At 39.7% G+C, this 144,179-nt stretch overlaps 3 protein-coding genes, 2 long non-coding RNA genes, 2 other non-coding genes and 2 pseudogenes across 13 annotated transcripts in view; 5 read left to right on the top strand and 4 right to left on the bottom strand.

Moving 5' to 3' along the window:
- C1GALT1C1 (C1GALT1 specific chaperone 1) overlaps positions 1–308 on the top strand; it is a 4,081-nt gene extending 3,773 nt beyond the window's left edge. The window contains exon 3 of one of the 2 annotated variants that reach the window (XM_077987530.1): positions 1–308. This exon is cut by the window's left edge and continues 913 nt beyond it. In XM_077987530.1, the coding sequence (XP_077843656.1) occupies positions 1–49 (49 nt within the window). In that variant the 3' untranslated portion in view covers positions 50–308. 2 annotated transcript variants of the gene reach the window in all.
- Positions 309–14,094: 13,786 nt separating this feature from the next.
- MCTS1 (MCTS1 re-initiation and release factor) lies at positions 14,095–22,426 on the bottom strand. Of its 4 annotated transcripts, none has more exons than XM_077989534.1 (6): positions 22,280–22,426; positions 20,972–21,124; positions 20,310–20,449; positions 18,128–18,297; positions 15,394–15,461; positions 14,095–14,299 (listed from the first exon to the last, which is right to left on the bottom strand). In XM_077989534.1, the coding sequence occupies exons 1-6, from the start codon at positions 22,288–22,290 to the stop codon at positions 14,218–14,220; spliced, it is 624 nt and encodes a 207-aa protein (XP_077845660.1). In that variant the 5' UTR covers positions 22,291–22,426; the 3' UTR covers positions 14,095–14,217. The 4 variants fall into 4 exon arrangements, with proteins under 4 accessions (XP_077845660.1, XP_014983599.1, XP_077845659.1 ...); XM_015128113.2 differs by having other exon boundaries at positions 18,128–18,261; positions 20,352–20,449; XM_077989533.1 differs by lacking the exon at positions 22,280–22,426 and adding an exon at positions 21,658–21,828.
- Positions 22,427–37,068: 14,642 nt separating this feature from the next.
- On the bottom strand, positions 37,069–37,151 carry LOC114675291 (small nucleolar RNA U3; annotated as a pseudogene).
- A 27,634-nt stretch (positions 37,152–64,785) lies between these two features.
- Positions 64,786–69,338, bottom strand: LOC144338816 (uncharacterized). Its single transcript, XR_013413208.1, has 2 exons — positions 66,915–69,338; positions 64,786–65,886 (listed from the first exon to the last, which is right to left on the bottom strand). It is a non-coding gene; the product is annotated as an uncharacterized LOC144338816 (long non-coding RNA).
- CUL4B (cullin 4B) lies at positions 68,546–105,098 on the top strand. Of its 3 annotated transcripts, XM_028842453.2 has the most exons (21): positions 68,546–68,811; positions 69,562–70,104; positions 72,152–72,267; positions 83,417–83,520; positions 84,386–84,455; positions 85,300–85,373; positions 86,173–86,335; positions 86,614–86,703; positions 87,007–87,089; positions 87,776–87,843; positions 89,083–89,201; positions 90,253–90,445; positions 91,438–91,542; positions 92,358–92,468; positions 92,918–93,009; positions 94,101–94,208; positions 95,195–95,308; positions 96,535–96,640; positions 98,533–98,705; positions 100,868–101,020; positions 104,282–105,098. In XM_028842453.2, the coding sequence occupies exons 1-21, from the start codon at positions 68,784–68,786 to the stop codon at positions 104,375–104,377; spliced, it is 2,709 nt and encodes a 902-aa protein (XP_028698286.1). In that variant the 5' UTR covers positions 68,546–68,783; the 3' UTR covers positions 104,378–105,098. The 3 variants fall into 3 exon arrangements, with proteins under 3 accessions (XP_028698286.1, XP_077845657.1, XP_077845658.1); XM_077989531.1 differs by lacking the exon at positions 68,546–68,811 and having other exon boundaries at positions 69,221–70,104; positions 83,417–83,544; positions 92,918–93,003; XM_077989532.1 differs by lacking the exons at positions 68,546–68,811; positions 69,562–70,104 and adding an exon at positions 70,274–70,409 and having other exon boundaries at positions 83,417–83,544; positions 92,918–93,003.
- LOC114675258 (small nucleolar RNA U13) lies at positions 86,398–86,501 on the bottom strand. Its single transcript, XR_003726342.1, has one exon. It is a non-coding gene; the product is annotated as a small nucleolar RNA U13 (small nucleolar RNA).
- A 6,663-nt stretch (positions 105,099–111,761) lies between the features above and the next one.
- LOC144338815 (uncharacterized) lies at positions 111,762–115,932 on the top strand. The gene is made up of 2 exons (XR_013413207.1): positions 111,762–113,531; positions 115,461–115,932. It is a non-coding gene; the product is annotated as an uncharacterized LOC144338815 (long non-coding RNA).
- An 8,236-nt stretch (positions 115,933–124,168) lies between these two features.
- Positions 124,169–124,218, top strand: LOC114675212 (U7 small nuclear RNA; annotated as a pseudogene).
- Positions 124,219–125,745: 1,527 nt separating this feature from the next.
- On the top strand, positions 125,746–125,805 carry LOC114675205 (U7 small nuclear RNA). Its single transcript, XR_003726295.1, has one exon. It is a non-coding gene; the product is annotated as a U7 small nuclear RNA (small nuclear RNA).
- The last annotated feature ends 18,374 nt before the right edge of the window (positions 125,806–144,179 follow it).

Here is a 144,179-nt window from a genome sequence, read left to right as displayed (position 1 = left end):
CAATGATGCATTGGTTTTCTTACCTCCAAATGGTTCTGATAATGACTGAGAAGTGGTAGAAAAGCATAATACGATCATTGTATAAGACATGTGTTGTCATTATTTGTAGTAGTAACTACATATCCAATACAGCTGTATGTTTCTTTTTCTTTTCTAATTTGGTGGCACTGGTATAACCACACATTAAAGTTAGTAGTGCATTTTTAAATGAGGGTGGTATTTTTCTTTAAAGCACATGAACATTGTAAATGTGTTGGAAAGAAGTGTTTTAAGAATAATAATTTTGCAAATAAAGTATATATTAATATTATATTTATGTGATAAATTCTAAATTATGAACATTAGAAATCTGTGGCACATATTTTTGCTGATTGGTTAAAAAAATTTTAACAGGTCTTTAGCATTCTAAGATATGCAAATGATATCTCTAGTTGTGAATTTGTGATTAAAGTAAAACTTTTAGCTGTGTGTTCCCTTTACTTCTAATACTAATTTATGTTCTAAGCCTCCCCAAGTGCCAATGGATTTGCCTTCTCAAAATATACAACTAAGCAACTGAAGAAAATTAAAGTGAAAGTTGAAAAATATCCCTAAGAAAAAAAAAACTGAAAATTACTTACAAAATTGAGTAATTTTCCTGGAAGCTAATTTAGTGTCATTCCTCAGAGCATACGCAATTTCAGTGTAACTGTCTGTACTTCAGCATGCAGATACTGACATTGGATTGGTGCCTATGAAGAATGTCATGTCATTTAATTGTGTTGTTTCTCAGTTAATCAAGCTCCCAGCTGCAATTTGGATAAAGATGTGCTCTTGCTGGGTCAGTGAGTTCTGTGGAAATTTGAAGAACTTGTTTTGGCCATCTGGCAATTTCACTTACCTGAGTTGAATCTGTTCTGTATTTTCTTTTGTTTTGTTTTTTTGACACAGAGTCTTGCTCTGTCGCCCAGACTGGAGTGCAATGGCACAATCTCGGCTCATTGCAACCTCTGCCTCCTGGTTTCAAGCAGTTCTCCTACCTTAGCCTTCCAAGTAGCTGGGATTACAGGTGCCCACCACCACGCCCGGCTAATTTTTTGTATTTTTAGTAGAGATGGGATTTCACCATGTTGGCCAGGCTGGTCTCAAACTCCTGACCTCAGGTGATCTACCCACCTTGGCCTCCCAAAGTTCTGAGATTACAGGCATAAGCCTCTGTGCCCATCCTGTTCTGGATTTTGTTTCCTTGTTCAAGTTTAGGGATTTTTCCCATATTCACGGCTGTACCATATCTGTTTTCAGTGTGGAGGTCCTAACCTATCTACTTTGCGTTATCATACCTTTTCCCAAATTTCAATGGCTACTCAGAAACTTAATCTAGTGGTAGATGCAATAGCTCCTGTACTGATAAATGTGTGAAATGCTTAGAGCTGACTTGTTCTATAATCCGGCCAGCACATGCTGTAAGTCACCATAGAGTGTTAGAGCATGACATTTTAGAGATCAATATTTCCTGTAACGGGCCTCATGATGGTAATGGTCTCCCACAGCTTTAGCAAACCAGAAAGAAAATTTCCTTAAGAAGGCCTTGGGCTTGAAGTTATTGATCCTCAGGGTAGTGTGTAAAACTTTGCTTTATTTCTGATTTTTCTTATTAAGGGTTTTGGTTAAGATGAAGTGTTATTAGTTTTGAAGAATAACAAAACCCCTTTATGAAGCCCCCTAATATGTGGTCTCAGATGCAGTTACTACAATCAAATCATGTTCAGTGTGAGTATAGTAATAAACAGTATCTCTCAGAGTGTGACACAGCTTATGTGTCACCTTGCCCCCAACACCAGTATATTTAAAATTTTTCTATTGCATTTATCATCTTCACTTACATTAGTATATCAGAGTATCATAATAAACATGTCAGAATGCATTACATTATTTGTTTTGCTAATGAGTACTAAGATAACATTGCCTTTTAAACTAAATTGATGCTCTTGATTGTATCTTTATACATGAGTGGTTTTTTTGTTTGTTTGTTTGTTTGGGTTTTTGAGACGGAGTTTTGCTCTTGTTGCCCAGGTTGGAGTGCAATGGCGCGATCTCGGCTTACTGCAACCTCTGCCTCCCAGGTTCAAGCTATTCCCCTGCCTCAGCCTCATGAGTAGCTGGGATTACAGGCATGTGCCACCACGCCCAGCTAATTTTGTATTTTTAGTAGAGACGGGGTTTCTCCATGTTGATCAGGCTGGTATCGAACTCCTGACCTCAGGTGATCCACACACCTCAGCCTCCCAAAGTGCTGGGATTACAGGCATGAGCCACTGCGCCCAGCCAATACAGAAGTTTTTTTTAATGAAATGTTAGGTGTCTCAAATAATATGCTGTCTCTCTGAACTTACTTGCAGCCAGTCTTGTAGATAAAATCTGAATCAATAACAGAAAATAGTACTACTGAGGTTGTGGTTACAGATTTGATCACCATATACGTCTGTTAGCTTTACATAGAAAAATAATATATTCAGTAACCAAAAACAATAACCCTAACCCCACTCATGATGAGGAGAGAGTTGGAAAGAATAGAGGTCTGATGGAAATTGATCGGGATTGTGAATATACTCTACATATGGCTAGTGGCTGTCATATTGGACAGCACAGGTCTAAGCAATTCTAAGTGTAAGATCCCACTCCTGACTGAGATGTGAATAAGAGAAAACGTGAAGTTTCCTCTAAAAGTTGTATTTGTTTGTCTGGTTGTCTCAAATGCAATGGAAACCACAGCATGACTTTTAGCAGGCCCCAGACCATTGCCTTATGTGAGTTAAATCACTGGATCTTCCTTTTCAAAAGTAAAACATTGGATCTGGAGCAAAATATAGATTTAGACCCCTTGGCCGTTTTCTGGGGGCGGTGGGCTGGTGGGGGAGTAAGCTAAAAGGTTGCTTGTGTATCAAATCTGATTCATAATGCTCAGATTTTTCTATGATGCATTTAAACAAACTCAGTTATTGGATGTTCTTAAAGCAGGGCACACCTGTAATAGAAAAGTTGCTGAAAATAGAGTCTGTTGATGATGTACCACTAATTTCCCTTTCATTTGTTAAGAATATTGTGTTCTGGCTGGGCATGGTGGCTCACGCCTGTAATCCCAGCACTTTGGGAAGCTGAGGCTGGTGGATCACCTGAGGTCAGAAATTCGAGACCAGCCTGGCCAACATGGTGAAACCCTGTCTCTACTAAAAATAGAAAAATTAGCTGGGCATGGTGGCGGGTACCTATAATCCCAGCTACTCAGGAGGCTGAGGCAGAAGAATTGCTTGAACTTGGGAGGTGGAGGTTGCAGTGAGCCAAAATCATGCCATTGCACTGCAGCCTGGGGGACAAGAGCAAGACTCCATCTCAAAAAAAAAAAAAATGTATATATATTGTGTTCCTTTTGGTATGGGCTGACTTTGATGCACTCAGTACTTGCCTGAGTGGTTATGTGAGAAGCATATGTTTATAGAAGTTAGCTTTCTTTTGGCATACAAGACATTCAGCCATGTTTATCAACTCCCCCCCAAAAAATATTGCCCCAAATTTTAAAAATAACTATACTTGACAGTTTTTACAAGTTTGAAAAAAATTACAAAAAATTACTCAATAATTCTAATATCCCCAAAAATAAAATACTATAAAGCATTTAAAGGGTAATGGGAAATGACTTGTTTGGAAAGTATAAAATGATGAAATGGTGTATCTCTACGGTCTCTACCATAATAAAAAAAAAATCCAGCTTTACTAGTGTGGCATCCATACACTATAGTTTTGTGTATATTGGGTGTCTATGAGGTCAACAGTAGGCAGTAGGCCTGGTACTTTGTGGAAAGCAAAAGGAACCCAAACTCATAATTCATCATAGTCAAATAATCATTTCACATAAGCTTTGCATGAGCAGTAAGACAAACTGTAATTTAGTAATGTAGTATTAGAATATAGTGGTCAGCCCTGGATTTGATAGTTTTTTATTTGTTTTTTTGCCCAGGCTGGAGCGCAGGCACGGTCTTGGCTCACTGCAACCTTGCAACCTCTGCCTCCTGGGTTCAAGCATTTCTCCTGCCTCAGCCTCCCAAATAGCTGAGATTACAGGCATGCGACACCACACTCGGCTAATTTTTGTATTTTTAGTAGAGATGGGGGTTCACCATGTTGGCCAGGCTGGTCTCAAACTCCTGACCTCAAGTAATCCACCCGCCTTGGCCTCCCAAAATGCTGGGATTACAGGCATGAGCCACTGCGCCCTGCCTGATAAATGCTATTTCTTCTAACCCACATAGTTCCCATTTCTTTAGGTTTCTACTGATTACATGCAAGAATAGCCACATTAGTTATGCCATTGCTTTGGAAATTTGGCAAAAACCCTAGCAGAAAGAGCAGGACTTAAAAATAAGACTCAGGTTTTAGAGAGATAAATAGGAGGGATAACTGCCTTTAAAGAGTGACAGACTTCCATTAGAAGAAAAAAAAATGCTTTGATCTAGTGAGTGAATGATAGAGACATCCACCTAGTTTCCCAAAGTGTTGAATTAATAGAAATATTCCAATAGTCAAAATACCACCCCTGTACCATCTGAGGGGAAGAGGGAAAAACTTCCTGGCTTATTGGAAGACTGAATGCTGGCACTGATCATCTTTTTCATACTTAACCACTTTAAAGCACTTGCCTGTAGCACGAAGCTTCAGGGAATACTGCCTATTCTTCAACTCATCGCCGTACAACAGATAAAACATGAGCCATATATAAACATGAAATATAATTTCACATTTTCTTTTTTCTTTTTTTTTGAGACAGAGTCTGTGTCGCCCTGGCTGGAGTGCAGTGGAGCGATCTCGGCTCACTGCAAGCTCCGCCTCCCAGGTTCACGCCATTCTCCTGCCTCAGCCTCCTGAGTAGCTGGGACTACAGGCACCCACCACTACGCCCGCCTAATTTTTTTTTCTATTTTTAATAGAGATGGGGTTCCACCATGTTAGGGATGGTCTCGAACTCCTGACCTCGTGATCCGCCTGCCTTGGCCTCCCAAAGTGCTGGGATTACAGGCGTGAGCCACCGCGCCCAGCCTTTAATTTCACATTTTCTAATAGTTACATTTAAAAAGTAAAGACACAGGTGAAACTACTTTTAGTAATATATTTTATTTAACCCAAATATATCCAAAATATTATCATTTCAACATGTAACCAACAGGAAAGAATAGTTTACATTATTTATAAAGTCTTTGAAATCCAGGGTGTATTTTACAGTTAAGCACATCTTAATTCAGACTAGTCACATTTCAAGTATTCAGTAGCCACATATGGATGGGCAGTGGCTACCATATTAGATAGTATAGGTCTAAGCAAGTCCAGAAGTATGAGACCCCAAGAGCTAAATGTGAATGGGCGAAAACTTAAAGTTTCTTCTAAAAGTTTATTAATTTTTTTGATTTTCTTTAATGCAATGCAAACTGCAGCCTGAATTACAGCAAGCCCCAGGCCATCTCCTTGCATGAGTTCAATCACTGGATTTTTCTTCTCAAAATTAAATCATTGGATCTGGAGCAATATATAGATTAGGCCCCTCAATGTTTTTTCCCTTAAATTATAACTGAACCCAAACTCTTCCTGTCATTAATTTTAATATCTTTTTCTTTTTTTTTTTTTTTAAGACGGAGTCTTGCTCTGTTGCCCAGGCTGGAGTGCAGTGGCACAATCTCAGCTCACTGCAACCTCCGCCTCCTGGGTTCAAGTGAATCTCCTCCCTCAGCCTCCCACATAGCTGGGATTACAAGCACACGCCACCACACCCGGCTCTTTTTTTTTTTTTTTTTTTTTTTTGTATTTTTAGTAGAGACAGGGTTTCACCCTGTTGACCAGGGTGTTCTCGATCTTCTGACCTCGTGATCCACCTGCCTTGGCCTCCCAAAGTGCTGGGATTACAGGTGCGTGCCACCATGCCCAGCTAATTTTTTTTTTTTTGCGACAGAGTCTCGCTCTGTTGCCTAGGCTGGAGTGCAGTGGCATGATCTCAGCTCACTGCAAGCTCCGCCTCCCAGGCTCATGCCACTCTCCTGCCTCAGTCTCCTGAGTAGCTGGAACTACAGGTGCCCACCACCATGCACAGCTAATTTTTTGTATTTTTAGTAGAGATGGGGTTTCGCCATGTTGGTCAGGCTGGTATTGAACTCCTGACCTCATGATCCACCCACCTTGGCCTCCCAAAGTACTGGGATTACACGCGTGAACCACCGCACCCGGCCTTTCCCAGATATCTTCAGAGCAACTGCTAGTCCTGCTTTTACACATTACACTCTACATTCTCATTGCCCCACTTAACTAACCCTCCCTCATGTCCTTTTCTAAAGATGTAGAAAAGACTTTTAAATAGCATAACATTTAAATGGTCACAAATCACCTGGCTTGAAAGTGACTAATAATAGGAAAAGCAGACCTCAGGAATGAGTTCAATTTCAAGATTCTCCTACTCTACTTTGCTATTTAAGAGGGAAACAGAAAAACATTACTCCAGCCGCACAAATATGATACTGTGCAAGCATCCCACTCTTACCTCATTCAAATCCTACCCATATTTTCCCATTGTGGAACACAGCCTTGCCAACTTATACCTCTCTCCAGTAACCCATAAAGATGGTGATTTGAATTTGGGCCAAGATTTAACATTTTATGAAATACAAGGGGAGTTTTCTGCAAAACACAGGATTTACAGACAAGCAGACTTAGGTTCAAATTCCAGCTCTGCCATTTATTACCTCAGAGAGGTCATACAACTTCAGAAAAGTTGTATGACCTCTCTGAGCCTTAGTTTCCTCATTTGTAAAATGAGATTAAAATCTACCTCATGGATTCATTTCTAAGATTAAGCAAGATATATAAGTAGAGCTTGTGCACATGGTAGGTACTTGGGGAATGTTATTTCTCCTTCCCTCTTACTCATCTGGACAACTTTAGCATTCTAAATAGTTAAATATGTATCAATCTTTTGTATTAAATATCTTGATGGTAAAATATTAAAATATTGATGTGAATAACAGCTGGTATTGAATATTCAAATTAGGGGAACTCTTTCATTGTTTTAAGATAACATCTGTACATTTAATCTGTGCCATGCAATAAAACAGCTTTTCCTGAAACAGCCTTTTAAAAACTATTTTTAAGAAATTCATAAGTTACTTTTAAGAACATTAGCTTAGAACATCTTCCCCTTTCACAACAAATTAGACATTAGAGCCAAAATTGCCCAAATTGTTATGGTTTCTATCTCCCTACACTTTAATCAAGATATCTGTCTTTATATCAGCAAAAACCACTGCTTAAGTGAGATTCCTGCATCCCAATAACTGTATCTGGGCATTTGGTACTTGAGAGGATTGGGTTTGACAACACCCAGAAGCTAATGAGGCCATGTGCCTTCTCTCAGACCTTTGCATTCAGGAGCAAGAAAGCAGAAACACTTTGTGGACTCCTTTTCAGACACTTTACAAAATATAAAATTTTAACCTTGTGAAACACAAAATAAATGCAGGATAAATGTCCGAACATTTTAGCCCCTACTATTTTTGAAACTGAATAAAGCCATGCTAGTGAAAAATATTTTCCCGTCAGTGCTTTTTGGAAGCTATTTAGTAGATATTAATTTGATGGGTTAGAAATTGCTATTATCCCATTAAATGAAGCTGTTTCTACTTTATATTCAAATATATTTCAACTTGAACTTGCTTAAATCTAAAATGCTTACACAAGCAAACTGTAGAAATAATTTAGTCACGCAAAAGAAAACTTTTTCTTAATCCTGGATAAGTCAACTCTCTAAGAAAGCTGTCCAGGGCCTACAGAGCAAAAAGGACTTTCCTTCCAGCCTCCTCACCATGTCCAATCTAGTCCAGATGTGAAGAGTCAATTTTGGTTTTAAACAAAATTTGCATGCAGCAGCATTAGAACTAATGAAAACAGTATCCAGACTAAGATGTGCATACAGAATCTTTCAGATCTTGAGAAACTAAAAATGTGTTAAAATATCAGTAGGCAGGAACAGACATCTCAAGCTCCACTGATAGGGAAGCAAAACTGGAACTATATGCTGCTTTTACAAGGGTCTCAAATTTAAGCTCACTCAAGGACTTAATATTAATAGACAGTGTCAAACTAACATGCAGTTTCATCATTAAATCATCTTATTGGTTTACAAGTTTCCAAGCCTCAGGGCTTCATTATGCATCAGCATAGGACAACCCCAGAATTTGGGGACAAAGACAACATCGCTTTTTGAAAGAGGTGGTAAGAATAACAACAGGTTGGCCAATCTTGGAAGTCACCCCAATACGGCTTCCCGTGAACCAAAAAGGGAATTGAATTTTACTTGTTTTCAAGGCATATGTTTGGAAAAATAGCACTTTCTCCAAGCATGTGCTTAGTTAGAACAAATGATTTATTGCTTAAAACCCAGTCTTTTACTCACACGCTTGTGAAAATAAGAAATTACCTATTTCACCATAGATTATTAAATGGAAGTTAATAGCTATTGACAATCGAGCCTTACAATAAATTAAAATTATAAAGAAAAAGTAAATATTCCTGTCTTTAAATTCTAGGTGGTAGAGTTCTGAGAACACTTACAATGAACTTTAAGGGAGTAATTGATTATGCCTTTGAAGTCTCCTATAGTCACATATTGGCTGAAAGTAAAGCATTTTAAAATTGGAGAATGAAATGAAGAGCAATAAAATTTGTTACATGAAAACTGTGGTTTTACTTTTAAAATGGGATTTTAAAAATGTATTAGTTGGGCCGGACACGGTGGTTCATAACTGTAATCCCAGCACTTTGGGAGGCCAAGGCGGGTGCATCACCTGAGGTCAGGAGTTTGAGACCAGCCTGGCCAACATGGTGAAACCCTGTCTCTACTAAAAATACAAAAATTAGCCGGGTATGGTGGCGCACACCTGGGATCCCAGCTACTCGGGAGGCTGAGGCAGGAGAATCGCTTGAACCCGGAAGGCAGAGGTTGCAGTGAGCCAAGATCACGCCATTGCACTCCAGTCTGGGCAATGGAGCAAGACTCCATCTTAAAAACAACAAAAAATGTATGAGTTGGATGAGTTTGATTTTTCGCTTTCTGTTTCTGCCTAAAGATAAACCAATTTAGCATATGTTGATATTAAGATGTCTGTCATATTTTGAATATTAGCCTGTTGATTTACAGTCTTCCACATAAGACTGATGCCTGAAGCTCAATTTTTGGTTAACTGCTTCTGTTAGTTACACACCTTTTCCTACTTTCCTCTAATCCAAGTCTGTTTAGTCATTTGAAATATCAGTTTTCACCTGTTACTATCACTAGCTATGTTTGCTATATTTCACAAATACATTTCTAAAACAATCCATTTAATTAGAATTGGACATTAATAGTGAGATGTCATTCTCCGTAACAACTAAGATTTTAAGTAGAAATTATTTCACTAATTCATCTTTCATTTCTTAAAGTGTTCAAGGCTAAAATTTGGAGTTAATTTTCATTCTAAGAGGCAAATATTAATTATACTAATGAGTTCGGATGTTTTTATTTCTTTTTCCTCCCAATGACCTATTCTTAATGAACATGGTATTATTAAGAGAAATTCCAGTGAATCATCTCCTGTATTTTTCCACATGCATAAATTATATCCCCTAAGGAGAGCCTCTTAAAACAGACAAATGAACCTAATAGTCTCAACAATTATTTAAAAACTGGTCCTCAATTTTGTTCATTCATTCCTGATCTGGTGGAGCTGTGGTCCTTTACTTGGTTTTAACACAATATTCAACAAATTTGTTGTTATAGTTGATAATATCTACTCATTCTTTTACCTGCCTTAAAAAGTGTAATAAAAGTATACAGAGTATAAAATACATACAAGTATAAAATACATACAAGTATAAAAAAATATAATACATTTAATTTACATGCATCAGTCTCTATGATGACAAGTATGATTTCTTAGAAACTGATGCATACATTTTCACTGTTTTTTTTCATTATATATCAGTTTTAATGGATACTCCACAGAAATTGGAATCATTTTGAGTTTCTTGAAGAGCTCTGATAATTATATTCTCAAAATTAAGGAACCTAGATAAAGTTAAAATATTTACCACATTTTGCTTGGGCATACATTCATATTTCTGTTAACATATAATTGCTACATTATTAATAAGTGAAATATTTATTATAATGAAACACTTCCACGAATTTAGTGAATTGTAATTCTTATCTCTTCCTCTGAAGTATTATACTTAGAAATACTGTATCTTCAGTTACTGATTTGTGTACAGAGGGGGAACCTGGCTGGATATCATTATTATTTGATATATGCCATATAACCTTCTGTTTGGGGAATATAAAATCCCTCAAATTGGAAATGTTCATGACTACCAATGGAATAAAGCCGGCTGTTTTTGTTTGGGGTCCAGAGCATAAAAAAAGAAAAGGAAAAATGCAGCTTCCCAACAGACCACTACCAAACCACCGTAACAGACAGTCTGCTGGAAGAGAACTGATCAGGCCATTATGTCACTGGACAACAGGACAATCATCTGAGTTGGAATGCTGAATCACGGCAACTCCAGGACATCTGGGATTTTTTTTTTAACCTCACATTAGATACAATCTATGGCATATTATTACATTTAGTTCATTTGTAATTTACAATTTTTTTTTTTTTTTTTTTTGAGACAGAGTCTCGCTCTGTCACCCAGGCTGGAGTGCAGTGGCCGGATCTCAGCTCACTGCAAGCTCCTCCTCTCGGGTTCACGCCATTCTCCTGCCTCAGCCTCCCGAGTAGCTGGGACTACAGGCACCCGCCACTTCGCCCGGCTAGTTTTTTGTATTTTTTAGTAGAGACGGGGTTTCACCGTATTAGCCAGGATGGTCTCGATCTCCTGACCTCATGATCCGCCCGTCTCGGCCTCCCAAAGTGCTGGGATTACAGGCTTGAGCCACCAAGCCCGGCCGTAATTTACAATTTTTGATGACTAAAATTGGAAAAGTATTAGTACATTCCTACTGGCTTTACATATTAGTATTGGGCTGTCACCATTACCCAGATTATTTAAAATGTAAATTTTCTTTACTCACTAGATTGGAAGCTCCTTAAGGGCAAAGGCTACTTCTGTATTATTCATCTTCATGCCATGTCACTTGGAATCTAGTAGATACTCAATAAATACCTGTTGAGCTGAACTGATCTTGTCTGAGTAAAAGTGAGTTCAATACACAAGTTGCTAGATTGTAGGTTGGTTTGACACAAACTTAATTTTGAAACTAAAAATGAATGAAAGACACACTGCCTGAGAGAAGCAGGCTCTCTATTCCTGTATTCTTATTCTCAGGAATATGGGTAAACTAAGTTTCCATTAAGCATGGTATCTAAAGATGCTGACATATCTGCTAGTTTAATCTCTCTGAATTGCCTTTCAGGCATGACCTAATGTTTAGAAAATGACCAAGATCACACAGGTAGAGTGACATCCCGGATTAACAGTGATGAGCAGAGGCCTCAGACTCAGGGGAAGCAGAGAACATACATATTTAGTCCATATCACCAAGGCAACACAGTGTACCTCAGCACAGTAGAAAAACAAGCACAGATGTTGATGTTGAATATTTAAAAAGTGTTCCTTACACCCACTGTAACAGTGGTTAGACACAAAGATGAATTATTTCAAAAACCAAGCTATTAAAAGTTTTTACTTTTCTAATGTGTGTATATGTGTGCTTTGTTTTTCATTGCTAATACTCCATAGGCAATCTTGGTCAAATAACATTATCTTAGCACCAAAAATAAAGGGTCAAAGTTTGATTTTGACATAAATGACTTATATATTCCTTTTAAGAACATAAGGAGCTACAGGCCTCAAATAGGGTGCCTCCTCCCCCAAATAGGGAGACATCTGAATTTGAAGCCAGTAAGTCAGCAAAAAATGAAACTATCTGTTGAAGAAACCTCCCTGGGAGATGACTTAATGAGTTCCTGATGAGACTATTTATATTTTTATGGATCAGGAATAAATAATATGGTAAGCTGCAGAATAAAACTGTCATAACAAAAGGAAAAGTACATGGAACTTGGAAAGGATATAGGAAATAAAATATCAGGGCACCTCTACGGGCTAGGAAAGAGACGAGATTTTGGCAGAGATAAGCATTCTAATTAATGATGAAGCAGGAAAAATTCTCCAAGTTTTACCTCAGCACAACTGAAATATTACCCCAATTTATCAATCTTCCTTTGCTCATACCTATGTTTACCAAGTAACTTCCTGTTTCCTAATTGCTTACCATAGGCAGACCTATCACTATGAATTAATACATTTATATTCTAACTGAGGAATCTCCAAGTCTTACAAGTTTCATCAGTGGGAAATGGTTTCTCAAGCTGAGGGTCAGACCCTGGATCTATGTCCACCTATGTTACATCCTGGGAGATCCAGCTGGAACAGCCAGCCAAATGATCTCTCTCTTTTTGCTATCCACCCTCACCTTTCTCACCAACTTCTAACTGTAACACAGGTCACCACAATCTTGTATATGTCTGTATCCATCTGAAAAATAAAATCACATGTCATATATTGGTAAACAACCAAATGAAGATGGCTAAGACACTAGAATAACAGCAAGGTTATCAGGAAAAAAAATGGTCTTTATCAAAAAAAAATCCACAACTGCTCTTTTAACTCCCCAAACAGATTACTGTTCTTACTAAAGCAGGTCCATGTCCCTCATATTCCACTTATAGAAGATATACATTATTTGAAGAATCTAGTGAGGACCCAAATCCAGATGTTCTGGGCATCTGTTTGGTATGACTTTACTCAAAAGAAGGCACTAAAAAAACTGAACCTGAATCTGATCAATCTTACTTGTTTACAGGATACACAGGAGGCATACAAACAAGTTAATGACTTCACGGTGATACAATCAACAAAATCCAGAATATGTGTGGAAACTTTAAAGACAAAACAACTAGATTTCTTAAATAATTTAAGGGGGAAAAGAAAAGAAAACTTATAAATTAAATAGACTTCAATAAATAACAACCAAATGCAATGTATGAACCTTGTGTGGTACCCATTTCAAGCAAACCAACAGTTAAGAGACAAGAGAATTAACAGTCTAGATATTTGATCATATTAAGAAACAGTTCAACTTTTAGGTGTGATAATGGTATTATGGGGTTTTTCTAATTTTTAAAGATACATACTAAAGTAGTTATGATGCCAGGCATAGTGACTCATGCCTATAATCCCAGCACTTTGGGAGGCTGAAGGGAGGTGGATCACTTGAGGCCAGGAGTTCAAGACCAGTCTGGCCAATATAGCGAAACCCCATCTCTACCAAAAATACAAAAATTAGCTGGGTATGGTGGCACATGCCTGTAATCCCAGCTACTCAGGAGGCTGAGGCACAAGAATCGCTTGAACCCAGGAGGTAGAGGTTACAGTGAACCAAGATCACACCACTGTACTCCAGCCTGGGCAACAGAGCAAGACCCTGTTTCAAAAAAAAAAAAAAAAAAAGAATAAAGTAGTTATGGATGAAATGATAGGATGTCTGGGATTTGCTTCAAAATAATTGGTGGGGGGGAGAAATAATTGAGGAATAGATGAAATAAGACTGACCATAAACTGAAACTGGGTGATGGATATGGAAAGGTCCATTATACTATTCTCCAGACTTCTGAATATGTTTAGAATTTTCCATTGAAAAGTTTAAAAAAAAACAATCAATCAACAAACAAAACACACACACACACACACACACACACACACACACACACGAGAAGGAGCACTGCTGGGTCGCCTGGAGTAATAGAATAAAATTCGTAGTCTAGTTTCTAGCCCCATTTAACTAGACAGTTTCTCTAGAGGTCTACCATAAAGTGGCAATCCATTGACCAAGTCCTGCTCTTCACTCTTATATCATTAGCCTAAGAAAGGACGTTAAGTTGTCTGAGTTTGGTTACTTACCAGATACCTTTTAATGTCCAAGTTTGCTACCCAATTTTAACTTGAGTTTAAGAAAACTTAAAATAATTTCTGAAGCTAACAGAATTTTAGCATCTGGTGAATTTATTCAGCATAACCACAGGCATTATCTTCATGCTGTCACACACAGACACAAACACAGATACAGCACAATATCCATATTTAGCCCAAGTGCATTCCTTCTGAGGCTCATTTATATGTCTTCATATGCCACAGCCCATCATTTAAATAATGGATATTTTCAATGCCAATTCCTTTGTTGACTTTCTCACTGTAGAAGGGAAAAAAACACATAAACATACTTTTATGCATTTTTATAGTCTTGTGATAAATATAATTCAAAGTATATTGTTATTTTTTAATTATTAAGCCACAAGGAAATAACTTATTGCCATCACAATTACATTGTTGTTTATATTAAACTACATTACTCTGTGGCAGCTTATATTAAAAGTGATTTTAGTGATCTAACTAGTGGGTCTATAGAACCAGAGTAACAATGTCACAAGACTAGGGGAATATCAAAGTGCTACATTAACCCTGAAACAAAATTAATACCACTAATTTGGTCATCAAATGGGTTCTAAAGTTTTTAAATATACTGCCTAAGTTTTAGTAATATATCTTTACTAGTTCTCTAAATATTCTACATTTCTTGTACTACCAGGTCAGAATATAAGATAAATACTGTGTGGTGGTGAGATATATCAGTTTTTAAAACTAGCAGTAATGACCAGGCACAGTGGCTCACACCTGTAATCCCAGCACTTTGGGAGGCCAAGGTGGGTGGATCACTTGAGGTCAGGAGTTTGAGACTGACCTGGCCAACATGGTGAAACCCCGTCTCTACTAAAAATACAAAAAATTAGCTCAGCATGATGGCGCACACCTGTAATCCCAACTACTTGGAAGGCTGAGGCACGAGAATCGCTTGAACCCAGGAGGCAGAGGTTGCAGTGAGCCGAGATCGCGCCACTACACTCCAGCCTGGGCAACAGAGTGAGACTCCATCTCAAAAAAATTTAAAAAAGTAAAAATAAAAATAAAATGAAGACAGCAGGGAAACATCTTCCCTCCTCCCCCAGTTTAAATTATATTAAATAAGATTCCTAAAGTACCACACACACATAAAACAGCTGTGTTGGTACATGGGTTCTTTTCAGTGCTTAAGAAAGACTACAATCCTGAAGACAAAATAGGTTTCACTGGCTTCCTAAGTGTTAGGAAATATCAGAAATGAAGCTTCTGTGCTTGGATATTTGTGTAATGTGGTATACATGACAGCAAATTTCACCTATAATTCTGATGCTTCCTGGGTTGGTTACCCATATATCAAAAGTTAAGGGGGCCTAAAGTAAGACTTACATGTCTTCTGCAGACATCTTCATGACTCCAACACATAGAGCATGCTGTTTTCCTTCTGCCATGATAGCCTGAAAGAACACAGCTAAGAAAACTGTTTATCAAAATGCCTTGGGGCCTCCCCATCAAGGGAAGGGTGTCAAATAATGATCACGTTACTAGCTAGTTAAGCCACTTGGAACACCTCTTGTGTCTTCCCCTAGACCATTAACTCCTTGAGAGCAGAGACCTAGCAGAGTCTGTGGGTATACTGTACTCAGTAAATGCTAAATGAATAAATCTAATAACCCCTTTTCTTTCAAGTCAAATGTTAATACTATAACCCATGCCCACAAAACCAGAGTAAGTCACACAAAAAAAGGAGTAAAATTTCTTGCACATAAATACTAAAAGCCATGAAATCAATAAATATTAATTGTTCTGATTAATTATTCTGATCACTGAATGCTGGGGGTTTTTGTTTGTTTTTGAAACGGAGTCTCACTCTGTTGCCCAGGCTGGAGTGCAATGGCGCAGTCTTGGCTCACTGCAACCTCTGCCTCCCAGGTTCAAGCAAATCTCCTGCCTCAGCCTCCCGAGTAGCTAGGACTACACCACACCCGGCTAATTTTTGTATTTTTAGTAGAGACGGGATTTCACTATGTTGGCCAGGCTGGTCTTGAACTCCTGACCTCATGATCTGCCTGCCTTGGCCTCCCGAAGTGGTGGCATTACAGGTGTGAGCCACCATGGCCAGCTGTTTGTTTGGGTTTTTGAGACGAAGTCTTGCTCTGTCACCCTGGCTAGAGTGCAGTGGCATGATCTCGGCTCACTGCAACCTCCACCTCCTGAGTTCAAGCAATTCTCCTGCCTCAGCCTCCTTAGTAGCTGGGATTACAGGTGCACACCACCCCACCCGGCTAATTTTTGTATTTTTAGTAGAGACATGGTTTTGCCATGTTGGCCAGGCTTGTCTCAAACTCCTGACCTCACGTGATCCGCCCACCTCGGCCTCCCAAAGTGCTGGGATTACAGGTGTGAGCCACCACACCCAGCCTGAATGGTGGTTTTATGTAAAGGATGTTTTAAAATAATGGTTAAATTCCCAGTCTACCTTTAAGAGCCCGATATAACAGTTTCAACCTTTCTAGAAAAACCAGAGTGGTCTTGATTAACATTTGAAGTTTCTGGAATGTTAAACACTGCAGTACATATTTTTAAAAGTCAAGATTCAGGGTACACAAGACCTCTCTGTACCATTTTTTTTTTTTACAACTTTCTCTAAATCTATAATTGTTTCAAAATAAAAATTATTTTTAAAAGTAAAGACTAGGTACTAAGAAAATTTTCCATTTAAGGTTAACTCCAGAACTAAAAACTTACCAACACTTAGAGGAATCATAAATATTACAAACAAACAACAACAACAACAAAAAACCCGTCCTCACTTTTCTCCCTTGGTTTTCAATTCATTCAGTGTTCCAAATATGTGAGCATCTATTATGCAAAAAGCATGTCAACATAAACTGTTCCTAGAATATAAACATACAACTTATACTACCCCTTCGCTGTAACTGCCCCAACAGAGAATATCTTTTTTTTTTTTTTTTTCTTATTCTTATTCTTAAACACACCCCTGCCCAGGCGTGGTGGCTCACACCTGTAATCCCAGCACTTTGGGAGGCCAAGGCGGGTGAATCACCTGACCTCAGGAGTTTGAGACCAGCCTGACCAACATGGTGAAACCCTGTCTCTACTAAAAATACAAAAATGAGCTGGCCATGATAGTGGGTGCCTGTAATCCCAGCTACTCGAGAGGCTATGGCAGGAGAATTGCTTGAACCCAGGAGGCAGAGGTTGCAGTGAGACAAGATCGCGCCACTCCACTCCAGCTTGAGCAACAGAGACTCCATCTTAAAAAATAAAATAAGATAAACACACTCTAAAAGTAATTTCCCTATTCCCACCAAGTACCATTCCTTTTCTATACCTGAGGCAAATGGCTACTTTGGCTATGATAAAGGAGAAGATGTTCTCTTGTCCAGAATAGTCACAAAAATCTATTTAATCCAGAAAAATAGCTGAAACAGCATGGCAGAAATGGAAATAATGCAGAATTACTCAGGTATGTCATAAGTTGAATCGATCTTTAAGGACTATCTGGGACTCTGACATTTCTCTTTGAGAAAACGTGCTCTGAGGCCCCCAAACCCAACTTTTCAAATAATTAATTTTCAAAATAAAAGTTGGAGGTTGCCAATATTTCCCACTATTCACTTCCAACACAAAATTTTTGCTTGGGAAGAGATACCTATACCTGGTGACTAAATTCTTTTCCCTTTTGAGAGGTTTTACTCCAATGTATGTCAGTAAGTCAAAATGAACATTACAGTGGCAAGTTGATATCCAAAAAGCTGATCCAATTATATCATCTATATCCTTTCCCCTAGTAATCAAGAATTCCCTATTGTGTCCTAAGTCTGATAACAGTAGGCCCTGACTGGGCTGAAATGCAGCTGAGACTCTTTTGTAACTTATTCTCATTTAACTTCTAAGAAACGACCTAAGATGAGATAATTTAGTAGCAACAAATAAAATTACTCTACACAACTTCAAATGTAACCAGAAAGGCATGAGATAAGAGTAACAGTAACCTTCAAAAAGTACATCTAATGTTCTCTTGAATGATACACCTTTCGCAGTAATGATAAGAGCACAATGAATACATTTTTCAGCAGTTTTAGCCTGGGAAGGATACAACAATGGTATCTACTGCAGCAGGGTAAAGCTTAGCTCCAGGAGAAGTTAAGCCTGGACACATGATATTTGCTCCACTGAGTACAAATTTGATGGCTCCTTTATCAACTTGCTGGTGTGGCAGGATAAAAGGATCTATAAGAAAAGAAATACAATATATTAATAATAACACTAATGACTCAACAGAAAAAGGCAAAGGATCTGAACAAATATATCCCCAAATTATAGTAATCTAACAGATACAAAAGAAAACTCTGAAACACTATCATTTGTTTACCAAATTGGTAATCTTTTTTGTTTGTTTGTTTGTTTGTTTGTTTTTGAGGCAGGGTCTTGCTCTGCCATCCAAGCTGGAATGCATTGGAGCAATCATATATCACAATAACCTTGAACTCTTGAGCTCATGCAATCTTCCCACCTCAGCCTCCCAAGTATTCTCCAAAAACCATAGTTTCAAAACTTATACTACCCCTTCCTCCAAAAACTATGGTTTTTGGAGACTATTTAATATGCTGTGGGAAATTTTCGTGATATAATGTTAAGTGAAAAATGCAAAGTAAAAAAACTATTAAAAAGATCAGTGGTTACCTGGGGTTGGGGAAGTAGGGGGAGGAAGGATGAATAGGTGGAGCACAAAGAATGTTAGGGCAGTAAAACTATTCTGTATGATACTTAACAGTAGATACTTGACATTACGTATTTGGGAAAGCCCATAAAAGTGTAGAATACAAAGAGTAAACCCTAATGTAAACTAAGGACTTGCGTTAATAATAATGTATCAATACTGGTTCATCAATTGTTACAAATGTATCATTCCAACACAAGATGTTATTCATAGGGGAATCTGAACTGGAGAGAGGGAACTCTGTTCTTTCTCCTTACTTTTTCTGTAAACCTAAAACTGCTCTAAAAAATAAAAGCCTGTTAATTAAAAAAAAAAAAAAAAACTACAAGGGGATGACGAGAAGTTGGTTAAGGGGTACAAAAATACAGGTCGATAAGTTCTAGTATTCGAGAGTACAGTAAGGAAATTATATTTAATAATGATTTACTGTATATTTCAAAATAGCTAGAAGAATTGTAGTCTTCTCAACACAAAGATAAACGTCTGAAGTGATAGATACCCTAATTTGATCATTACACACTCTATAAAGGTATCAAATATCACATGTACCCCTAAAATATGTACAAATATTATAAATATATATAGGTGGGGGGGATACAGGCACCACAACAGCAGACAATGTACAGCTATTATATATCAATTTTTAAAAACTATGTAACAGAGAGCCCAATTTAAAAAAAAAAATACGCATTTACACACATCACAGGAAATAACTGGATGGAAGAACATTTAGTCAATGCTTTCTCATATATTGACTTTTCTCTATTAGGCTAATAGATACAAATATAAAAAATGAAAATGCTCACAATGCTTATCACAGTTTGTAAATACATATTTGTGTAATTATCTAATTGCTGTTTATTCTCCAAACTAGACTATTAGTTTCTTAAGGACAGAGACAATGTCTTTGCTTCCCATTGTATTCTCAGCACCTAGCTGAGTGCCTAGCACATAGTAAGTTCAATAAAGATTTGTGTTTGTTTGGTTTTTTGCCTTTTTTTTGAGACGAAGTCTCGCTCTTGTCCCCCAGGCTAGAGTGCAATGGCGTGATCTCGGCTCACTGCAACCTCCGCCTCCTACAAGCGATTTTCCTGCCTCAGCCTCTCGAGTGGCTGGGATTACAGGTACCTGCCACCAAGCCCGGCTAATTTTTGTATTTTTAGTAGAGACGGGTTTCACCATGTTGGCCAGGCTGGTCTCGAACTCCTGACCTCAAGTGATCCGCCTGCCTTGGCCTCCCAAAGTGCTGGGATTACAGGCATGAGCCACCGTGCCTGGCAATAAATATTTGTTGAATGAATGAATAAATGATCTTTCTTGGGCTTTCTGGAATGCATGAGAGAATTTGCATTTTTCAGATTTACCACAAGATGGGCATTCTTTTTAGTTTTTCATTCATTATTACCTAGTACTAATAAATAATGAGTTAATTATCAGAAGTCACTTTAAACTTTTTGTGTCTTTCAGTATCCCCAAATGCATATTTGTTTTTCTCCCCCAGCAGTATCTCATCTGATTAAATGCATATTTCTTACAAGACTTTACATTTGAATATTGCAATAAGAGTAAAATTTCAAAAAATAAAAATAAAAAACCTTACATTTGTGAAGTAATCTTAGGGTTGGATAAAAAGGCCCTTCTCTTTGTCTAAAAAAGAGTAATTCTCCATTTACTGTAAGAATTTCTATATGTTCATGGCTGTAAGACAAATGTCACAAAGTACCAAGTTAAATATTTTCTTTCAAAAATTCACAACATAAAACACGCATATACAGTGATAAAGTAAACTTTTTTAAAAAGTCAGTAAAAATCCTGGCCAGAAAAATATTGTTTACATTGTTTTTCCTATCATACAAGTCCAGTAGAGAAAAAAAGAAAAATATTACCTGCTACAACCAATTTTATTTCACATTTTATTAATTCTATTGTTAGATTCAATAAAACAATTATCTAGAGAACAAACTGAAATAAATTAAATCCAACTCTGAACTAAAACATTTAACTCTTTACTAAAACAATCAATACACAAAGCCACATTTTTTCAGGGACATAGATAATCTTTGAAAATGCAAATATTGGAGTTTTAGAGTTATTCTGTGTCTACCCCATTATTAATCTATCAATAGTTAATCTGAAAATAATTCCATTTAGTATGAGTGCAATCTAATCATTAAATATTCAGCTACACCAAGCTTTACACAGACAAAAACAAAGACTTACCATCGGACTATTTTGACAGGATCTTTCTTAGGCATGATTTGATTAAGCCATGGTTCAATACCTGGAAATTGCTCTATCAATTGATTCTTAATACCCTTAATAACAGAAGTTTTCAACTGGATGCAGTTGGACACATTTTCTTTTTCATCAAATCTGCCAAGTAATTTTTGCAAGAAAAGAAACAGGCATTTCTAAGTAGAGGTATCAGAATACCTAAAGGTATTGTTCTAATTAGTCATTTATTCCCAACCAAGTAGATACTTAAAATAATTATGAAATAATTTTTTTTAAATACCACTTCCCTTTTACTCTGTCCAGCACAAAACCAATGTCTTAATACAATATTGAAATAAACTGTCAAGTATACAGCAATTAGCTGGGGTTGGGGGAAGGAATATGAGACATACTTTGCACCATAATCTGTAATTAGCTACACAGATGCCTTTCCTGGAAAATCTTATTCAATTCTACCCAGGAAGAAACACAGGTTCCCACCAATAAGGAAACCTGTGATCAAAAAACAAAACCCTCAATTGTTGAGATACAAAAGACCAACCCAAGTATAACATAGAAAATTGGTCCCTGCTAGGCTATGTAATCTGCTGAGATTTTTTTTAAGTGATGACAATAATGATTTCTAAGATCCCTATTTCATTTTTGCTCAAAATTTCATGCACAAAACCCACCTTCCTTTGCCCATGCTCCCCCTTTGCTTTTTGCGTCTACCAAATCTGGAAGGCAAACCCACTAGTAGGTTCCCAAGGAATTTTTGTCTTCCTTATACTGAATAGCCTATGGGGCAATCACGTTATTTTCAAGGCAAGGTTAATCTGGCAGCTAGGCAATAGGCATGACAGGCCGCTTGCTTCCTGTCACCCAGACTCCTTCACTCCCATGACCCAGGAAGTCAAGCCTTCCTTTATTCAGTTCATAACTAATAAACATATGGCAGTGAGCGCAGGGCTCCCCTCTCAGCTACAGAGGATATGCCCCTAAATCACAGTGCACGGATGTGATTGGTAGAACCCTAGGAATGGAGACAGAATTGGGGGAGGGGGCAAAAGAGAAAGAGGGGTAAGGAGAAAAAACAATGGGCGTGGAGGGACTGAAACCCGATTGAGGACTACGGATGGAAAGCTTAAAGAAGTGTTCAAGGTGGGAGTGAGAGCATAGTACTATAGAAAACCTTAGGGAGTCAGGATGGCAGGGGCGGGGGAGAGAGAAAGAGGATCTTAGCTCTCGCCCTCTTCCCCACCCCCACCCCACCGCCTTTGTGAGCAGCCGATGGAGGCCACAGCATGTCCTTACTTCTTGAACATGATCCAAGGTGAAGGGGGCGACGATAGGGAAGGGCCCGGAATGGGAAAGAAATTGAATTTGCAAGGGTCCGGCAGATCCCCTCACACGAGGAAGGCCGGCACTGACAGTCGGAGCTGTAGTCGTTATCCGGAAAACGAGAGCCAGCCGCGCTTTACGGCTCTCAGTCAAATCTGACTACTTCCGCTCCTCTGGACTCCACGTAGGCGCTTTTGCCGGCTCCTTTTAGGCAACCGGTTCCTCTGCAGTTGGAGGTAGCTGCAAGGGCGGGACTTGACAGGGAAGAAGTGATAGAGCAATTGCAGGAAAAGAAGAATGGAGGGGGCGGGGAATCAATCAAAGTAGCATTTATGGCACTTGCGTCAGTTACGGGTTCCTCAAAGGGTCAAGATTCTTCCGTGCTTCGTTGCTACCTACCGTCAAACCAAACGATTTTTTTTAGGGGAAATGGCTTTTGTCCTGTCTGAGGCAACCGAATGGATTGGTGCTTACCTACCAGCATGAATCCAGGCAACCCTCATGGCTTCATGTGAAAGTGCTGGTAGGATTGCCAGGTTTAGCAAATGAAAATACAGGATGCCTATTTAAATGTGAATTTCAGGTAAACAATGAATATTTGTTTTAGTGTAAGTACACCTCATTAATATTTTGGATATACTTGCACTAAAAATATACAGCCCTTGGTTAGCTGAATTTCATTGAGCATCCTGGTTTTTTATCTCATAACCTTATTCACTGGCAACCGAACGATGCACCCATAGTTTTTTGCCGGTTTTTATTGAGACAGGTCCTCACTCTGTTGCCCAGGCTTGAATGTGGTGGTGCTATAATGGCTCACTGCAGCCTCTACCGCCTTGGCTCAAGGGATCCTCCCACTTCAGCCTCCCAAGTAGCAGGGACTACAGGCACACACCACCAGGCCCGGTTAATTTTCTTATTTTTATTTTTATTTTTATTTTTTTGTAGAGATGGGGTCTGTGTTGCCCAGGCTGGTTGCAAACTCCTGGGCTCAAGCAGTCTTCCCCGCCTTGGCATCCCAAAGTGCTGGGGTTACAGGCTTGAATGACTGTGCTCCAGTAGAATAATTCCCATAGAATTATTACAGAAGGTAATCTGATTTAAGAGACAATAGCTAAAGATAAATGTTTTACTTCAGTATTTTTTTAAAAAAGAAAGCTGATGGAGAAACAAAATTATGCCAATCAAGAGTTTCACTTTGTTTTTTTGTTTTAGAGACAGCATCTCACTCTGTCACCTAGGCTGGAGTGCCGTGGCATGATCATGGTTCATTGGAGCTGCAACTTCCCAGGCTCAAGTGACCCTCCCACTTAAGCCTCCCGAGTAGTTGGTACTACAGGCATGCACCACCACACCTGGCCAATTTTAATTTTTTGTAGAGACAGGCAGGGTCTCACTAAGTTGCCCAGACTGATCTTGAACTCCTGGCCTCAAGCAATTCCCTGAACTCAGCCTCCCAAAGTGTTGGGATTACAGCCATGAGCCACTGTGCCTAGCCTAATCAAGGGTTTTGATCAGCCAAGAAATAATGGAAAAATTTAAAAACCTGAAAAGGCCCTACTTGGGAGGTGGGATGGGTAGGCACTGACATCCAAAACAAATACACCAGTCTTCCCAGGGAGTAAATACTCTAGTCCATATTGAGGAGACGGGCCATTAAAGCAATTATAACACAAACAGTACTATGCATTTAAATGATCCAACTAACTCACTTTGTCTTGATTCTATGGTACAAACAATATTCTGATTATAATTTGGCTTCCCATGAAGATCTGCCCACAGGGAAATAATTAGCTATGTTCCAATCAAATCTGCATGAACAATTATGTTTGCATTTGTAAATTAATAAATTAGCATTCTGGTTTATACAACACTCTCTTGTGAACATCCTTAGTGAGAATCCACATTCCCAGCATCCATCAACTCTGCAACATTTAGAATACTGACATTATGAACATGTGAAACTGATGTCCAGACCCCAAGCTGTGGTTAGTGCCACACTGGCAGGATTCTTTTTTATTTTTTAATCTTTATGGGTACATAGTAGGTGTATAAATTTATGGGGTACATGAGATGTACAGGCATGCAATGTGAAATAAGCACATCATAGAGAATGGGGTGTCCATCCCCTCAAGTATTTATCCTTTGAGTTACAAACAATTCAGTTATGCTCTTTAACTTATTTTAAAATATAGAATTAGGTTATTATTGACTATAGTCACAGTACTAGTTCATTCTCACACTGCTAGAATACCCAAGACTGCATAATTTATAAAGGAAAGAGGTTTAATTGACTCACAGTTCTGCATGGCTAGAGAGGGCTCAGAAAATTTACAATCATGGCAGAAGGGGAAGCAAACACATCCTTCTTCACAAGATGGCAGGAGAAAGAAGTGTGTGGAGCAAAGGGGGAAGAACCCCTTTTTATAAAACGATTAGATCTCATGAGCACTCACTCACTATCACAAGAACAGCATGCAGAAAACCACCCCCATGATCCAACCACCTCCTACTAGGTCTCTCCCCAGACACGTGGGGATTATGTGGATTACAATTCAAGATGAGATTTGGGAAATCCAAACCATGTAGGTCACCCTATTTTGCTATCAAATAGAAGATCTTAGTCATTCTTTCTATTTTTTATACCTATTAGCCAACCCCACCTCCACTACCGAACCCCCCATTACCCTTCCCAGCATCTGGTAACCATCCTTCTATTCTCTGTGTCCATGAGTTCAATTGATTTGATTTTTAGATTCCACAAATAAGTGAGAACATGTGATGTTAGTGTTTCAGGGCCTGAGTTATTTCACTTAACATGGTGATCTCCAGTTCCATCCATGTTATTGCAAATGACAGGATCTCAATTTTTTATGGCTGAATAGTACTCCATTGTGTATCTGTACCACATTTTCTTTATCCAAACATCTGTTGATGGACACTTAGGTTACTTCCAAATCTTAGCTGTTGTAAACACTGCTGCAAGAAACATAGGAGTGCAGCTATTTCTCTGATATACTCATTTCCTTTCTTTTTGGGTGGATACCCAGCAGTAGGATTGCTGGATCATATGGTAGCTCAATGTTTAGTTTTCTGAGGAACCTCCAAACTGTGCTCCATAGTGGTCGTACTAATTTACGTTCTTGCCAACAGTGTACAAGTGTTCCCTTCTGTCCACATCTCACCAGCATTTGTTATTGCCTGTCTTTGGATATAAGCCATTTTAAGTGGGGTGAGATGATATCTCATAGTTTTGATTTGCATTTCTCTGATGACCAATGATGCTGAGCAACTTTTCTTTTGCCTGTTTGCCATTTGTGTGTCATCTTTTGAGAAATGTCTATTCAAATAGCTTGCCAATTTCTTGATTGTATTATTAGATTTTTTTCCTATAGAGTTGTTTGAGCTCCTTCTATATTCTGGTTATTAATCCCTGGTCAGAGGGGTAGTTTGCAACTTTGGTGATTGTATCCTTTGCTGTGCAAAAGCTCTTTAACTTTATGCAATCCAGTTTGCCCATGTTTGCTTTGGTTGTCTGTACTTGTTGGGTATTGCTCAAGAAGTCATTGCCCAGACCAATGTTGTGGAGATTTTCCCCAATGTTTTCTTGAAGTAGTTTCATGGTTTGAGGTCTTAGATTTAAGTCTTTAATCCATTTTGAATTGACATTTTTATATGTCAAGAGAGAGTCTCACTCTGTCGCCCAGGCTGGAGTGCAGTGGCGCTATCTAAGCTCACTACACCCTCCACTTCCCGGGTTCAAGCAATTCTCCTGCCTCAGCCTCCTGAGTAGCTAGGATTACAGGCGTGTGCCACCACGCCCAGCTAATTTTTTTTGTATTTTTAATAGAGATGGTGTTTCACCATGTTGGCCAGGTTGGTCTCAAACTCCTGACCTCGTGATCTGCCCACCTCTGTCTCCCAGTGTGCTCAGATTATAGGCGTGAGCCACCGCGCCCGGCCAGTGTATTTTACTTTTCATTATAGAGACCTTTCACTTCTTATAGTTCAGTTAATTCCTAGGTATGTAATTTTACATGTGGCTATTGTAAATAAGATTATTTTTTAAATTTCTTTTTCAGATTGTTCACTGTTGGCATATAGAAATGCTACTAATTTTTGTATTTTGATTGTGTATCCTACAATTCTAATGAATTTATCAGTTCTAATAGTTTTCTCATGGAGTCTAGTTTACTCTAAATATAAGATCATATCATCGGCAAACAAGGATAATTTGACGTCTTCTTTTCCAAATTGGATACCCTTTGTATGTCTCTCTTGTCTGACTGCTCTCGTTAGGACTTTCAGAATAACAGTGATGACAGTGGACATCCCTGTCATGTTCCGGATCTTACAGGAAAGGCTTTAAGTTTTTCCCCTTTCAGTATAATACTAGATGCAGGTCTATTGTATATGACTTTTATTATGTCAAGGGTATGTTTTTTCTATCCCTGGATATTGAGGGTTTCTATCATGAGGAAATGTTGAATTTCATCAAATGCTTTCTCAGCATCAACTGAAATGAAAGGTTTTTATTTCAAACTGAAACTGAAGGATTTTATCCTTCACTCTGTTGACAGGCTGTATCACATTGATTGGTTTATGTATGTTGAGCCATCCTTGAATCCCAGGGATAAATCCCAGTTGGTCATGATGAATGATCTTTCTAATGTATTGTTGAATTTAGTTTGCTAATATTTTGTTGAGGATTTTTTTTTTCTTTGAGACGGAGTCTCGCTCTGTCACCCCGGCTGGAGTGCAGTGGGGTGATCTCGGCTTACTGCAAGCTCTGCCTCCCAGGTTCAGGCCATTCTCCTGCCTCAGCCTCCCAAGTAGCTGGGACTACAGGTGTGTGCCACCATGCCCAGCTAATTTTTTTGTGTGTTTAGTAGAGATGGGGTTTCACCGTGTTAGCCAGGATGGTCTCGATCTCCTGACCTCGTGATCCGCCCACCTCGACCTCCCAAAGTGCTGGGATTAGAGGTGTGAGTCACTGCGCCCGGCTGAGGATTTTTGCATCAATGGTCATCAGAGATATTAGCCTGAGACTGAGGCTTGTTCTGTTGCCCAGGCTGAAGTGCAGTGACGCGATCTCAGCTCACTGCAACCTCCGCCTCCCAGGTTCTAGTGATTCTCCTGCCTCAGCCTCCCGAGTAGCTGGGATTACAGGCATGTGTCACCACGCCCAGCTTATTTTTGTATTTTTAGTAGAGACAGGGTTTCCCTATGTTGGCCAGTCTGGTCTCAAACTCCTGACCTCAGGTGATCTGCCTGCCTCAGCCTCCCAAAATGCTGGGATTACAGGCGTGAGCCACTGTGCCTGGCCAAATCTTTTTTTTTCTCTTTTTTTATTTTGAGAAAGAGTCTTGCTCTGTTGCCCAGGCTAGAGTGCAGTGGTGCGATCTCGGCTCACTGCCACCTCAGCCTACCGGGTTCAAGCAATTCTCCTGCCTCAGCCTCCTGAGTAGCTGGGATTACAGGCATGCACCACCACACCCAGCTAATTTTTGTACTTTTAGTAGAGACAGGGTTTCACCATGTTGATCAGGCTGGTCTCAAACTCCTGACCTTGTGATCTGCCCGCCTAGGCCTCCCAAAGTGCTGGGATTACAGGCATGAGCCACCGCGCCTGGCTGTGGTTTTCTTTTATTGTGTCTTTAATCCGTTTTGAATTGACATTTTTGTCTGGTTTTGGTATCAGAGTAATGCCAGTCTCATAGAGTGAATTTGGAAGTATTCCCTCCTCCTCGATTTTTTGGAATCGTTTGGGTAGGATCGGTATTAGTTCTTCTTTAAATGTTTGGTAGAATTTAGCAGTGAAGCCGTTGGGTCCTGGGCTTTTCTTTAGTGGGAGACTTTTTATTACAGCTTTGATCTCATTACTTGCTTTTGTGCTGTTCAGGTTTTGGATTTCTCCCTGATTCAATCTTGGTAGGCTGTGTGTGTGTAGGAATTTGTCCATTTCTTCTAGATTTTCCAATGTATTGGCATATAGTTGCTCATAGTAGCCTCTAATGATCCTTTGAATTTCTGTAGTATCAGTTTTAATACCTCCTTTTCATTTCTGGTTTTATTTTATTTTCTCTTTTTTTCTTAGTTATTCAGGCTAAATGTTTGTCAATTTTCTTTAACTTTTCAAAAACTATATTTAACTTTATATAAAACTTTAACTTTTCAAAAACTATATTTTTGTTTCATTGATCTTTTGTATTGTTTTCTTCATCTCAATTTCATTTATTTCTGCTCTGAACTTCACTATTTCTTTTCTTCTACTAATTTTGGGTTTGATTTGCCCTTGCTTTTCTAGTTTTTTGAGATGCATCATTAGATTATTTATTTGGAGTTTTTCCTCTTGTTTGGATGTAGGCACTTAGAGCTATAAACTTTCCTCTGAGTACTGCTTTTGCTGTATCCCGTAGGATTTGAGAGGTTGTGTTTCCATTATCATTTGTTTCAAGACATTTTTCCATTTCCTTCTCAACTTCTTCATTAATCCACTGGTCATTGAGGAACATATTGTTTAATTTCCCTGTATTTGTATAGTTTCCAAAATTCCTCGTTTTTAATTTCTAGTCTTATTCCATTGTGGTCAAAGAAGATGCTTGATATTATTTCAATTTTTGAATTTTTTAAGACTTGTTTTATAACCTAAGATATAGTCTATCCTTGAGAATCATCCATGTGCTGAGGAAAAGAATGTGTATTCTGCAGCTCTTAAATGAAATGTTCTGTAAATATCTATTAGATCCATTTGGTCTACAGTGCAGATTAAGTTTGATGATTATTTGTTGATTTTCTGTCTGAAAGGTCTGTCCATTGCTGAAAATGGGGGTGTTGAGGTCTCCAGTTATTATTGTTTTGGGACCTGTCTCTTTCTTTAGCTCTAATAATATTTGATTTATATGTCTGGGTGCTCCAGTGTTGGGTGCATATATATTTAAAATTGTTATATCCTCTTGCTGAATTGACCCCTTTGTCACTACATAGTGACCTTTTTTGTCTCTTCTTTTGGTTTTTGTCTTGAAATCTATTTTGACTGATGTAAGTATGGTGAATCCTGCTCTTTTTTGGTTTCCTTTAGCATGGAACATCTTTTTCCTCCCTTTATTTTCAGTCCCTGTGTGTTTTTATAGATGAAGTGTGTTTTTTGTAGCAACAGACCAATGGGTCTTGTTTGTTCATCCATTCAGCTGCTCTATGTCTTTTGATTGGAGAATTTAGCCTATTTACGTTCAATGTTATTATTGATAAGTAAGGACTTATTCCTGCCATTTTGTTATTTGTTCTCTGATTGTTTTGTGGTCTACTCTTCCTTCTTTCATTCCTGTATTCCTCTAGTGAATGTGATTTTCTCTGGTGATATGACCTAATGTCTCTATGTTTTTTTATCCATTGTATGTTTTTCAGTTTGAGGTTACCATAAGTCTTGCAAATAATAACTTATAACCCATTATCCTAACCTGATAACAACTTGACACTACACACACAAAGGAACAAACAAGCAAAACAAAACAAAACAAAACTAATAAAAACTCTACACATTAACTTCATCCTCACTGCTTTTTAACTTTTTATTGTTTATATTTACCTTATTGTATTGACTATGTCTTGATGAGTTGTTGTAGTTGTTATTTTTTATTGGTTCATCATTTTGTCTTTCTACCTAGTATAAGAATAGTTTACACACCACAGTTACAAAATATTCTGTGTTTTTCTGTGTACTTACTATTACCAGTCAGTTTTGTACCTTCAGGTGATTATTGCTCATTAATGTCCTTTTCTTCCTGATTGAAGTACTCCCTTTAGCATTTCTTGTAGGACAGGTCTGGTGTTGATGAAATCCCTCAGCTTTTGTTTGCCTGGGAAAGTCTTTATTTCTCCTTCATGTTTGAAGGATATTTTCATCAAATATACTATTCTAGGGTTACAGTGTTTTTCCTTCAGCACTTTAAATGTGTCATGCCACTCTCCTGATCTGTAAGGTCTCCACTGCTCCCAAATGTATTGGAGCTTCATTCAATGTTATTTGTTTCTTTTATCTTGCTGTTTTTAGGATCCTTTCTTTATCCTTGACCTTTGGAAGTTCGATTATTAAATGCCTTAAGGTAGTCTTTGGGTTAAATCAGTGTGGTGTTCCACAACCTTCTTGTACTTGGGTATTGATATCTTTCTCTAGGTTTGGCAAGTTCTCTTGTTATCATCCCGTTAAATAAACTTTCTACCCCTATATCTTTCTCTACCTCCTCCTCAAGGCCAATAACTCTTAGATTTGCCCTTTTGAGGCTATCTTCTAGATCCTGTAGGTATGCTTCCTTGTTTTTTATTTTTTCTTTTGTCTCCTCTGACTGTGTATTTTCAATTAGCCTGTCTTCAAGCTCACTAATTCTTTTGTCTGCTTGATCAATTCTGCTAATAAAGGACTGTGATGCATTCTTTAGTATGCCAGTTGGATTTTTTTAGCTCCAGAATTTCAGCTTGACGCTTTCAAATTATTTCAGTCTCTTTTTAAAATTTATCTGATAGAATTCTGAATTCCCTCTCTGTGGTACCTTAAATTTTTTCTTTGTGGTTCTTGCAGACTCATGGGGTGCTGCCTTGATGGTCTTGGACAAGATCTGGGAGAATTCTCTGCATTTCCAGGCAGAGAATCTTGTTCCCTTCCCTTACTTTCTCCCAAACATAGTCTCTCTCTCTGTTCTGAGCCACCTAAATTTGGGGTGGGGTGACACAAGCACCCCTGTGGCCACCACCACTATGACTGCACTGGGTCAGACCTGAAGCTAGCACAGCGCTGGGTCTCACCCAAGGCCTGCTGCAACCTGTCCCTGGCTACTGCCTATGTTTGCTCAAGGTCCTGGTGCTCCACAATCAGCAGGTGGCAAAGCCAGCCAAGTCTGTGTCCTTCCCTTCAGGGCGGTGAGGTCCCCAAAGTCCCAGGTGGGTCCAGAAGTTCCATCTAGGAGTCAGGGACTAGAGTCAAAAACCTTAGATGTTTACCTGGTGTTCTATTGTATTGTAGCTGATCCAGCACTCAAACCACACCATTCAGTCCTTCCCACTCTTCTCTACCCTTTCCAAAGGGAGAGGAGGTTCACCCCATAGCCATTGCCACCCCAGGCCACAAGGAGTACTGCCAGATTATTGCAGATGTTCCCTTAAACCCCAACGTCTCTTAAGTCAGCTTGTCATGCATGCTGCCTGGCCTGGGATTCATGCATGCTTCAGGCCAGTGGGCTTCCCTCTGGCCCAGGGCAGGTCCAGAAATACCATCCAAGAATCAAGTCCTAGAATTGGGGATCCCAAGAGCCCACTTGGTGCTCTACCCCCTATGGCAATGTTAGTATGTAAGGTGCAACACAAAGTCCTCTTTACTTTTCCCTCTGCTTTTTTCAAACAAAAGGAGTTTTGTCCCATAGCCACCACAGCTGGTAATGTGCTGAGTCTCACCTAAAGCCAGGAAGTCTCAGAGGTTCACTCAAAGACTAATGCAGTACCTGGGTATTGCTGCTGGTTATTTAAGGCCCAAGGGATCTTCAGTTAGCAGGTGATGAATGCTGCCAGTACTGGATCCTTTCCTTCAAGGAAGTGGGTTCTCTTCTGGCCCAGGGTGTGTCTAGAAATGTCATCTGGGAGGTAGAACCTGGAACAGGGACCTCACAACTCTGACCAGTGCCCTATCCTGCCATGGCTGAGCTGTTATCCTAGATGCAAAACACAAGTCCTCCCCACTCTTCCCTCTCCTCTCCTCAAGTGGAAGGAAGGGGTCTCTTTTGGAGCCATGAGCCATGCAGCCTAGGGTTAGGGGAGGGGTGATGCCAGCACTCCCTTAGCCACTGCAGCTAGTGTCTCAGTATGGCATGTGCCCCCATAGTCCACTGTCTCTGGGTTTAATTCAGCGCTAGGACTCACGACAAGTTGCAGTCCTAATGGCCTAGAATGTTCTTCAAGTTTACTTGGAGACACAGAGTGCTATAGTCCTCATTGGCGAGGTTTGTGAAAACTCAAGTTCCAAACACTGAGACTGGTGATTCCCCTCTGGCTAGGGCTACTTTAAATGCTCCCTCCATGTGCAGGCATCAACTGAATTTGATCTGGGTTTCCTTTCTGCTCTAACAGGACAGCACTGAGTTCAATGTCTCACAATTGCTGTGTTCTCCCTCCCCCAGCACCGGGAGATGCTCTTCCCACCAGGCCATTGCTGCTGGGGATGGGGAGGGGTGGTGTAGGCAATTCCAGGCTGTTTTTTAATCTCTTCGGTGCCTCTTTTGGCAATATGAACATGAGGGTTCACCTGATTTTTGGTTCTTATGAAGGTGTTTCTTCTGTGTAGGTAGTTGTTAACTTGGTGTCCTTGTGGGGGCGGAGTATGATCGGTGGAGCTTTCTATTCTGCCATCTTGCTTTGCCCTCCCCCAGCTTTTGTCTCTCAGGATTCTTGCCAAATGGCCTTCCTTTCCTGGCAACTCTCAAATCACCATGGGAGCCTACCATTTAACAATAAATACATTATAAACAGCAATAAGCCAGGCACATTGGCTCACACCTATATTCCCAGCACTTCGGGAGACTGAGGCAGGAGGAAATTGCTTGAGCCCAGGAGTTTGAGACCAGCCTGGGCACCATAGCGGGACCCCACCTATAAAATAATTTAAAAATTAGTCAGGCCTGGTGGTGTGTACCTATAGTCCCAGCTACTCTGGAGGCTGATGTGGGAGGATCACTTGAGCTCAGGAGGTAGATTGCAGTGAGCCGGGATCACACTATTGCACTCCAGCCTGGGCAACAGAGTAAGACCTTGTCTCAAAAAAAAAAAAAAAAAAAAAAAAATGACAAAAGTATTGCACTGAAAATCTGTAGTGGTAGAAATAATAGTAACAGTTAACTTTTTTTTTTTTTTTTGAGACAGTCTCGCTCTGTCACCCAAGCTAGAGTGTAGTGGTGTGATCTCAGCTCACTACAACCTCCAACTACTGGGTTAAAGAGATTCTCATGCCTCAGACTCCCGAGTACCTGGGATTTCAGGTGTGCACCAGCCTGGCTAACATTTTTTTTTTTTTTTTTAAGTAGAGACAAGGTTTCACCATGTTGACCAGGCTGGTCTCAAATCCCTACCTCAAGTGATCCACCCGCCTTGGCCTCCCAGAGTGCTGGGATTACAGGCATGAGCCACTAGCCAAGAAATAATAAATTTTATTTATTTATTTATTTATTTATTTATTTATTTATTTATTGTGAAGGAGCTTTGCTCTTGTCGCCCAGGTTGGAGTGCAACAGCACGATCTCAGCTCACTGCAACCTCTGCTTCCCAGGTTCAAGCGATTCTCCTGTCTCAGTCTCCCGAGTAGCTGAAATTACAGGCACCTGCCACCACGCCTGGCTAATTTTTTGTATTTTTAGTAGAGATGGGGTTTCACCATGTTGGCTAGGCTGGTCTTGAACTCCTGACCTCAGGTGATCCACCCACCTCGGCCTCCCAAAGTGCTGGAATTACAGGTGTGAGCCTCCACGCCCGGCCCATAAATTTTAATTCTATAAAAATTACACATATGCTATCTAAGTTATGACAGATCTTACATGCATTAGAATTGATATATTAGCACATGTACATATATATTTTAATCTACTTTCGTACACTCTGACAATCACAGAAACTAAATCTGAATGATGACAAATACCACGTTTGGTCATTAGTATTAATGTGCTATTCAGATCTGTACGTGTGTATAAGTACCTTCATTCATAACCCATCTATACAGGTACATATAAGCAGGGCCCACTTTTCACTGCAATGCATTTCTGGATATTGTGTTGTAAATGGTATCATGATAAAGTGGATTCTGTTTTTCCAAGGCTGTAACTGAGGGTTTGCTCCTGACAAAGAACTTGTGTTCAAATAAATAATTGCTACAACTAACCATACGTCATTAAAAAAGAAATGCTTCAAAATAAACTTCTTCAAAAATTAAAACAATGAACTTCATTTAGTCATGTAATAGTTATAAAGGACCTTTATGTTTTAGACATACATTTTCTCTGTCCTGTAACTTGTACATAAATGTTCTGTGAAATTTATCTTACAAGGGTCCTCGAGGTACGTGTAGCACAGGACACAGAACCCAAGTCTATCATACATTATACTAAAATAAGTAATGTAGATGTAATAAGCATTAAATATTTAACAATTGTGTTTACCTTCTTAGAATTCTGAAAGGATTTTATAGGGTCATCTTGACACAAGGCTCTAAAATGCTCCCCAGGGAAGTTTGCAATAAAGCCTCCTGTTCTTTTTTATAAACTTCCTTGAGCACCAAGCATGGCACCCAAACCTTTCAGTAAACAAAGGTTTCTTTAGGAGCTAGGCCAAAGCTTTGAACACTGAAGGAGATGCTTTCACTGCAAAAAAAAAATTGGGCCACTGCCAGACCCCTACTAAGCCTCACATCTCTCAGAATCTATAGCCTGTGAAGTCCTCCAGTAGGTTCACATTTTCCACAAACTGCCTCTCAGCCCTTATACCTTATAGGCAGCTGCAGTCTGGCTTTATATATCCAACTAGGGCAAGACGCACCTAAGAACCACACCACTGCCCCTACCACCAATCACTCTGCAGAGCACAGGTGAGAAAATGCACTGGTCAGGCCACTGCCTGGATCCTTCTACACCTAGCAATGTAAGGAACACCAATAAAACAGCAACTCCTGCCTCCAGGTCCAAATACATCTAAATTTGGGGAGACCTGAGAGCCCCCTGTTTATCAGAAAATAGCAGGACTAACCATCTAACCAAATTTGTGATGAGCCGAACCCACCATACCTCATTCACATCCCTGTTTTCCTCTGTCATAATTCAACATGTAAGCATCCAGTTTGACATACCTGCTTTGTGACCTTAGGCAAATCACTTGAGTTCTGTGTCTGTCGGCTCATCTGTAAAATTAAGGTCTACTCTTCATGAGGTTTTATGAGGATTAAATGATATAATCTATGCAAAGCCCTGTTAGATTATTATTGTTATTATTAAGTTATGTTTAATTATTATTGTTGTTCTTGTCCTCTAACTGCATTCCCATATTGCTCTGTGCTTCTTCTCCCTGAACTGGACCGCCCACTTTTTTTTTTTTTTTTTTTTTTTTGAGATGGAGTTTTGCTCTTGTTGCTCAGGCTGGAGTGCAATGGTGGGATCTCGGCTCACCGCAACCTCTGCCTCCCAAGCAATACTTCTGCCTCAGCCTCCCGAGTAGCTGGACTTACAGGCATGTGCCACCATGCCCGGCTAATTTTGCACTTTAGTAGAGACGGGGTTTCTCCGTGTTAGTCAGGCTGGTCTCAAACTCCCGACCTCAGGTGATCTGCCTGCCTCGGCCTCCCAAAGTTCTGGGATTACAGGTGTGAGCCACCGTGCCCGGCCCTGACCTCCCACTTCTACCTTCACACCTTACATGCTTCGGCTGTGCCTCCTGGAACACTATTCCATGATTAACAAACTCTTCTGCCATCCACAAACTCATCCCTGAATATCCACGTTTCTAGGTTTCCCATGAGGACGGAGCTTCCTTTACAGCCCTTTCCAGTGAAAGTGATCTATACCAACACACCGCATGTACTGCATAGGGAGGAGGTAAGGTACATATCCTCTTCCAGCCACACTGCACCTTTCAAACCATTCCTCCTCCACCCTCAGGCAAAACCCCCTGATCCTTCTTCCTCTGAGTTTCATGATATTTGACTCCACCTCTTTGCTGTCCTGTACTCATTCATCAAAGATGCTGGCATCTGGTTCACAGCCTTTCTTCTCACTCCAACCCCCAGGGGTGTTAAGCACTGCAAGAGAAAGTCACATAGATGAACAGGTTGGTACCACTCTGAATTCATGGTCACCAACATCAAGTGGACCTTCAATATTTCTGGGGATTCCTGTCATGTTTTCAACTCACTCTCTCATTTTCCCAACTGATTCTTCTCAATCTTCTTCATTTTCCTCAAAACTCCAACTCCTCAGCTGCCCCAAAGAACTCACCTCTTAAAGATAAGATAGAAGTCTCCAGATGGAAACCAACTTCCTACTACCAAACTAGAAATGTATTCACAGCCATCCTTTTCTGCTGTTAAAATGAAAGATATCCCTCTTCCAATCTAGGCGTAATTCCTTCATGTGCATTGTAGAGCCCATTCATGTACAGGTCTCCTCACTAGCCATACTCAACCTATTATTACCTCTTTTCTATTTTCAACCTCTCACTCTCTACTGGCCCCTTTCTCTTGGCTTTTTCAAAGGAAGTACATGAATATTCCAACATTATATAACATCCAAACAACACAGAAGCATAATGACAACCATAATAGCTAATGTTTATTGAGGACTTACCATGTACCAGGAACTGTTGCAAGTGCGTTGAGGTATTAACACATTTAATTCTCAGAATTACTTATAAAGTATATACTATTAGTATTTTCTCTTTTTTTTTTTTGAATTAAGAAACTGAGGAAAAGGAAGTAACTTGCCCAAGATTAACCAGATATGAAATACCAGAATCTGGATTTGAGCTCAAGTAGTCACAACACTGTGCTCTCTAAATGACCACATTTAAAGTGCCCCTGCTGTGTCCTGCCCCATCCTGCCCCACTCCACCTCATTCTCCCTCCCCTCCTTAACTCTTCCCTTCCTTCCCCATAGGTAATGACTGGCAATAATTTTGTGTGTATATTGTGTGTACATTCGTGTGTGTATCTTTCCAGAAATTTTTGGCACATTTATATACACAGTACATACATGCTTTTTATCTCTACCCGTTCAGAGAAACTTCTCTATTAACAAACTATAGAAGTGACTCCTGAAAGTATAGTCTTACACACATGCTTTTAAATTGATACATAATATTTGTATAAATTTATAGGGTATATGTGGTATTTCGTTGCATGCATTGAATGTGTATTAATGAAGTCAGGGTATTTAGAGTATCCATCACCTCGAGTCTTTATCATTTCTATGTGTTGGGAACATTTAAAGTCCTCTCTTCTTGCTATTTGAAATGTACAATGCGTTGTTGCAAACTATGGTCACCCTACACTGCTATCAAACATTATAACTTATTCTATGTAATTGTATGATTGTACCCATTAACCAATCTTTCTTCATCAACCCCCCACCCACATACGCTTCCCACCCCCTCTGGTTTCTATCATTCTACTCTCTACCCCCATGAGATCAGCTTTTTTATTTCCCACAGATTAGTAAGAACATGTGATATTTATCGTTTTGTCCCTGGCTTATTTCACTTAACATAATGACCACACATGTTGCTGCAAATGACAGGATTTCATTTTTATGGCTGAATAGTATTCCATTGTGTATAAATATCACAGTTTCTTTATTCATTTGCCTGTTAATGAACATTTAGGTTGATTCTGCCTCCTGGCTATTATGAATACTGCTACAATAAACACGGGGGTGCAAGTATCTTTTGGTTATAGTGATTTCTTTACTTTTGGATAAATACTCAATCGTGAGATTGCTGGATAATATGGTGGTTCTATGTTTAGTTTTTTGAGAAATCTCCATGCTGCGTCCCATAGTGGCTGTACTAATTTACATTCCCACCAACAGTGCATATGAGTTCCCTTTACTCCGCATCCTCACCAACATCCGCTATTTGCTTTTTAATAACAGCCATCCTAACTGGGGTCAGACGATATCTAATTGTGGTTTTGATTTGCATTTCCCTGATAATTAGCGACGTTGAGCATTTTTTATGTATCTTTTGGCCATTTGTGTGTCTTCTTTGGAGAGATGTCTATTCATGCCCTTTGACCGCTTTTTAATAGAATTACTTTGTTGTTGTTGTTGTCGTTATTTTTACTATGGTGTTGAGTTCCTTATATATTTTGAATATTAACCCCTTATCAGATATATAGTTTGCAAACGTTTTTCTCATTCCATAGGTTGCCTTTTTATTTTGTGTTTCCTTTGCTGTGCAAAAGCTTTTTGTTTAATTAAGTCACATTTGTCTTTTTTGTTTGTTTGTTTTGTTGCCTGTGCTTTTGAGGTCTTAGCCATAAAATATTTGCCTAGATAAATGTCCAGAAATGTTCCCCCCATTTTCCTCTAGTAGTTTTATAGTTTCGGATCTTATGTTTAAGTCTTTAATCCATCTTAAACTGACTTTTGTATATGGTGAGAGATAAGGGTCCGGTTTCATTCTTCTGAATATAAATATCCAATTTTCGCAGGACCATTTATTTGTGTGTGTGTGTGTCCCAATATATCCATGTAACAACACCAGCACCATTTATTGAAGACAGTGTCTTTTCTCCAATGTATGTTCTTGGTGCCTTTGTCTATAATCAGTTGGCTGTAAATACATTGATTTATTTCTGGATTATCTATTATGTTCAATTGGTCTATGCGTCTGTTATTATAATAATACCATGCTGTTTTGGTTACTATAGCCTTGTAATATAACTTGAAGTCATGTAGTATGATGCCTCCAGCTTTGTTCAGAAGGCTGCTCCTTCAGAGACTCTTTCACTGATTCCTTCTTTTCTCCCAGATTGCTATCCTTGGTAATCTCTTCTCTGTCCCCACTCCCTCTCTTGATAATCTCATCTTGTCTCCTGGCTTTAAACACCATTTATATTTCCATCCTAGACTTCTCCCTTAAACTCTAGACTTGTATGTCTAAGTGCATATTTGACTTCTCTGCTTGAATATCTAAAAGACATCTCATAGCACATGTCTAAAACTACCACCTGTTTCCTAAAAACTACTGAAATAAAATTAAAAATAAATAAAACATTACTTCTAGTCTCTCCCCATTCTGCCTCCCCACACACATCCGAAAACTTATATTACTGACAGCCTTCAGTTGATGACAATTGCATCCTTTCCTGTGCTTAGATCCAAACTCTTTGGTATTTCTTTGACTCGTCTCTTTCTCTCACATTCTATCTTCAAATAATCAAAAAAATCCTATTTAACTCTTCAAAATATATCAATAATTCACTCACTTCTCACAGCTCTCACAGCTACCATCCTGGTTCAAGTCATCATTATCTGTTGCCTGGGTTATTTCAATAGCCTCCTAACTGGTGTTATACCTCTGCCCCCTACCACAATCTACTCTCAACACGAGTCAGATTTTCCTATTAAAAATGAAAGTTAAATTAAAGTCTCTCCTCTGCTCAAACCTCTCCAAGGGTTCCCCATCTCATTTAGAAGAAAATCAATGTCTGTACAATAGCTTACAAGGTCTTTAATTGTCTGGATTTCTGTTATCTCTTTAACATCATTTCCTACTACTCTCCCCTACTTTCTCTGACTCTTCTCTAGTCACACTAACCTATTTGCTATTTCCCTTCCCTTCCCTTCCCTTCCCTTCCCTTCCCTTCCCTTCCCTCCCCTCCCCTCCCCTCCCCTGCCCTCCCTCCCCTCCCCTCCCCTCCCCTCCCCTCCCCCCTTCCCTCCCCTCCCCCCCTCCCCTCGCCTCGCCTCACCTCGCCTTCCCTTCCCTTCCCTTTCCTTTTCCTTCCTTCCTTCCTTCCTTCCTTCCTTCCTTCCTTCCTTCCTGTCTGTCTTTCTTTCTTTCCTGTTTGTTTTTTGTTTTTTGTTTGTTTGTTTGTTTTTGTTTGTTTGTTTGTTTGATGCAGTTTCATTCTTGTCGCCCAGGCTGGAGTGCAATGGCACGATCTTGGCTCACTGCAGCCTCTGCCTCCTGGGTTCAAGCAATTCTCCTGTCTCAGTCTCCTGAGTAGTTGGGATTACAGGCGCCTGCCACCATGCCCAGCTAATATTTTCGTATTTTTAGTAGAGATGGGGTTTTACCATGTTGGCCAGGCTGGTCCTGAACTCCTGACCTCCAGTAATCCACCCGCCTCGGCCTCCCAAAGCACTGGGATTACAGGCGCAAGCCACTGTGCCCAGCCTCCTTCCTATTTTTCAAACACACTAGCCATGTTCATACCTTAGGGTCTTTGCACTGGCTGTTCCTTCTACCTGGAAGGCTCTACTCTAGGTCTCCAATGACTACATCCCTCCCCTCCTTCAAGTCTTTGCTCAGATGTCACCTTCTCAATGAGGCATTGCCCTAGTCACTCCACTAATAATGTCATTTGCCCTCCCATCCCTTTTGCTCAGGGATGTAATTTTTCCATAGCATGCATTACCTTCTAACATACTATAAAATTTATAATATTATTATTTATTGTGTCTCTTCTCAACCAGACTGTAAGCTCAATGAAGGCAAGGATTTACCTGTTTTTGTTCACTGTTGTATCCAAGATCCTGGCACAGGGTACACATTCAATAAATATTTGTTGAACGAATAAATGGAATACCACATTAACTACCATTAAAGTTTCCTATTCCTCATTATAGCAGCAATCCTGGAAATAGTTTTCTATATTCACAATCAAGATTAACATCATCAGTGATAGGTCATGTACCTTTGACATAATATGATAATGGCACTTTACCTTCCTGATCTTCCTTCCAGAAATCCATAACCCCTAACTATGAAACAAGCATCAGACAAACCCAAATTCTACAAAATACCTCAACAGACTTTTTAAAATTGTCCACGTCATCGAAAACAAGGAATGTCTGAGAAACTTTCACAGCCAAGAGAATCTAAGGAGACATAACAACTGAATACGATACAGTATCCTGGATGAGATCCTGGAACAGAAAAAGGAACATTAGGTAAAAAACTAAAGAAATCTGAATAAAACATAGACTTTAGTTAACAATAATCAACATTGGTTCATTAGTTGAGGCACATGGCCTTTCCACTTTCTCTTTCTGTGTAGCCTAATCCCTCTGTTCTTAAATCTGGGCTGATCTTAGGGACTTGCTTAACCAAAAGAATGCAGCAGAAATGACATTCTGGGATTTACAAGGCTAGTTCATAAGAAGCCTTGCAGCTTCCACCTGGGTTTATTGGGACACTCCCTCTTGGACCCTTGAGGCACCATGTAACAAGTCTGTCTACCCTGAGTCTGTCATTCTGTGAGGAGACCCTAGTTAGCCACATGAAGGGATGTCTGGAGAGAGAGAGGTGACCAACTTGCCCCCAACTGGTCTAGTCCTTCTTCCTCCTTTCCCCAAAACCAAAACCAAAACAAGAACTTGGTCCTCTTGCAGTATTCTGTAACTCAGTAAATGGCACCATCATCCATCCATTTGCACAAGCCAGAAACTAGGAAATCATCCTTGTTGTGTCCTGTCCCTCATCTTGCCCACTAAATGTCTCTTAAAAGCTTGCTTAGGCCAGGCGCGGTGGCTCATGCCTGTAATTCCAGCACTTTGGGAGGCTGAGGCGGGCGGATCAGTTGAGGTCAGGAGTTCATGAACAGCGTGGCCAACATGGTGAAACGCCGTTTCTCCTAAAAAAAAAAAAAAAAAATTAGCCGGGCATGGTGGCACACGCCTGCAATCCCAGCTACTCAGGAGGTGCAGGTTGCAGTGTGCCAGGATGACTCCACTGCACTCCAGCCTAGGTGACAGAGCAAGACTCCATCTCAAAAACAAAAACAAAAACAAAAACAAAAACAAAAAAGCTTGCTGCTTCTTTCTCAATGTCTACCACTCCTCCCACCACTTCTAGCTAAGATATCTTCTTTTCTCAGTAATAGCTTTTTAATTGATCATCCTGCTTTGACTTTTGCCCCTCATTCAATACTTTTTACAGTCAGTGTGGTCTTTTTCACTTTTAAACTTTTTTTTTTTTTTTTTTTTTTTTTTTTTTTTTTTTTGAGACAGGGCCTCACTCTGTCACCCAGGCTGAAGTGCAGCGGTGTGATCATGGCTCACTGCAGCCTTGACCTCTTAGGCTCAGGTGATCCTTCCACCACAGCCTCCCAAGTAACTGGGACCACAGGCGTGCACCACCACGCCTGGCTAATTTATTATTATTATTATTATTTGTAGACATGGGGTCTCCCTATGTTGCCCAGGAAACTTTTCAATGATTCCTATTACTCTTAGGATAAAAACAAAATAATTAATATAGCCTCTGAGGCCCTGCATAGCATGGCCAATATCTACCTCTTCAGCCTCATAAAATTATCCACTTGATGTCTGAGCCCCAGCTACACTGGCTTTCTTTTGTCCTCCATATGCACTGGGCTTCCTCCTGCCAGAGGGTCTTTGTACGTGTTTTTCCCTTTGCTTGGAATGATTTTTTTTTTTTTTTTTTTTTCCTGCTTCATCTGGTTAACTCCTGTGCAGTCTTCAAATCTCTGAAGAAGTTTTGCTTGGTCAGGAAAACCTCCCTGACCTCATAGTTCTGTGTGGCTCTCCTACAGAATAATTAATTGAGTAATTAATAGAGAACTCATCACAGTTGTAATTTTACATGTATTTGAATGAATATTTGAATAATGTCTATCTCCCTCACTAGACTATCAGCTTCATGTGGCAGGCGCCAAGATTGTTTTGCTTGGTACTGTGCCCACAGTATCTAACACAATGCCTAATACATACAAGGTGCTAAATATCTATTTGTTGGAGGAAGGAAGAGGAGAAAGCAAGAAAAAGATAAGGAGAGAAGTAGGGAAGGAGAGAAGGGAGAGCAAGGGAGGGGGATCTCCCCCCATGACTGAATATTTGTAAATGTTTATTCTCCTTGTATTTCTAACAGAGTTTGCTTTATATTTCTTATTCATGTCATTATGTGCATAAAGGTCCATGACAGTCACGTGTTCTTGGTGGAGTGCACCTTTTATCAATATTAAATATCCCTTTGCCAGGCATGGTGGCTCATATCTGTAATCCCAGCTACTCGGGGGGCTGAGGTGGGAGGATCACTTGAGGCCAGGAGTTCAAGATCAGCCTAGGCAACACAGTGAGACCCCCGTCTCTACAGAAAATACAAAAATTAGCTGGGTGTGGTGGCATGCACCTATTGTCCCAGCTACTCAGGAGGCTGAGGTGGGAGGATCACTTGGTCCCAGGAGTTCAAGGCTGCAGTGAGCTATGATTGCACTCCAGCCTGGGTGATAGAGCAAGACTCCAACTCTTAATTTTTGAGACAGAGTCTCACTTTGTCACCCAGGCAGGAGTGTAGTGGTGAAATTTCGACTCAATGCAACCTCAGCCTCCTGGGTTCAAGTGATTCTCCTGCCTCAGCCTCCCAAGTAGCTGGAACTACAGGCATGTACCACCACATCCAGCCAAGTTTTTATATTTTTAGTAGAGATGGCATTTCGCCATGTTGGCCAGGCTGGTCTCAAACTCCTGACCTCAGATGATCTGCCCACCTCGGCCTCCTGTCTCAGCCCCCCAGCATGCTGGGATTACAGGCATGAACCACTGTGCCTGGCCCCCCTTGTCTCTTTTAATACTGTTGGCTCTCAATTTATTTTTGTCTAATTCAAAAATTACTCCTTTTTGCTAGCATTTGGAAAACTCAAAGCTTTACTGTTTCTTTGCTCACCGCTATTTCTTATATTCCACATGTTCCTCTTTTTTGGATTCATTTTTCATTTTGCTGTACTACATACTTGAATAACTAATAGAGGCTCTGAATATGTGTGAACATTATAATCTGAAAATTGGAGTTTTGTTCCTTGCATTATTTCCCCTCCACCACCTCCATGCAGGGTCAATTGTGCTATTTATTCATTTTGGTTCTTCTCTTTTATGCTATAGTTTTTCTCCAAATATTTATCATAATCCTTTGATATCTATTTACACCAGTGAATAAGGGATAAGTCAGTTAACAAAGATAGCTTACCTGGGTTTCCTCTGCAGTTACATTGGTCTGTGTCCCCTTACTGGCCTGACACTTAAGTAGAGGACTTTGTGTAAGTGTGTTGAGTGTCTTGACCCATCAGACTTCACTTTAAGGTGGGTGGGTACAGAGGAGACAGAAAGGTTGGTCCTTTCCCTCCCTACGAATTGTCAAAATAATTTTACTCTAGTGTAATCACCCAATGGACTCTTCCTGCACACTGCACAGACAAAATTAATTTACTGTAATACCAAGGTATTACAGTAAAGAAAGAGATCAATTGACACTAGGCTAGCAATACAGGAGACAGAGTTCTAACTCAAATCAGCCTCCTTTAGAATTCTGAGGTTAGGGTTTTCATGGTCAACTTGGTGGACAGCGGGCTAGGGAATGGGTGCTGCTGATTGGTTGGGGATGAAATCACAGGGGTGTGGCAAACGGTCCTCATGGGCTGAGTCCACCTCTGGGTAAGGCCACAGGACCAGTTGAGACATAAGTTATGGGTCCAGGCAGAGTCAGTCGGTTGCCGGAAAATCTGAAAAAAAGTCTCAAAACACCAATTTTAGGCTCTACAATAGTGATGTTATTCATAGGAGCAATTGGGGCAGTCACAAATCCTTTGGCCTCTGACCACATGACTCCTGAGCAGTAAGGGATTATACAAACTACACCTACATTTTTGCAGTATTCAAGTCCCTCCCATAATCCTAATCTTGTCACCTTTCATTAGTCTTACAAAGGCAGTTTTCAGGCCCTAAGCAAGGAGTGAGTTAGTTTTAGTGAGGGACTATTATCATCCTTAATTTTAAGTTAAGCTATAAACTAAATTCCTCCCGTGGTTACCTTGGCCTGTGCCCAGTAGTGAGCAAAGACAGCTTAGAGGTTAGGAGCAAGATGCAGTTATCCATGTCAGACTTCTTTTACTGTCATAATTTTGTAAAGTCAGTTTCAATTCCCGCTTTGGATTTCAGCACACTTCAATCCTGAGGTGTGAGTTACAGAGATAGGAAAAGGCGGATGACTATTCCAACTTCTTCCTGCTGATGGGGCATAGTTGGAGTAGGATTTGCCCCAGGGTAAGAAGAGTGAAACTGTCTTGCAGTTGTTTGTATGTATTCACAAGTGCCTAATTAGGATCCCAAGGTCTGTATAAGAAAACATTAGCACTTTTATCTACAGCTTTAGTACAGTTCTTAAGTGAACAGCAGACTTAAAATAAATAATAAGCCCTAACATAAGGAGTAAAAATCCTAGCTTCAGGTGTCGCTGTAGAAATGATGTGAAGCCTTGAGGGACCTAGGTGAATGACCTTGAGAACCAATCATATATTGGGTCATCAGCAGAGACTCAAAAACAATGGGCTGGAATCCAAAAACAATTAGCTGGAATCTAGTAACAGGTATACTATGTTTTTCCAAAACATAATTTTTCTCTGTCCAGTTTTTCAATTCTACCAAAGACAAATAAATCATAGTAAGACCAATTTATTTTCAAAATAAGTATGAGTCTTATTACACTTAGCTTAATTATTTGCATAAAGAGCAGCAAGAGAAATTATTTGCCATAAAGGCTTAAAAAAAAAAACAAAAAACCTGGCTTTGCTGGAACTTCTCATAAGGAAACTCAGATTAGACCTTTTAACAGCCTCTTGAGCCCAGCCAGGGATTTATTTGTACCTGCAGATAACGTGTGAATTGGGTGAATTGCTCTCTTCTCAAGGTACCAAAATAACTTGGGGTTCCTGGGCCTGGCAGAAAGTAACATTCTTTACTTGCCACAGGTTTGGAACCCTGTAAAGGACAAAGTATGAGGCCAGTTTTTCCAAGGGGCTCTTATCAGCTCTATAGGTAAACCTCAATTTGCCAATACAGTCTGAAAACATGTCATTCCAGTAAAAGCCTTGGTAATATAACCAGTGTCCCCAACTGTGTTCTGTTACAAAAGAAAATAGATTCTTATTGAACTTATACAAATAACTATATTGCCATAAGTTAAGAATAATCACAAATAGTCTGCAAATTCTGGAGAAATCAGGTAGAGAAAAAGAAATATGCTCCAAATTTTGTTCACAGGAGTATACTTTACTCAATTGTTAAAAGCTGTCAAATAGCTCAAAAGAAAAAAAAAAAAGTTGGCCAGGCATGGTGGCTGTCACCTGTACTCCCAGCATTTTGGGAGGCTGAAGTGGATGGATCACTTGGGGACACGAGTTCGAGACCAGCCTGGGCAACATGGCGAAACCCTGTTTCTACTAAAAATACAAAAATTAGCTGGATGTGGTCACGAGTGCCTGTAATCCCAGCACTTTGGGAGGCTGAGGTGGGTGGACCACTTGGGGACAAGAGCTTCAGACCAGCCTGGGCAACATGATGAAACCCCATTTCTACTAAAAATATAAAAATTAGCTGGGCGTGGTCACGAGTGCCTGTAATCCCAGCTACTTGGGAGGCTGAGACAGGAGAATTGCTTGAACTGGGAAGTAGAGGTTGCAGTGAGCCAAGATCACACCACTGTACTCCATCCAGCCTAGGTGACAAAGCGAGACTGTCTCAAAAGAATTTTAAAATATTTTAAAAGAGAAAAAGCTTTCTTAACTCTGAAAAGCAAAACAAAAAGGATCAGCAACATTTTAAGCAAAAAGTCATAAAAAGATAATTTCAGTCTTCTGTTAGTACAGTCCACATGATTAACTCCTGTGCTAGTTGATATTGGGTCAACAATCCTTATGGACACATAAGCTCTCCATGAGAGTCCTGGAAGTTTTTTTCTCTATTCCAATGACAATTTCTAAAGTTATCAGGAAATTGCACTCAAGAGCCCCTGTCAGAGTCCTATAGCTGAATATAAAACCACCTTTTGAAAAGGATCAAAGCAAATCAATTGTAGATGACAAGAGAATCAGAACACCCATGGTTAAAGACACAATTAACAAAGAAATTTGGTTATTTTGTGGCATACAACAATCTAACATAATAATCATAATTATTACTGATAACATACATAAGTCATTTTAAAATTATAGGAGTCTCACATAATTCTAGAACACATATTAATAACACATTCATGAAAATACATCCCAAAGAAAGCCAAATGCCATTTCACACATGACAGTGTTCCATGTATGACTATAACACACCAAATAAGCCAAATATGTCTCTTTTGGACATCAGGGGACCCAATATCTTAAAAAAAAATTAATGAGGACAAAAGGACTGAATTTAGAACTTGAAACTTGTATTTTGGAAGATCTGTCAAATATCAAAGATTTAAAACACTTGATATCACAAAATAGGATTACAGGTCATTCAATCAGCCAAAGTAATAACTGAAAAAATTTCAAAAAGGCAAAAATCTTTACTTATTGGGAGACCCAGCTTTCCAAACAACAAGACCCAATAAAGACAGCATGGGACCAACTGAATCTGCCTCTTCTCTCTCCTTTCTTTTTTCCTTTTGTCCTGCAGTTTACCCAAAAGGCAAACACAAATCTTTATTATTTCAGTATTACATGGAAATCTTGTTCAAAAGAGAAAACCAAATTTTGCCTTTGCATTAGTATACTATTAATGTTAAACCTATTTTAATAAAGCTTTATACACAAATCTATCCAATCTTAATCAGTTTGACCATAAGTTAAAATTTTTGTAAACCTTTTATAACTCTTTACAATTTCCTATTAAAGAGCAGATCGATGCTCCAAAGAAACCCTGTTATTCTGGCACATGGACCCAGACATGCTTTTTATCTTTATGTTTAATTTATAGAAAAACTAAATAATACCCTTCAAATTGTGTCCAACTTGTTCACACACAGAACTTCCTTTATCAGATCAATATTTTACAAACTTCTACAACTTGCTTAAGGCTTCAGTTTTGTCCTATCATTCTTTTAACTTAGGACAATCCATAAAAACCTCTAAACTAGACAAAATTACTTTCCTTTTAACAAAAAAAGTATTTCCATGCCTTCTTATAACCTCTTACCAAAACACATTCTACTTTCTTTATATGCCTTACATGTAACTATTTTGCCCGTAATCTCAATTACATATGTTACAATGTTAACTCTCAGCAACTTTTATTCTAGTGAGAAACTTAGTAAGTAAGCCACTTTGACAATGTATCAGATTTCAGAGCCCAGGACAAGGACACAGCTGTAGACAATGTCTGACTCTTTCCAGACTAGCTAGGGGACACAGTTAACTCCATATGTCCCCAGGCCTTACCTAGAATCTAATGGCTGTAAAACAGACAAGTCAAACAATTATTAAAAATGTCATAGTAGCAGTTTATGACTTTAAAACATCTGCCAGAGACTGTCTGACTTGCCTTATTCAGACTAAACATCTAAATTCTGAAGACATCTTTATTTTATTTTACCAAAAATCTTAAAACTATATTTACCAAAGATTACTAATGCCACATGAACTAAAACGCATTAAAGTTTCTATTTTTTCATGTGTTTATATTTATTGAAGCCAATTAATTAGAGCTCTTTCATATATTTTGGTTATTGAAACATCACACACAGGACACATACAAATATATAGACAGACAGACAAAAGCAGATCTGGTAGAGTTATAAGATTCTTCATTTGCCAGTTTTTAAATTTCTTTTCTCCATTTGAGACCAGTCTCTTCATTACTTGTTCCCTGCCCTGAACAATTGTCAGCTAGGCAACTCTAAATTTGCATTTCTAAAGGGACAATTCTTAGGTGAAACAAGATAGAGGATTCATATTTTACTCAAACCAAAGAAAAAAATGGTGCGAGTAGAAGTGCAGTTAAGACATCCAGGAAAAGCAGACATCCTTACATGTGGACACTTCCTTAAAGATGTAAGTTTCTTCTTTGGACTACTGGCTTTAAGATGGAGCCTTTTCAGGAACAGCGTCAAGGAGGCATGCAGTTTCTAGGGCCTAACAGGCAGTCACAGCTGGAAGGCAGAACAAATCCCCAAAAATCAAGGATCCCATTTTCACACCAAAGTCTGGGTCCCCCCGAAAAAGTAAATACTGTGGGATGACACAACACAATGCTTTTACCTGAATCCCACTGCAAGGGCATTCCTCTGAGGCTGGTGGCCAAACCAAAGCCAATCAGCCCATTCTATAATCAGGCCATCCCCCATGGGAGCCCATATTAGTTCGTTCTCACGCTGCTATCAGGACATACCTGAGACTGGGTAATTTATAAAGGGAAGAGGTTTAATTGACTCACAGTTCCACATGGCTGGAAAGGCCTCAAGAAACTTGCAATCATGGCAGAAATGGAAGCAAACACGTCCTTCTTCACAGAGCGCAGGAGACAGAAGTGCAGAGCAAAGTGGGGAGAAGCCCCTTATAAAACCATCAGATCTAATGATAACTCACTCACTCTCATGAGAACAGCATAAGGGAACCACCCCCATGATCTATTCACCCCCCACAAGGTCCTTCCCCCAATACGTGGGGATTACAATTTTGATTACAATTCAAGATGAGATGTTGGGTAGGGACACAGCAAAAGCATATCAGAGCCTTACCTCTCAGTGCGGCCTGAGAATGTTTCCATACTTCCAGGTGACCAAAAGCATTATTTCATTATCCAAACATGCAAAGAGCCGAGTATTCCCCCACAACTGCCATTTGCCATCCCTAAAAGTATTAGCTATTACATACCAAGGCTAAAAGCTATCTCAACATGCAAAATAAAAAGGTCAGGTATTACAATGCAAAACAGAGTAGAGCCTTATATCTAATCTGTCTGCTTACGACTCCCGAGGTTCCATGAGGAAAACAGAGGTTCCACCCAAAACAGAGTCTGTGGCGCCTTCTGTTTTTCCTGAGGGGTCCCACACTGTTAGGAATCATCTTAGGTCCTCTCATGTGGGCATCAAGGGTGGCAAGAGGGCAGACAGAAGTAAATGGAGAAACAGAATTCAGTCAATTGGGAAGAAGAAAACCTTTTTCTCAAAAAACAAGATCCAAAAAGGGAAAAAGCATAAAGGCCTTTTACTGTCATAATTTTGCAAAGGCAGTTTCACTGGTGTGTATTACTCGGAGTGTATTTCTCTCATGATCAGAACTGCTTCTGTTTTTTTCCCTATATTTCCTGAAAGTCCAGATTACACCAAGGTCTGTTCTGTTGTTTTCATTTTTCTAGGATCCTACGCTCACATTAGCAAACTTTTGGAAGCAAGTAGTTTGCTTTCTTTAGTGTGAAATTCTCGGTTTCAACCTTGGAATATTTGAGGGAAGGAAGGACAGAAACAGCCACAGAAGTGACCGTTCTTTTCTGAATAAAATTCTTGTTTTTTGTTTTTGTTTTTTAACTGCTCCATTCCAATTGTAGTGAATGCAATTCTTTAATTAAGTGGAAGTTCCCTCTTCCCATGCTTTTGCATTTATTTATTCTGAAATTTGATTTTCTCTGGATTTACTCCCGTAATCTTCTCTTGCAGGTTTTGGACCAGGCTTCTCTTCCTCTCTTATCAATATAATTCTAACTGATTTCTATCCTCAGGGGATTCTTCACAATTTCTGAACTGATGATCGTACACTTTCCTTTAATTATACTGCTCTTGTTTATTTTGCCATTGTAATGTTTTAAGGGATTTGGAGTGGGGAGAATGAGAACAAAGTTACAGGTGCGTAGGCTGCCATCTTGATCTAATCTGATCAAAGTCATTTTCTTATGTCAACTTGCCTGAGATGAGGAGACCGGCCACGGCTCACTCAGAGAGGCAAGGAGAAAGGGCCTCTTCCAGGGAAGGCTTCTGATTACTCAGGATTTCTTCTTCTTCTTCTCCTTCTTCTTCTTCTTCTCCTCCTCCTCCTCCTCCTCCTCCTCCTCCTTCTTCTTCTTCTTCTTCTTCCTCCTCCTCCTCCTCCTTCTCCTCCTCCTCTTCCTCCTTCTTCTTCTTCTTCCTTTCTTTTTTAGTACAATATTTATATTCTGATTACTCAGGACCTCTGATAAAGGACCATTAGGACTTAAGGACCTAGAATCGGCATACCAGTGTTTTAGAGAGAGCAAAGGCTACAGCTAGCACATAAGATCCCTTCGGGGAAATTAGAAAAGGGCATGACCTTCAGAGCAGAAACATTGCAAAAAATAGTCTCCCCTTGAGGTAGATTAATTAGAAAAAGGCACCTCTTGGCCGGCGCGGTGGCTCATGCCTGTAATCGCAGCACTTTGGGAGACTGCGGCGGGCGGATCACGAGGTCAAGAAAATGTTTCTGCTCTGAAGGTCATGCCCTTTTCTAATTTCCCCGAAGGGGTCTTATGTGCTAGCTGTAGCCTTTGCTCTCTCTAAAACACTGGTATGCCGATTCTAGGTCCTTAAGTCCTAATGGTCCTTTATCAGAGGTCCTGAGTAATCAGAATATAAATATTGTACTAAAAAAGAAAGGAAGAAGAAGAAGAAGGAGGAGGAGGAGGAGGAGAAGGAGGAGGAGGAGGAAGAAGAAGAAGAAGAAAGAGGAGGAGGAGGAGGAGGAGAAGAAGAAGGAGAAGAAGAAGAAGAAATCCTGAGTAATCAGAAGCCTTCCCTGGAAGAGGCCCTTTCTCCTTGCCTCTCTGAGTGAGCCGTGGCCGGTCTCCTCATCTCAGGCAAGTTGACATAAGAAAATGACTTTGATCAGATTAGATCATTAACCTCTGTGGTTCATTTTCACTTATTTGCATTTTAGTCTATTTTAAAAACGTTTTGTTGGTAAATAACATACAGAAATGCACAAATCATTGGCCGGGTGCAGTGGCTCATGCCTGTAATCCCAGCACTTTGCGAGGCTGAGGCGGGCGGATCAGCTGAGATCGAGAGTTTGAGACCAGCCTGACCAACATGGAGAAACCCCATCTCTACTAATAATACAAAATTAGCTGGGCATGGTGGCACAAGCCTATTATCCCAGCTACTCAGGAAGGCTGAGGCAGGTGAATTGCTTGAACCCGGAAGGTGGAGGTTGCAGTGAGCCCAGATCGCGTCATTGCACTCCAACCCGGGCGACAAGAGCAAAACTCCATCTTAAAAAAGAAAAGAAAAGAAAAGAAAAGAAATGCACAAATCATAAGTGTACTGCTCAATGAACTTTTACCAAAAAAGCTACATAATGAGCATCCAGATGTCTCTTGTTTGGTTTCTACAAATAATAGACCTCTTTTGCTGGAGTAACATACGTAAAGCACTGTCCATCTACTTTCCATCTGCCTTTCATTCTTTCATTCTTTTCTTTTCTTTCTTTCTTTTTTTTCTTTTTTTTTGAAACAGGGTCTCACTTTGGCCGAGGCTGGAGTGCAGTGGCACACTCACGGCTCACTGCATCTTTGACCTCCTAGGCTCAAGCGATCCTCCCACCTCAGCCTCCCTAGTAGCTGGGACTACAGGTGTGTGCCCACCACATTGAGCTACTCTTTCTATTTTTTGTAGAGATAGGGTTTCACCATGTTGCCCAGGCTGGTCTCAAACTCCTAGGCTCTAAGCAGTCTTCCCTCCTCAGCCTCGCAAAGTGCTGGGATTATAGGCTTGAGTCACTGCTGGGATTATAGGCTTGAGTTACTGCACCCAGCTCTAACTAGTGTTTTCATGTAGCATTTACCTCTCTTAGTTTCATGGAAGGTAAAGTCTACATTCCAGTTTCTCCATTTTCTTGTTTTCAGGAGATTTCTGTACTTCACTATCCTCCTTACAAAATTTTAAATTTTGATGTAGTCTTACCTGTTAATGGATGGCCAAAAGGCATTGGATAAAAACCAGCAGCTATTCCTTATAAATGAGTACAATGAGCATAGAAAGTACAATGATAATAGAAAAAAAAAAACTTTCTGTGTTTTTTTGTTTTTGTGTGTGTGTGTGTGTGTGTTTTGTTTTGTTTTGTTTTTGCCATGGTCTCGCTCCGTTGCCCAGGTTAGAGTACAGTGGTATGATCTCTGCTCACTGCAACCTCTGCCTCCCCAGGCTCAGGTGATCCTCCCACTTCAGCCTTTGGAGTAGCTGGGACTACAGATACACACCACCACACCCAGCTAATTTTTTGTATTCTTTGTAGAGACTGGTTTTACCATATTGCCCACACTGCTGTCGCACTCCAAGGCTCAATCCACCTACCTCGGCCTCCCAAAGCGCTGGAATTACAGACATGAGCCACCACACACAGCTAGAAAAGAACTTTCTAAACACAGTTAAAAGTATCAAAAAGCCAATAGAAAGCATCATAATCAAGTCACTTCCCCTGAAATTCAAGAATAAAGCATAGATGTCCACTATAGTGTTTTGAAGGCTCTGGAATGTGACAAAACAAGAAAACAAAATAAGCTGTATAAATCTAAAGGAAAGAGAAAAGAGGAAAAAAGTATAATTATTTGTAGATATCATTATACACATTAAGAATCCAAGAAACGTAACTTTAAAACATTAAAACTAATAAGCCTATGTAGTGGATATCTGCTGTTTTGCTTTGCCCAGCATTCCTTCCTCTCTGCTTCTAGCAAAAGCATTCTTCTTCCTTTGGATACCTTCTCCTACTTTACCCTTCCAGTATAGTCCTGGTAGGACAGGCAATCACAATAGTCCCCTCCCCTGCCTGTGGCTGGGCACCTAACCCAGGATGGACTAATCATAATATAATCATAATATCCAACCCCATTGGACCTAGTGGTAGCTCCAAGTGGTAGGCATGAGACCTGGCCCAGAGATACAAGACCTCCCTTGGAATTTTCCAAATCAAAAGTAAAGAAGTAACTTTGTCTTTTCCTTGGATCTTGAACTGTAAGGATGTGACCCCAGAGCAAGTGGTAGCCATGTTGGGTCTCTACCATGTAAAAGAGTCTTAGAGAATTAGGCGACACAGAGAGAAGCAGAGATGAAAGATGAGGCGGAGTGAGGGCCTAGATCCCATTTGAGTCCCTGGATCTAGTTGGGTCTGAGATCTGCCCTATTCTTCCCAGTTACATTAACCAATAAACTCAATTTTCCTCTTAAGATTATTCAAGTTGGGTTTCTGTCACTTGCAAACAAGAGTCCTAATATAAGCCAGATGTAAAATAAATATACAGAATCCCATCATTTCCAGTTTTTTCCTTTTCAAAGTATTATTAAATAGCTCCCTTTTATTTTCCAACATTTGTTATAAAAATGTTCAAACATGCACAAAAGTTTAAAGAATTTTTACAGTGAACATCAATACACCCACAACCTAGATTTCAAAATTAACATTCTTTTGTTATATTCCAATAATTTTCCCTTATTCTAGTAATAACAGAACTAGACATTATGTGTACATATATATATATCACATTCACAACAGTGTGAAACACCAACAGATACAGACTAAAGCCTTAACAAAACTCTTCTCTCAAGATAAAGGACCAAAAAACGAGCAATCTAGCAATCGAGAAAATTGTAGATAGCTAATCTCGTCAAGCCAAACGCCATGGGGAAAAAGAAATGCAGACTCACCCTTACCCACGCCAGCAATGGCGGAACAGGAGCCTAGACTTCGGCTCTTAGAAGGCTCCAGTTCCCGTCTCCCATCCCCCACCTTTTCCCGCTCAGCAGAGACCACGTGGAGAGCCTGATGCCCCTCCCTCTCCCCTTGGAGGAGATGTCAGCATTACCCTGATGCCCCTCCCCCTCCCCATGAGGGTGATGTCAGCACTACCCAATTGTGAAGACACAATCCCTCCCCAGCAGTTTAGTTTAGAAACTGCCAGTCTTGGTATAGAACAACCTTGGCTTATCTGTTGAAGTCCCATAGGTAGTATTATTAGAGAATAACCCAGACTTTGGGAACTGTATAACTCTGAGATCATTTGAAATTTTCGTTTTGTTTTTCTTTTGGCTCCAACGAGGCCCCTGTTGTTAGTCTAGTGGGGTTTCCCCCTGCAAAGATTGGTCAGATCTGCTGTCTATCATCCTGGAAGGTGTTAAATACACAGGAAGTCCAGTCTCAGTGGGCAGGACCTAGCCTGAAAGGGCGGGCATTGCTAATGTGTTTTCAAAAGGTCTTCCCAATCCTCTGCTTTAGACAGATTGGACCTTAGAACACAACGGATCCTCAAGTGACTGACGGTGAGCTAACATGCCCTTTTGAGATTTTGGAATGTGGGGAGGATCTTGTTTAGGAACTTATTGAAGGTGGACCTGGTTATGTACCTGGTTATGGGTCACAAGACCTAAGCAAAGCCATATTTTTAGGCAATTTTAAGTTATTCTCAATGTTGTGCTAGGTTTCGCTATTCCCAAATATTTATAAGAGGTATGTTAAAAGTTACAGCCTTTACTCACCTGTGATGTGGATAACTTAGGGAAAAGCTCGTTAGAGTCATAGTTATTTGTGAAGATCCTACCCAGAAAAGTGGTGATCACAAGATGGCCTTCAACAACCATAGCACTGCAACTTGATGAAGAGGCAGCAACAGAAGAAAATCTGTGACCTGATTCAGATCGTGAGATAGTATTTTGAAGAACCTCCAGAAATAGCTGGAGGACACTTTGAGGGGAATCTGTTTTGTTGACATTCAAGCCAGTAGGTGTTCAAGCCGTTGTAATTTAAAAGGGCATGTCAGGCTTCCAATTTAAGAGAGTCTTAACAAATGTGTTTTCCTACCCAAATCAGCTTTAAATGACAGAAGAAAAAAACAAGTAAAAGAATAGCACTAAAATTGCAAAGGTTAGCAAGGAAGGATGTGATTAGCAGACCAAAATTTTGATGATTTCCTTGATATCGAACAAATAGGATAAAATTGGCTGGGAAACCACAGTCAATGAATTCATAACACTGTACAGATATGGGAGAGGACTGCTGTAAAAGTGAATTATCTGTTTTCTATCATAGACCCAAAGGACAGATGATGTCACAGTCATCTGGATCAGGAGATGGGAGTGATGATGAGGCTACTACCTCTAAAAATGGTGGTAAGTAAATGAACTAGTAAAACTCAAGAGTTAATCTAAATAATTGTTAACAGCATGTCTAGGAAGCTTGAGTAAATTATTATGAAATTATTCCTCAGGGCCGGGTGCGGTGGCTCACACCTGTAATCTCAACACTTTGGGAGGCCGGCAGGCGAGGGCGGGGGGTGATGACGGGGGAGGAGGGGTTGCGGGGGAGGATCACCTGAGGTCAGGAATTCGAGAGCAGCCTGGCCAACATGGTGAAACCCCGTCTCTACTAAAAATACAAAAATTAACTGGGCGTGGTGGCACACGCCTGTAATCCAAGCCACTAGGGAACAGTGAGCGGAGATTGTGCCATTGCACTCCAGCCTCGTCAACAAAGCGGGACTCCGTCTCAAAAAAAAAAAAAAAAAAAAAGGAAAAAGAAGGAAATTCTTCAGAAGACCAGAAGATCAAGAGTAATGAAACAATTAACAAAAAAAAATTAATAGCATGGTAGAAACAAGTTTTCCCAGAGAAAATTGGGATCAGGGGATAGTGGTCAAGAGGGCACTCCTGCTTTTACTTTGTTTTTGTTGCTTTATAGTGAGAATGAATTCATGTAATATTTTGGCAAAAACTTTAAGGTCTGATAAAATTTAGTGTTACTAAGGATATGGGGCAGTTAACGGTCATTCAGAAGGTGGGGATCATATGTTGGCACAACATTTCTGAAGGGTAAATATAACAGTGTATCGAAATTTTAAATATACCTTCCCCTTGACCCAATTCTACTTTTTCAAATATATCCTCAGAAATACTTTTATACATGCACAGATTTATGTTACAAGGATGTTCATTGGAGCATGTTTGTAGTAACAAAAATTGGAAATAACCAAATGTCCAAAAATAGGGGAATAGTTTAATAGAATATGGTATATTTTTACTGTAAAATAGTATACAGCCCTTAAAAAGAATGAGGTAGATCTCTATATACTGTCATGGACAGATCTCTAATATATATTAAGTGAAAAAAGCAAATTGTAGAGCTATATGTACAGTAATTATGCCATTTAAAAAATATGAAAGCTTCCTATTTGTATATATACAAGTATATATGTACATAAATGCTGAGGAAGGTGATGCACCAAATTTAACAGGTAAAAGAGACACTTTTAATTTTATTTTATTTATTTTTCTTTTTTGTATGCTTGTCTGACAACCAACACTTACACTTTTTATCCTATATTCTTCTATATTGTTTAAATTTTTTCTTACAAAAAGAATGTTTATATATTATTTGCATAACTAAACAGAACTGAAAGGTGACCATTAATAGAATGTAAATAGTATGTAGAACTTCCAAAACACTAATAGTTGAAAAAAGAAACAAAGGAAATTGTCTGTTCAGCAACATGAGGTAAGAGAAAAAAGCAACAACAATAACATGTGATAATTAGATTTTTTTAAGTTATAGGAATATGTATCCATATATAGTATAGTATGTTGTCCTTAAAAATAGTGAAGTAGATCTGTGTATAGTGACAAGGAAAGATGTTCATGATATAATATTAAGCAAAAAATAAAGTCACAGAAAAATTTTTACTGTGTGATTTTTTTTTTTAAAAAAGCAAAAACTCTGCATGTTGGTTAAATGTATAAAAAAAGATCTTTAATCAGCAAATTTAACTGAGATTACCTTTGGGGGCTGGATTTAGTTGGGGAACAGGGACTGAGTGGAGATTTCACCTTACTTTGTAGTCAAAGGTTGTTGAGACCTGGACATTTCTTTTTCTTTTTCTTTTCTTTTTTTTTTTTTTTTTTTTTTTTTTTGAGACAGAGTTTCGCTCTTGTTGCTCAGGCTGGAGTGCTATATGGCATGATTTTGGCTCCCTGCAACCTCTGCCTCCCGGGTTCAAGCAGTTGTCCTGCCTCAGCCTCCCAAGTAACTGGAATTACAGGCATGAGCCACAACACCCGGCTAATTTTGTATTTTTTTAAATAAAGACAGGGTTTCACCATGTTGGTCAGGCTGGTCTTGAACTCCTGACTTCAAGTGATCCACTCGCCTCGGCCTCCTAAAGTGCTGGGATTACAGGCATGAGCCACCGTGCCTGGCCAAGACCTGGACATTTCTAACTGTACCTCTGGTTATATTACTCCCTTCCACATTTGATGCCCTTCAATGGTTACCCATGACTTACTAGATAGAATCTAAACTCTGGAGGGTGACATACAATATTCGCCACGATCTGAACCCAGCCCACCTCTCTGTCTTCATCTCTCACCATTCCTCCACAGGCCTACTGAACATCAGTCACACAGCATGGTAATATGGTTGTTTCAAGGTATCTGCAGGGAACTGGCTCCAGGAACGCTGCAGATACCAAAATCTGTGCACATTCGACTCCCACAGTCAGCTCTGCAGAACCCACAGATACAAAAAGTTGGCCCTCCATTTACAGGTTTCCAATCCTGCAAATCCTGTATTTTCCATCCGTGTTTGATTGCTGATGTGGAACCAGCTCATGCAGAGGGTTGACTGTATTTATTTAAAAAATAAGTGTATAAATGGACCATCACAGTTTAAACCCCAATTGTTCAAGGGTCAACTGTACTTAAACAGTTGCCTAAATGGGCTATGATCTTTCTCATGCCTCCATGTCTTTGTACACACTGTTCCCCTTTTCAAGTAATCCATAGATCTCTAGATCTCACCATCCTGATACTACAAATTAAGTTTGGATTTTTTTTTTTTTTTTTTGAGACAGAGTCTCACTCTGTCACCCAGGCTGGAGTGCAGTGGCACAATCTTGGCTCACTGCAAGCTCCACCTCCTGGGTTCACGCCATTCTCCTGCCTCAGCCTCCCAAGTAGCTGGGACTACAGGTGCCCACCACCACGCCCAGCTAATTTCTTTTTGTATTTTTAGTAGAGACGGGGTTTCACGGTGTTAGCCAGGATGGTCTTGATCTCCTGACCTCGTGATCTGCCCACCTCGGTCTCCCAAAGTGCTGGGATTACAGGCGTGAGCCACTGTGCCCGGCCTTAAGTTTGGATTTGTATGATTAATATACAGATTACAACGTTAAGCCCCCATGTTGTGGACCACAGAGAGTCCATTCTTCCACCAGGTTGGAGGGTGCATCCTCTGCCCTTAAGTAATTTCCAAAAATCCACAAGGTATGCTTAAATGTTACAAAAATCAATCCTAGTTGTCATTTGTTATCTCTGCCAGCTATTCTTTCTGCATACTGCCACGGTCTGCCTTCAACAAGTCACCACTTCCTGTCTTGAAACTTTTTTTTAAAAGCCTTTTTATTTAATTTTTTTTTTTTTTTTTTTTTGAGACGGAGTCTCGCTCTGTCGCCCAGGCTGGAGTGCAGTGGCCGGATCTCAGCTCACTGCAAGCTCCGCCTCCCGGGTTTACGCCATTCTCCTGCCTCAGCCTCCCGAGTAGCTGGGACTAGAGGCGCCCGCCACCTCGCCCGGCTAGTTTTTTTTGTATTTTTAGTAGAGACGGGGTTTCACCATGTTAGCCAGGATGGTCTCGATCTCCTGACCTTGTGATCCGCCCGTCTCGGCCTCCCAAAGTGCTGGGATTACAGGCTTGAGCCACCGCGCCCAGCCTTATTTAATTTTTTTAATTTTAAAAAATTTCTGCAAACACTATGGTGACTTGTGTAATTTTAATACATACAAAAGATGTATGATGTGTAATTTATGGAGCATAATTATTAAACATCCAGGACTCCATCATCTGTGCATAAGAACTAGAACATTACTGATGCTTTTGAATCTACCTAAATTCCCTTTCCCTACATTTTCCTCCCACACTTCCCCTAGAGCAATCTCCTATCCTGGATCTTATATTAATTACTCCCCCCCGCTTTTTTGTTGTTATCTCCCTGTGTTGCTCAGGCTAGTCTCGAACTCCTGGGCTCAAGTGATCCTCCTGCCTCAGCCTCCCAAGTAGCTGGGACGACAGGTGCATGCCATATCACCCAGCTATTTTCCTTCTATACTTTAATACCTTTACCATATTATATATCTGTAAGTTTTTCTTATTTTTGAGCTTTATTTTAAAAGTTATCAAATTGTAGGTATTCTTTCGTGATTTGTGTTTTTCACATAACATTGTTTGAGACTTATGCACATGGCTGTAATTTATTCATTGTTCAATGCTGTATAATATTTCATTATGTGACTATACCACTATTTAGCCATTTTCTTATCAAAGAATATTCTCTTGCCATCCTTTGAGGTCTGCATGCAGACTAGGAATAGAAAATCCTTAGCATGTCCTAAATCATTTTCGCCTTTGTGCCATGTCTCTATTTTTAACAATTAGTATATTCAAATGCAAGGATTGGCAATTTTTTTTCCTGTTAAGAACTAGTAGGAACTATTTTAGGCTCTGTGGACCATATGGTCTGTTTCAAAACTCTAAACTCTGTTGTTTTACCATAAGAGCAGCCACAGAAAACACGTAGACAAATAAATATTGCAATGTTCCAATAAAACTTTATTTACAAAAACAGGTAAAGGACAGGATTTGGTTCATGGGCTGTAGTTTCCAAACCCTGCTGTAGTTCATCTGAATTTCTCTAGTGTTGCCCAGTATTGTGGTTCTTATTATCAAGTCTGCCCTTGTCTTATTTTGCACGTGTCAAACCCTATTCTCGCCCTTTGTGATTCTCACCTCCTATATCTAAGAGTGAGCCTGACCTGTAAATCCAGTTCCTGAACCAGTGTGGCTCAAGGCAAGAAGTGTTATCTGTAGCCACAGCTCCAACAGCAAGCAGGGTATATGAGTAAGATTTGGTGCTAAGAGGCCTAAGATTGCTGTACCAGACTTGAGATTGGGATGCTGCCTTCATTTCCTTCATTAGCTCTTCAGAGTTTCTGGTTAGGACTGAAGTTACACTCTAATAACTAGTCTCCTTGCAATGTCCTGAATGTGCCTTATTCTCGCTTCCTTTAGGATTTAAATGTGCTTCCTATCTTCTTTCTTTATGCCCCCTGCTCCCTTTCACTCCCTTTGTCTGGCTAATTCCCACTCACTCTCGGGGATTTAAATTGGATTTCTTTCTCTGGAAGCTATTCTTAACTCCCTTCCCTTCCTCCACTGCACCCCACCTCACCCTCCTAGGCTGGGCCAGGTGTCCTGCCTCTGCGTTCTCATAGCAGCCTTTGTCACTCTGTCTTGTAATTGTGTGCCTTACCCACCAAATATATGACTTGGTAATAGAAATTTCCCTAAGGTGAGTGATAATTTAAAAGTTGGGCATTTAGGGATAGCTCTAAACCTACATTGCCAATTGAGAATGGAGGGCAAGGGTTGTCTTTGTATACTAAGGGAGTAGATCGTAATATGTCTGCGGGCAGGGTTCCTTCACTGTTTTCCTGGATTTGGCCAGGAGAAGCAGCCAGTTTCTACCTCTTGTGAAGATCAGCCACTGGCTGAGGGTCCAGCCAGAGAATAAACTGATTCTCAAGAACAAAATTGCCACCATCTCCTTAAATGTGCATTGCCTGCTGTTTTGTCCTATCTGCTTGATGGTGGCCTGAACTGCATGCAAGCTTGGTCTCCTTTTGGGCATTTTGATTTGGCTCATCTCAATAAAGGAGTTATTTTCTTATTCTTCTTTTTTTTTTTTTCTCTTTGTGAGTGGGGCTCTGAACGTCTTTTTCTAACTTGTCTACTACTTGAGACTATTTTTATGGTGAGTCTCCTTACAAAACTGTAAACTATGGGAAGTACTGTATTTGGAGTCAGTGAAGAACTGAACTTAGGCCTGTGTGCTTTGTGACTTTAACAAGTAATTTTAACCTCCTTTGCTGAGCCTATTTCTTATCTGTACAGTGGGGATGGTACTTGATCTATCTCATAGTGTGTTTATGAGGATAAAATAAGATTGTATGTGAAAGTGCTTTGGAAAACTGTGAAATCAACTGCAAATTGAATTTTGTGTTATTCTGTATTCTCTCACGACGTCTAGCACCATGCCTTGCCGAGAGTAGTTGCTCAATACATTTTTGTTGAATGACCAAAGGAATTGGAGACAGAAATAATGCTGTTGGTGGGAATAAAGGACATTTAGTAATAGAAGCAGGAAAAATACATGATTTGGTAATAGAAACTTCCCTAAGGTGAGTGATAATTTAAAAGTTGGGCATTTAGGGATAGCTCTAAACCTACATACCCAATCTCTGCTCTCTGCTTTGCTTATAAAAATATTTAAATTTTATTTTAGTATGATTTTGGCGGCTTAGATAAGCTGTCAAACTTGATTAGGTTTTAAATATGCAGTCATCAAAAAGCAGGATTGGCCCTAGGCAATACTGTGAGGTCAGCAAAATGTACTCTCAGAAATCTTTCCTTCCTGGTTGGCAACTTCACCTCTCACCACTCCCTATTGCAGTGGCTTCTCCTAGTTCTGTTTACCTACAGGCTCCTAGGACTTTCCTATTAGCCTTTTTCCTCCAAGAGGCATTCACCTTAAAGGGTTAGGAACTAAGTCTCCTTGGCTAATTTGCACTTTAAAAGATTCCTAGAGAAGAAGGCAATGTGTTATCCAAATGAGTGAATAAATAATCATGACATTTCAGGCATTAAAGGGAATATAAGGGCTTATCAGCCCCATTCAAATCACAAGGCATACTTACTTCACCTACAACTATGGTTTCTCAACCTTGGAGGTATGTAGAACTACCTGGAGAGCTGCTTTCCACCCCCCCCCCCTTCAGAGTCTTACTTTGTCACCCAGGCTAGAGTGCATTGGCACCATCATAGCTCACTGCAGCTGGAACTCCTGGGTTCAAGCAATCCTCCCACCTCAGCATCCCAAAGTGCTGGGACTACAGGCATGTGCCACCACAGCCAGCTAATTTTTTGTTTTTATTTTTTGATAGAGATAGGGTCTCGTTTTGTTGACCAGGCTGGTCTTGAACTCTTGGCTTCAAGCAATCCTCCTGCCTCGGCCTCCCAAAGTGCTGGGATTACAGGCACAGGCATGAGCCACCGCACCTGGCCAAGAGCTTCTTAAAAATACTGATAATTGAGGTCCTCCTCGCAGAGATTCTGATTGAATTGGACTGACTAGGTTTGGACCTGGGTAAAGATTAAAAAACAAAAACAACTCCCAGGTCATTCTATTGTATGGTGAGTTGGGAACCCCAGATTTAAATCTAAATTGGCACTGGGTGCAGTGGCTCACGCCTGTAATCCTACCACTTTGGGAGGCCGAGGTGCGTGGATCACCTGAGGTCAGGAGTTCGAGACCAGCCTGGCCAACATGGCGAAACCCCATTTCTACTAAAAATACCAAAAAATTTAGCTGGGCGTGGTGGCGCACACCTGTAATCCCAGCTACTTGGGAGGCTGAGGCAGGAAAATCACTTGAACCTGGGAGATGGAGATTGCAGTGAGCCGACATTGCGCCACTGCACTCCAGCCTGGGTGACAGAGCCAGACTCTGTCTCAAAAAAAAAAAAAAAAAAAAAAAAAAAAAAAAAAATCTAAACTGGCCTTGTCTGTGAGAAAAAGAAAAGCTGAATGACATTAGATCAAACATTGAGCAGGGTGGGGTTGGAGGGACTTTGAGAGACATTGATAAAGTAAACAGAATGTTAAAAATAGGCCCATGCCATGGCACATCAGCTCACCAAATATATATATAGGCCCAGCAACTCCATAATAAGCAAGTGCTTGGCAGCACCCAAGGAAGAAGTCAACTGTGGCTGGTCTGGCTCCCCACTCCCAGACCCTCAGGGAAAACAGCCTATTTCTAACTTTTAGTCCTTAAATCTGCTTTCCAGATGGTTCACAGGTATGACAGATAAAATCTCTGAGCTAAGGAAAGAAGTGCTTGAATGGTTGATGTACCAAGTCAGTAACTTCAGGCGATGTAAGATAAACAATTTTGTTAAAAATATGAAATCTGGCTGGGCGCGGTAGCTCATACCTGTAATCCCAGCACTTTGGGAAGCTGAGGTGGGCGGATCACTTGAGGTCAGGAGTTCGAGACCAGCCTGGCCAACATGGAGAAACCCTGTCTCTACTAAAAATACAAAATTAGCTGGGCGTGGTGCTGCATGCCTGCAATCCCAGCTACCTGGGAGGCTGAGGCAGGAGAATCGCTTGAACCCAGGAGGCGGAGGTTGCAGTGAGCTGACATAGCACCATTGCACTCCAGCCTGGGCAACAAGAGCGAAACTCCGTCTCAAAAAATATATATATATACATACACACACACACACACACGAAATCTGTGTTATCTATTTACATTTTACTTAGCACATAGGTTCAGCACATGTTATTACTTTCCTTGCTTTTATATAGCAATCCCAAGATGGGAAATGGATGAATTCACGTTGTGTAGTTGGATTATTTTTGCTTGAGCTTTGGCCTCCTCAGCAGCCTATTGGTGTTGACAGCATAACAAAGCCCTTATTATGATACAATCTTTACCATCTCAGCATTGCTTAGTTTGCCTTCTCTGTATTTTCGTGCTTCAAAGATGGTCCTTCAGAAAAGTAGATGAAGAAAATGGACTGCCTTTTACCTAGCAGTATTTTTTTTTTACACTTTTTTTTTTTTTTTTTGGTAACAAGGTCTTACTCTGTCACCCAGGCTGGAGTGCAGTGGTGCAATCTTGGCTCACTGCAACCTCTGCCTCCTGGGTTCAAACGATTCTCCTGCTTCAGCCTCCCAAGTAGCTAGGATCACAGGTGTGTACCACCATGCCTGGCTAATTTTTGTATTTTTAGTAGAGACGGGGTTTCGCCATGTTGGCCGGGCTGGTCTCAAACTCCTGGCCTCAAGTGATCCACCCACCCTGGCCTCCCAAAGTGCTGGGATTACAGGCGTGAGCCACTGTGCCCAGCCGTTTTTTCTGTTTTGTTTTGTTTTGGTTTTATGCATTCTCAGAAAGATCTTCAGATTCTCCTGGGCAAGCAGTCTCTCCCATTCCTAAGGAGAATCCCACCCATTGGATAAGAAGGCTTCTAGGAGGGTCTGTCTAGTGGCAAGCCACTGGTATGAGGTATCTGGAGAGGACCTAAAGCACCTCAGATGGCTATAACTGTATGGCATTTTACATTACACATCTTGATTCCCCAAGCACACTGGGGAATCCCTGTGATCAAAAAGGGGAAATGGGTTACACTCTGCCTTTTTAGGGAGATGTCCACAGAAATAAAGGAATTGACATTATAAAAGCAAGTCCCCTGTCTTTGTATTTCTTCCTTTACGCATATACTTACCTTTATAAACAGCTTGGTTAAAAGGCGGCCAATAATAACTACACCTCATGTGGCAGCATTGTAAAGTTTAATTAATGTTTCTAAGGTATGAGTTGAACTCACAAGATGAAAGATCCTAAATATGGAATATGTGTTAAGTGCCCAGTCTGGTTTAGTCTGATAATGGCTATAATTGTATGGTGTCCCACATTACACATCTTGATTAGTGTGGCTCCCATGAGTTCAACCTTGAAAATGTATTTTAATGTTGAGAATGTGTTTAACGTTGGTTGGCAAACATTTGGGTGTATAGAATATATGCTTCTGTTCTTCAGCTAGCCTCAGTTAGTTGGTTCTTGATGTAAAAGATATTTTACAAACCAACTTGGGAGGTTTTTTGTTTTGTTTTGTTTTGTTTTTTTGAGACAGAGTCTTGCTCTATTGCCCAGGCAGGAGTGCAGTGGTGCAATCTCAGCTAACTGCAACCTCTACCTCTTGAGTTCAAGTGATTCTCCTGCCTTATCCTCTTGAGTAGCTGGGATTACAGGTACCCTCCAACGTGCCCGGATAATTTTTGTGTTTTTAGTAGAGATGGGGCTTCGCCATGTTGACCAGGCTGGTCTTGAACTTCTGACCTCAGATGATCCACCCGCCTCAGCCTCCCAAAGTTTTGGGATTACAAGCCTGAGCCATCTAGCCTTGTTTTGTTTGTTTGTTTGTTTGTTTTGTAACAAGGTCTCATTCTGTCGCCCAGGCTGGAGTGCAGTGGTATAATCTTGGCTCTCTGCAACCTCTGCCTCAGGTTCAAGGGATTCTTTTGCCTCAGCCATTTGAGTAGCTGGGATTACAGGCGAACACCACCATGCCCAGCTCCTTTTTGTATTTCTAGTGGAAACGGGATTTCACTATATTGGCCAGGCTGGTCTGGAACTCCTGGTCTCATGTGATTCACCCACGTTGGCCTCCCAAAGTGCTGGGATTACAGGTACGAGCCACCACATGTGGCCGGATCTGTGCTTTTTAAAACCAAGATATAACTCAGAAGACTGAAGGGCTTAGATAACCATGTGAGATAGGGAACTATTATTACTAGAATGTAGTTATATATTAACAGGACTCAGCTCTCATTTAGGTTAGTAGAAAAGTTTATCTTTGTATGGCAAAAGCAGCTTTCTCTTATCTTTATGTCCATTCCCTTTCAGTTGCACTAATATTTGTAATTTTTTAAATGGCTAGTACTTCATATACCCTCCTAAAGAATTTAACTACATGAATTAGAACAAACAACTGTGTTCATTAAATCCTGAAAATGAGCCAGTTAATCCTCCCTTATAAAGACACAGCATTATTTTATTCACATGCGATGAAATAGTTAATTCAATAAGTATTTACCCTGCGTTTACAGTAGTTCAGAGTTTTGTGAAATGTGAGACACGATAAAGGAAAACTCAATGTTTTAAGGCATCTTTCCTGGCCTTAAGAGTTTACTGTTTCTATTTGGGCAGCAAGAACTATATGGTAGGCCCAGCACTTTGGGAGGCTGAGGCAGCAGATCACTTGAGGCCAGGAGTTTGAGACCAGCCTGGCCAACATGGCAAAACCCTGACTCTACTAAAAATACAAAACAATTAGCAGGCATACTGATATGCGCCTGTAGTCCCAGGTACTCAAGGAGGCTGACGCACAAGAATCGCTTGAACCCAGGAGGCAGAGGTTGCAGTGAGCCAAGATTACACCACTGCACTCCAGCCTGGGCGACACAGCAAGATTCTGTCTCCAAAACCAAACCAAACCAAACCAAAAAACCTATGTGGTATATTCAAAACAGATAGGAGTGCTTCCATCTGTCCCTTTTCAGGCCCCTGTCTCCCTTCTCAGGGGCCTTGGGTTCTAAGTTCCATTAGAGCCTTGCTTTCAGCAGGCTGTCATCAAATAGCAATGATATCGTTTAATAATGCCAAAGGTTGATTTGCATTTTAATCAGGGACTTTTCAAGACACAAAAACAAGTAGGCCTGTTTAAACAAAGTTAGAAAGTTATTTATTTGCAGGGTTCTGATTCACCTATCACAAGCTATACCATACAAGCTGCTTTTACTCCACTCACAATCCTGTCACTCCTGGTTTGTAAAAGCTCTGCTTGCTGGATTGTCTCCCTGCTATCTATGATTGCCTACAGAGTAGACTCCAAATTCTTGGCTTGGTGTGCCAGGCCCTTTTGAGCCTCATCTTCCTTACTCCCAGCTAGACATCCTACTTCCCAGCCTCACTGCACTTTCCATGTTTCCATAAACAGGCCAGGCCCTTTCACTCCTTGCTTTGCCCTTGTTTCCATTCCCCAAAATGCCTTTCATCCTGTTCCCTCTTGTCTTTTTGGCAACTCCCACTTTGAGGCACAGCATAAACACAATCTCTGTAAAACTATTCCTATTCCAGATTTCCCCCAAATTTCTTGTTTTGCCTCTTCTGACAGCACTTTGTATATCTGTCATAGTATTGTTATGGAAATTAGTTTTGAAACTATCTTCCCTTACTGGCTTCTCAAGGGCAGAGACCTTGCATAGTGTCTTACCATACATGCTCACTGAATGCTTTTGCAGTTAGAATGATCAACAGGTTGGCAAATTTAGTTCTATTTGACATTGTGTTACCTCCCTCTGAGAATGCCCCAAGGTTAAGTAAAAACTCCCAACAGGGAATTTACAAGGTTGATTGTTGCTAATTTAACTAAATTTAAAGATTTTTAAAATCAGTCATCAAATGTAAAGCGGGGGCTCATGAAACACATTGGTAGAAAACATTAACTTTTGCCAATATTGTTCTAAAATGTCTCCTTTGGGACAGCGTGTAAGCTGAGATTTGGCAAAAGAAGGAAGTGGGTCTTAGCTTTGGTCTATAAATTACTGAGTTAAGGACTGATAGAGTGGGGGTTAGGACGGTCCTGGGCACAGTGCTCAGTGGGTGAGGGGTTAGTTACCTTTCTATTTCTTCGCCTTAGAATACACCCTTAATTTGGCCAGCCAGCTTAGAAAATGCTCCTGGTAGGAAGATAAAAGGATTTACAGCTACATGAAAGAGAAAGGCATCAAAACTCAGGCCTTATTCAGCCTTGGGTCTGTGGTGCCTTGAGATAAAAGAGAAACAATTTATAGCGGCACCGAATCAAAAAGTCCTTTTCTTCCTATCTTAGCTCGTTTTCTTCTCCTTTCCTATCTTAACATCGGGACATTCCTCTCCAGTAACGGGCATAATAGCATGATTATGTTTTCCTCTATTTAGGGTTACTCCCCTAGCCTTGCAACCACTCCTTATTCCTTTATCTCTTTCAAAGTTTCCATTCTCCCGGACCTTTACATTTTATTTCGTCCCTCCCTCTCTCCTCCTCTTCCTCCTCCTCCGTTTTCCCAGCTAGCTCACTCCGCCCCTCGCCGTCACTACCTTCCCTCCCCGAGGCTCCTTCCCGCTCCTCCCCGTTCCTCCCGCCACCCCCCCCCCACCCCCTCGCCTTCAGAAAGCTCCAATCAGGAGCTCCGAAGGTGTCTCGAAGGCCCGCCCCCTCCTCCCATCCACCTTTCTTCCCCCCAATTTCTCCCTCCCCCCTTCCCCCCCCAACTCAAGTCCTGCGGGCCTGGGGGCTTCGGGATCTGGGCGCTATGAAAAGTGTCTGCCCAGTCACTTCCGGTAAGGGCGCTGCGGCGCGGAGCTTCCCGCGGGACCGTTAAGGAGCGAGTGGGAGTCCCCGGTGGGCCAGGGAAGGAAGGCGCTGCCAGGAAGGGGGAGCGCGAAGGAGAGCGGGAGCCGGAGCGAACTAGCGCGAGCGTCTGGGGCACTTTAGCCGCCCCTTCCCAGCCGCCCCCTCACGCGCGAGCTCACCCGCCCCCCGGGCGGCTGCAGCGCTTCCCTCACCCCCAATCCCTGAGGTTGGCACCGCCCCTCCCTCGGTGCCGCGTGACCGGAAATGGCGCCATCTTTAGCCTCTTGTGCTATTGACAATAACAAGCCCTGGTTCTTTCCCCCTCCCCCTTTCCCCCAACCACAGCCTCTCCCCTCCCAGGGAGAGGGAGAAAAGGAGGAGGAGCTGCAGCCTCACAGACTCGCTGAGTCGCTCCTGCAGAAAGGGGGGGAGAGAGATCGAAAAGCAGGGGAGGGGGACGGCACGGCCGTTTACCTGTCTGCCTCCTCATTCGCTCTCCCCCCTCGTTCTGCTCACTCCTGGTGTCAGCCTATCCGCCTTCCCAAACCCTCCCATTCCCCCGGTGTAGCCCCCCCCCGCCTTCACTTTCCTTCTCGTCCTCTGTGTTTCTCCTCTCTTCTTTCTTCCCTTCCCCCTCTAGCATTGCCACCTTCTCTCCTACACGCACGCAGGCATATAAACGTAGGTTTTTGATGCTCCTCTGCCTGTTGACCCCGCTATTTTCATGTTTCCAACAGGTTTTTCTTCCCCCAGTCCCTCAGCTGCTGCTGCTGCTCAGGAGGTCAGATCTGCCACTGATGGTAATACCAGCACCACTCCGCCCACCTCTGCCAAGAAGAGAAAGTTAAACAGCAGCAGCAGTAGCAGCAGTAACAGTAGTAACGAGAGAGAAGACTTTGATTCCACCTCTTCCTCCTCTTCCACTCCTCCTTTACAACCCAGGGATTCGGCATCCCCTTCAACCTCGTCCTTCTGCCTGGGGGTTTCAGTGGCTGCTTCCAGCCACGTACCGATACAGAAGAAGCTGCGTTTTGAAGACACCCTGGAGTTTGTAGGGTTTGATGCGAAGATGGCTGAGGAATCCTCCTCCTCCTCCTCCTCATCTTCACCAACTGCTGCAACATCTCAGCAGCAGCAACTTAAAAATAAGAGTATATTAATCTCTTCTGTGGCTTCGGTGCATCATGCAAACGGCCTAGCCAAATCTTCTACCACCGTCTCTAGCTTTGCTAACAGCAAGCCTGGCTCTGCTAAGAAGTTAGTGATCAAGAACTTTAAAGGTAACCAAGGCCAAAATCCATAATCACCTAATAAGGATTTGACACTCGAGGGGTCACGTGCTCTATTTATGTTAATATATTAAACAGTTTGGAGGTGGCCTAATGTTTTATGCATAATCAATGAGGTGGAGGGGAGGTCCTTTTTTGGTGGAGGGTTCATTTTCCGGGGGTGGTTAGGATCCTTGTGCTGAAGCATACACCGGGTGTTTCTGTGCAGTATTTTGAGGTTTTTTTTCAGCCTATTGTATTTAATCTGTTATTCCTTATAACACTGACAATCGGTATGATTGATCCGGATTTTACAGGTGAGAAATTTGTATTCTAAAGAGGTTTATTTATTTCAGGTGCATAGCGAGCCTTGGCACTGCTGGGATTTTTATTTTTATGCTTCAGTAGGCCACATTATCCAATGCCTAGAAATGCAGGTAGCAATAGTGATCTTTTTGTGCTCAAATAATATTTATAATTAGATTTACACTGTATTCATGAAACTCATTTGGAAGCAATATTAGAAGAAAAATTTATGTTCTCTGTATTTCTTTCCAAAGGTAGGGTTTGAAAGTGAAAAACATTGTGTATACACAGAAGTAGTAAGTCTGTGTACCACTAGTCTAAAGATAGGAACAATTACTACATCTATTTTTTCCATCACTAAAATGGATTTTAAAGTATCGACTTGCAGCTTTTAGGAAAATTTGTTCAGACCGTGTTTGAGATATGTGAGGAGAGTATTATGAATGCATTGATGCAAATACAAAATAAGCAATTTTTAAAACTGTATTTGAGCTGAATTTTTATCTGTTGAATGTGTTTCTGTTTTTCTGACTGACTTTTCAACACCCTTAACTGCCAGGTAATCAGTGCTACAGTGTTTATTAAATAGGGAAGTAAATGAATGAACTTAAGTAATATTTATGAGATAAGTGCTTTGTGGCTGAATATTAGTATTGAGAAGATCAGGTTCTCTATGCTTGTGTTTTTAACATTGAGTGGAAATCAGGAATGTGCTCTATTTTGTCTCAAGCAGAGGGCTATGGTGTTGTCTATTTTTAACTCTTTCTTTTTTATATCACTACCTTCCCATACCCAGGTTCTCAGTTTATGATTTAATAGTAGAGTTTTCTGAAGTCAATATGAATTGTAATTGACTAACGTGTTCATTATTTCACTTAAAAATATATGTATTTTTATAGCCAAATATTTTTAAATGAGTTATGATCCTGGTTGCATTTTCAAATTGGTTTCAGAGATTTTTTTCTCTCCCTCCTAAGATAAAAGCATATTAAGGCATTTGGATGTTCTAATTAAAACTTTTTTCCCCACACTCATTGCTAGTCAGTGAAGTTTAAAGCCTAGAGTAAGGTGTTTCTTTCTATTCTGAAAATGCAACATGATTTCTGGAGTCATTTGGATGTTTCAATCTTTAAAAATTTCACTCTGCTCATAAATGTAGTTTAAAACTACATGGAGTTAAGATATTTCCATTTCTATAGATGCTGCATAAATTTGGGGGTCAAACAGACCTGGATTAGAATCCCAGCTTTGCCATTGACTAGCTATGATGACCTTGGGCAAGCTTACTAAATGAGTTCCAGCCTCAGTTTCCTCGGTTGTAAAATAGATTCCTCAGGGTATTGTTGGGAAGATTAAGAGGTTTATAAAGTACCTTGCACATAGGCAGTATTTTAAATCTCAGGTTAAAAATTCATGTCGACTTAGGTTTTACACATGATGAAGTAAGATCAGGATTGTTGTTTTTTATGGTCATTCTTGAATTTTTATTTTTTTGAAGCAATACAATCAATAGGAGAAAAACCTCACCTTCAATTTTAATAGGTGAGTCAAAATGACTTAAATAGTATTATGACATTTCAAATTTTATTCTTTATATTAAGCTTAAATACAGTGGTTACTTTAATGATTAGGTGTGATAGTTATAAAGATCATAATTTACCCTAAAAATAGAGTAATGCTGTTGTATTTTATTGATCTTTGGTTACTGTATCTGACATGGTATTCTGATACCAACCTTTTACATATCATCTAGATAAGCCTAAATTACCAGAAAACTACACAGATGAAACCTGGCAAAAACTGAAAGAAGCAGTGGAAGCTATTCAGAATAGTACTTCAATTAAGTACAATTTAGAAGAACTGTACCAGGTATGTATTAATATGCATAACCAGATTTGATTAACATAAATTAAGGTGGGATATATATTGATTTTGCTTTCTGAAATAGGTTCTTAAGTAGACTTTTGGTTCCCTTCTAGTTTTAGTTTCTCAATTAATTGATGAACTCTTTAATTAGACCACGTATTCTCACATAAACTATGGGTACAGTCATACCGGTATAAATTGTGCTTATCTTTGACCCTTCTGATGAGGAATTACAGTTAGGTGTACCTTGGTGTAATAGAAGTTCTACCTATAATGAAATCCTATAGCATGAATCCCAAAGTTGATTTCTGGTGACATGTCGTTCTATTGTGATAATTGTTTCTTAGTTGTGTTACCTACCCATAGGAAAGGCCTCAAGACATGCAGATATTATTCATATCCTTTATTTTACCTCCTTCTTAATAGTAGACTTTGCTATTCCTTTTTCTTGCTCTTTACATTTTTCTAATACCTGGGCTACAAGACGCACCTTAGCCCAGAAATGAGCAGCAGTTTGTTGTCCAGCAGCTTAGTCTGAGGTTCAGATTCTTTACTTAGCAAATGGGTCCTTACACTTAAATATAATGTTAAGGGCAGTTACTAATGGCAATCTCTTGCTACCGAGAAATTTTTCCCTACTGTGTATTTGACACACAACCAATTCAAGAAGTTACTTTCATTAGAGTATCAGGGATTTGGTGTTAAAAGATACTTCAGGCCGGGCACGGTGGCTCACACCTGTAATCCCAGCACTTTGGGAGACCAAGGCTGGTGGATCACCTGAGGTCAGGAGTTCGAGACCAGCCGACCAACATGGAGAAACCCCGTCTCTACTAAAAATACAAAATTAGCCAGGCGTGGTGGTGCATGCCTGTAATCCCAGCTACCCAGGAGGCTGAGGCAGGAGAATTGCTTGAACCCAGGAGGTAGAGGTTGCGGTGAGCCGAGATTGCGCCATTGCATTCCAGACTGGGCAGCCAGAGCAAAACTCCATCTCAAGAAAGATATTTCAGAGTACTTCAGAGTACAATAGCTTGAATTTTTGTATTAATGAGTACCTTGTAAGAAATTATGTTGGTTCGATTTATCAGTATTTGTATATTTTAGTTGCAGAGCTAGTATGGTGATGGGCAAATCCTGGATTAGGAGTCAGAAGATGGGTTTGAGATCTAGTTTTGACTGCTGTGACCCTTGTAATATTGGGCCAGGTACTAAAGCCCTCTCAGTTTTTTTCCTGTTTTTTTAAGAGATAGGGGTCTTGCTATGTTGCCCAGGCTGGTCTTGAACCCCAGGGCTACAGCAGTCTTCTCACCTCAACCTTCCAAGGTGCTGAGATTACAGGCATGAGCCACCAAACCCAGCCGTCCCTCTCAATTTAAATTTCCTCCTCTCTAAAGTAGAGGAAATAATAATTTGCCCTACCTATCTCACAAGGTTGCTTATAAGAATCAAATAAGATATTTGTGGAAAAAACCTCCAGGCACTATAATCTTACAAATATGATGATATCACGAGTCATGCTTTTTTACAAGCCACAGTATAGCTTCTTCACTTGTAATATGTCAATTGAGATCACCGGTTTCTGTTGCTGTGAAAATTAGTCAGTACACGCAAAATACTCAAATCAGTGCACAACACATAGTAATAATGCCATGTAACATTATAAACATTGTAATGCTATGTAAATGTCAGCTAATAGTTGTAGTACTAAGCTGTTACTTAAGAATAAGCCCGTTTCATATGGCTCTTTTGGCATATTATATGTGTGTCTCCTAAAATGTACAACAATAAAAGTCAAAATATGAAACTGACTTGGAAAGGCCTTAAGAGAGCATGTGGTCCAATATTTTTCTTTGTGGTGTCTGTGACAGCCTGCAAAGGGGATTCATCTTGTATTATCTCATATAAGCATTACGAAAACCCTTTCTGGAGTACGTAGGGTAGTAGTTACTATCTCCACTTTTTATTTATATTTATTTATTTATTTATTTTTGAGATGGAGTCTTACTACGTCACTCAGGCTGGAGTGCAGTGGCATGATCTCGGCTCACTGCAGCCTCTACCTCCCGGGCTCAAGTGATCCTCTTGCCTCAGCTTCCCAAGTAGCTGGAATTACAGGCACCTGCCACCACGGCCTACTAATTTGTATATTTTTAGTAGAGATAGGATTTTACCATATTGGCCAGGCTGATCTCGAACTCCTGACCTCAAGTGATCCACCCGCCTCCACCTCCCAAGGTGCCGGGATTACAGGTGTGAGCCACCGCGCCCGGCCTATCCCCAGTTTATTGATGAAGAGACTGAGTCTCAGAGAAGTTGAATAACCTGCCCAGAGTCACATATTGGCAGAGTCACATATTGGCAGAGCAGGGGCAACTCAAACTGAGATGCTGGATTTCTAGTTCGTTGCACTTTTACTCCTGTACTACCTCACTAATATACCCTGGTACTTTGAATACCACTGTAGTGCAGTGTTTGAAGCAATTAAATTGTTTTACTTTAGGGAAAAAGCTCTTTATCATTGAAGTAGTATTTTTATCTGTGCATGCATAAGTGGTGTTTATTTGGATAGTATATGGTGTTTATTTGGATATGCTGGTATACAGCATATTTAATTTCAATAATGTGTTATTTTATATATTCCATATTTATAACAAATGTTTATTGTAGTTGTTAATGAACCCTATTTACTTTACCTTGAATATTTTTCCAGAGCTTTTGCTTTGAAAATATTTTTCCTGATATATTGATTCTGTTAAATCTTTTCGTTTCAAGAGCATAGAGCTTGCATCTTTTGTTTTTGTTTTCTTGTACTTTGTTTTACCTGCTGTTGTTCAGTTGCATTTCTTTTAGCCTAGTCACAAGTCTTATAACTTCACTGTTTGCATTTTTCATAATACCTTACTGCTTTTGCTATAATGAATTCAAAAGCATTGGTTTTTAGCTCTTTTACTGTTTTTGACCTTAATTTTATAAATGTTCCTTTGGATTGTTCTCAGAAAGATTATTTTGAGATGTTCAAGTTCAAAAAGGAGGATAAAGGAGGTAAAGCTATTTCATATAATCTGAACTTCAGGTGCTTGTTTGATTTTAACTCATTGAAACGTAATTAGAAGTACTCTGTCAATCTACCTGAGTGGGAAATAAAAAAATAAGAAAAAGTACTCTTCTCTTCTAAAATCGAAATAATGTGGAAATATGTAGTTATACAAAAGTTCTCCAAACCCGTGTCCTACTCTCTTTCTCTGAAGTAAACACTTACTGGCATATATCTACTTAGAACTTACTTCTGCAAGAAAAAACATTTTGCTTTAAATCTTTAAGTATGGAAGTCCCTAGTGTGGGTTGCATGTACTGCCTACTAAGTTTTTAATTTCTATAAAAGAACATGCTGTTCTAAGTACACTTGCAGTAAGCAAACATTGTCTTTTTAAAGTAATTTTAAATTAGAATTGGACCTGAGTTTTAAAATTATCTTTCCTTGACAACCTTGAGATCCTGTGGGTGTGAGGCAGTGATTATATGTTTTCATTTGACTGTTCTGTTTGTTTGCGGGCTTGTTTTTGATTGACTACAAGTAAGACTGATTAAATGCACTGACTTTTGAGCTGTTCAGCCTGCCTTAGGTTACAAATCTGTCACTTGTCATATAACTTTGGGCGAGTTACTTCTCTAAGTCTTGGTTTCCTCATTTATAAGATGGTGAGACTAATGGCTACTTATATGGCAAGGTTTTTTAGACGTAAATGAAATATCGCAAAAAAGTAATTATCACAGTCCCGGCTATGCATTGGTATGTGTCATCAGTGCTAGTAAATATTTGAGTCTTTAGAAAAGAAATCTTTATTTTAAAATTACATTTTATTTTAGAGCTCTGAAGCCACATGATTTTAAATTCTAAATCTACACTGGGCCAGAGCAGCTGGCTGATAAATAGATTACATTCCAAATGTGCTTCAGTAGACACCATTAGCGAAATTGAAAAACATAATAGAAAAAGACAGGAACTCTCTAGGAACAGTGTCCCTCTACACTTACAAAGAATGTGTCCTGTTTTCACATGTGGTATCGTACAGTTGGAATTTTGGTTTTGGTGAGTTTTTTACTATTAATAAGTAATATTTTAAATAGGATTATTTTTATAATCCTATTATGAGCTCATGTTCTCAACTTTTGTGTGAGTAGTCGCAGTGTTTTGTTTTGTTTTGTTTTAAATAGAGATATGGGGATCTTGCTATGTTGCCTAGGCTGTTCTCGAACTCCTGGCCTCAAGCAGTCATCCTGCTTTGGCCTCCCAAAGTGCCGGGCTTACAGGCATGAGCTACCATGCCTGGCCTAGTACAGTGTTTAAGATCAGCTACCTTTTTTGGAGATGCTGGAAGTTTGTACAGGAGTGTATAACATTTATCTTTCCTATAAATCTCTAGCTATTTTTAAAGTCAAGCCTAGTTCATACTTCAATTCTGATGAAAATAATTTTATTTATTATTAATGGGAACTGTAGTTATCTGTTTGTGAAATAAACCTTAAATGATGAACCTTTATTAATGATTCACTTATAGAGTAAATGACCACAGGACTAGCATCAAATAGTATAGATTATCCATTGTAAAATCTGGTTGCTTAAGCAGTCAGTGATTATAAGAAAGCAGTTAGATTCTTAACATTGTTGATGACTAGCAGTTGGATTCTATGTAACTTTTGTCACCCTGTTGGTGTCTTAAAGCTTACTGTATTATGCATTATGTATTTCTCTTTTTACTGAATCGTTAATCAGTACTATTGTTGCTGTTTTTTAAAATGTACAACTAAAATTCTACTCTTTAAGTTATTTTGAAATATACAGTAGATTATTAAATACTAAAAAATTTTAAAATGTGCACTTATAAATTCTTTGTCCTTGATAATTTTTCAGTCTTATTTAAGCCCTGTTTACTGGAAGTAAAAAGAAAAGGAGTTTAGGTTTCATAGTATAGTTGGTTTCCTTTAAACAGATTCTTAGTTTTTGAATATTTAGAGTATCTTAGCCATTTTTATTTGACATAAAAAGAGAGATAATGTAGATCCTATTGCTATATCAGTTGTTGAATTTTTGTTATGTACTTTAATTACTATCTGTAAACATAGCTTGAAAAATAAGACTCCACTCCTTAGACCAGTGACCAGAGTTCAACACCCTGGCGGAAATTCAGTATCTTTTTTATTGTCTGTTGTTCAGTAAATATTTGCATATGTCATTTGCTACATGTTTATATATATTTTTGGAGTGTGGTTTTTTTCAGACACTTTTTTTTTAGCTCATCCTTGTGAAGAAAGACACATTTTTTTATGTATCCTGTGGATTTTGGAGGGGAAGGGCTGGGATTTGGAAGAATGAGGGTTAGAAGCTTGCTAGAATGTCTGTATTTTATACCTAAGTACCTTCAAAGGATTTAAGGCGGCATATTTACTGGTAATTAGTGGGAGCTTAAGTAAAAAGATAGTTTTATTAAAAAGACTTGTAAGGCTGGGTGCGGTGGCTCGCGCCTGAAATCCCAACACTTTGGGAGGCCAAGGTGGGCGGATCACCTGAGGTCAGGAGTTCAAGACCAGCCTGGCCAACATGGTGAAACCCAGTCTCTACCAAAAATACAAAATTCAGCCGGGTGTGGTGGCAGGTGCCTGCAATCTGAGCTACTGGGGAGGTTAAGGCACAAGAATCACTTGAACCCAGGAGGCAGAGGTTGCAGTGAGCGGAGATCTCACCATTGCAATGCAGCCCAGGTGACAGAGCGAGTCAGGTTTCAAAAAAAAAAAACAAAAAAAAAACCTTGTAAAGTTATCTAGAATCTGTTTATTACAAATAGTTGTTACTTCTAGAGATTCCCAAAGTGTTTTATTAGTGTAAATAATAAATACGTAATGCATAATATGTAAAAATATTTAAATACATAATAGTTAAATAAATACATAATGCATAATATGTAAAAATACATAAATAATAAATACATAATATTTAAAATAATATATTTCTAAAAGTACATTTCAAAGATCTAGAGTAAAATAGAGCTTATCTCAAACACCTCCTTATTCCTGTTTCCATCCCAGCATGTAATAGGATGAAGAGTACTTAGTAAACAGTCATTCCTTGTTCAATCCATGACTGCTTACTGTGTCCAAAACTGGACTGATACCTTGGGGTTATGGAAAGCACTTAGTACTAGCAAGAGAGCATAAGTACCTACCCTAAGGTACTTATGTTCTAATGGGTTCATGAAATTAGATTGTTTGTGACCAGCATTTTTTAAAAAGAAATGAAATAGCAAATATCAGAATGCGTCACATAGAGTAATGATGTGTAGGTTTGTGAAGATTTTATTTTAGTTACATAAATTTATGTATGATAGATTGTGACATTAGATTTCCTACTGTGGCTTTGGGTCAAAACATTTTGGAAGCCACCATTTTAGAGACACCACTCCAAATCTTGCCCAGAAGTGAGAAAAGTGGAGTACTTGGATCAAAGGGTGTGAAAGGTTATAATCAGGGGTGGCCAAGGTGGCTCATGCATGTAATCCAGCACTTTGGGAGGATGAGGTGGGCAGTTCACTTGAAGTCAGGAGTTTGAGACTAGCCTGGCCAACATGGTGAAATCCCAGCTCTACTAAAAATACAAAAAAACCTGGCTGAGTGTGGCAGCGCATGCCTGTAATCCCAGCTACTTGGGAGGCTGAAGTAGGAGAACCACTTGAACCCGGGAGGCAGAGGTTGCAGTGACCCAAGATTGCACTTCAACCTGGGCAACAGAGCAAGACTCCATCTAAAAAAAAGTTAGACATGAGATGAAAATGGTAAGATTGGCCTTGAACGCCATGCTAAAAAGTGTGGTGGTGGGGAAGTTAGAAAGGCTTTTATTGGGGAAGGCAAGTATTTAAGTTTTTTGAATACCTAATATATTTCTCTGGTTCAAAGCCCCAAAAGTATTGCAGAGCATGTAGTGAAAAGTCTCGCTTTCACCCCATCCTCCAGTCCCCCAGTTAGTTAGTTCTCTTTGTGACAGATATTATTAGTTTTTTGGGTATCTTTCCAGAGATGTTTTATATACGTAAAAAGGCTGTGTATGTTTTTATTTTGTCCCTTTTTTACATAAATGATAGCAGACCGTGTACCACATAGTTCTGTTTTTTTGTTTGTTTGTTTATACCTATTATGGGATTGCTCCATCACAGTACAGGAAATGCTTGATGGAAGGTTGTTGAGGAAGGAAAATGACTAGATCTGGTCTATAGGTTAAGCAGTCAAGGCTAAATTAGAAAAACAGAATGTTGCCTTTGAACTTGACCTCAAAACTCACCTTAGATGCTCCTGCCTTTCTTGCCTTAAAATTCTTAAACCACCCTCCAGCTAAACACAGGTGAGACTGTGTACTGTAAAGCCCAGCTTAATTTTCGATTTCTCACTATTTCCACTAACTTTTTATCTGTTTCCCTGTAGGTCTTTGGGACTCTGTCCCTTTACCTCTTCCCAGGAAGGCTTTTCTGACTTGCCCTCCCTTAAATGCTGGGTTAGGGGGCCTCATCTCTCTGCTTATCCTCATCATAGCATCTAGCACACTCAATTGTAATTACATGTTTTCTGGCAATTTTTCTCACACTAGAAGCCCTTTCTATGTACAGGACACATTGCTAGAGTTTTTTTGAATACTTAATGTATTCACTTGGTTCAAAGCTCAAAAAGTATTAAAGAAACTTATAGATAGATGACCACACAATGTCTTTCTGTCATTAAGGAGTCAGAGAGACAAGATATACACATAAAAAGATAAGTAGTTTTGTGTAAGAAGTATCCAGTGGTTGGGAGATGCATAGTGTTGACTCAGTGACTAAGTGAGTGTGGTATGATGGGTGCGAGTGCCATGTGAGTCACTGGTAGCTGAGTCAATTAAGAAGAACTTATTGGAAGAAGTGGGACCTAATTGAGTAGTAAGGGAATGTGGTATCTTGTGTGAGAAGATAAGTAGATGTGCCGAGAACTGTTTTATGTGAGAAGGGAACATAGCAGAAGGAAATGGGATAAATAGGACTTAGAGAAGTACTGGAAGTGGGCGATGTGGAAAGATGAAGTACGCACTAAGTCCTATGACGGAATCTAAGCAGAGAGATAAGAAATGCTGAGAAAACAGTCATTCATTCAAAAGGAACGGTGAGATGCAATGAGAGGAATACTAAAGGTGAAAAGGGGACAGTCCACAAAGGACCTGTGTGAACAGAGAGGCACATGAAATAAACATAAATTCCCTTAAGCATCTGTGGCCTAGCCTCAGGTCACATGAAAAGTGGGCAGGCCAGCAGGGTCTCAGCTTTCTTTTTTTTTTTTTTTTTTTTTTTTTGAGACGGAGTCTCGCTCTGTCGCCCAGACTGGAGTGCAGTGGCCGGATCTCAGCTCACTGCAAGCTCCGCCTTCCGGGTTTACGCTATTCTCCTGCCTCAGCCTCCCGAGTAGCTGGGACTACAGGCGCCAGCCACCTTGCCCGGCTAGTTTTTTTTTTGTATTTTTTAGTAGAGACGGGGTTTCACCGTGTTAGCCAGGATGGTCTCGATCTCTTGACCTCGTGATCCGCCCGTCTCGGCCTCCCAAAGTGCTGGGATTACAGGCTTGAGCCACCGCGCCCGGCGGTCTCAGCTTTCTTATTCCTCCATAGCTGCTTAATCTAATTGACCTGCTGTTTCCTGATGAGGTGTGGTGACTTGTCTCTTGTGGTGTAAGAGGTTTCCTTTAAGTTCTCTTCTCTTCTCTTCTCTTCCCTTTCCCTTTCCCTTTCCCTTTCCCTTTCCCTTTCCCTTTCCCTTTCCCTTTCCCTTTCCCTTTTGAGACAGAGTCTCGCACTGTCACCTGGGCTGGAATTCAATGGCATGATCTCGGCTCACTGCAACCTCCATCTCCCGGGTTCATGTGATTCTCCTGCCTCAGCCTCCCGAGTAGCTGGTGCACACCACCACACCCGGCTAATTTTTGTGTTTTTAGTAGAGTTGGGGTATCACTATGTTGGTCAGACTGGGTCTTGAACTCCTGACCTCATGATCTGCCTGCCTCAGCCTCCCAAAGTGCTGGGATTACAGGCATGAGCCACCACGCTCTGCCAAACTTTCTTTTCATTTGCTAATTTATTTACTGGACCTGCATATTGGGAATGTGACTTCTAACTACGTATTTTTAAAATTCCACTCCAACCCACAGAACTTGGATGCCCCCCTAGAGTCCATTTTAATGGAATTTTTTTTCTTCTGTTGCGGTGAGAAGGGAATCTTGGTGTTATATTTAAGTCATTACCACTCAGAATTATAGATTATATCAGAGTTTTCCCAAAGAGTTTTACCATGCCCGTTGTTTTACATTTGAAAGTCTTTTATATACGCGTAACAGGAAACTTACTGAAATCTGAAGGTCATCCTTCTGGAATCTGAGTATAAAAGAAGACCAGTTATTACAGTGAAGTAAAAATGCCATCATTTCTTTTGTAATTGGTGTTAATTCAGTTGTACAAATTTTATTTATTTTATTTTTTATTCCTTTTTGAGATGGAGTCTCTCTCTGTCGCCCAGGCTGGAGTGCAGTGGTGCGATCTCGGCTCACTGCACCCTCCACCTCCTGGGTTCAAGCGATTCTCCTGCCTCAGCCTCCTGAGTAGCTGGGATTACAGGCGTGCGCCACCATGCCCGGCTAATTTTTGTATTTTTAGCGGAGATGGGGTTTCACTATGTTGGCCAGGCTGATTTTGAACTCCTGACCTCAAGTGATCCGCCCGCCTCAGCCCCCCAAACTGCTGGGGTTACAGGCGTGAGCCATTGCGCCTGGCCACAAATTTTAAAATCTATATTTAACTATTATTAAGCTAAAATGTTGGAGAAAATTCCTTGGTATTATATCATACTCATTATCATACTGCTAGCAATAATTTCTGCTTTGTTCTGTTCAGGAGAACCCAAGAACGTTTAAGTAAATTTTAGTTCAATTGTAGTAGGACTGCCTGACCCATCTGATACATAAACAATAGGTGAAATTCTTTTTTAAACCCAAAATGAAGCTCTGCTTGTGAAAATGATTGACATTTTAAACAACAAGACAGCTTTTTTATTTTTGAGACAAGGTCTCACTTTGTCCCCAGGCTGGAGTGCGGTAGCATAATCATGGTTCACTGCAACCTTGAACTCCTGGGCTCAAGTGATCCTCCTGCCTCAGCCTCCTGAATAGCCGGGACTACAGGTGCACACCACTGGGCCCAGCTAATTTTTAAATTTTTTGTAGAGATGGGGTCTTGCTTTGTTTCTGTATTAGTCAGGGTTTTCTTAGAGGGACAGAACTACAGAACTAGTAGGAGATATATAAAGGGGAGTTTATTAAGTGTTAACTTACATGATCACAGGGTCCCACAATAGGCTGTCTGCAAGCTGAGGAGTAAGGAGAGCCAGTTTGATTCCCAGAACTGAAGAACTTGGAGTCCGATGTTTGAGGGCAAGAAGCGTCCAGCACGAGAGAAAGATGTAGGCTGGGAGGCTAGGCCCTTCTCTCCTTTTCACGTTTTTTGGCCTCTATGTTCACTAGAAGCTGATTAGATTGTGCCCACCAGGTTAAGGGTGGATCTGCCTTCCCTAGCCTACTGACTCAAATGTTAATCTCTTTTGGCAACACCCTCACAGACACACCCGGGATCAATACTTTGTATCCTTCAATCCAATCAAGTTAACACTCAGTATTAACCATCATAGTTGCCTAGGCTGTTCTTGAAGTCCTGGCATCAAGCAGTCCTCTCACCTTGGCCCCCCAAATGTTGGGATTACAGGCATGAACCACTGCACCCAGCCCAAGTAGGATTTTCTTTGAGTGGCATGTTGGCACTCAAAAAGCTTCAGATTTTTGAGTGTTTTGGGTTTCAGATTTTTAGATTAAAGATGCTCAACCTGTAATTTGTTCTTTTCTGATACAGTGCATTGGTTATGAGAAAGTTTGCCACCCACGTTGATATATTTTGTTGTTTTACCTTGTGTCTTAAGCGGATGAATAACCCTTTTTAATAAGCTGGTATGGTAGAAATATCAAATTAATAAGAATCTGATGTAAATAGTTGAGAAATCCTTCATCCTCTCCTTAAGAAAGTATGTGTTTAACCTTGCAGGCTGTAGAAAATCTCTGTTCTTACAAGATTTCTGCAAACTTGTACAAACAGCTGAGACAGATCTGTGAAGATCACATCAAAGCACAGATTCATCAATTCAGAGAATATCCTTTTTAAAACAAAAAATCGTAAATAGTTTTGTCTTCCTTTCTGTCCCCTACCCCTCACTGTTTAACCCAGCTTGAAGTAGAATGCCTGTATTTTGTAGATTTGTCATTTTTTTGTGCCTTGTGTTTCTCAAGAAAAAAATACATTTTGACTTTTCAGCCTTAATTACATGTGGTATTCATGTAAATAAGATGTCCTTATGTCTTTTTTTTTTTTTTTTTTTTTTTTTTTTTTTTTTTTTTTTTGAGACAGAGTCTCGCTCTGCCGCCCAGGCTGGAGTGCAGTGGCGTGATCTTGGCTCACTGCAAGCTCCGCCTCCCGGGTTCACGCCATTCTCCTGCCTCAGCCTCCCGAGTAGCTGGGACTACAGGCGCCCGCCACCTCGCCCGGCTAGTTTTTTTGTATTTTTTAGTAGAGACGGGGTTTCACTGTGTCAGCCAGGATGGTCTCGATCTCCTGACCTCGTGATCCGCCCGTCTCGGCCTCCCAAAGTGCTGGGATTACAGGCTTGAGCCACCGCACCCGGCCAAGATGTCCTTATGTCTTTACCCTTTTTGCCCTAACAGATTTCCACTTGAGGAAAAATAATCTCCTAAGGGAAATCGTAAACTGAAAACATGATGTTCAGTTCTGTCTAAGACTTGTTTTTAAAGGTGTTTTTTATTATAAACTATGTTTTTCTTTTTTTTTTTTTTTTTTTTTTTTTTACAAATTAGGAAATAGCACTTTGGTGCATAATCAAGTGCCATTTAGTTTCATTTAGTATACAAAGTATTCATATTTAAGACTAATGTGCTGTCTGTCACATGGCACATATGACTTGTACCAAATGCCTTAAAATATCCTTAACATATGTTTCAGGGATTCATTGGATAGTGTTCTCTTTTTAAAGAAGATTGATAGATGCTGGCAAAACCATTGCAGACAAATGGTAAGCTGGAAAAAGTATTGTATTACAGCTAAACATTGTATTAATAGTTAAAAACATTTCTTCAAATACAGGAATGTTAGTTTTTAAAACTTAGCAATAGGGAGATTGCTTCAATATCTGTTCCTTTTCTGAATTGGAAACTAGTTTTGGTTGAGTTTTCTATTTTAAAACCACAGGTTACAGGTAAACCTGCATTTCAGAATGACTTGTACCTTAGGTTCATCTTTATTTTTGTCACACTTACCAAAAATGTATTTATCTCATTCATTAAAAAGCTACATTTTGTCTGTCACTCTTATTTTTTTTCTCTCTTGATGGTTATCCTGTCCACTATTTGATTACCTGTGAAGGTGCCTGATGGTCCTGTGTTTTATTCAGATGACAACCTTTTCCATTTTTCTTAATCTGGTTTATACCTTATATTCTACAGATTAAAATCTTAAAATCCATCACCCCCCACCCCAGCCCCACCCCCTGCCAAAATAAACCCTCACATATGCAATGTAAGGCAGCTTCATTACCTAGCACTGTGTCTCAGGAAGAATTATATGAGTGTCCGCTTGATTCCCTGTTATTATTTTCAGTTATTTCTCAAGTAGTAAGGAAGTCAGAGGGCCATTTTAAGTGTCTTTTCTAGAAAACACAACAAGGATTAAGACTGTTGAATAATAAAAATGATATGGGCATATTCTTAGATAGATGTGTTTATCTGCATGTTTGATCCTAGTAATCTAATATATATACAGACGAACCCTTCAGTTTTATTCTTATTGAAAGCAAATATTTCAGCTTCACAACATACAAAACTTGTTTGATTTCTTTTTTTTTTTTTTTTCATTGGCAGATCATGATCAGGAGCATTTTTTTGTTTCTGGATAGAACTTACGTTCTTCAGAATTCAATGCTACCCTCCATTTGGTAAGGATGCCAGAAAAACATGAAAAGATTGTTCCAAATCATACTCAAATCTTAATTACACTAATGAAAGAGTATAAGCTATACTGTGAATATTCTAAAAATTCACATTTGGCTTCTAGACTTTCCTTTGTAACGGTTTTATCTTCCTAATAATATGTTGCCTATGCTAATATTGAAGATAGCTAACATTCCCTGGGCATATATTAATTTATGAAGAAGTTTTTTGTTAGCCAAGAGGACTAAAGTTTACTCTGGAATGTCTATGATTGTGATTCATTTTGCTGCTGATCATCAAGAGTTCACTCATTTAACATTATGGAAAAGTATGTGTACACGAAAATAGAATAGTATCATGAACTTTTCCCCCTATCATGTACCTATCATCTGCCTACAGCAGTGATCAGAATTCACTGATTCTTGAGTATTGAAACCAGTTAATAAATAACCAAATAAGCTTTCAATACCAGTACAGTGAAAACTGTTTTATATCTTTGAACTAATTTTGTCTCTTGATTTGAGCAAGGAAGAAATCCACAAAAAGAAATAATACAACAAAACTTAGTTATGGAGGAAAATAGGAATTTAGCTTCAATTCTCAGTAAAGACAAAATGAGTTTCCTATGTGCTTTAATCTAATAATGTTATTCAGAATTAAATGTGTGGATTTTATTATTTGACAATTGCTGCTTCAAAGCCCTGGAGCCCTAATTAGCATGGGAACATGTGGTAAGAAGTAAAGCAAACCTCTTCAGAAGTGGTATTGTCAATTAATTTAGGTTATATGTGTTTTTTATTTTAGGGACATGGGACTGGAGTTATTTAGGGCTCATATTATAAGTGATCAGAAAGTCCAGAATAAGACAATTGATGGCATTCTTCTCTTGATTGAGAGGGAAAGGAATGGTGAAGCAATTGATAGAAGTTTACTTCGAAGCCTTTTAAGCATGCTGTCTGATTTGCAAGTAAGTTAACTACTACACATACTATACAGAGCTGATTGCTTTTCCTAGTTTTTTTTTCCCGATGTCAGACAGGTGATGTGCTGATGTCATAACAATGTCTGAAGGAAGCACATCTCATACATGAGCATAAAAACCCAATCATCATGCTTCTAAACTACAAAAGGATCCTAGCTTGATGTTTAAAAACCAAATTCATAATGCTGTTTACATAGACATAGAGAATATTTAGTAAATATTTACTAAATAAATGATCTCCTTCATTTTGTTGCCCCTCCCAGATTTATCAAGATTCTTTTGAACAACGATTTTTGGAAGAAACTAACCGGCTCTATGCAGCTGAAGGCCAAAAATTAATGCAAGAAAGAGAGGTATTTAAAAATCATGACTAATACATTCTCACTGTCTCTCACAATAGACCTTACTTTGTAGAATATAAGCTTCCCTTTGCATTTATCTTCCCAACATTGTGATGCTCTTCTCTCACTTAGGTGCTCCTTTCTTTTCTCTCTTCTTAAAGGCCAGAATTCTGGATCATAAACTCTACCTATAATTTTTACATATGATTCTACCCTGTCACATTTGACAGGGCCGCTTCCAGGATCTTTTGGACTTGACATTTTCTGAGTGATTTATGGGGAGGAAAACAATAATATAAAAAACTATCTTTGTAGGTTCCTGAATATCTACATCATGTTAACAAACGTCTTGAAGAAGAAGCAGACAGACTTATTACTTACTTAGATCAGACCACCCAGTAAGTATTACATGCTGAATTTAATAGTCTTAAACTGTCGTTAAATCACTTGCAGCACTTTAGCCATCCTAAACATGTTAGTAACTGTTTTCAGGTGTGATTTGAAGTGTTAACAGTTGTTTTCATAATATAAACTTGAAGTTATTCTTTTCCCTAATTAATTAGTTTTCATCCAAGGATTCGATTAGGAGTGGGTGGGGGTGTGTGTGTGTGTGTGTGTGTGTGTGTTTAGAATGTAATTTAGAAATAATATTAGAGGCTGATGTGATCTTTAAACTCTTCAGGCCAATTAAAATTCAGTGGATCCCCCCATTTTTGTGCTTTCCTAAGTGTTAATATTGTCAGTCGGGGGGCTTCTGTATGTAGTATTTCTTTACCTTCCTAATAAAAGTAGCAAAACTTGGAAAAAACCAACTACAACAAGGTCTTGGAGATATTTATTTCATGATGTAAACCAAATTCTAAAATATGCAGTGGTTTTTAAAAATTTTTGCCTGTCTATTCCTTTATGTTTTTTTCTTTTAGGTGTAAAGTATAGTAACTCTGAGCACCAATAAATTTATACATAGGATAGGAATCTTGAAATTAACATAAAATGAGCTATTTGATTCCACCCCCCCCTTCAGGAGAGGCTTTACATTTTCTGGAAGTCAAACATCAATAATGCTAACTTTTTTTCCTCGTAGGAAGTCATTAATTGCTACTGTAGAAAAACAACTTCTAGGTGAACACTTAACAGCAATTCTTCAGAAAGGTAATTGGCAATTTGTAAATAAGAGATTGCTTTTTAAATGGTAGTGGCAAACTAGTAGGGAATTTTTAAAGATGTTGCCCTTTTAAAAGTTTGACAGCATGTGGCTGCATTTCTGAGGATGGACACAATCCTTATTAATCACAGTAAACTTCCTGAAGGTGCCAGTTTTCTTATCTGAAAATACAGGAACTAGAAGAGAGGGATCCACAAATACCAATAAAAAAACAGTGGTTGATATGTGCCTGTAGTATCAACTACTTGGGAGGCTGAGGCAGGAGGATTGCTTCAGCCCAGGAGTTTGAGGTCAGCCTGGGCAACATAGTGAGACTCTCGTCTCTTTAAATAAAAGAAAAGAAAAGAAGTGGGAAATTCTTGACTTAATATGTTAGCTTTCAGTAAGGAAAGGTATTCCTTTTTACACTAAAGTGGTGAGGGTTTTTTGTTATTGTTAATGGCATGTCAAACCAAGCACTTCTAATCCAAAGTGAATTTGGAGTATACCCTGCATTTTACTTTGAGAATGCCACAAATAGGTAAAAACTTTACCTTTCTCTTCAACAATATTTTCTTTGGTATAAAAATTTATATATTTAGAAATTTAAGGCAGTTATACTGTTATTTCATCCTGAAAATCAAATATTTATTAGAGCCTCATTTAAATTTGACTTAATTTATGCATGGCTTTTGATATATCACAGGCCATATCTAATATTCTGAAATATAACTATGTACATAATATGGCTACTACATATATGAGGTATTTATAATGTATATTTATGTAAACCAGTTTTTATAAGTTTGTTTTTGCCTCTATCATGCTGAATGGCACAAACCATTATGGAGTTAACCATTTTTCTTTTTCTTTTTAATTTTTTTAACTTTTTATATTAAAATAGACAGGTGGGGGGAGGTCTTACTATTGTGCCCAGGCTGGTCTTGACCTCCTGGGCTCAATCGATCCTCCTGCCTTGGCTTCCCAAAGTGCTGGGATTACAGGTATGAGCCACCGTGCCTGGCCTGTTTTTATTTTTATAGTGACTAAAGTCTCTATATTTAGTTTTTACCCAGAAAGATGATTGGGTTTAATTCAAAGGAAATCTTAGAACTCACATACAGACTAGTCATAGTTCAAACCAGTATCACAATAATGATTATAACTCAAATTTTATTAAAATGTCTGATAATCTTGTTCACTTTTTTGTTCACTATATTTTAATGCCAAAATGTTTTAAAATACAGGTTTAAATAACCTCCTTGATGAAAACCGAATTCAAGATTTGTCTCTTCTGTATCAGCTCTTCAGTAGAGTTCGAGGTGGAGTTCAGGTTCTTTTGCAGCAGTGGATCGAATATATCAAGGTATTAACGATTTACCTGTGATTTTTCCCTCTTACAGCTTATCTACACATCGAGAGTGCATATTGGCAAGCATTTCTTGTTCGATCCATTTTTTTTTTTTTTTTTTTTTTTGAGACAGAGTTTTGCTCTTGTCACCCAGGCTGGAGTGCAGTGGCGCAATCTCGGCTCACTGCAACCTCTGCCTTCCAGGTTCAAGCGATTCTCCTGCCTCAGTCTCCCAAGTAGCTAGGATTACAGGCATGCACCACCATGCCCGGCTAATTTTGTACTTTTAGTAGAGATGGGGTTTCAGCATGTTGGTCAAGCTGGTCTTGAACTCCTGAACTCAAATGGTCCACCCGCCTCAGCCTCCCAAAGTGCTGGGATTACAGGTGTGAGCCACCACACCTGGCCTTGATCCAATTATTTGAAGGGAATTTTAAATTTGTTTTAAAAAGTAATGGGAATTTTGAGAAGGTCAACCTGAGAATGGTAGCTATGTGGCATATCAGCTGTAAAACTTGATTTATGTCTGACATGATTTCTGTCTCTACCACTTAAAGCAGTGAATGTAGAAAAAGAAGACTTTGAACCCCAAATTTCTTTCCTTTCTTCAATCTTACACTAAAGCCAAATTGCCATTTTAAGGAAATTGAAAGCTGACATCTTTAAAAATAAGGAAAAGATCCCAGAAGCTTCTAATAATACCCTGTTATGATATCATATGCCCAGTGATCATTGCTTACTATTTTTGTGATTATAGATGAGTGGTTAACAGTGTGGATATTTTAGCACTTTATTTTTTTGTCCTCATTTCACCATCAGCTTTATTTTGCCAGGTGCAGTGGTGCATGCCTGTAACCCCAGCTACTTGGGAGGCTGAGGCAGGAGGATCCTTTGAGCCCAGGAGTTTGAGACCAGCCTGGGCAGCATAGCAAGATTCCATCTTAAAAATAGCTTTATTTTACTTTTTAAAGATCTTTAAATATATATGCCACTTAAATATGATTTGGGGATTGTTTTCATTTTAGACAATTCGATTCCAGTAAAAAGTGGTATTTTTTCATTTTAGGCATTTGGCAGCACTATTGTAATTAATCCTGAAAAAGATAAAACCATGGTTCAAGAATTGCTGGATTTTAAAGATAAGGTTGACCATATAATTGATATCTGCTTTCTGAAGAATGAGAAATTTATCAATGCCATGAAAGAAGCATTTGAAACGTTCATTAACAAAAGACCAAATAAACCGGCTGAACTTATAGGTATGTTTTCCAGTCCTTTTTCCAGTTGTTTAATGATGTTCTTTTGAGTCATAAAATGTCAATCTGAAATTTTTACCCAGTTGTAGTATTACTAATTCCTCATTTCTTTGAGGTTGCTTAGCTGGTATATCAAGTTTGAAAAGTGTTTCTAAAAACCTGGATGTAAATACTGAAAGCCCACATGTCAAAACATAATGTGCTTTCTTTGAAAGACAGTATGTTGGACCCTATTTACCTTTATTGATAATAAGTTTATCTGTTTTCCAAGCCTAAAGCGATTTAGAAATGAGGCAGGGTGTTATTTCAAACTACAAGAAAGGGCAGCATGAAATTACAGTTGTCAGTGAAAAAGGAAAAAGTCCAGGGCAAAAATAAACCTAATAATCTGGGCCCATTTAGCATAAGGATGTGATATATACTACAGTGCTTCTCAGGTTTTTCCACCCAAGTACCCTTAGTGTCAGAGGAGGAGATAACCTGAGAAGGTCTAGGGTCCTCTGCCAAAAGGATGAAATTTTGTTGCAACCTATCTACTATTTATCCTTAAACATGTAGCAAGTTTTACCTTCTACTCTGTGATGTATCTGGTTTATTTTAATAGAAAAGTAATGTTTAAGATTGCTCACTATTCCTATAAAATGGACACTCCAGAAGATTCCCCATGTCTTTCCGTGGCTTTGATTATGCCCCCACAGGGCTACATGAGACCTCCCCCACGGGATATCCCGATCCTATTTTCATAAACGTCAGTATAGTGGAAAGTGCATTTGATCTAGAGTCAGAACACTTGGGTTTATGTTCAGGCCCTGATGTTATTAGCTCTATGGCATTGAACACTTGATCTCCCTGACTTTGGAGACTTTAAAAAATGCATATAAATGTCTGAAATATTGAAAAACTCAGTGTATCATACTCCTCTTTGGGTATATATAGTGCCCAGTACCTCATGTATTCCCCTGGTTATTAAACAACAAACTTTTTCCCCATTTTAGCTAAGTATGTAGATTCAAAACTTCGTGCAGGCAACAAAGAAGCTACAGATGAAGAACTTGAGAAAATGTTGGATAAAATTATGATCATATTTAGATTTATCTATGGTAAGTATTTACTAATGTTTTAATACTTTTCTTTTAAAATAGCACTCAACGCCAGGCGCGGTGGCTCACGCCTGTAATCCCAGCACTTTGGGAGGCCAAGGCAGGCGGATCACGAAGTCAAGAGATCGAGACCATCGTGGCTAACACGGTGATACCCCGTCTCTACTAAAAATACAAAAAATTAGCCAGGCATGGTGGTAGGTGCCTGTAGTCCCAGCTACTCGGGAGGCTGAGGCAGGAGAATGGTGTGAACCCAGGAGGCAGAGCTTGCAGTGAGCCAAGATCACACCACTGCACTCCAGCCTGGGCAACAGAGCAAGACTCCATCTCAAAAAAAAAAAAAAAAAATAGCACTCAACAGAGAAGCTAGCAAGTATATTCAACCTGGAGGGAATGTTTATTTGGGAATTACAGATTTAAAATTGTTTTTAATTCACTGGGGGGATACATGAGGAATGTTACCTGATTGTCCTATGCTTTGACTCTTCTAGTATTAAGTGCCTTGATTTTTGCTACTTGGCTTAATCTCTTCAATATTGGCACCAAAGCTACCAGTCCACAAAAGCTTTTCTGAAGAAAAGTTAATGCAGTCAAGACAGTTCCCATGCAAAAAAGTTTTACAATAAAGACTTTGAAATATCTGGCACAAAAATGGATCTCTACTGCTTCTTGCATTTAACAAACTTGGATAAAATGTATAAAGTAAAATAACTTGGAATAATGGTGTGCTTTATTAAAGCACTTTGAAGCAATTTTGTCAGAACTTTTTATTGGAATATTATAAATTTTGCTTTTTTTTTTTTTTTTTAACATAGGCAAGGATGTTTTTGAGGCCTTCTATAAGAAAGATTTAGCCAAGCGCCTGTTAGTCGGGAAGAGTGCGTCTGTAGATGCTGAAAAATCAATGCTGTCCAAACTTAAACATGGTAGGTTTCTCATTCTTTCTGTTCCTTTTCTTTGATTTCTGAAGGAGAATGTTAGCTTCTTACCCTTTCAATCGATTTCCTCTTTTGTCAGTCGTGTCTATGTATATATGATGAAAACATAAATTGAGCAAGCTCCTGAGGTTTCCAACTTATTGTACATATATCCAGAGCTGTTGTGTTTTTTAAGATAAAGCATTGTTCTTGGTTTTATTATTTGTATAAAAGTTTCCCATTTATTTTATACCTAAATAGTAGATAAGGTTACTACAGGATTAAAGAGTTTGACTCTGAATTAATGGGGCATACACTTTGGGGTAAGGATTTCTTTTTATTCTTATGAAAGTTACAGATCATACTAAAGTAAGTTTTGTATTTCGTGTTTCCCACTTTTAAACCTCTTTTGTTTTTACCACTTTAAAATATTATACATGTACAAACATCTTTAATAGAATGCGGAGCTGCTTTCACCAGCAAACTTGAAGGAATGTTTAAAGACATGGAACTTTCTAAAGACATCATGATTCAGTTCAAACAGGTAAAAGTGAGTTAAACTCTTACTTAATTCCTCGAACTTAGTTATATTTAGTTATCCGCTTGCTGTGATTTGTACTGAAGAGGATAAATAGAAACGTGTTTGTTGTAATTACTTCATGGCAACTGAGGTGATATTCACAGTAGAAAAAAAACCATTGGTGAAATATAAGTATATTTGACCTACTTTAGGATTTATTTTTAACAAACACCCAGAGTAACACAAAAATAAAAATAAAATGTATTGAACTGAAGTCAGTACAAGAAGAGCTATAGTGGGAACAGGGCTTTCCCCAGCGTCTTATCATTTGGTGATTTGCATGTTCAGAGCTTGCAGTGGGGAGAGAGGAGAAGTGATAATGTAGCTGTATAAAGCCTTTGGGGACACTGGGGATAGAAAGCTAGATCCACAGTTTTGAAGATGTAGGTAGAAAGTAGTTTTGAAATGTTTAAGAACATAGGTGATAGTGATGGCAAGTTAGATTTTCCTCTTTTGGGGTTTTAGTAGTGACTTCTTTACCCCACAATGTTGCTAAGGTGGGAAGTGGAAGTGAAAGAATTAAGAAAAAATCAGGGTCAGTAAGATTATGAATTCTATAGTAGCTACCGAATGGGGCTTATCTGCTTTGCCCTTTTCCCCTCTTTTTCCTTCCCTACTCCAGGCCACTCCCTGCAGACAGGCAGTGGAGCAAGCGAAAAACTGGAGACTTGGGCTGGCTGGTGGGGTGAGGAATGGGGATTGCTGCAAGATGTTTAAGCCATGTAGGGGTATTCAAAGGTGGGGACTGCAGGTGGTATTGGGGAAAAGAGTGGAGGAGAGATCCTATAACAGCCCAGCTGTATGTGAGAAATTATTTAAGTTGATAATGCCTGTAATGAGGTCATGTGATCCTTGTATGCCTTTGTATCAAAATGTTAACCTCTGTACTTGCCTAATGCATTTTGTGTAGGCTTCATTTAAAGTCCTCTTAATAATTGCCTTTTATTTTAAGGATGGTCAGTGTTTGCATATAATTTCATAACGGGGAACTTCTTAAATAGGTTATTATGATACGAAATGTATGCAGTTTTAAGATCTCAGTGTGTGTTTTGATCTTACAGTATATGCAGAATCAGAATGTTCCGGGAAATATTGAATTAACTGTGAATATCCTGACAATGGGCTATTGGCCAACATATGTGCCTATGGAAGTTCATTTACCACCAGAGGTAAGAGTTACTGTTTAGAACCTGAGTTATAGGCATAGAAATCATAACATTTCCATTTTGCTTGTCATTTAAAAATAGATACTTAGAAAAAAATAGAGACCCAGGGCCTCGCTGTATTGCTCAGGCTGGTCTTGAACTCTTGGGCTCAAGTGATCCCCCCTGCCTCAACCTTCCAAAGTGCTGGGATTACAGGTGTGAGTCACCAGGCCTGGCATAGATACTTTTAAAAGTGAATGTCAGTAAACACACCAACACCAAATACCAACTGCTTTAATATTTTACTTTTGTACTTCTAAGTCCAGTTAAGAGCCTAGCTAATAATGCCAAAGTTCTGGGTTCAGGATCAATTTCCCTGGCTCTTCTTCCATCTTCACAGATTATACCCCTCATTCTACCTAGTTATTAAGAATTCTTGCACATATTTCATCCATAGGTGGGATTGCTAAATGATGGGTGCTTGATTAAATCTATCCTGACTCCTGGGAAACTGTCTAGCCCAGGACTGAAGTCCATAAAAGGGATTAAGGCTAGACAGCTAGATATTGAGAATCCTCCATGGAGATGGTTATGAAGGCCCAGGGAGTAGATCTGTCTCAAAGAGGAAGAAAAAACAGCAGAGGCAGAACTTTAGAAAAGGCTCACATTTGGCAGATGGTAGAAAGAGGAACCTGTGAAGGAAACCAGTGCAGAAGCAACAGTGAGATAAAGGAACCAGCATAGTATAGAGGCACAAAAGCTGCTGCAGGTCAATGTTTCAAAAGAGTGGATGATTAAATGGTTCAGATAGAGCAAAGGGTATAAATCCTAATAAATCCCATTTGATTTGGTGGTTGGGAGATCATTATTTTTCATCAAAGTGATTGGTGGACCTACTGGATATAGTCTTAAAATTTTCCAGAAATTATATCACATGAGGTAAGTATAAAAAGTGGTAAATGTGGTATTGGGTATAGAGCTTAAATAAAGCCTTATTTTATTTACTTTAGATGGTAAAACTTCAGGAGATTTTCAAGACATTTTACCTAGGCAAACATAGTGGCAGGAAACTTCAGTGGCAGTCAACCCTAGGACACTGTGTGCTTAAAGCAGAATTTAAAGAGGTAAGTGGATGTTCCCAAAACTTTTAGTTTTCATCTTTGTCTTTAATATTTAGGTCATCTTTCTTAACTAAAAGGTTAGGCTATTGTTTTGTGTTTTTTTTTTTTCAGACAGAGTCTCACTCTGTCTCAGGGTGGAGTGCAGTGGCGCTATCTTGGCTCACCGCAACCTCCGCCTCCCAGGTTCAAGTGATTCTCCTGCCTCAGCCTCCCGAGTGGCTGGGACTACAGGCGTGCGCCACCATGCCCAGCTAATTTTTTTATATTTTTAGTAGAGACGGGGTTTCACCATGTTGGCCAGGATGGTCTCTATCTCTTGACCTTGTGATCCACCTGCCTCAGCCTCCCAAAGTGCTGGGATTATAGGCATGAGCCACCGCGTTTGGCCAGTTTAAGCTATTGTTTTATAATTGTATCCTAGATATCCGCATGACGACAGTGAGAGCTTGTCATAGCTTTATGTATTTTTAAGTAATTTTAGCTGTGTGGTCTTTCCACAATTGATTTGGCCCTTTTGCAAAACGAAAAGCAATGAACTTTTCCCCTACTCTTTCCTCACCTGTAGATGAAAACTTTACACTGCCACTTCCTATTTTTATTTATTTATTTACTTTTAGAGACAGGGTCCCACTCTTGTCACCCAGGCAGGAGTACAGTGGCACAATCACAGTTCACTGTAACCTCAAACTTATGGGCTCAAGCTATCTTCCTGCCTCCGCTTCCTAAAGTGCTGGGATTACAGGCATGAGCAACTACACCCAGCCTAACACTGCCACTTCTTGACAGAAATTTTGTTGCTGGGAGCTACGAATAGAGTGGGAGTTAAGGGGAACAGTGTGCAATATCTAATCTCAAAAAACTTTAGCTTTTCATGACTAATCTGAGCCAAACAAATAAAAAATACATTTGAAATGGTGATTTCTTGCTGCTTGTGATGAAGATCTAGAATGACACATAAGGCTGATTAATTTTCATTACTTTATTCTATTTATAAGGCTTAAAAAAAACTGTTAAAAGGTCAGCTAATCCTTCCCCCTGTTTTAGGTAGGGTCACACCTAAACCCCACACTGAAATACTGTATTACCACGTCAAGTGGCTTTGCTGGATAATGCTAATCATGTTTCTAAATCTACTAATTGAAAAATGCTTTTCCTGTAAGAGATGATTTGATTAATTTTTCATGTGTTTTTAAAAAAGTAATGGCTAAACACTTTTATTTCTTCAACAGGGTAAAAAAGAACTCCAGGTCTCTCTTTTTCAAACACTGGTGCTGCTAATGTTTAATGAGGGAGAGGAGTTCAGTTTAGAAGAGATCAAGCAGGCAACCGGAATAGGTTTGTATTGAATTGGTTGATTAGCAAACATTAAGTGTTCACTATGTGCATACCACTGTGTTAAGAGGTCTGAGGGACATTTATAGGAATAATCCCTTGCCTCAGAACTCTTTTGAGGGTTTTTTTTTTTCTTTAACGAGGGTCTCAGTCTGTCACCCAGGCTGGGGTCCAGTGGTACAATCATGGCTCAGGATCAAGTGATTCTCCTGCCTCAGTCTCCCAAGCAGATGGGACTACAAGTGCATGCCACCATGCCTGGCTAATTTTTAGAATTTTTTTTGCAGAGACAGGGTCTCACTATGTTGCTTAGCCTGGTCTCAAACTCCTGAGCTCAAGGGATCTTCCTGCCTCAGCCTCCCTAAGTACTGCGATTACGTGCATGAGCCCCTGCACCCAGCCAGAACTCTTTTTTTTTCCCCCTGTCAAGATGGAATCTTGCTGTGTCACCTAGGCTGGAGTGCAGCGGCGTGATCTCAGCTCACTGCAACCACTACCTCCTGTGTTCAAGTGATTCTCCTGCCTCAGCCTCCTGAGTAGCTGGGATTACAGGTGCCCACCACCACACCTGGCTAATGTTTGTATTTTTAGTAGAGACAGGGTTTTACCATGTTGGCCAGGCTGGTCTCGAACTCCTGACCTCGTGATCCGCCTGCCTCGGCCTACCAAAGTGCTGGGATTACAGGTGTGAGCCACTGCGCCTGGCCAAAACTCTTAATATAACCATAGGGAAAGGGGGAAATGACACTTGAAATAATGTCAGAACCAATAAGTACTGGCTTGTGGTACTGACTAAGTGTGGTAGGAGTTCAACAAAGCAAGGGATCACTGTGGACTAGCACAATTGGGAAAGCTGTCATGAAGCAAGTGGCATTTGAGCTAGGCCTTCAAGTTTTGGTCAGGGAGAAGGCATATACAGCAAGGGGAAATATTTTGAGATGAGATTGGAGGTAGGAATGGGCACAGTATAGGCCCATGAAGAGCTTAATTGTAGCACGGAATCATGAAGAATCATGAAGAGCTTAATTGTAACAGAATAGTGAGTTAAAAAATTAGGTAGGATGAGTAGTGCCTGATTGTGGAGAACCTGATAAATCTAGCAAATGCAAACCTACATTGTAGTGTCTCAACTATGTGGCGTGGTGGAAGTAATTATTTGGACCACTTACTGAAATCAATGTACAGGGCAACTGGAAGGATCAAGGGATTCCAGTTTAGACGCTGTTGGGATGATTCAGGCATAAAGTGGAAGGGCCTTAGACTAGAATGAGGCCATGAAAATGGAGAAAATTCATCTCTGCAGAAGCAACAGCTAGCTATTATGTTGAGGATGAGGGAGAAGGAAAAGTTAAAAGATGATTTCAGGGTTTCCCAATTGCGAAGGTTAGTAGTATCACCACTGACAGTTGGAAAGAGGACACAGTTATATAGAGATGATGAATCAAATTTTGGACGTGACTACAGTTGATAGTAAAACAGCCAGGCGGAATTGCCATTTAAACGTGCAACTGGAGAGAAGTGAAATGTCATTTTGGAAGATTTGGTAGTTGCGCACATCATATGATAATTGACACCTTTAAAAGATGACTAGGGGCCAGGTGTGGTGGCTCACACCTGTAATCCCAGCACTTTGGGAGGCCAAGGCGGGTGGATCACTTGAGCTCAGGAGTTTGAGACCAGCCTGGGCAACATGGTGAAACCCCGTCTCTATTTTTTTTAAAAAAAGAAGAGAACTAGGAAAAAAGCCATTGGCTAGGACAAAGAAGAGTTGTTGGTGACCTTTGGGAAAAAATGAAACAGTTTTAATAGGGGGATGGAGTGGAAACTAGATTGAGGTAGAATGTGGTAGTTGTTCATGCTGGTAACAAATAACTAAACCTCTCTTTCTTCTTCAGAGGATGGAGAGTTAAGGAGAACACTGCAGTCATTAGCCTGTGGCAAAGCTAGAGTTCTGGCAAAAAATCCAAAGGGCAAAGATATTGAAGATGGTGACAAGTTCATTTGTAATGATGATTTCAAACACAAACTTTTCAGGATAAAGATCAATCAAATCCAGATGAAAGAAACGGTATTTCTTTCACTTTCTCCTAGTCCTAACACACTGGAATTATACATGTTAATAATTAAAATATATAAAGATTTTATACCTGTAATACTGCCAATACCATTAACATTTTCTCTGCTATGTCCAGCTAAATATATTTCCGTATTTGATTTTGGGTTTTTGGGAGAGTGCTTGTACAGGATTGGGTTGATACTCAACATGGTTTTATATCCTACTTTGTTTATTTAATATTCAATCTTTAGAATTTTTCCATGCCATTAAATAGCTTCAAAAAATGGCAAATGGCAGTGTAATATTTTTACATGGCTCTTACAGTTTATTCAACCACTGTTCATTTTGGGGCAATTAAATTCATGACTTTTTAGTATTATAAATAAAATTGCAAGAAACCTCTTTGAACCTAAATTTTAATCTCTTTGATATATGATAAATGTGTGGAAGTAGATTTTTTTGGGTTAAAGGGTATGAACATTTTAGGAGTCTTAGTACATAATGTCATATTGTGTTCCAGAAAGACTGAACCAGTTTATACTCTGTCCAGCAGCATATGAGAGCCTGTCTTACTATGTCCACCAGCACTAAAGATTATATTTTCTTTTTCCAACTTGCTTGGTGAAAAATCTGAATGATTTATTCACTATTTGTTTGATTAACAGTGAAGGTGGGCCAGGCACGGTGGTTCACGCCTGTAATGCCAGCACCTTGGGAGGCCGAGGCGGGTGGATCACCTGAGGTCAGGAGTTCAAGACCAGCTTGGCCGACGTGGTGAAACCCTGTCTCTACTAAAAATATAAAAATTAGCTGGGCGTGGTAGTGCGTGCTTGTAGTCCCAGCTACTTGGGAGACTGAGGCATGAGAATCACCTGAACCCAGGATGTGGAGGTTGCAGTGAGCTGAGATTGCGCCACTGCACTGCAGCCTGGGTGACAGAGTGAGACTCTGTCTAAAAAAAAGAAAAAAACAAAAACAGTGAAGGTGAATATTTTGTTTGTTTTTGCCATTTGAATTTGTAAGAGACTTCCAACTGCAGCATCCTGAAACTGATGGTTTCAGTTCCAATAAGGTTTAATGCAATATTTGAAAAAAAAAAATTTTTTTTTTTTTTTTTGATGTGGAGTCTCACTCTGTCACCCAGGCTGGAGTCAGTGGCGCGATCTTGACTCACTGCAACCTCTGCCTTCTGGGTTCAAGTGGTTTTCCTGCCTCAGCCTCCTGAGTAGCTGGGACTACAGGCGTGCACCACCACGCCCAGCTAATTTTTGTATTTTAAGTAAAGATGAGTTTTCACCAGATTGGCCAGGCTAGTCTCGAACTGCTGACCTCACGATCCACCCACGTCGGCCTCCCAAAGTGCTGGGATTACATGTGTGAGCCACTGCGCTCAGCGGAGAAAAGTTTTAATGTAGGACAGCAACCAGTATCTTCAAACAAGTTCCTGTCATTTTCACATACACATCAAAGGATATTTTCTTAAAGGATTACCATGTCCTTACTTTTAAAATGTTTATGCTGTACCAGGAAGAAACTGCTGCAAAAAGCCCAGACTTTTTTTGGTTTAGTTACGAAAGGTGAACATTTTTGCTTTAGCATCAAGATTGGTAAACCGCCTCCTAAATACCTACATGTCTATAAGTCTTGAAGGATTGTAAGCATTAATGGCATGCATGTCTGATTTATATATTACAAAATAAAAATTAATTTTCAAAGAGTTTGACTCTTAACTAGTTTGCTTAGCCAGTTAATACCATGCCTTGAGTCAGGTCAGACAGAGTCCGTCACTTTATAGACAAGCTATTGTCATAGAGAAATCTGGTTAACAATCCATTGAAACTGATACACATATTTAGAAGATATCAAAGACAGAGTAAAAAAACAAAATGTTAAATTCCACATCAGCTATCTCTACTTCTAGAAAAGCAATTCAAAGATGATGTTTTTCTATTAACTAATATTAGCATTACTTCATTGGTATAGGGCAATATAATCAGAACAGAAAGGAGTTATGTTTGTAGGCTTTTTCTCTGTCAGCGTCTATATAAGACCCCAATTAGAAAATTCAGTACCTTTAAAGCAATAACAATGCCATGTCCCTAAAATGCACAATTTATGTAAATAGTCAGGTTTTGCTTCTGGTATAATTCTTAGGTTTAAAACTTTTTTGTTAGGTTGAAGAACAAGCAAGCACTACAGAAAGAGTATTTCAAGACAGACAATATCAAATTGATGCTGCAATTGTTCGAATTATGAAGATGAGAAAGACACTTAGCCACAATCTCCTTGTTTCAGAAGTGTACAACCAGTTGAAATTTCCAGTTAAGGTAGGTACTTCTGTGTTTTCCTATTGAGCGTGTTATAAATAAAAGAAAGTAGATTAGATTTTCAGATACAAATCTTGCAAACATAAAGCGTCATGACCATTTAGAGAGAGAAAAGTTTTAATTTTCCATTTTGATGCATATGATTTCCAAAAAAACTTTGTTGGCATATGTGGGCAGCAGTGACAAAAGGGGAAAATAACAGAAAATCCTGGATACCTGAAAGTTTAACTGCTAAGTGAGTCTTTGAAATTTTCAAGTTTATTCACTATATTTCTTTTGAACTTCTTGGTTGGTTTATTTACTTCTTTTCCTCTTGAAATACCATGGTATTTGTTGAAATACCATGGTATTTGACAGATTCGGTTATTGTGGATTGAGTTAAATCTCCTGTTTAGTTAGCTTATGTAAGAGATCATCTGTTAAAGACCATGTAGATAACTAGTCATCATTAAGCATCTTTTTGAAAAGTGTAGTGATAGTTCTGGTAAACTGAAATTGGTCATTAAATGGAAATGTTCCACTGTGAGTGCCCAATAATAAAGTCACTTAATGTGATGTCGTACTGGCCTATTTTCCAAGTTTTAGGAGGTAGATAGCCAAACCCTTGGATGATAAACATTGATAGAGTTTGAATAGACTGCTAGCTATTAGGGTTCTTATAAGCTTTAGACTTTCATAAATCACTTCACTTTGCTGATCTTGTTTCCTTTTTTGTAAAATTGAGATAATAGTGCTTACCTTGTAGGATTATTGTGAGGTTTAAATGAGATCATGAATGTAAAAATCTTAGCACTGGATCTGGTACATAATAAGCACTCTGTAGCTCTTAGTTCTAATAAGGTAAGCATTTTCTTTTCTCCAAACCTAATATTGCACTCCTTATTACCACACTCTTACCCTCATGCTCTGCCTAACAATCATTTCAGCTGAAGCCAGAGAGATCACTGATGCTGGGGAAATTAGGGGATTGCTGTAGTTAATATTGTGCTGATATTCTAGGTCTTTCACTGTAATTAAGAGAAAGTCATTTGATTTCCAAACCTTGGGATTTCTGGATAAAATTTTCACTGCTGCATCAGACTGTCTCCCCTCTTTTCCCCTCTTGAACAAGTGGTCATTTTACTTATACTGAAAAACTTTCTGTTAGCAAACAAGATTATATTATATTTACAGGCTAGATACATAAGATATATAGTGGAATTTTGTCATCCAGGAGCTTAGAATGCAATCATGAAGATAAAGCTACAAGCTTTCTTGATTACTTTTAAATCACAGGATGCAGAAATCCAAGTCAGATGCATTAAACCAGAAGTATGAAGATCTAAATTATGAGGTACTTCATTTATCAAGCCATTTCATGTAGTTTTTTTTTTTTTTTTCTTTTTTTTCTTTTTTTTTTTTGAGATGGAGTCTCACTCTGTCATCCAGGCTGGATTGCAGTGGCGTGATCTCGGCTCACTGCAACCTCCGCCTCCCGGGTTCAAGCAATTCTTCTGCCTCAGCCTGTCAAGTAGCTGGGACTACAGGTGCGCACGACCACGCCTGGCTAATTTTTGTATTTTCAGTAGAGACAGGGTTTCACCATATTGGCGAGACTGGTCTCAAACTCCTGACCTCATGATCCGCCCACCTCAGCCTCCCAGAGTGCTGGGATTACAGGCATGAGCCACTGCACCTGGCCAGTATTCTTTTAAATAGTGATTTTTTTTTTTTTTTTTTTTTTTTGAGATGGAGTCTTCTTGCTCTGTCACCCAGGTTGGAGTGCAGTGGTGCAATCTCAGCTCACTACAACCTCCACCTCCCAGGTTCAAGCAATTCTCCTGCCTCAGCCTCCCTAGTAGCTAAGACTACAGGCGCCCGCCACCGCACCTGGCTAATTTTTGTATTTTTAGTACAGATGGGGTTTTGCCATGTTAGCCAGTCTGGTCTTGAACTCCTGACCTCAGGTGATCCACCCGTCTTAGCCTCCCAAAGTGCTGGGATTACAGGCATGAGCCACCGCACCTGGTCTAAATAGTGATTTCGTCAATACATTTTAAATCTTAATTTATAAAAATTAAGCCAACTAACTCTTGCCCAAAGTAAAGGTGTAATTCACAAACTATCTTGACAAAACTATATAGTCCTCATGTGAAGTTACAATAAATGTAGTCTTTTGTATTTAACCACGCAAAGGGTAGCTGCTTCTGGCATGACCTCTTTAAAATAGAAAAGTAATAGAAAGTATTGCGTAACAATATGACAAGGGTGTGACAGTTTAATGTATGTATAGTATATAGTACAGGTTGAACACCTTTAATGAGAAAATCCAAAATCTGAAATGCTCTAAAATTGGAAACTTTTTGAATGCCAACATGATGCCACAGGTGGAAAATTCCACACTTTACGTCATTTGACAGGTTGCAATCAAAACTTTGTTTCATGCACAAAAGGTATAAAATTATCTTCAGGCTATGTAAGGTATGTATGAAACATAGATGAATTTTGTGTTTAGACTTGGGTCCCATCCCCATGATATCTCACTATGTATATGCAAATATTCCAAAATGAAAAAATCAGGACCAGGCAGGGTAGCTCATACCTGTGAGTACTGGGATTCCAGTACTTTGGGAGGCTGAGGCTGGGGGGAATCACTCAAGAACAAGAGTTTAAGGTAAGCCTGGGCAACATAGCAAGACCCTGTATTTAAAAAAAATTAAGAACTATAAAAGAAAATTAAAAATCGAAAACATTTCTGGTGTTAAAAAATCTTCAACATAGCTGAGCACGGTGGCTCATACCTGTAATCCCAGCACTTTGGGAGGCCGAGGCAGGTGGATCACCTGAGGTCAGGAGTTTGAGACCAACCTGGCCAATACGGTGACACCCCGTCTCTACGAAAAATACAAAAATTAGCCAGGCGTGGTAGCTTGTGTCTGTAGTCCCAGCTACTTGGGAGGCTGAGGCAGAAGAATCGCTTGAACCCAGGAGGTGGAGGTTGCAGTGAGCCGAGGTGGTGGCACTGCACTCCAGGCTGGGTGACAGAGTGAGACTCCGTCTCAAAAAAAAAAAAAAAGAATCTTCAACGTGTATAAAACATTTTTAAACCTGGTTTATTTTCGTGATATTTTTCTCTAAAAAAGAGATTTAAATAAATACAAATTTTAAAAAAGGAGATTAAATTCGTGAGCCAAAACTGTTGTGTTTTTAATGGGGTGTTAACTAAATGGGCTTGAGCCAATGATAATGAACTTTACATTGAAAATTTGCCTTCTCTTACAGCCTGCTGATCTTAAGAAGAGAATAGAATCTTTAATTGACCGGGACTACATGGAAAGAGATAAAGAAAATCCAAACCAGTACAACTATATTGCATAGAATGTTGCAGCATTTGGTGTCATATGCAGTAGCCAGTGGATAAACTAACCTGTTGATTCAATATTATTTGACTCCTTTTTTACTACCGATGACCAAATGAAGCAGTGTAATTAATGGAAATAGTTGAGTGGACTTTTTCTCAGTGGTTAACATGCCCATTTTAAAGAGTAATACTTACCTTTAAGAAGAATGTTGTTGAACTCTTTGCATGTTATTTAGTATGATGTGCAGAAAACACTTAAGAACGTACCTGGTCTTCATGAATTCCTCTTTGGAACTGGGAAAGAGATCCCTGTGGCTATTAAAAATGGGGGAGGGTTCTTATATACCATTAATTATGAAGCAAAAGGTTTATTTGCTTAAAATGTCATTTAAAGATACCTAAACTGCATGCAAACTTTATTTACTGTACAGAGTTCTGGATGTATTTATCAAATAGAAAAACCACCCTTGACTTGGTTGTTCACCCGTTTTGTGATTTCCCTTGAAAAGAGAAATGAATTGTCATAGCTATTGATATTTTACTAGGTAATGTTCTGTTACACTGAAAGGGATGTTTTTTAAAAAAAATTATTTGGAAACAAGTTTTCAAGTAGGGGGACAGTTGCTTACATAATATCTTGTATATTCACATCCTAAAAATTTTCGTTTATGAGTATGGGATGTGTATATATGGCTTAGTCCCAAGTTAACTGTGCTGATTAACAAGTACTTATAAAAATAGCTAAAATAGAAAATTAATGATCAGTTGTACTAGAGGAACATCATAGAAGAGAAAAATCCAACTCTTTCTTTATATTAAAAATGAATACAATAAGAAAATTGCAAAAGAGACCAAAATGAACGTGTTTTGTAAATTGTTACAGGAGCAAAAACTTCTCAACTAGTTTTCAACATACTTTAGACTTTAAATGTTGTTTGGACAGTTTTGTCTTCAACTTGGACCAATTGTAGATTGTTACAGGCTTCCTAGGATTTAGCATTCCTATTTTCTCTACCAAAGTTTTTTTAGAAGCATCCCAACTCTTCTCTTTGTTGATAAATAAGCCTTTCCTGTCATCTTCATTTTAACTTCCTAAAACCCTAGATACAAAGGTCCTCCCTCATTTTTCCCACACAGCCCCTGTTTGGGAATTTGAGATTCTGTGTCATGCTGGTTTTCCTTTCAGAATTGCTTGAAATTGAGTTCTCTTAGCCACTGGACACCTAGTTTTCAGGAGAATGTCCCAGGATTGTTTATATATACAAAATGGCAAAAGTACTGTTTTTCGAATTGATAATTCAAGCAAAAGGCTTCTCTTTACCGTCAGTGTTTGTTTTTGTTTTGCTTCCTTGTTTCTATTTCCTTGAAGCTTTGAAGGGAGAAGCAGAAAAGTTTGTTCTTGTTTTTTAAAAATCAGAACTACTTAATGCTTTTTGCCACAGCATATTTCCTTGCCTGTTGGAGCCGTTAGGAAGATTACCTATGTCCTAATCTTCAACCTGAGGAGATTTTTGACTCTTGTGTCTACTGTTGATTGTTTTCTTGAGTTCTCAAAGACCTGTGGCCAGGTATTTTTAAAAGTTGCCTATTTCTTTCTAGTTGCATCAACTTGCACACTGGTGTCTAACTATATGTGGTATTCGGAACTTGTAATTCTTATTGAGCAGCCATTGCCTGTATTTTCTCAGCTCCTCACTGATTTCTTTATATGAGCTCAGCTGACAAGCAAATGCAGCTATTTTGTTTGCCCTCTCTTCATACCGTACCATCAACAACAGTGTTCTAACTCATTTCTGATGGTCTGTGAGATGTAGACTATTACACAAGATTCAAGTTACTTGTAAGCAACTTTTAGATAGAGTTGGTCCTGTTAGGAGGAGACTCTTGATGTCACATTCGGTATCTTGAAAGCGGGTCCCCTCCCTGAGGCTCTTAATTCTTTGAAAACTTGATGCTGTTTCAGCTGAAAAAATAGCAAGACTGTTAAAAAAAACAAGTTGAGGGGAGCTGTTTAAGAAACTGAAAAGTAATTGCAAACTACATTGGATAATTGTGACTTTCAGTTGTTGTTCTGTATCAGTTGAATTTTTGTGCTCTTTTCCCTGTGTACGTGGTGGTTCTATTTTTCTCCAATAAAACTTTTATTTAAAAAAAGTTTCTAGAGAAGATCTTTAAAATTCAAGTATTGTAAGAAAGTTATAAAATCACAGGACTTAAAATCTTCCTAACAACTTCTAATGAACTCACATTTGTCGATTTTGTTATTTTTAAACTTTTTAAAATTTTTGTGATGATTTTGTGATAATGCTATACAAGTATGGGGGAGGGCATGGTTAACAGGGTGAGGAAAATTCCCAGGAATCCTCAAGGTGGATAATTATTCTTAAACATGCGGATATGAGTATAAACATTGCTTCATTCAAATCTTCAGTGTCAAATTGTTTCATAAAGTCAATATGAAATGAGTCTGGGTTTGAGTTCAGGGGAGAAGAAAATATTACTCTTAATTATGGCATTTGATTTGCCTTTTCTGTTAATAGTTTTTTGAGTTCTGGGCCAAATAATCTCATCGTAAGATGTTCTCAAAGTTTTTGAACCCAGTTCTTTTTTTTTTTTTTTTTTTTTTTTTTTTGAGACGGAGTCTCGCTGTGTCACTCAGGCTGGAGTGCAGTGGCCGGATCTCAGCTCACTGCAAGCTCCGCCTCCCGGGTTCACGCCATTCTCCTGCCTCAGCCTCCCGAGTAGCTGGGACTACAGGCGCCCGCCACCTCGCCCGGCTAGTTTTTTGTATTTTTTAGTAGAGATGGGGTTTCACCATGTTAGCCAGGATGGTCTCGATCTCCTGACCTCGTGATCCGCCCGTCTCAGCCTCCCAAAGTGCTGGGATTACAGGCTTGAGCCACCGCGCCTGGCTGAACCCAGTTCTTGAGTCTGCTTGAATGGTCTTAATATGATGTCTAGCCATACATACTCTTGATATTTTTGCTGTATATATGAGTGTACAGTTCAGAAAACCAGTTTATTTAGGCATCTGGTTCTAAAGATTTGAGTAGTTTGTTTTTTAATCTTGATATTCATAAATCTTTTAAAATGAGCTGGTCTTTGTTTGTTTTCATGACCACTCTGTTTGATGCTGTGAATGGCAGGAGTGTTGTGAGCATGTTCTGTTCTCTTATTTACATAAAATTGCCGAGACAAATTGTTCATTAAAAAGAAAAGAGCAGCACTGATGAGAATTTGCATAATTATGCTTTGTAAAGTAATATCTTGCTAATGCTTCATTAATGAATATTTTTCAGTGTCCTACAAAAAAATCTGCTTTACATTTGAATATTGAAGTTTGTTCACCTGCAAACATTTGGTTCAAATCAAACACTTTGCTCAATTATTTTCCTTTTTCCTCTTGCTATTATAAAAAAGAGTATTTCTTCTTTCGAATGGACACATAATGTACCTTTATATTTAACAATCCTTAGAAGTCATCTCTAGCATAGTGAAAAAGACCCTAACCTTTCTTTTGTAAAACCCTTTCTATTTGATGTAGAATATAAGAATGTGCTGCATTGGCATGTTAGAACTTAATAGTTTTGCCAGCTATAACAACAGATCCTCCTCATTCTCTAATTTCAGAACTTTTCTTTATTTTTTGTTTTTCATTGTGGGTTACACACAAAATTTACCATTCTAACCATGATAAAGTATACAATTCTGACATTTACTACATTCACAATATTGTGCAACCACTATTATGTAGTTGCAGAACATTTTCGTCAACTCTAAAGGAAACTTGGCACCATTAAGCAGTCATTTCCCATTCCCCCTTTCACCCAGCCTCTGGAAACCACTGCTTTCTGTCTCTCTGGATTTGCCTATTCTGGATATTTCCTGTCAATGGAATCATTATGTGACTTTTTGTATCTGGTTTCTTTCACTTAACATGATGTTTTCAAGGTTCCTCCACATCGTATGTATTGATACTTCATTCCTTTTTATGGCTGAATAATAGCATGTATATACCAGAGCTTGTTTATCCACTCATCAGGTGTTGGATATTTATATGGTTTCCACCTTCTGGCTGTTGTGCATAATGCTGCCATGAAGATTTGTTTACAATTATCTGTTCAAGTCCCTGTTTTAAAATCTTTTGGGAATATACCTAGGAGTGAAATTGCTGGGTTATATGATAGTTCTATGCTTAACTTGTGGACGAACCACTAGACTTTTCCACAGCAGCTACACCATTTTCTGTTCCCACCAGCAATGGATGAGGTTTCCAATTTCTCTACATCCTCAACACTTGCTGTTTTCTGGTTTTCAGGTATTATCATAATCATCTTAGTGTGAAGTGGTAGTTCATTGTGATTTTGAATCTCATTTCTTTAATAATGTTGACCATCTTTTTATGTGGCTATTGGCCATTTGTACATTTTCTTTGGAGAAATGTCTATTCACATTTTTGGGCTGTTTTTTAAATAGGTTGTTTGTCTTTTAGTTGAGGTGTAAGAATTATTTTTATATGCTAATAGTTTCTCCGGTTCTGTGAATTGCCTTCTCACTCACTTGGTGGTGATCTTTGCACATGAGTTTTTAATTTTAATGAAGCCCAGTTTATTTCGTATCTGTTGCTTGTGCTTTTGGTGTCATATATATTTTTTTATTTTCACTTATAAGCTCTCTATTTGTCATGGTGTCATATTTAAGAAACCATTGCCAAATCATTGCTCATGGTTTTACCCCTATATTTTCTTATAAGAGTTTTACAATTTTATTTCTTATGTGTAGGTCTTTGATCTTGAGTTAGTTTCTGTATATGATATGAAGTAAATGTTTAACTTTATTATTTTGCATGTGGTTATCTAGTTGTCACAGCACCATTTGTCAAAGAGACTATTCTTTCTGCCATTGAATAATCTTATCAACCCTTGTTGAAGATCAATTGGCCATAGCTGTATGGGTTTATTTCTTAAGTCTATTCCATTTTTCTTGTATGTCAATCTTACACTGGCACTATACTGTTTTGATTACTGTAGCTTTTTAGTAAATTTTGAAATCAGAAAATGTTTGAGTGTTTCGCCTTTCCTCTTTTTCAAGATTGTTTTAACTATTTGGGTACCTTACATATAATTCCATATGGATTTTAGGATCAGCTTTTCCATTTCTGCAAAAAAGGCCATTGGGATTTTGATAGGGATTGTATTGAATCTGTATATCACTTTGGGGAGTATTGTCATCTTAACAAAAGTCTTCTAATCCATGAACAAAAGATGTCTTTCTGTTTTTAGATCTTTAAATTTTTTTTCAGTGAAGTTTTATACATGTCAGTGTACTTTTCTTGTATCTCCCTAATTATGTTCCTAAATATTTTGTTCTTTTTGGTGCTATCATAAATGTAATTGTTCTTTGAATTTACTTTTCATGCTATTCATTGCCAGTGTATACAACTGCATACAACTGATTTTTGCATGTTTATCTTGTATCCGGCATTTTTGCTGGATTTGTTTGCTAGCTCTTATGAATTTTTATGGATTTTTAAGGAGTTTCTATTTATAGCGTTTTTGCCATCTACAGTTTACTTCTTCCTTTCCATTTTGGGTGCCTTCAATTTCTTGCCTAATTTCTCTGAGTGGGGATTTCAACAGGGTTAAATACAAGTAGCTAAAGTGAGCATCCTTGACTTGTTTCTGTTCTTAGGTGGAAAGCTTTCAGTCTTTCATCATTGAGTATGATGTTACCTGTGGGTGTTTTATAAATGCCCTGTATCTTATTGAGGAAGTTTTATTTCTCTTTTATTTAGTTTTTTAGAGATGGAGTCTCACTCTGTCACCCAGACTAGAGTGCTGTGGCACAGTCATGGCTCACTACAGCCTCTACTTCCTGGGCTCAAGCAGTCCTCCCACCTCAGCCTCGCAAGTAGCTAGGACTACAGGCACCTGCTACCACACCTGTCTAATTAACATTTTTTTAAAAAAATAGAGACAGGGGTCTCACTGTGTTGCCCAGACTGGTCTCGAACTCCTGGCCTCAATTGATCTGCTTTCTTGGCCTCCCAAATTGCTGGGACTATAGGAGTGAGCCACTGTGCCCAGCCTGAAGTTTTCTTTCATTCTTAGCTTTCTGCGTGTTTTTATCATTAAAGGGTGTTCAGCTTTGTCAAACACTTTTTCTGTATCAATTGAGATGATCATGTGGTTTCCTTCATTCTATTCATGTGGTGTAGTACATTGATTTGTTTTCATATGTAGAATCACTCTTGCATTCTTGGCATAAATCCCATTTGGTCATGTTGTATAATCCTTTTGGTATGTTGTTGGATTTGATTTGCTATTATTTTTTGAAGATCTTTGCATCTATATTCATAAGAAATATTGATCTGTACTATTCTTGCAGTATCTTTGTCCAGCTTTGGTATCAGGGTAATGCTAGTGTTATACAATGAACTGTCAAGCGTTTGGTCTTGTTTTTTGGAAGACTTTGAGAAGGATTGGTGGTCATTCTTCTTTAACAGAATTCACCAGTGTGAAAGTCAGAGGATGAAGGAAAAAAAAGAAAATTCACTAGTGAAGCTGTCTGGTCCTAGGCTTTTCTTTTGGGGGATGTTTTCGATTATTTAGTACCTTACAGGTCTGTTAAGATTTTCTATTTCTTTTTGCATCAGTTTTAGGTCATTTGTATATTTCTAGGAATTTGTTCTTTATTATTATTATTATTTTGAGATGGAGTTTCGCTCTTTTCGCCCAGGCTGGAGTGCAGTGGCGCGATCTCGGCTCAATGCAACCTCCGCCTCCCAGGTTCAAGCGATTCTCTGTCCTCAGCCTCCAGAGTAGATGGGACTACAGGTGCACACCACCATGCCCGGCTAATTTTTGTGGGTTTTTTGTAGAGACGGGGTTTCACCATGTTGGCCAAGATGTTCTTGATCTCCTGACCTTGTGATCCACCCGCCTCAATTTTAGCTTAGATATCTGATTTGTTAGCATACAGTTGTCGATAGCAATCCTTTTTTCTTTTTTTGAGACAGGGTCTCACTCTGTCACCCAGGCTGGAGCGCAGTGGCACGATGATAGCTGACTGCAGCCTAGATCTCCCAGGCTCAGGCAATTCTACCTCAGCATCCCAGGTAGCTGGGACCACAGGCATTCACCACCACACCTAACTAGTTTTATTATTATTATTATTTGTAGAGATGGGGTCTTGTTGTGTTGCCCAGGCTTTTCTCAAACTCTTAAGCAATCCTCTCACCTCAGCCTCTCAAAGTGCTGGTATTACAGGCATGAACCATTGTGCCCAGCCTCATGGCAATTTTTTATCACCCTTTTTACTTCTGCGAGATCAGTAGTAATATCCCACTTTCATTTCTGATTTTAGTAACTTGAGTCTATTCTATGTTTTTCTTTTTTCTTCTTCTTCTTCTTTTTTTTTTTTTTTTTTTTTTTTGAGAACAGGGTATCGCTCTGTTGCCCAGGCTGGAGTGCAGTGGCACAGTCACAGCTCACTGTAGCCTCAAACTCCTGGGCTCAAGCAATCTTCCTGAGTAGCTGGGACTATAGACGCATGCCACCACACCCAGCTAATTTTTAAAAATTTTTTGTAGAGATTGGGTCTCCCTATGTTGCCCAGGCTAGTCTTGAACTCCTGGCCTCAAGCAGTCTTTCCATCTTGGTCTTGCTGGGATTACAGGCGAGAGCCACTATACCTGGTCTATTTACTCCATGTGGCCAGAGAAGATAGTGTATGGTTTCCAAATTGCTGGGATTACAGGCAAGAGCTACCATACCTGGTCTATTAACTCCATGTGGCCAGAGAAGATAGTGTATGATTTCAGTCTTGTTAAATTTATTGATAGTTGTGTGGCCTAACATGGTCTGTCCTGGAGAATGTTTCATGTGGAGTTGGGAAGAACGTATATTCTACTGTTTTGTGTGGAATGTTCTATATATGTCTACCAAGCTGAGTAGGTTTGTAGCGTTGTTCAGTTTTTCTATTTCCTTGTTGATCTTCTGTCTAGTACTATCCATTATTGAAAGTGGGGTATTGAAGTCTTCAACCATTATTGTAGAACTGTTTATTTCTCCCTTCAATTCTACCAGTTTTTACTTCATATATAGTGGGACTGTTAGGTGTGTCTGTGTTTATGATTATTAATACCTTATTGATGGATTGACCCCTATATCAATATATATTATTGTTCTTTGTCTCTTGTAATAATACACTTTTTTACTTAAAAGTCCATTTTATCTGACATTAGTGGAGCAACCCTAGCCCTCTTTTGGTTTGCTTGCAATATCTTTTTCTATCCTTTCTCTTTCAACTTGTTTGTGTCTACAACCTAAAGTGAGTCTCTTGTTGACAATCTATAATTAGATCTTGGTTTTAAATCCATTCTACCAGTCTCTGACTTTTGAAATTGGAAAGTTTACTTTTTTTTACATCTAAAATAAATGATGAGGAAGGACTTCTGTCGTTTTGTTATTTGTTTTCTATATGTCATATATTTTTGTTCCTTAATAGCTTTATTACTGCCGTCTTTTGTGTGTGTTTCTTTTTAAATTCATGGGTTTTTGTTTCACTGCTGTGCTTGATATATAGGAAGTAACAGATACTGCATTTTTACTTATACATTTATTCATGGTTGAATTATAATAACCATAAACATCTGGTAGAAATAACATAAGCTTATTCGACTAGTAAACTCAGATAGAATAAAAATTGTGTGTCTGCATTATATTTAATGCTGATGCTGACAACTCTGAAGGCATTGTCTTTTTTTTTTTTATAAACTAAACCAACAGTATTATTTACCAAAGATTACCAGTCAAGTGAACTTGAAAAGCATTTGGGTTAGTTCTTCTGTTTTCTGAGAGAATACTTAATTTATCTAAGTTTATCTTTCTGTCCTTGTTTTTTTTTTTCCTGAGACAGAGTCTTGCTCTGTCACCCAGGCTGAAGTGCAGTAGCTGGGTCTCGGCTCACTGCAACCTCCACCTCCCAGGCTCAAGCAATTCTCCTGCCTCAGCCTCCCAAGTAGCTGGGACCACAGGCGCGAGCCACCGCACCCGGCTAATTTTTGTTTTTGTAGAGATGGGGTTTTGCCATGTTGCCCAGCCTAGTCTTGAACTCCTGAGCTCAGGTGATCTGTCCGCCTCGGCCTCTCAAACTGCTGGGATTACAGGCGTGAGCCACCACGCCCAGCTTTTTTTTTTTTTTTTTTTTGTGAGACATGGTCTCTGTTGCTTATAATGGAGTGCAGTGGCAGGATCATAGCTCACTGCAGGCTGGAACTCCTGGCCTCAAGCAATTCTCCTGCCTCAGCCTCCTAAGTAGCTAGGACTACATGCACAAGCCACTATGGCTAGCTAAATTTTTCTTTTGTAGAGACGAGGGTCTCGTTATGTTGCTGAGGGTGACCTTAAGCAATCCTGCCTGGGTCTCCCAAAGTTCTAAGATTACAAGCCTAAGCACCACACCCAGCCAAGTTTGTTTTTCTTAAAGCCAGTGAAGTAGACCTTGTTTACAAACTATGTAATACCATGGGGATAGAAAAATGTCATATCTACAGAGACATACATAAACATACGGATACAGATTTTACAGCTTTCATTTAAAAATTTTAGCCATGTATCAGGGCCGGGCACGGTGGCTCACGCCTGTAATCCCAGCACTTTGGGAGGCCAAGGCGGGCGGATCATGAGGTCAGGAGATCGAGACCATCCTGGCTAACACAGTGAAACCTTGTCTCTACTAAAAAATACAAAAAATTAGCCAGGCGTGGTGGTAGATGCCTGTAGTTCCAGCTACTCAGGAGGCTGAGGCAGGAGAATGGCGTGAACCCGGGAGGCGGAGCTGGCAGTGAGCCGAGACCCAGCTACTGCACTCCAGCCTGGGCGACAGAGCAAGACTCTGTCTCAAAAGAAAAAAAAAAAAGAAAATTTAGCCATGTATCAGGTACAATAACATGAAACTCACTAGTTTGTAAGAGAATAGCTGTATCTAATTTGTGTTTCTAGCAGATAGAGTAAGTTAAGGTTACCTACTCAGATGGCTAAAGATTTTTACAAGTATTTGTGGAAAAGACAAGATTCTTCATTTGCCCAGTTTCCAAACAGCTCCTTTTTTTTCCTTCAGGTGAGAGTCATCTCCTTGAAATTTTCATTTGAAAAGAGATAGCCCTCAGGCCCTAGAGAAGAAATTTTACATCTCAAAGACACAGAGAAAGGATGAAAGTTCTCTCCTAGGAGTTTTGTAGCATATTTGCCTGTTTCCAGAGGTCAGTCTTAGGAGGCTATGGACTAAAATGTAGGTGACTGAGGAGACACCTAGCGGTTGTCTACCTCTAAAGCCCATCGGAGTGGATGAAATATCCAGCCTATTTCTAACTAGCCTTCCTTTTCTTTTTAGCCTCAGGTAATTGCTTTTGGAGGTCCCTAAGTCCTTTGAGAGCCCGAGTTCTACACTTCAAGAGACTAAGGGGCTGGAGTGGGAAGGTAAAAGGTCTGGGAGTGGTGGACAGAAGGATGGAGGAGATTGGGGCTTGGAGGGGGAACAGATCAAGGTTCAAAGGAACTGAATTAAAGATCGAAAGTGACAGAAGGAGGAGCAGAAGCAATGGGGAGGAAGAGGTCTTAGCACCAGTTTGGGGAGATCTTAAGTTTTCTGAAGAAGCCAATGAAGTTTCAAGTTATTAACAAAATTGTGTCAACAAAAAGGAGGTGGCCAGAGTTGGCAGAGCATATAGTTTGCAGGATTTTGAGAAAGGAATTTCAGTTGACTGAGGTTTCCATGGGAGGAGCAGGATCAAAAAGAATAGAGAATATTCCTGGCAGAATTGAACTCCTTTTTTTTTTTCTTTTAAACCAAATGTGTAACCATAGTAGGTTTCTTGCCCAATGTACACAGCAAATCGATATGCTGAGACGCTGGGTTACAGCAGAGAAACAGGTTTCTGGTTTTTTGTTTTTGAGACGGAGTCTTGCTCTGTCGCCCAGGCTGGAGTGCAGTGGCACAATCTTGGCTTACTGCAGCCCGTGCCTCCCAGGTTCAAGCGATTCTCCTGCCTCAGCCTCCTGAGTAGCTGGGATTACAGGCGCATACCACCACGCCCAGCTAATTTTTGTATTTTCAGTAGAGACGGGGTATCACCATGTTGGCCAGGCTGGTCTCAAACTCCTGACCTAAAGTGATCCGCCTGCCTCGGCCTCCCAAAGTGCTAGGATTACAAGTGTGAGCCACTGCACCCGGCCAAGAAAGAGGTTTAATGGTAGGACAATTAAAGAGATTGGAGGAAACCTCAAATCTGTCTTCCCAAGGAATTCGAGTTTAGGGTTTTAAAGGGTTTTGGAGTGGGCCAAAGTGTGGAGATTGTTGATTGGTTGAAGAGTGCACGATGAAGTCATAGGACACGGAGATGAAGAAACTGTATTCTTGTCCAGGTTGATGCCTATAATCCCAACACTTTGGGAGCCCAAGGCAGGAGGATTGCTTGAGGGCAGGAGTTCGAGACCAGCCTGGCTAACACAAGAAGACCCCATCTCTACAAAAAAAAATTTTTAATTAGCTGGGTGTAGTGGTATTTACCTGTAGCCCCAGCTACTAAGGAGGCTGAGGCTGGAGGATCACTTAAGCCCAGGAATTTGAGGCTTTAGTGAGCTATGATTGTGCCACTTCACTCCAGCCTGGCTGACGGAGCAAGACTCTATCTTAAAAAAAAGAAAAAAGTATATTCTTATGCTGATTTGGTTCCTCTCTAAGGGTCTTGAAACTGGTTGGCTTCAGCCTTTCCACTGGAATTCAGGATCCAAAGAATATCTTAAGCAGTCTTTAAACAAAAGCCTTATGATTCCAATGTCAGAGAGCCTATCTATAGGAACAATGGGAATGCAAATAGTCAATGTCTAGTACTACATGACTTTCAGCAAGAGGAAAGTGGGCCAAAGGGCAGCCTGATTAATTTTTAACTATATATTTCTGTCCAGAACCTGGCATGCAATTCATGTCACCCCACTGGGGACATTTTCAGAGGTATATTTATCGAGTGACTTGACCAACACCAATAAGCCTTTAATGGCTTAACTGTGGGTATAAGAGGTGTCTTCATAGAGGGTGCAAAGATACAGTCCCCCCGCCCCCAAGATCCAGAGCCACTCCCAGAGATAGCCAAAAGACAGAGAACCCCCTGAGAGCTGGCAACAGTTGGTAGGACCCTAGATACAAGTAGGGTACAACCCCCATTTCTGTCCGGCCATGTTACTGGGGGCTGCCAACCTTTCAGTTGGCTGCCTGCAAACACAGGCTTGATAACCTGTGTGCCCAGACAGGTAGAAAGCCAAGCTAAGCTTTCAGGACACAAGATGAGACCAACAGGAAAGCAAAAGCTGTCTCGGATCAAGCCAGAGTCATAATCCAAAACAATCAATTCGTACAGATGTTTTCCTCCTGCTAATCAAAAGTTAGAAAGTAAGGAGCAAAGAAAAGTGTTTGCCCTCGTCTTCTCTACTAGGTGCTACAGACAGATCCAGGAGAGTTGCCTTTGGTAAGAATTCTTACCCTTAGCCACCTTCTGTCAGTTTCCCCAGGATCCCATTGGCAGGTTCCAGAGTGAGCAGGGTACCCCAGAGATCCTATCCTCATCACCAGAAACTCTACGGGAGGAAAGGTAATTTTCTCTCTACCCTTTATAGTTTTTAGTTGTGATGGGCTCCTGTAACAAAAGATAGATTCACAAGAGAAAAACAGTTTAATAGCTTGTACAGCAGTCCCCCCTTATCTGATGAGAGTATGTTCCAAGACCCCTGGTAGATGCCTGAAACCATAGATAGTACCAGACCCTATATATACGTTTTTCCTATAAATACATACCTATACTTCATTTATAAATTAGACACAGTAGGAGATTAGCAACAATAAAATAGGACAGTTGTAACAATTTGCTAGCATTACTACTCTTGTGCTTTGGGGCTATTAATTAAAACAAGGGTTACTTGAACAGAAGCACTGCAGTACTGCAACAGTTGATCTGATAACCAAGACTGCTATTAAGTGACTAAAGAGTGGTGTATACAGCATGGATGTACTGGACAAAGGAATGATTTGCATCTTGGGTGGGATGGAGCAGGATGGCATGAGATTCCATCATGCTATTCAGAATGGCATGCAATTTGAAACTTATGAATTGTTTATTTCTGGAATTTTCCATGTAATATTCTTGGACCATGGTTGACCACAGGTAACTGTACCCAGGGAAAACAAAACTGCTTATAAGGGGGGACTATTATATGCCTCATATATACATCCAACCAGGGAAGGATGAGTAAATCTCCCCTTATGTTGTATTTGATTTTTTTTTTTTGTAGTATATCGTTTTGATTCTCTTCTCATTTCCTTTTATGCGTTTTTTTTTTTTTTAATAGAAGCAAAGTATCACTATGTTACCCAGGCTGGACTAGAGCTCCTGGGTTCAAGTGATCCTCGCTCCTCAGCCTCCTGAGTAGCTGGAAGTATAGGTGCACGCCACCTCACCTGGCTTCTTTTCATATATATCTTTTTTTTTCTTAGTGGTTACCCTGGGGATTATGATGGGCATCTTAAGTTTACAACAAACTAGTATGAATTAATACTAATTTAGCTTCAATAGTGTATACAAAAACTGCTTCTATACAGCTCTACCTCTCCTCCTTTATGTAGTTATTGTCCCAAAGTACATCTTTATACATTGTGTGCCTATTTAGAGATGAAATCTTTCTCATATTTCTTAGTCTGAAATAGCCAATGAGACATTCTTAAGTTGAAAGCAATATAAATATCAGTGTGAGTTGCTTTTAGATATTCAATTGTTTTGTGTTAATTTAAAAATCCCTTCTGTGCATAAATGCATTTTCTTTTCATTAACTGTATGTCAGAAGTTTGGTTTTTTGTTTTTGTTTTTGTTTGAGACAGAGTTTCACTCTGTCGCCCAGGCTGGAGTGAAGTGGCATGATCTTGGCTCACCGCAACCTCCGTCTCCTGGATTCAAGCTATTCTCCTGTCTCATTCACCCGAGTAGCTGGGATTACAGGCATGCACCACCACGCCTGGCTAATTTTTGTATTTTTAGTAGAGATAGGGTTTCACCATGTTGACCAGGCTGGTCTCGAACTACTGACCTCAAGTGATCTGCCCACCTCGGCCTCCCAAAAGTGCTGGGAGTATAGGCGTGAGCCATCGCGCCCAGCCTATATATCAGAAGTTATTTTTTTTAAACATTTGGCAGATAGTAAGAAATTTTTATTAAGTACAAAGACATTTTTCCTTTGTTGATTTGTTTAAATCATTGGTGTGTGAATATCTTGTGAAAGCATTTTTAGAAGTGGTCATAAGAGTCTTCAGGCCAGGTGCGGTGGCTCACGCCAGTACTTTGGGAGGCCAAGGTGGGCGGATCACCAGGTCAGGAGTTTGAGACCAGCCTTGCCAACATAGTGAAACCCTGCTACTAAAAATACAAAAATTAGCCGGGCATGGTGGCATGTGCCTATAGTCCCAGCTACTCGGGAGACTGAGGCAGGAGAATCGCTTGAACCCGGGAGGCGGAGGTTGCAGTGATCCGAGATCATGCCACTGCATTCCAGCTTGGGTGACGGTGTGAGACTTCTTATCAAAAAAAAAAAAAAAAAGATTATTTATAATGGTTAACATTATACCTAAAAGGGCAGTATGGAATTTGCTGGATTTTTAAAAGATAACACAAGTGAGAAGCAAAGACAAATTTTCTTAGACTCAGGCCTACATAGTGAATTAGACTTCTGTCCTAAAACACAAGCAGCAATTCAGACTATGGAGTTAGCATCTTTCAAAGGTTTATTTCTAATTCCTCTTTGAGTTAAGGATTATGAGGCAGAAAGATAACTGTATAAGCATTTTCCTCTTTATCTTTCAAACATATTAAATTTTTAACATAATTTATATAACATTCAGGAATTTCAAGTATCCTACTTAATCAATATGGTTTTGCATGTGATTGTTTAAGAGGAAATTAGATATAAACAGGTCAAATGTTTTAACCAAAGATAAGAGTAGTATGAAAACCTCAAACCTCTTTGAATGCATGAGGCCCATATTAGCCTTTTCACCCTCCTCTCGTGTAGGAATTAATAAATGGAGAGTCACTTCCTTTGCAACTAAAAGGAACAAGAAAAGATTATTTCAGACCAGTATATATAATTCCTACCTAAAACAGATCACTAGATTCTGTCATCTAGGAATGAGTATCTTGGGGATATCAGGCTCTAGTATAACACTAGAACATTCTGCTAATTTAATTTCTGATTTATTGTTCTAAAGCACAACATTAAAATGTACATTTTATTTTATTTTATTTTATTTTATTTTAATTTTATGACAGAGCCTCGCTCTATCACCCAGGCTAGAGTGCAATGGCATGATCTCGGCTCACTGCAACCTCCACCTCCTGGTTCAATCAATTCTCCTGCCTCAGCCTCCCAAGTAGCTGGGCTTACAGGTGCCTGCCACCACACCTGGCTAATTTTTGCATTTTTAGTAGAGATGGGATTTCACCATGTTGGCCAGGCTAGTCTTGAACTCCAGACTTCAAGTGATCCGCCCACCTCGGCCTCCAAGACTGCTGGGATGACAGGCATGAGCCACTGCGCCTGGCCTAAAATGTGCTTTTTAGAAGAAAGGAGTGGGATGCAAGAAGCAATGATGACCAAAGTGATTGATAAAATATATTCATATACCTAAATAAGCATTGGCTAAAAATAAAAATTACTGATTTTGTTGGGGAAGATTATAATTAAGAGTAGCACTAAAATACTAGACAAGCTAACATGGAAGACGGAAGATAAAAGTTTGGAGTTAAAATGTATTAAGATCTTTGTTTTATTCAAAAGGGGAATAAAGATACTAACTTTGGACTGTATGCATATTAAAATTTAAGGGTACCCAGAAATCCCACCCCTAGGTATTTTCCAAGAGGAATGAAAACTAATTCTCACACAAAAGTCTGTATGTAAATGTTTATGGTGGTTTTATTTATAATTACCAAAAACCTGAAACAACCCAAATGTCCTTCAACTGGTGAATGGGTAAATAATGGTACATCTGTGTAATGGAATACTACTACTCAGCAATATACAGGAATGAACTGTTGATACATTCAACAACATGAACAAATCTGCAATTCATTATTCTAAGTGAAAGAAACCAAAGTCAAAAGGCTACATACGGTATAATTCCTACATTACATTACGCAAAAGGCAAAACTAAGAGTGGAAAACAGATCAGTAATTAGCATGGGTGGGGGTGAAAGGAGGGATATATAAAGGGGTATTAAGAGGGAATTTGAGGCATGATGAAACTCTTTGGCATCTTAATTGTAGTAGTGTTCACACAGCTCTGCATTTGTCAGAACTGTACAACAAAAATAAATTATACTGTATATAAATTTAAAAATATATTTTTAGGGTGACTCTAAAAGAATTAGAATGTGTAACATCCAAACCAGTAGAAGGGGGAAACATGATCATTGAAACAGGGAAAGAACGAAAGAAGCTTAGAAAAAGCAAAGTTAATACAAAGCACAAAAATAATATGGTAGATATAGTTCCAATATAACTAATCAAAAGGCCCCATACAAATCAGAAAGACAACTTACAGTCTGGGAGAAGATACTCATAGTGCATATAACAAACACAGGATTAATATTCAGAAAATATAAATAGGTTTCATAAGTCAATAAGAAAAACAGGTAAGTTCAAAAACGAGCAAATATGAATAGGGGATTCACAGAAAAGGAAACCCGAATGACCAATACATTCATAAGATCAATCTCATTATGATCAGAGGAATGCAGAATAAAACTGTAAGGTATCGTACTTCACATGCATCAGATTACCAAAAATGGAAAAGCCTTACAGCATTAGATGATGATGGTGATGGGCAATGTAATCTCATTTATGGTAGGAATGGCACAATAAATTGGCACAACTACTTTGAAAAGCAATAGTAATATTTAGTAAGATCAAAGCTGCCCACATCTTATGACTGAGTAATTCTAATCTTAGGATATACAACTCACACTATGTTTGAAGAGAAATCTACAAGAAAGTTTATTTCTGTTTTGTCTGTAATGAGTAAAAAAAAAATGGAAACAAGCTATGTGTGTTCAACAGAATGGATGAATTGTGTTACATTTATAAAATACAGTGTTATATAACAGTTGAATGAATTAGTACTATATGTATCAACACAGATAAATGTCTAAAACAATGGTGTGCAAAAAAGCACAGGAAAATACATCCACTGTGATACCATTTATTTAAATTTTTAAAAATTTAAAACTATTTAAATTACTTTTTTAAAATTTAAAAATGTTTATAATATTTGAGGACACATATATATATATGAGACGATTTGCTTTACCTAATATCAACAAAGTGAAGAGACAACCCACAGAATGGGAGAAAACATTTGCAAACTGCCCATGTGACCAGGGATTAATAACCAGAGTATATAAGGAGCTCAAACAACTCTAAGAATAAATATAATCTATTTTTTAAAAATGGGCAAAAGATTTGAATAGACATTTCTCACAAGAAGACATAAATTGCAAACAGGCGTGTGAAAAGGTGCCCAACATCACTGGTCATCAGATAAATGCAAATCAAAACGACAATGGGATATCATCTCACCGCAGTTAAAATAGCTTATATCCAAAAGACAGGCAATAACAAATGCTGGTTAAGATGTGGACAAAAGGGAACCCTTGTACACTGTTGGTGGGAATGTAAATTAGTACAATCACTATGGAGAACAGTTTGGAGATTTCTCAGATAGCTAAAAATTGAGCTACTATATGATCCAGCAATTCCACTGCTGGGTATATATACCCCAAAGAAAGGAAATCAGCATATTGAAGAGATAGCGGCACTCTTGTGTTTCTCACAGCAGTGTTTTCAGCAGCTAAGATTTGGAAGTAACCTAAGCGTCCATCAACAGATGACTGGATAAAGAAAATGTGGTACATATACACAATGGAATACTATTCAGCCATAAAAAGAATGAGATCCTATCATTTGCAATCACATGGATGGAACTGGAGGTCATTATGTTAAGTGAAATAACCCAGGCCCTGAAAAACTAACATCACATGTTCTCAGTTATTTTTGGGGTCTAAAAATCAAAACAATTGAACTCATGGACATAAAGAATAGAAGGATCACCAGAGGCTGGAAAGTGAAGTGGGGGCCTGGTGGGGAGGTGGGAATGGTAAATGGGTCAAAAAAAAAAAATAGAATGAATAAAACCTACTATTTGATAGCACAATAGGATGACTATAGTCACTAATAATTGTACATTTTAAAATAACTCAGAGTGTAACTGGATTGTTTATAACTCAGTGGAAACATGCTTGAGGGGATGGATACCTCATTATCCATGGTGTGCTTATTTCACATTGCATGCCTGTATCAAAACATCTCATGTACCCATAAATATATATACCTACTGTGTACCCACAAATGTTTAAAAAAAGAATAAAAGGAATACTGTAAACAACTTTATGCTCATAAATTCAACAACATAGAAGAAATGAACCAATTCTTCAAACCATAGGCCACAAAACACAAAATCACAAATGATCAAAACTGAACCAATATAAAATAATCGGAATAGTCCTATAACCATTAAATAAATTGGGTTTATAACTATAAAGCTCTCAAAAAAATAAATGTCCAGACCCATGTAGTTTTACTGAGAATTCTACCAAACATTTGAAAAAGATTTTACACAATCTCTTCCAGAAAATAAGAGAAGGAAACACTTCCCAAGTCATTTTATAAGATGATTATTAACCTCATACAAAATTCTAAGACAGTATCAGAAGGGAAGGGAAGAGAAGGGAAGGGAAGGGGAGGGGCGGGGAGGGGAGGGGAGGGGAGGGGAGGGGGAGAACGGAAGGGGGAGGGAGAAAGGAAGGAAGGAAGGAAGAAAAGGAGGGAAAGGGAAGGGAAGGAGGGAGGAGAAGGGAGGGGAGGGAGGAAGGAAGGGAGAAAGGAGGGAGGGAGGGAGAGAGGAAGGAAGGAAGGCAGGAAGGAAGGAAGGAAGGAAGGAAGGAAGGGGCTACAGACCAGCATCTGTTATGAACATAGGCACAAAAACTACTCTACAAAATATTAGCAAATGAAATATAATATTTTATAAAAACAACTATACACCATGATCAAGTAGGATTTGTTCCAGGTATTTGTACTTGTCAGGGTTCTCTAGAGAAACAGAACCAGTAGGAGATGAAAAAGAGGGAGAGAGACACACACAAGGAATTGAGGAATTGGCTCACGGAATTATGGAGGCTGAGAAGTCCCATGATCTGTCATCTGTAAGCTGGAAACCCAGGAAAACTGTTAGTGTAACTTAGTCTGAGATTGAAAGTTTGAGAACCAGGGAGCCAGTGGTGTAAATCCCAGCCGAAGGGTTGGAGATGAGATGTCTCAATTCAGGCAAGCAAACAAGAAGCAAAAAGGGCAGTTTTCTTCTCTTTCCACCTCTTGTTCTCTTCAGGCCCTCAATGGATTGGATCATGCTCACCCACATCAGGGCAGGCAATCTACATATTGAGTTCACTGATTGAAATGATAACCTCACCTGGAAACATCCTCACAGATCCAGAAATAATGTTTAATCTGAGCACCCATGGCCAGTCAAGTTGACACACAAAATTAGCCACCACAGTACAGGCATACCTGTGAGATGATGCAGGTTCAGTTCCAGACCATCACAATAAAGCAAATATTGCAATAAAGCGAGTCACAAAAAGAAAAAGTCAGTGTTACAGCTTTTAGAATTTGTCTAGCAGGTTTTCTGGAAAACCTTCACAAAAAAGGAAAAAGAGTGCATATAAAATGCTTATGTTTATACCATACTGTAGTCTATTAAATGTGCAATAGCATTATGTCTAAAAAACAATGTACATACTTTAAAAAATATTTTATTGTTAAAACATGCTATCACAGAGACACAAAGTGACCACATGCTGTTGGAAAAATGGTACTGATAGACTTGCTCAAGGGTTGCTACAAACCTTCAATTTGTAAAAAACATAATATCTGCAAAGCACAGTAAAACAAGGTATGCCTGTATTCAAGGGTGGTTCAATACTCAAAAACCTATGTAATTCACCATATCAATAGGCTCAAGAAAGAAAATATTATCATATTCATTGACACAGAGAAAACATTTGACAAAATCCAACACCCATTTATATTAAAAAAAAAAATCAGCAAGTTAGCATGATAGGGGAACTACCTTAACTTGATAAAAGGCATCTACAAAACCCGTACAACTAACATCACAGTTCATGGTGAAAGAGTAACTGGATTCCACCTGTTTCGAAACCAGGCATGGATACTCACTCTCAGTACTCATTCAGCATAGTACTGGAAACACAACACAATAAGACAAGAAAAAAATAAAAGGAAAACCGATTAGAAAGGAAGAATAAATCTGTCCTTACCTGAAGATGGCATGCTTTTCTACACAGAAAAGCCTAATAAATCTACCAAGCAAATAAACAACAAAAAAATCCTCTACAACTAATAGGTGAGCTTGAAAGGTTGCAGGATTCAAGATTAACGTGCAAAGGCCAAATGCATTTCTATATATTAACAGAGCATGTGGAAACCAAAATGAAAAACGCTATACCAGTTATAATTGTTCTGAAGAACAGTACATACTTAGATATAAACTTAACAAACCACATACAGGATCTGTATGGTGAAAATTACAAAATACTAATGAAAGAGATCAAAGAAGACTGAAACGGAGTGCCATAGCATACTTATGGATTAGAATACACAACATAGTATATTCCCAAACTGATCTATAGATGCAATGCAATTCCTATCAAAATCCCAGCAAGGCTTTTTGTAGAAATAGACAAGCTTATTCTTGAAAAAGAAGAATAAAGTGGGAGGAATTACTGTATTTGATATTAAGCCCTAATATATAGTTACAGTAATAAAGACCGTGTGATATTGGTGGAAATATAGACATACAGATCAATGCAACAGAAGAAAGAACCCATCTGTTTGTTTTTTTCTTCTTTTATTATGGCAAAGTACATGTAACATATAGTTTGCTATTCCAACTGATTTTTGACAAACATACAAAAGCAAATCAATGGAGGAACGATAGCCTTTTTAACAAATGGTGTTGGCACAATTGGACAACCGTAAGCAAAACAAAATGAACTTCAATCTAAATCTCACACCATATACAAAAAATAACTCAAAGTGGGCCACAGACTTAGATATAAAATGTAAAATTGTAACACTTTTAGAAAAAATATAGGAGAAAATCTATGGGGTTTAGGGCAAAAGCATGATTCAAAAAAGGAAAAAGTCAGTGTTACAGCTCTTTTAGAATTTGTCTAGCAGGTTTTCTGGTTTTCCAGAAAGCCTCCACAAAAAAAGGAAAAGAAAAAAAGGAAAAAGTAATAAATTAATATGAATTGAGCATTTTAACGATTATATTTTATTGCCTTTGTTGGCTTATTAAATATAACTCTTTGTTTTGTTATTTTAGTGGTTGCTTTAGGTTTTACAGTAATACATCTTTAACCTGTTACAGTCCACCTTCTTTTTGTTTTTTAGTTTTGGAAGCAGGGTCTCACTCTGTCACCGAGGCTAGAGTGCAGTGGCACTATCACGGCTCCCTGCAGCCTCAACCTCCCAGGCTCCAGAGATCCTCCTGCTGCAGCTTCCTGAGTAACTGGGACCACAGGTGCACGCCACCATGCCCGGCTAATTTTTCTATTTTTTGTAGAGATGGGATTTCGCCATGTTGGCCAGGCTGGTCTCAAATTCCTGGAGTCAAGTGATTCACCAGCCTCGGCCTCCCAAAGTGCTGGGATTACAGGTGTGAGCCACCTCTCCCATCCCAGACCTTTTATATGGCACTAATCCATTCATGAGGCCAAAGCCCTCGTGACTTAATCATTTCCCCCAAAACCCCACCTCTTAATACCACCACAGTGGAGATTAAATTTCACCATGAATTTTTAATGAAGCACATTCAAACCATACCACTATTGTTGCCATGCATTTTTTCTACATGTTATAAACTGCACAATACAATGTTGTTATTTTTAAGCCAAATATCTTATAAAGAGATTTAAATTATAAGAAAAAAATATCTTGTGCATTTTACCCATGTAGTTACCATATCCAGTGCTCTTCATTTCTTCGTGTAGATCCAGATTTTAATCTGTTATCATGAAGGACATCCTCTAACATTTCTTCTAGTGGGGTATCTGCTGTTCCTTCCCTTATCCCAACAACAGAGCAGGCCAGTCCCCCCCCTACCTCAGGCACATACTCCACAGCCACTAAGAAGGACTAATCCCTGGGAAAGCTCCAACCACTAGCCTTTAACCAACCAATGAAGAAATAAAGTTATGGTGACCTGGAGAGAGCACTGGACCTAGAGACACAAAATGTGAGTTCACGTCTATTTCTACTCACTGCATAGTGAAACTGTGAACATTCCTGGGTTTCACTGTTTTCATCTGAGAGGTGGGGGAATAATTTTCTTAACTTCATTCACGTGATTGTTGTGAGAATGAAATTAGATAATAGAGGAAGGCTGGTGGACTGTAAGGAGCATATTGGATCCTTCCAATTCCAACATAAACACTTCCCTAGTTTCCTTGGGAAAGTGACTTAACTTTTCAGGGCCCTAGTTTCCCAATCTGTAGAATGAGATAGTATCTGTCTCACAGGGATGTGTGAATGAACTGAAAAAAAAAAAATGTTTAGAAGTGCCCGACCTAGGCCAGGCACGGTGGCTCACACCTGTAATCCCAGCACTTTCAGAGGCGAGGCGGGTGGATCACCTGAGGCCAGGAGTTCGAGACCAGTCTGGTCAACATGGCGAATACCTGTCTCTACTAAAAATACAAAAATTAGCCGGACATGGTGGTGCTTGCCTGTTATCTCAGCTACTCGGGAGGCTGAGGCAAGAGAATGGCTTGAACCCAAAGGCGGGGAGGTTGCAGTGAGCCAAGATCATGCCACTGCACTGCAGCCTGGGTGACAGAGCGAAACTTCGTCTCAAAAAAAAAAAAAAAAAAAAGTGCCTGACCTGTAATAGGCATTCAGGAGATGGTAATACGTTGTGAAATCTAGATAATACCTTCTAAAATCCTATAGAAATGGGGTTAGGGGATACACAGTAGGAGGAATTCTCTGTGTTGTTTTTTGTTTTATTTTTTAGGATGTGACCCTCCTTCATAAACATTGATTATTTTAGCTCTTTGCCATAACATCTTTAAATTCAAGATGTCACAATAATAGATTTCAGAGAAACTCAAGGCCGTCCTGTGTCATAAAGGATTAAAACAATACTTTTGAAAAGTGGACAGAGACCTCTAACTCCACCTTGACCAGCCAAAAACGAGCGCTCTGGGAATTAGCCTAAGACACGCATTTCCCCGGTCAAAATATACGGTTCTTATAGATGTTTTTTGACCTTCATTGACGCAGCTTTCTTCACACGCTGCATGATTTAGTGTTTGTCCATCAGAATGTTTACTACTATTAACTATTCATATATATTTTGTACAATCCTGATAATTTTCATATTTATTTATTTCTAATTTTCTTTCCTTCCTTCCTTCCTTCCCTCCCTCCTTTCTTTTTTTTTTTTTTTTTTTTTTTTTTTTTTTTTTTTGAGACGGAGTCTTGCTCTGTCACCCAGGCTGGAGTGCAGTGGCCGGATCTCAGCTCACTGCAAGCTCCGCCTCCCGGGTTTACGCCATTCTCCTGCCTCAGCCTCCCGAGTAGCTGGGACTACAGGCGCCCGCCACCGCGCCCGGCTAGTTTTTTGTATTTTTAGTAGAGACGGGGTTTCACCGTGTTAGCCAGGATGGTCTCGATCTCCTGACCTCGTGATCCGCCCGCCTCGGCCTCCCAAAGTGCTGGGATTACAGGCTTGAGCCACCGCGCCCGGCCCCCTCCCTCCTTTCTTTCTTTCTCTTTCTCTTTCTTTCTCTCTCTCTCTCTCTCTCTCTCTCTCTCTCTCTCTCTTTCTTAGAGACAGGGCCTCACCTTGTCACCCAGGCTGGAGTGCAGTGTTGTAAACATGACTCACTGCAGCCTCAACCTCCTGGGCTCAAGTGAGCCTCCCACTTCAGCCTCTCAAGTAGCTGGGACAACAGGCATATGCCATCATGCCCAGCTAATTTTGTTTTGTTTTTTTGTTTTTTTGTTTGTTTGTTTGTTTGTTTGTTTTTTTGAGACGGAGTTTCTCTCTGTCTCCCAGGCTGGAGTGTAGTGGCATGATCTCGGCTCACTGCAATGTCCACCTCCCGGTTTCAAGCAATTCTCCTGCCTCAGCCTCCTGAGTAGCTGGGACTACAGGCGCGTGCCACCATGCCTGGCTAATTTTTGTAATTTTAGTAGAGATGGGGTTTCATTATGTTGGCCAGGCTGGTCTCAAACTCCTGACCTCATGATCCACCCGCCTCAGCCTCCCAAAGTGCTGCGATTATAGGTGTGAGGCCCTGCACCCGGCCCATGCCCAGCTAATTTTTAAAAAAATGTTTCATAGAGATGGGGTCTCATTATGTTGCTCAGGCTGGTCTCAAACTTCTGGGTTTAAGCAATCCTCCCACCTCGGCTTCCCAACCTGCTGGGATTACAGGCCTGAGCCTTTGTACCCGGCTCTAATTTAATTTCTATTGTAACCCTATGTCACTTCTTGCTGGGACTTTCAACACTCTTTATTTGTATCAGGTATATAATACATTAATAACATTCATTAAACTACTCAAACATAAGCAAAATCACAGCAAACATGCCTGATGAACCACCAATGCCAGAGACCAAAATGACAGCCAATAACCATCTGCTGGTGGCAGAGTTGATGACATTTTCTCTTCACATGTGGTTCTCTAAGAAATGTTTTAAGCAGAGGAGTCTCTGTGTATAGAGAACTTACTATGTGGCAGGCATTGTGCCAGGATTGGGAAACGCAGTTGGGAGCAAGCCAAATCTAGTCTCTGCTCTCCCCAAACTCCCAGTCTAACAGAGGACACAGATCAGGAAGTGGACAGTTGCCATGCAGTGTGGTGAGATGATGGAGAGCCGAACACCCACAAAGAAAGGTCACCTAGGCCGGGCGCGGTGGCTCACGCCTGTAATCCCAGCACTTTGGGAGGCCGAGGCGGGCGGATCACAAGGTCAGGAGATCGAGACCATGGTAAAACCCCGTCTCTACTAAAAATACAAAAAATTAGCCGGGCGCGGTTGTGGGCGCCTGTAGTCCCAGCTACTCGGGAGGCTGAGGCAGGAGAATGGCGTGAACCCGGGAGGCGGAGCTTGCAGTGAGCCAAGATCGCGCCACTGCACTCCAGCCTGGGCGACAGAGCGAGACTCCGTCTCAAAAAAAAAAAAAAAAAAAAAGAAAGGTCACCTAATCCAGGCTTGGAGAACAGAGAAGACTTCCTGAAGGAAGTGATGTCTAAGCTAAGCCAGTAGGACGGGTAACATTGAGTCAGGCAAAGATGGAGGGAAGTGGGTCCTAGGCAGGGAACATGGTCTTTTCAGAGAGCTGAGTGATGAGGAAGGCTGGAGAGGTAAGTGGAAACCAGGCCACACAGGGCTTTATAAGGCATGGGAAAGAAGCAGGGAATAGTTGGGTCCTCTGGAGGAAGACCTTGACGTCTCAGCTATCTCTTTCACTTAGCACTCTGAACTTGGACAAGTTACTTAAGCCTTTAAGCCTCAGTTTCCTCATGTGTAAAATGAAGACAAGGCCAGGCACGGTGGCTCACACCTATAATCCCAGCACTTTGGGAGGCTGAGATGGGGAGATTACTTGAGGCCAGGGGTTTCAGACCACTCTGGGCAACATAGCAAGACCCCACCTCTAAAATTTCTTTTTTTTAATTAGCCAGGTATAGCGGCACATGCCTCTAGTCCGAGCTACTCAGGAGACTGAGGCAAGAGGATTGCTTGAGCTCAGGAGTTCGAGATTGCAATGAACCATGATCATGCCACTGCACTCCAGTCTGGGCGACAAAGACCCTGTTGAAAAAAAACCCAGAAAAATGAGGACGGTATTCTAATAATAACTACCTCATAAACTTAAGTGTTAAAAGTGGACATAAGGTACCAAATACATAGTATGTGCTCAATAATATCAGGAATTTCTGTTCTTTTTTATTTTTTAGAGATGGGGTCCTTAGCAATTATTTCTATATTATTTCCTCTAAATATGAACTTGACATTTTGGCTGTTGGAGACTTGGTGGTTTCATAGATTTCATAGACAGATTATATGTATGTGTGCATATATCATATAATTATAATATAAAATCAATTACATACTTATTTAATTATAATTATTTATAATATGCAATTATATATATAATTTCATGTTGGCTTTTTATCATTCCTATGCATTAAAAACTTTTTTGCATTTACTTTTTTTGTTTATAATCTTAGTTTTTTTTTTTGCTTGTTTGTTTGTTTTTGTGACAGGGTCTTGCTCTGTCGCCCAGGTTGGAGTGCAGTGGCGCAATCTCGGCTTACTGCAATCTCCGCCTTCTGGGTTCTAGCAATTCTCCTGCCTCAACCTCCCAAGTAGCTGGAATTACAGGCGTGCGCCACCACGCCCGGCTAATTTTTGTATTTTTGATAGAGACAGTGTTTTGCCATGTTGCCCAGGCTGATCTAGAAATCCTAGCTTCAAGTGATCCTCCCGCCTCGGCCTCCCAAAATGCTGGGATTACAGAACTGAGCCACCGTGCCTGGCCTATAATCTTAGTTTTGTTGATTATAAAACTGTTTTATATATTGATACAGTGCTATTCAGTCTCCCTTTCTTTTCTAACTTCTCGTCCATGGCTTTATATCTTAAACATTACTATACTTCCTCCAGACACAGTGTTTTCTCACCTCCTCCGTCTCCTTGAAACTTGTTGGTTTTGTGCCTTCCTGCTTAGGGACTCTAAATTGGTACCGTTTAGGAAAGAGCGCCCTCTGGCATTCATCTGGTGTCAGTTCAAGAGACCATTTTCCATTACTGTGGTCTGTGGTGGCTGCCTATTGCCTATGAGCGGAAACTTTCAGTCCCAGAGAGCGTGGAGGTTGTTAAAACGGTAGGTTTCATAATTGAAAAAAAAAAAAAAAAAAAAACCGGCCGGGCGCGGTGGCTCACGCCTGTAGTCCCAGCACTTTGGGAGGCCGAGGTGGGGGATCACCTGAGGTTAGGAATTCGAGACCAGCCTGGGCAACATGGTGAAACCCCGCCTCTACTAAAAATACAAAAATTAGCGGGGCGTGGTAGTGCACGCCTGTAATCCCAGCTAATCAGGAGACTGAGGCAGGAGAATCGCTTGAACCCGGGAGGCGGAGGTTGCAGTGAGCCGAGATCGCGCCACTGCACTCCAGCCTGGGTGACAGAGCCAGACTCCGCTCAAAAAAAACAAAAAACAAAAAAAAAACCCTCTGGCTGTTATAAAATGTCCTTGTCCTTGAAATGTCGGAGGTATCACACACCTACTTATCAATATACAGCCCACATTCATGTATCCATGCACAAGGATTATTACATACAAAGACACTTCCCTAAAAGAAAAAGCACAAGGATTTGGAGCCCTGGCATCTAGGTCTACATATCCACTATTACTGTGTGGCCTTGGGAAAGTCCTTCTCTCAGCTGAGCCTCTCATTTTTAAAATGAAAATGTTGTATTAGATTCATGTTTCGCAAAATGTTTTGTAGAATACTCTCTATTATGTTGAAGGCATCACATACATACAAAAGAGAGAGGGAAGGAGAGGCTACATTATCAAATAAATTTGGAAAATGAGGGTTAAGCAAAATATAAGTGTTTATTGCAGGACTTTGGAGAGATTTTACAGTGCTAAATACGTATTATGAATTTACAACACATGTCTATAGCTTCCCAACACCAGTTGACAACAGAACCTTTTGCTGACAGAGCACCTTGCAGGATTCTGCAATAATACAGTATTCTTTCAATGTTGTAGTATTCTTGCAGTATTCTGAGAAAAAATAATTTTGAAAATGCTGGTCTAAGTCTGGCCAACATGGCAAAACCCCGTCTCTACTAAAAAGACAAAAATTAGCCAGACGTGGTGGTGCACACCTGTAGTCCCAGCTACTCAGGGGGCTGAGGTGGGAGAATTGCTTGAACCTGGAAGGCGGAGGTTGCAGTGAGCTGAGATTGTGCCACTGCACTCCAGCCTGGGTGACAGAGCAAGACTCTGTCTCAAAAAAAAAAAAAAAAAAAAAGAAAGAAAGAAAAAAGACAAGACAAGACAATGCTGGTCTATGCCACCATTTAATTTGGCAAATCTTCCTGATCACTGGATCCCTTTGCTAGAAAAGGACAAGTCCAGGCAACCAATCTGCTGTTAGGACGCCAAGTCAATGGTAAGGAAAATCTAACAATAATCATGAATATAGCCTCTTAATTGTAATAACAACAGCAATGATAATAATTCATGTTTACTGAGAGTGCAACATTCCAAGGCACTGTACCAAGTGCCTTATACACATTATTTCATTTCATCCTTGCAACAAACCACTGAGAGAATTTATGTTATTACCATTACCATTTTAAAGATGAGGAAACTTGAGGCCGAGGCAGGCCAATCACCTGAGGTCAGGAGTTGGAGACCAGCCTGGCCAACATGGTGAAACCCCGTCTCTATTAAAAATACAAAAATTATGACCAGGTGCAGTGGCTCAGTCCTTTAATCCTAGCACTTTGGGAGGCTGAGGCAAGCGGATCACTTGAGGTTAAGAGTTCAAAATCAGCTTGGCCAATATGGTGAAACGCTGTGTCTACTAAAAAAAAAAAAAAAAATTAACTGGGTGTGGTGGCACACGCCCATAATCCCAGCTATTTTGGAGGCTGAGGCAGAATTGCTTGAACCCGGGAGGTGCAGGTTGCAGTGAGCCGAGATCACACCACTGCACTCCAGCCTGGGCAACAGAGCGAGACTCCGTCTCAAAAACAAAACAAACAAACAAAAATTAGCTGGACACGGTGGTGCTAGTGCACACCTTTAGTCCCAGCTACTTGGGAGGCTGAGGCAGAATTGCTTGAACCCAGGAGGCGGAGGTTGCAGTGAGCAGAGATTGCCCCATTGCACTCCAACCTGGGCGACAGAGCGAGACTCTGTCTCAAAAAAAAAAAAAAAAAAGGATGAGGAAACTCAGTATGAGAGTGATTGAATAGCTTACTTAAAGTCACAAAACTACTATGTGTTAGAACTGGGATTGAAATCCAGGCTGTCTGCTGCAAAAGCTAATATGCTAACTATGCTATAGTTAAGGAGACCACATAACTTCTTGTCCAAGCTGATACACTTTTGAGTGAAGAGAGCTCTGAAACCAACTATATAACTTTTCTGAAATATTTATTTTGTACCAAAAATTGATTTTATTAGTGTGCAAAAACCATTGTCAAAAGTAAAATGCTTTATTTAAAAAACAAAGATAACATCCATCTGTATATATTAAAGCAAAATGTTATTTATACTGATTACTAAAAATTTTCAAATAGCAGGAGCAATTATTATTGGTACATATTCACATAGTCTGATCAGTTTCTTAGTCCTGTCTTATAATGCATCACTGGTATTTTTGTGAAGAAGGTATTGTTTCAATATGATTTTGTTATTTTTATTTTATTGTATTTTTTGAAACAGAATCTCGCTCTGTCGCCCAGGCTAAAGTGCATTAGTGCGATCTCCACTCACAGCAACCTCTGCCTCCCCTGTTCGAGCAGTTCTGCTTCCTCAGCCTTCCGAGTAGCTGGGATTACAGGTGCCTGCCACCACGCCCAGCTAATTTTTGTATTTTTAATAGAGATGGGGTTTCACCATGTTGGCCAAGCTGGCCTCGAACTCCTGGCCTCAACTGATCCGCCTGTCTCCACCTCCCAAAGTGCTGGGATTACAGGTATGAGCCACCATGCTCGGCTGATTTTGTTATTTTTAAATTCTAAAATAAAATGGTCTGCAATCATTTTTAAGCTTGCATTTTAGGCTGAGTGAGGTGGCTCATGCCTGTAATCCCAACACTTGGGGAGGCCCAGGAGGGCTAATCACTTGAGCCCAGGAGTTCGAGACCAGTCTGAACAACATAGTGAAAACTTGTCTTTAAAAAAAAGAAAAATTTTTATTTTATGGTTAAGAAATTTGAAATTGTTAATAACTTCAATTATCTTGTATCTGTAAACCATACTATTTTTAATTTAGAAAATATTGTGTCTGCAGGTGCTGAGATAGTATTGAGGTGAATACCCTGTACCTCAAGTTCAATAAAAGGTATACATCTTAACTATAGCATACTTAGTCATAATTACTTTTTTTTTTTTTTTTTTTTTTTGAGATGGAGTCTTGTTCTGTCACCAAGGCCAAAGTGCAGTGGTGTAATCACGGCTCATAGCAACCTCAAACTCCTATGCTCAAGCAATCTTCATGCTTCAGCCTCCTGAGTAGCTAGAACTACAGGTGTGTGCCACCATACCTGCCTACTTCTGTTTTATAATATGTTGTTGTTGTTGCTGTAGAGACAGGGTTTCTTTATGTTGCCCAGGCTGGTCTCAAATTCCTGGCCTCAATTGATCCTCACACCTTTGTCTGTCAAAGTGCTGGGATTACAGGTGTGAGCTACCTCCCCCAGACTCACAATTACACTTTAAAAAAAATTAAAATGGGTAATTATTTCATCTCAAATATTCTTACAGAAACTCTCTATTCAAAACGTCATTCTTCAACGAATATTTTCACATGACAGAACTCATTTAAAAAGTTGTCTCTATGTTTCTTTTGAAAATGTTGCCAAATGTGGATGCTGAAAATCATAGGCTTTCTCAATTTCATTCCATTCAGGTACAGAATATAAATCTGTCTAATTGAAATATTATCAAATTAAATGTATCCAACTAAAAAAAAAAAATAAGAGCACTATCAACATGTCAAATGCTTTCTCTCAAGTTAACATATTCCAAAGCACAATTATAGAATTTCACAATTAAATCCTGTTTGCTTGTTGTTCACCATTACAGCTCTAGTTTGTTTCAGTCCTTTATTTAGGGATACATTTTGATGCCTCTCTGTTTTTCAGGCTTTGTTTTCAATAACTGCAATTTGCTAAAAGCTTCAAAAGCCGAAGTTTTTTTAGGCGCTCTATTTGTTGAATATTTTGATTAAATATTACCTACTGATGTTCAACAAAATAACCCAATGTTTGTAAAAAAAAAAAAAAAAAAAGGTCAGTACCAATTTTAGGACACTTAGGTGCACTATCAAAGGAGCCCTTCAAAAACTGTTTAAATTTTTTTTTTTTTTTTTTTTTTTGAGATGGAGTCTTGCTCTGTCGCCCAGACTGAGGTGCAGTGGAGCCATCTCGGCTCACTGCAACCTCCGCCTCCCAGCTTCGAGTACTTGGGACTGCAGGCACACGCCACCACGCCTGACTAATTTTTATATTTTTAGTAGAGATGGGGCTCCACCAAGTTGGCCAGGCTTGTCTCGAACTCCCGAGCTCAGGTGATCCACCCGCCTCAGCCTCCCAAAGTGCTGGGATTACAAGTGTGAGCCACTGAGCCCAGCAAAAAAAAAATAATAATAATAAATTTAAAAATTAAGGTAGAGTCTTACTCTGTCTTCCAGGCCAGAGTACAGTGGCACAATGACAAATTCTTGCAGCCTCAACCTCCCGGGCTCGAGCAATCCTGCTATCTCAGACTCATGAGCATCTGGGACAACGGGCACATGCCACTATGCTCAGCTAATTTTTTAATTTTCTGTAGTGATGGGGGTCTCGCTATATGTTCAGCCTGGTCTCGAACTCTTAGGCTCAAGCAATCCTCCTGTCTCAGCCTCCCAAATTGCTGGGATTGCATGCATGAGCATAGCAAACAGAATATCTATGTATTTGATAGATATAGTGTTACAACTTGTTTGGATGCATGGATGCAATTATCAATTACATGTGCACTATAACCAATCCCAAGGATATTTTTGCTCCATAAGTTTCTTAATTAAGAACATTATTTTTAACACATTCTTTCTCTGCTAGAATTTGTGTTCCTATTATCCCTGGAAAAAAACCCAAGTCATTTTATGTTCAGCATTAAACTTAGTTACTGAACTTACTGTTATCTTTAGAAAACACACAATTTATAAATTTAGAGAAGGAGAGGAGACTTTATTTCTTATAAAAAGTTACGGCCTGCAAAATGGCCATCCCTCAGGCTGGAAAACACAGCCTCCAGCCAAGACCAGAGATAGGTAGTACTTGGAAGGAGGAAGGGTTGGGTAGGAGCTTTATGCTAAAGAGGTTGGCAAAGTATATGTATTCAACAGGTTACAGGAGGAGCTGTGAATATTCATGAAGGCGGTCTTGATGCATGCATATTGAAAAACATGCATATATGACCCATGTTCACTTTGGGGTGGATACTTAACATTTATTTTATTTTATTTTGAGACAGAGTCTTGCTCCATCGCCCAGGCTGGAGTTCAATGGCGCAATCTCAGCTCACTGCAACCTCCGCCTCCTGGGTTCAAGTGATTCTCCCCTCTCAGCTGGGTTTACAGATATCTGTCACCATGCCTGGTTAAGTTTTGTATTTTTAGTAGAAACAGAGTTTCACCATGTTGGCCAGGCTGGTCTTGAACTCCTGACCTCAAGTAATCTGCCTGCCTTGGCCTCCCAAAGTGCTGGGATTACAGGAGTGAGCCACCACGCCAGGCTGAGACTTAACATTTAAATGTATTACAATTAGGTCCTATACACAAAAGATTTTTTCAGGACACGTAAGCATGCAAGTGCACAACCTCTGTAAACCAGGCAGAACCAGTCCATGGTGGGTGATCTTATCAGGAGAAACATGCTAAAATCAGTCTGTTGTCCAATTAAAGCTGTAGTTATGACTGGGGGAACAGTTAGTCAGGGTCTGTGAGCTAGATGAGCTGTAGTTGTTTTAATATTATCTTAAGACCAGTGCTTGTTTAGCTGCTAGAGAAAAAGAAAAACCTTGAGACAGTTACAGCATAGTCATATATGCATGTTTGTTCAATATGCATACGTCAAGACCACCTTCATGAATATTCATAGCGCCTCCTGTAACCTGTTGCATACATATACTTAGCCAACCTCTTTAGCATAAAGCTCCCACCCCAACCCATCCTCCTTAACCCTTACTTGACATGGCCTTAGGTCCTGTTTATAATTTCATGTCTTATTGCCACAAAGAGTCTATTCTGTCAGTCTTACAGTCTCTATTTTAACATTAGTGTTGGTCAGTTGCGTCTAAACCATAAAAGGGAGAGGGTATAACAAGACATGTCTGACCTCTCATCCCGTCATGGCCAGGGACTCAGTTTTAAGGTTTTTCTGGGGTCCTCTTGGCCAAGAAGGGATCTGTTCATTCGGCAGGGGGCTTAGGATTTTATCTTAAGTTTATATTACAACAGCATTTATGATGCTGTCAGATGTTTTGTCTTCATCAGAATTCAGTTCCAAAATTGTTATTTTGATTTCATGCATTGGATGAAATAAATGTATCATTATTAATTTAACTTCTCTTTGAAGCATCTGAGGACACTGATATAAGGTTGGCATCATTGCACTGTTTGGCTAATGCAACCAACACCTTGATAGCTACAACTTCACTTTTTGTATGTGCACAAGGAAAGTTGGAATAAAAATTTAGCAAAATGAATTTAGAAGAGCAGTCATTGGATCTACATGAGAATCATGTTGAATAAAGTTATATGTAAACCTGTGGTCCTTAAGCACATTCTTAAAATAACTACTGCCTTATGAGGTAGATGCTGTTGCTTCCTCAACAGACCATTGCCTTCTGGGTTTTGTGTGGTCAGTTATATCACTGTGGCCCTCACAGTGGTAAACATCAATAGACGTTTTGTGCGTGTTACATGTACATCACCAAATTTAGTACCTTTTTTTTTAAGAGATGGGGTCTTGCTCTGTTGCCCAGGCTGGAGTGCAGTGGTACAGTCATAGCTCACTGCAGCCTTAAACTCCTGGGTGCAAGTGAACCTCCAGCTTCAGCTTCCCAAAGCGCTGGGATTACAGGCATGAGCCACCATGCCCAGCCAGTACCTAAATTTTCAGTAAACGTGTATTTTCATTTATTTGAGCTTATTACTTCTAAGAAGGTTTATAATGAAATAAAAAAGCATTATCAATCAATACATAGTTGTATATTTACACCATGCATAAATTACATAACCACTGTTGTAAGAATTTTCAGACTGCTCTCTATATCTTCTGTGGCTGGTCTGCTCAGTCTCTATTTCCTATGTCTATACAGGTACACCTTACCTATAATTGCCCACATTTCCCATTGACCCTGCTAACTGGCAACCTGATGGCTTCTTCTTCTTCTTTTTTTTTTTTTAATTTTACTTTAAGTTCTGGGATACATGTGCTGAACGCGCAGCTTTGTTACATAGGTATACATGTGCCATGGTGGTTTGTTGCACCTATCAATCCATCATCTAGGTTTTAAGCCCCACATGCATTAGGTATTTGTTCTAATGCTCTCCCTCCCCTTTCCCCCCACTCCCCAACAGGCCTCGGTGTGTGATGTTCCCCTCCCTGTGTCCATGTATTCTCATTGTTCAACTCCCACTTATGAATGAGAACATGCGGTGCTTGGTTTTCTGTTCCTGTGTTAGTTTGCTGAGGATGATGGCTTCAAGCTTCATCCATGTCCCTGCAAAGGACATGATCTTATTCTTGTTTATGGCTGCACAGTATTCCATGGTGTATATGTGCCACATTTTCTTTATCCAGTCTATCATTGATGGGCATTTGGGTTGGTTCCAAGTCTGACGTGATGGCTTCTGAAACACACATGGAACTCACAGGCCAAAGAACCACTGGCCAGTACTCCAAGTGGCAGGCAGCTGAACAGTGTCAGATACTTCCTCCACCACTACACGAGATCTGAGGTTGTTAGCAGTCCCTAACTGCTGATGTCTGGGCATATTTCCTTTTATCAGTGAGTTCCTCTGCCTGCTCTCCTTGATGGGGAGGTTAGTTATGTTATTTCTGGAAAGGGTTAGGAAAAGAGAGATTATCAGTGGTTGTCTTTCAGATTTAATCAGGTGGAGCCAAAATGAGAACTCTGTAGAAACTGGAAGTTCGAAGTGGAGATCTACTAAACTCAAACCAAATTATTTTAGTGGAACTATTGAGAGTAATATTTAGTTCAAAAATGAAAAACATGTGAGACAAATGCTGAATTGGATGAGATGTGGGACAATGGATATAAACAGAAACTGTCTTAGGCAAAATGAGAATGTAGAGTCATCCTGGTTATACTACTTCTCACTAGATTATCATTTCTTTTTTTGTTTGTTTGAGAAAAGGTCGTACTCTGTCACCCTGGCTTGAATGCAGTGGTGCGACCACGGCTCACTGCAACCTCAACTTCCCAGGCTCAAACCATCCTCCCACCTCAGCCTCCCCAGAAGCCGGGACTATAGGCACAGGCTACCATGCCTGGCTAGTTTTTATTTTTTATTTTTTTCTAGAGATGGGGTCTCATTGTATTGTCCAGGCTGGTCTCGAACTCCTGGGCCCAAGTGATCCTCCCACCTCGGCCTTCCAAAGTACTGAGATTACAGATGTGAGCCACCAGGCCCAGCCTATTATTTCTTAAACTGGGTCCCATTTAATAACCCCATGTGGTCTTAACCAACATCCTAGAATAGTAATATCATGATGATGATGATGTGGATGATCAACTTTTGACCCAGTTGATTACATATCCTCCTGAAAATGTTCTTCCCTCTTTTTGCTTCTGAGGGGGTTTCATCCTTAATCTGATGTTCCTCCTCCTCTACCCAAGTCTAACTGTTAGGAGTGCCTCAGGGCTTGGGTCCTGGGCCTGCCTCCCTTCTCTTCCTGCACTCACTCTTTTCTCTGTGGCAGCTGCTCTTACCGCACATGTACAGTTGTCTGGTGCACAGACATTTCATCTCACTTTTCCTACTATCCTGTGTCAAGAGATGGCTGCCAGTCCTCCTCCTTATATGTTGAGATATAGTTGTGATTCACTGTTCGGAACATTCAACGGTTTGCCATGTGTTACTATACTGTTGATTTGCCCCCAGTGTGGTGGACACAGGGAATATGCCATTCTGATCCCCCTGCAAAAAAGGACTTGCTGCTCAGCTGTGAAGAGTATGCTCAGAATCAGGCTGGGCGTGGTGGCTCACGCCTGTAATCCCAGCACTTTGGGAGGCCAAGGTGGGAGGATCACGAGGTCAGGAGTCCGAGACCAGTGTGGCCAATATGGCGAACCCCGTCTCTACTAAAAATACAACAATTGACCAAGCATGGCGGCATGTGCCTGTAGTCCCAGCTACTCGGGAGGCTGAGGCAGGAGAATGGCGTAAACCCGGGAGGCGGAGCTTGTAGTGAGCTGAGATCTGGCCACTGCACTCCAGCCTGGGCGACAGAGCGAGACTCCGTCTCAAATAAAAAAAAAAAAAAAAAAAAACACGAAAATAAAAAAGAATTAGCTGTCAGCTACTGCAGGGTCTGCCTCCACTTCAGGTCATGAGGTCATGCTTTCTCCGGGGCAGCCTGCGTCCAGTGATGAGAGAGGGGTATGAAGGCCCAGCCTTATCACCCCACTGTGGGACACTGATGGCAATAGTCACTCCGGACATTGCTGTGGGATTGGCCAAGGCTGTGTTGGGCTGGCATCACTGTTGTTGGGATGCATCGTGCCTCCCACCCCATCCTTTCACAGGTATTGATTTCTAAATAAACATCTTTCACAGCAAATTCTACCTCAGCATATTTTGGCAAAACCCAACCTGTGACACCCCACTTCCTTCCTTATAGCAACTACAACTGAAGTGCACAAAGTCCAGGGCAACACATCGGTGCAAGCTTAGATGCCTCCCTGCAGCTCAGTGCCAGCTGAGCCAACCCAGGTCTCCCACACTAGCCTGCACTTGGCAATGACGCTTCTCCCATCCAACCCTGTAGCCACAGGAAAGGCCACATGTGTTGACTTGGGAAATGTGAAGCAGGGAAAACTTCATGATGTAGGCTGAATTTGAGCTGAATGCTTCAAAGTAAGGGAGATGGAAGGGGGAAGAAAACGAATACCGACCAAGCCTTATGTCTCAGGATCTCTGCTAGGAACTCTACTTGCTTTTGTTCATGAATGCTTTGCTCACAATAATACTATCAGGTAGGTGGTTCGATCACCAATGAGAATAAAAAAAAATAAGTGCCATTGGTGGTGATTACACCACTGATGATAATGACAAAATAGAAATAAGTACCATTGATTACACAGTAGTATGTATCAGATAGCGTTCTGGGCCTTCACATTCATTATTATCTCATTTAATCATTAAAATCCTCCAGGCCTGGGAAACTTTCAGTTGTTTTTTGTTTGTTTGTTTTTGTTTTTGTTTTTGTTTTTGAGACGGAGTTTCACTCTTGTTGCCAAGGCTGGAGTGCAATGGTGTGATCTCAGCTCACTGCAACCTCTGCCTCCCAGGTTCAAGTGATTCTCCTGCCTCAGCCTTCTGAGTAGCTGGGATTATAGGCATGCACCACCACACCCGACTATTTTGTGTATTATTAGTAGAGACGAGGTTTCACCATGTTGGCCAGGCTGGTCTCGAACTCCTGACCTCAGGTGATCCACCTGCCTCGGCCTCCCAAAGTGCTGAGATTACAGGCGTGAGCCACCACGCCCAGCTGAAACTTTCAGATTTTGACACTCACCGACCTCCTATTCTCTTACTTTCTAGTAGCAGGGCTGATGGATTTCACTTAGGATCAACTTTTGTGAGAGTCATTCTCCCAGCAATTCCACACAAATTTTATTATGAGACAGCAGCTCATATTTGAGGCCCACATAGAGTTGAGGTTCCCCCCAAATTACCCTCCTTCTACTCCTCCCTTGCTGACCCTGATTCACTCAGGAACTCTGAGAAAGCCGAGGCTCAGAGAAAATGAGGAATTCAACTTAGCTCACACAGTTGGCAAATGATTGTTTTTGTTCAGACTGATGTTGGCCTGATCCCTTAACCAGGGTTCCTGACCCCTGTGCCGGGCTATCTCCTACGAGGCTGTGATCTTTTGTTTTCTTTCTTTTTTTCTTTTCTTTTTTGAAGAATAGTGACTTTGTGTTTTCTTAGGTGTCAGGGCAATAGTAAATAAAATATTAATTAAATATCCTCAGGAAAACCTTTGCAAGTAAAACCACGTGCCTATATTTACAGAAATTAAAGTCTTTAAAATAAATGGAAGTTAAATTACAAAATTGGGCAATAGATGTGATTTTTTTTTCTTTACTTGGTGATGTAGATAAAAGAAACACATTTTTGTATTTTTATCAGTTACTTAATCTTAGTTACCATGTATTGATCTTCTGAATGTGCTTCTTTTAAACAACCTTATTGAGGTATAAGTGACATATAATAAGCTACATATATTTAAAGTGTACTATTTATTTATTTTTAGGAAACTTCGCTAGCAGGAATAAAGTGCACAATTAATTAAATTTTGACAAGTGCATATGTGAAAAAATTGTGTTTCTTTATGCCAACCAAAGTCATTTATAGCTACAGCGGCACCCACAGACATGCCAATCCAGGACAGGTACTAAGCCTAGTGGCTTTGGTGCAGGTTCATGCTCGCATAAAGGCCACCGGGTGAGTAGGTTCACTGAAGAAAGACTTCAAAGCACTACCGCTAGCGACGTCCTAAGCGCCACCTTTAGACATAAAGGGCAGCACTTCATCGTTCTTTTCGCACAGAGACCACAATTAACTGGTAAGGATTGCAGGCTACTCCTGGCGCCAAAGCCAAGAATAGAGCAGTACCCAACTGTAAAAACAAACTGCATTTAAAGCTGAGGCCTCCAGGGGGAGAAAGGTCCTGGAGGAATGCCTAGAAAGCTGCCAAGCCGCGGGAGTCACTAGCTCAAAGTACAATAGTGGCTTTGCTGAGCAAGGTCGCCTTGACGGCTGGCAGCGAGCGCGGCCTCTCACAGCTGCAGCCGGCCCCCAAAAGGTACCAAACGCAAGAGACACAAAAGGCCAATGTTTCGCCCAGATCGCTGTGTTCCTGGTCAGCAACCCAGACCCACGTGCCTAAAGGCGCGCCAGCCCGGCCGGTTGCCCCACCTTCCGCCACCTTCTCAATGCTCCGCCCAGTAGAGAAACCAAAGGATTAATTAAAACCGACGCTCCTCTTCCCTTTAACAACGCCAAAAATGGGTGGAAAGGGAAGGCTAAACACGTCTGATTAATTTCGTTTTTATTAAAATCTTCACGTGATTGCCCGACTCTTGACTCAGCGATTTCTCCAAATGGCCTCTTTTAATTTATTGGTTTGTCATCACCGCCTTCATCTTTTCTTGTACAGTCCTACCTACCAGTTTTGAACATTTAAACGGAATTCCTCCATTCGATACAAAGAACAAATACATTTTAAACCTTTAAAAATGAAGATCAAGATTTGATTTCTAAAAATTCAATTAAGTCAATTGATTTAGCCAAATTCATTTCAAGCCCACAAAAGACAAGATATGGGTTTTAAATAATCACTTGACACGAGCTCCTCCCTCATTTCCCACAGAAGCAACTGCCACACATTTTCTTAAAAGGACCATCAGTTTTTCTCACTCTTCTACCTTGGTTCTGGATCATTATAGACTCTTCTTCCCTTCCTTCCTTTCCTTCCCTCCCTCCCTCTGTCCCTTCCTACCTCCCTTCCTC

Source organism: Macaca mulatta, chromosome X (genome assembly GCF_049350105.2).
Source record: "Macaca mulatta isolate MMU2019108-1 chromosome X, T2T-MMU8v2.0, whole genome shotgun sequence".
Taxonomy (NCBI): Eukaryota; Metazoa; Chordata; class Mammalia; order Primates; family Cercopithecidae; genus Macaca; species Macaca mulatta.
This window is presented reverse-complemented; position numbering and strand designations above follow the sequence as displayed.

What these genes read in the sequence shown, in the direction of transcription:
- CUL4B (XM_028842453.2), top strand. Translation starts at nt 68,784, where the DNA reads ATGAAAAGTGTCTGCCCAGTCACTTCCG. An exon ending in CAGATTCATCAATTCAGAGA is followed by an intron (nt 83,521 to 84,385) that starts ATATCCTTTTTA and finishes CATATGTTTCAG; the next exon opens with GGATTCATTGGATAGTGTTC. An exon ending in AGTGGATCGAATATATCAAG is followed by an intron (nt 89,202 to 90,252) that starts GTATTAACGATT and finishes TTTTCATTTTAG; the next exon opens with GCATTTGGCAGCACTATTGT.
- MCTS1 (XM_077989533.1), bottom strand. An exon ending in TTTGAAATTTTACTCTTATT is followed by an intron (nt 18,298 to 20,309) that starts GCAATATTCAAA and finishes TTGAGTCATTAG; the next exon opens with TGTTATTATTAATATATTGT. An exon ending in CTGCAGTAGATACCATTGTT is followed by an intron (nt 15,462 to 18,127) that starts GTATCCTTCCCA and finishes GTGTTCTTTCAG; the next exon opens with GCTATCATGGCAGAAGGAAA.